Here is a 144,179-nt window from a genome sequence, read left to right on the forward strand (position 1 = left end):
ACACCCTCCGAACCTTTCTAGCCCTTGCTAAAGAAAACCTACAGGATGCTCAAAAAGAGCAAAAAGCCTGGTATGATAAACATGCCAGAGAGCGTTCCTTCAAAGTAGGAGACCAGGTCATGGTCTTAAAGGCGCTCCAGGCCCACAAAATGGAAGCATTGTGGGAAGGGCCATTCACAGTCCAGGAGCGCCTGGGAGCTGTTAATTATCTCATAGCATTCCCCACCTCCAACCGAAGCCTAAGGTATACCATATTAATTCTTTAAAGCCCTTTTATTCCAGAGAATTAAAGGTTTGTCAGTTTACAGCCCAGGGAGGAGAGGACGCTGAGTGGCCTGAAGGTGTCTACTATGAAGGGAAAAGTGCTGGTGGCGTGGAAGAGGTGAACCTCTCCATGACCCTTGGGCGTATGCAGCGACAGCAGATCAAGGAGCTGTGCACTAGCTATGCGCTGACGTTCTCAGCTACCCCAGGACTGACTGAACGGGCATACCACTCCATTGACACAGGTAATGCTCACCCAATTAAAGTCCAACCTTACTGGGTGTCTCCTCAAGCTAACACTGCTATAGAGCGGGAGATCCAGGATATGTTACAGGTGGGGGTAATCCGCCCCTCTGGCAGTGCATGGGCATCTCCAGTGGGTCTAGTTCCCAAACCAGATGGGGAGATACGTTTTTGCATGGACTACCGTAAGCTAAATGCTGTAACTCGCCCCGACAACTATCCAATGCCACGCACAGATGAACTATTAGAGAAACTGGGACGGGCCCAGATCATCTCTACCTTGGACTTAACCAAGGGGTACTGGCAGGTACCGCTAGATGAATCCGCCAAGGAAAGGTCAGCCTTCACTGCCCATGTCGGGCTGTATGAATTTAATGTACTCCCTTTCGGGCTGCGGAATTCACCCGCCACCTTCCAAAGACTTGTAGATGGTCTCCTAGCAGGATTAGGAGAATATGCAGTCACCTACCTTGACGATGTGGCCATATTTTCGGATTCCTGGGCAGAACACCTGGAAGATCTACAAAAAAGTCCTTGAGCGCATAAGGGAGGCAGGACTAACTGTTAAGGCTAAGAAGTGTCAAATAGGGATAAACAGAGTGATTTACCTTGGACAGCAGGTGGGTCAAGAAACTATCAACCTGCTACAGGCCAAAGTGGATGCTATCCAAAAGTGGCCTGTCCCAAAGTCAAAGAAACAGGTTCAATCCTTCTTAGGCTTGGCCGGTTATTACAGACGATTTGTACCATAATACAGCCAAATCGCCGCCCCACTGACAGACCTAACCAAAAAGAAACAGCCAAATGACGTTCAGTGGACCAAAGAGTGTCAGAAGGCCTTTAAACAGCTTAAAGCGACACTCATGTCTGACCCTGTACTAAGGCCAACAGACTTTGACAAACCATTCCTAGTAACCACAGATGCGTCCGAGTATGGTGTGGGAGCAGTTTTAATGCAGAAAGGACCTGATCAAGAATTCCACCCTGTAGCGTTTCTCAGCAAGAAGCTGTCTGAGAGGGAAAGCAACTGTTCAGTCAGTGAAAAAGAATGTTACGTCATTGTCTACGCTCTGGAAAAGCTACACCCATATGTTTGGGGACGGTGTTTCCACCTGCAAACCGACCATGCTGCGCTACAGTGGCTTCATACCGCCACGGGAAATAACAAAAAACTTATTCGATGGAGTTTAGCTCTCCAAGATTTTGATTTCGACATCCAACACATCTCAGGAGCTTCTAACAAAGTGGCTGATGCACTCTCCCATGAAAGTTTCCCAGAATCAACTGGTTAAAATCATCCTTGAGATGTGGAAAATATTGTTAGTCTTTATGTACTTGGTAGTATATTTAGAGGTGCCTGTGTCTTATTAACTCCGTTTTTTCCTAGAGCTCCAGGAAGAAATCCCAGCCAGCGTTTCACCCTATCTGTGATTTGTGGGGCGTGTCATAAATATAAAGGGAAGGGTAAACACCTTAAAATCCCTCCTGGCCAGAGGAAAAACCCTTTCACCTGTAAAGGGTTAAGAAGCTAGGATAACCTCGCTGGCACCTGACCAAAATGACCAATGAGGAGACAAGATACTTTCAAAAGCTGAGGGGAGGGAGAAAAAAAGCCTCTCTCTCTGTCTGTGTGATGCTTTTGCCGGGGACAGAACAGGAATGGAGTCTTAGAACTTAGTAAGTAATCTAGCTAGATATGCATTAGATTCTGATTTCTTTAAATGGCTGAGAAAATAAGCTGTGCTGAATAGAATGGATATTCCTGTCTGTGTGTCTTTTTGTAACTTAAGGTTTTGCCTGGAGGGATTCTCTATGTTTTGAATCTAATTACCCTGTAAGGTATTTACCATCCTGATTTTACAGAGGTGATTCTTTTTACTTTTTCTTCTATTAAAATTTTTCTTTTAAGGCTCTGAATGTTTTTCATTGTTCTTAAGATCCAAGCGTTTGGGTCTGTGGTCACCTATGCAAATTGGTGAGGATTTTTATGAAACCTTCCCCAGAAAGGGGGGTTCAAGGTTTTGGGAGGATTTTTTGGGGAGGGGGAAGACGTTTGCAAATGGACTCTTTCTAAATTATATCCCGGTTAGACGTTTGGTGGTGGCAGCAAAAGTCCAAGGGGAAAAGGTAAAATAGTTTGTACCTTGGGGAAGTTTTAACCTAAGCTGGTAAAAGTAAGCTGAGGAGGTTTTCATGTAGGTCCCCATATCTGTACCCTAGTGTTCAGAGTGGGGAAGGAACCTTAACAGCAGCCCACACTGGAAATGCCAAAGTCAGGGCAGGCGCTGATGTTTGCAGTGTTTTCCACAGGCACTGATGGTTTTAGCTCATAGCTCACTCCCAAAGATAACAAAGACACAGAGAGCACAGCTGCTAATGGCGACCTGAAGCTGCCCAGGCCCATACTCCTCTAGCTTGTTTACTGCAATGGTACCAGCTGAACTCATCGCTAGGTGGTGCGGGTAAGTGTCCCATGGCAGAGGAAGAAATAGGCAGTTGTTCCTAGAAACCTATGGGAGAGAACTGCAGAGTAACTCCATGAAATTTTCATTGAAATCTCTCAGGAGTATACAAGGGACATCCCTTATGCACATACACAAACTGGTCCACATGCCCCTCACCCCCCACATAGCACAACAAGAGAATGAAAAGCAAATGTTTTCTAAACCTTTAATCATTTTTGTTCCTCTTCTCTGGACTTTCTCCAATTTGGCCACATCTTTCCTGAAATGTGACGCCCAGAACTGGACACAGTACTCCAGCTGAGGCCTAATCAGCACAAAGGAAGCTCATAGAAGGAAGGTAATATGGATGGGAAGCGTTCAGCTGTTGTGACCTGCACTGGATGTGCCATGTTTGTCTTTCTTCCACAGGACAGAAGTGACAGAAGTGGAAGAAAGTGTAAGCTGGTCTCCATATTGGAAGAGAAGATTCAAGGTCTGGAGCAACAGGTATTGACCCTGTGGTGCATAAGAGAAACTGAAGATTTCCTGGTCAGACGTCAGGATATGCTTCAATGGGCACAAGGTTCTGAAGATTCAGAGCAGGCTGCACATCGGGGACAGGAGGACGGTGAGGAAATTTGGCATCATGTGACCTCCAGAAGAAGAAAGGGGAGCGTCCATGTATCAGCAACGCAGATACAGGTAAGGAACCGTTTTCATGTTCTCTCCACAGGTACTAATGCAGAGAGTGGACTAGATCATGTGTCTGAGGGAAGGGAGCAGAAGGAGACTCTGCCGATTGGAAGGCATGAGATGCACTGTCCTAGGGTTGGGGGTTCCATGACCAGCGCTCCCAAGAGAAGGAGGCGGGTGGTGGTGGTCGGGGACTCTCTCCTCAGGGGGACTGGGTCAACTATCTGCCGCCCCGACCGGGAAAACCAAGAAGTCTGCTGCTTGCCAGGAGCTAGGATTCACGATGTGACAGAGAGATTGCCAAGACTCATCAAGCCCTCGGATCGCTACCCCTTCCTGCTTCTCCACTTGGGCACCAATGATACTGCCAAGAATGACCTTGAGCGGATCACTGCGGACTACGTGGCTCTGGGAAGAAGGATAAATGACTTTGAGGCACAAGTGGTGTTCTCATCCATCCTCCCCGTGGAAGGAAAAGGCCTGGGTAGGGACCGTCGAATCGTGGAAGTTAATGAATGGCTACGCAGGTGGTGTCGGAGAGAAGGCTTTGGATTCTTTGACCATGGAATGGTGTTCCAAGAAGGAGGAGTGCTAGGCAGAGACGGGCTCCACCTAACGAGGAGAGGGAAGAGTATCTTCGCAAGCAGGCTGGCTAACCTAGTGAGGAGGGCTTTCAACTAGGTTCACTGGGGGAAGGAGACCAAAGCCCTGAGGTAAGTGGGAAAGTGGGATACCGGGAGGAAGCACGAGCAGGAGCGCATGAGAGGGGAGGGCTCCTGCCTCATACTGAGAAAGAGGGGTGATCAGCGAGTTATCTCAAGTGCCTATACACAAATGCACGAAGCCTGGGAAACAAGCAGGGAGAACTGGAAGTCCTGGCAAAGTCAAGGAATTATGATGTGATTGGAATAACAGAGACTTGGTGGGATAACTCACATGACTGGAGTACTGTCATGGATGGATATAAGCTGTTCAGGAAGGACAGCCAGGGCAGAAAATGTGGGGGAGTTGCACTGTATGTAAGAGAGCAGTATGACTGCTCAGAGCTCCGGTATGAAACTGCAGAAAAACCTGAGAGTCTCTGGATTAAGTTTAGAAGTGCGAGCAACAAGGGTGATGTTGTGGTGGGAGTCTGCTATAGACCACCGGACCAGGGTGATGAGGTGGATGAGGCTTTCTTCCGGCAACTCACATAAGTTACTAGATCACACGCCCTGGTTCTCATGGGAGACTTCAATCACCCTGATATTTGCTGGGAGAGCAATACAGCGGTGCACAGACAATCCAGGAAGTTTTTGGAAAATGTAGGGGACAATTTCCTGGTGCAAGTGCTGAAGGAACCAACTAGGGGCAGAGCTCTTCTTGACCTGCTGCTCACAAACCTGGAAGAATTGGTAGGGGAAGCAAAGGTGGATGGGAACCTGGGAGGCAGTGACCATGAGATGGTCGAGTTCAGGATCCTGACACAAGGAAGAAAGGAAAGCAGCAGAATACGGACCCTGGACTTCAGAAAAGCAGACTTTGACTCCCTCCGGGAACTGATGGGCAGGATCCCCTGGGAGAATAACATGAGGGGGAAAGGAGTCCAGGAGAGCTGGCTGTATTTTAAAGAATCCTTACTGAGGTTACAGGGACAAACCATCCCGATGTGTAGAAAGAATAGTAAACATGGCAGGCGACCAGCTTGGCTTAACAGTGAAATCCTTGCTGATCTTAAGCATAAAAAAGAAGCTTACAAGAAGTGGAAGATTGGACAAATGACCAGGGAAGATTCTAAAAATATTGCTCGGGCATGTAGGAGTGAAATCAGGAAGGTGAAATCACACCTGGAGTTGCAGCTAGCAAGAGATGTTAAGAGTAACAAGAAGGGTTTCTTCAGGTATGTTAGCAACAAGAAGAAAGTCAAGGAAAGTGTGGGCCCCTTACTGAATGAGGGAGGCAACCTAGTGACAGAGGATGTGGAAAAAGCTAATGTACTCCATGCTTTTTTTGCCTCTGTCTTCACAAACAAGGTCAGTTCCCAGACTACTGCACTGGGCAGCACAGCATGGGGAGGAGGTGATCAGCCCTCTGTGGAGAAAGAAGCGGTTCATGACTACTTAGAAAAGCTGGACGTGCACAAGTCCATGGGGCCGGATGCATTGCATCCAAGAGTGCTAAAGGAGTTGGCGGATGTGATTGCAGAGCCATTGGCCATTATCTTTGAAAACTCATGGAGATCGGGGGAAGTCCCGGACGACTGGAAAAAGGCTAATGTAGTGCCCATCTTTAAAAAAGGGAAGAAGGAGGATCCTGGGAACTACAGGCCAGTCAGCCTCATGTCAGTCCCTGGAAAAATCATGGAGCAGGTCCTCAAGGAATCAATTCTGAAGCACTTAGAGGAAAGGAATGTGATCAGGAACAGTCAGCATGGATTCACCAAGGGCAAGTCATGCCTGACTAATCTAATTGCCTTCTATGAGGAGATAACTGGTTCTGTGGATGAAGGGAAAACAGTGGATGTGTTGTTCCTTGACTTTAGCAAAGCTTTTGACACTGTCTCCCACAGTATTCTTGCCAGCAAGTTCAAGAAGTATGGGCTGGATGAATGGACTATAAGGTGGGTAGAAAGTTGGCTAGATTGTCGGGCTCAATGGGTAGTGATCAATGGCTCCATGTCTAGTTGGCAGCCGGTATCAAGCAGAGTGCCCCAAGGGTCAGTCCTGGGGCCAGTTTTGTTCAATATCTTCATAAATGATCTCGAGGATGGTGTGGATTGCACCCTCAGCAAGTTTGCAGATGACACTAAACTGGGAGGAGAGGTAGATACGCTGGAGGGTAGGGATAGGATAGAGAGGGACCAAGACAAATTAGAGGATTGGGCCCAAAGAAATCTGATGAGGTTCAACAAGGACAAGTGCAGAGTCCTGCACTTAGGACGGAAGAATCCCATGCACTGCTACAGACTAGGGACCGAATGGCTAGGCAGCAGTTCTGCAGAAAAGGAGCTAGGGGTTACAGTGGACGAGAAGCTGGATATAAGTCAACAGTGTTCCCTCGTTGCCAAGAAGGCCAATGGCATTTTGGGATGTATAAGTAGGGGCATTGCCAGCAGATCGAGGGACGTGATTGTTCCCCTCTATTCGACATTGGTGAGGCCTCATCTGGAGTATTGTGTCCAGTTTTGGGCCCCACACTACAAGAAGGATGTGGAAAAATTGGAAAGCGTCCAACGGAGGGCAACAAAAATGATTAGGGGACTGGAACACATGACTTATGAGGAGAGGCTGAGGGAACTGGGATTGTTTAGTCTGCGGAAGAGAAGAATGAGGGGGGATTTGATAGCTGCTTTCATCTACCTGAAAGGGGGTTCCAAGGAGGATGGCCCTAGACTGTTCTCAGTGGTAGCAGATGACAGAACGAGGAGTAATGGTCTCAAGTTGCAGTGGGGGAGGTTTAGGTAGGATATTAGGAAAAACGTTTTCACTAGGAGGGTGGTGAAACACTGGAATGCGTTACCTAGGGAGGTGGTGGAATCTCCTTCCTTAGAAGTTTTTAAGGTCAGGCTTGACAAAGCCCTGGCTGGGATGATTTGATTGGGGATTTGTCCTGCTTTGAGCAGGGGGTTGGACTAGATGACCTCCTGAGGTCCCTTCCAACCCTGATATTCTATGATTCTATGAGAGTAGAGTGGAAGAATTACTTCTCGTGTCTTGCTTACAACACTCTATGATTCTATGATTCATGAGCATTTTCCACAGTCCAATCTGTCAACCTTAAGAAAAGTGTGGGTTTTTTTCAGGTGGCTGTATCTCAGGAACCCCTTGATCAACTGACTCCAAATTTGGATCATGAACCCAATCCTATACGCCCGTGCCCCCCACCGAGGCATGCCAAACATCGAGGCAATCTGAGTAGCCATGGGTCTCCAGGCATGCTTTCGGGGTACAGATCTTCTGTCTATCAACCGCTCCTGAGAGCTGGAATCTGCTGTCAGCTTCTAGCCCCTGGGTGTAATGCTGACTCTTCAGACTCCCTCACACTTAAACACATCCTCTCCCAGAATCCCTCCCCAAAGGTGGGAAGTTTTGCAGTTACAGTTTAACTCTCTTGAGAGGCACATGATAATTGTGAGGCAGATACACATACACAGTTTGCCCAGAGTCCAACACAATAGCTCTTTTATGTCATCACATAAAGCACAGGAGAGAACAGAGAAAAGAAACATCCTAAGATGTTCATCATTAGCTCACCCTTCCCTTGGGAGTCCTTGGGGTACCAGGTGTGTTCAGGAAACAGGCACAATCCAGCCTTATGAAGCTGTTACATGCTGGGTTGGTTCTCCCTTGTAGAGATTTCTTCCCAGCTTCTGTGACCTTCCTCTCTCTTGCCCCATGCTTTCTTTTCCTGTGTGTCTGTCCTCCCTTCTCCCCTTTGTGACTCCTTATTTAAACCTTTGACTAGTCACCTGACTTTCTTTGTTCTGCATCTGGTAAATTTCCACTGCTCCTGCTTTCCCCACTGTGATGGAGCGGGACTGTTCTTAATGTTTTTTCTGAATATTGTGGGGGTGCCTCAGTTTCCCCTAGGCAGTTCTTAAGTATCTAGGTGGTGGGATAAGGGTGTATGATCTTTGCAGAGCCCTAGAGGGCAGGTGTGTACAGGGGTCTGGACACAGAGAATGGCTGACACCCTGTTTCCTGGAAACTGATGGCCTGGTCCTTCCCCCCTGCCAGGTGAGAACTAAAGGGTTGGAGAACAAAGGAATCAGGTGACCTCCTGGCCTGGAAAAGGGACAAAGCCCAGAGGAGGAGAGGCTGGAGAGAGTTTTCAGTTTTGGGCTGGGTGGTCGAATGCAGGGAACCCCAAGGCTGGGGTCTAAGCTCCCTGCCCCCCAGAAGAACTTGGCTGAGGGGTCCTGGTTGTACCCATAAGTTCTGTTTTAGATTGTGTTGCTATTGTCCAATAAACCTTCCATTTTACTGGCTGGCTGAGAGTCATGGTGAATCCCAAGCAGAGGGGTGCAGGGCCCGGACTCCCCCACACTTTGTGACAACTGGTGGTAGCGGTGGGATCTACTGCACCCCGTGGATGGTGCTTCCTGCAGTAAGTGACTGGGGAGCAGTAAAATGAAGGGGGATGGATGAGGACCAGGTGTGCTGAAGGCTCAGAGAGGAGCAGTTTTGGGGGGGCGGTTAACCCCTCGGAGCGTGTGACCAGCGACAAGGACTTTTGCAGTAACTGGGTCCCCCTGGGGATTGCAGTGAGCGGTCCCAGGGGCGGAGGAGTCTGCAGCTCAACCCTGGCAAAGAGGTGGTGACCTCGAGAAGGGCTGGCACCCTAGGGGTTCTCCCTGGAAACTGTGGGGAGCGGCGAGCACACAGGCCTGCGAGTGGCCAGCAAGGAGATGTACAGCAAGCGCCTTAAGAGCGACCTGGCGGAGCTGTGCAAGCAGAGGGGGCTGCGCATTGGGAGGCTCACCAAAGAACAGCTGATTGCCCAGCTGGAGGAGGGAGATCGCTGAAACAAACTGATCCCTGTCTCTGAGGGAAGCAGTCTGGCAGATGCAGTGCAGACACCGGTGTCTGTCCCAGCGGGGAGTGAACAGGCAGCTGCTGAGGGCTTCCCGAGACCCCTTCTACCTATGCCTAGGGGAAGGGCCGGGAGGAGCCCAGAGAATACTGAGGGCACTGTGACCCCTGCGGCCAGCAGGGGATCCTCCTGGCAGAGCTCCCCATCGCTGGATCTGAGGCGGCTGCAATGGGAGAAGGAGCTAAAACTGAGAGAGTTGGAGCTCAGGCAGCGGGAACTGCAGGAGGGCGGGAAGAGCTGGAAAAGCAGTGTCAGGAGCGGGAAAAGCAGCATCAGCACGAACTGGAGGAGAAGGAGAAACAGAGGCAGCATGAGCTGGACTTGGCCAGGCAGAGAAGCAGCGAGCCCCCGGCTGCGGTGGGTGATGGGGAACCCCAGATGGCACAGAGCTTTGATAAGTGCCTCCTGGCCCAGCGTAAGGAGGGGGAGGACATGGATGACTTCCTGGATGCCTTTGAGACAGTCTGCGAGCTGCACCAGATTGATCCTGCAGGCAGGCTCTGGTCTCTCACCCCCTTACTGGACCCCAAGGCTGTGGCATTGTACTGCCGACTAGAAGAGGTGGAGAAAGGGGACTACGAACTATTCAAAAAGGCCCTGCTCCGCAAGTTTGGGCTGACTCCTGATATGTATCGGGAAAGGTTCCGGAGTTAGTGTAAAACCCCTGAGGCCTCATATCTGTAACTAGCCGTCTGCATGGAGGGATATGCCACCAAGTGGGCAGAGGGGGCCCAGACGAAGGAAGACCTCGTTAAGCTGATCGTATTAGAGCAACTGTATGAGCAATGCCCATCTGACCTGAGGCTATGGTTGGTGGACAAAAAGCCAGAGAACCCATGACATGCAGGGTAGCTGGCCGATGAGTTTGTGAAGAGCCGGACAGGGGGTGGCAGGGAGGAGTCCCAAAGGAACAAACCCACCATGATGCAAAGAGAGAGTCACCATGGGACCTCCCAGCGGGGAAATATGGAGAACCCCTTCCCAAGGGGAACATCCAGTGTCAGGGCCAACCGACTGGCTCGAGGGGACCAACGGGACATGGGCTGCTATCACTGTGGCCAGAGAGGCCACATACGGACCCAGTGCCCCAAGCTCAGGGACAAACTGAGCAGACCGAACCCACACAGGGTTAACTGGGTAGGGATCCAGCCGGATGAGGGGCAAGCTTCCCAGCAAGGGGGCTAGCAGCTTATCAACTGCTCACGAGGGGGGAGGGCCCCAGGCCAGCTCCTCTGGGGGGCTGGATGCCCCGGACTCAAGGTTCTCCGTTTACTGGGTGGGCGCGGGGCTGTCCCTGCGGAGTGAGTGCCTTGTTCCCCTGGAGGTGGATGGGAGGAAGGCCCAGGGATACTGGGATACAGGCGCGGAGGTGATGCTGGTCCTGCTCGAGGTGGTGGCGCCAGATTGGGTGATGCCCGACACCTACCTGACCCTGACGGGGGATGGGCGGGACCCCATTCAAGGTGCCCGTAGCGTGGGACGGACCATGAGGAGAGGCTGCCAGGAGAGGTTCCTGTGGGAGAAGGGGTTCCTGTACCGAGAATGGGCTCCCCCAGGGGAAGTGGAGCCATGGGGGATCAGGAGGCAGCTGGTGGTACCCCGGAAATATCGCCGCAAGCTGCTGCACCTGGCCCATGACATCCCCCTCGCAGGGCACCAGGGAATCCGGCTTCCCCGGCAGAGGCTGCTGCAGAACTTTTACTGGCCCGGGGTCTTTACCACGGTCCGGCAATATTGCCGATCCTGTGACCCCTGTCAGAGGGTGGGGAAGGCCCAGGACAAGGGGAAAGCGGCTTTGAAACCTTTGCCCATCATAGAGGAACCTTTCCAGAAGGTGGCCATGGACATAGTGGGACCTCTCAGCAAGGCGACCCGGTTGGGGAAGAAATACATTCTGGTGGTGGTAGATTTCGCCACCCGCTACCCCAAGGCAGTGCCTTTAGCTTCCATTGAAGCCAACACCATGGCAGATGCGCTGCTGACCATTTTCAGCTGAGTGGGGTTCCCCAAGGAAGTCTTGACAGACCAAGGGTCCAACTTCATGTCGGCCCTGCTCCGGTGCTTGTGGGAGAAATGTGGGGTCTGGCACAACTGGGCCTCTGCTTATCACCCCCAATCCAATGGGCTGGTAGAGAGGTACAATGGGATGCTAAAGATGATGCTGAAAACCTTTATGAACCAGCACCCGCAGGACTGGGACAAGTACTTACTGCACCTGCTGTTCGCATACAGGGAGGTACCCTAGGAGTCTACTGGGTTTTCGCCTTTCAAACTGTTATATGGCAGGAGGGTAAGGAGACCCCTAGACCTGATGAGAGACGAATGGGAGAGGAAGACCACTCCTGATGGAGAATCAGTGGTGGAGTATGTTCTGACCTTCCAAGAGAGACTTGCTGAGTTCATGGGCCTGGCTGGGGAGAATTTAGCCAGAGCCCAGAAGGTCTGGTATGATTGCACGGCGCAGGCCCGTGCCTATGCCACCGGGGATCAGGTGATGGTTCTCATCCCCATAAGAAAAAACAAACTGCAGGCCACCTGGGAAGGTCCCTTCAAGGTTGTCCAGCAGCTAAATAGGGTAAACTATGTGGTGGAGCTGTCGAACCGGGCGCACCACCGCCGGGTGTATCATGTGAATATGTTGAAGCCATATTATGCCAGGGGGAATGTGGTGTTGGCCGTGTGTGGACATTGGGAGGAGCAGTGAGATGACCCTTTAGTAGTGGATGTAGAACTGTCAAATCCACTAGATTCATCCACTAGAACTGGTCAAATAATTTTTAACAGTGTATGATTAATTTAGCCTATTTGATTTTTACAAATTAATTAATTTGTTATTAAGCATTCTGACAGTTTGTGAGAACAGCTTTTCAGCCCAGGTTTTGTTCAAGAACAGCTTTCTGTAACTATTTAGCTGACTAGACTTAAATATTATTTTTCCCCATTTTATTTACTTGTGTCCAACTGGAGCCAGGTTCACAGATCCAGGTGAGACCTGCAGTGGGTCAGGATGTAGCATAGAGGCACAGGACCTTTGCATGGATGTACCTTGCCTCCAACAGTTCTCTCACAATGTACCCAGAACTCAGGAAAGTGGAAAGACAAAGTGAATGTGAAATGAATGGGTGAGACATGAACAATAGTTAAATGTAAGTGAGACAAAGCAGCAACATTTATATGCAAATGTAGGCAAATACATGTAAATATATGCTTTGATTGCAAATTTTGTCAGGTATGCAGCAAGGAGCAAGGCAGGCATATTTCTGAATGCAAATGAAAGAAAGTTTATGATGTTTTAAATTCTCATGGTTTTTAAAACTATCTATTTTTTTGGAGGGAGGAGTCTGACTTAGGATTGTTGAACATAAGGTTGGCAATGCTGCTCACATGCAGCCTCTGCCAGCAACCCACCAACATGGAGCTTCGAACTGCAGGGGGAGGAGGAAGTGCTGCAGGGTTTGCATTTCCTGAGCTCCCTGCAGCCAGTTTAGGGTCAGCCATTTGAGTGTCACATCCTGATTTAAAAACCAACCAAAACCCCCATCTTTTTTACATGCTTGTATAACTCCAAAATGGCCAAACTGACTTTTCAAGCAACAATGAAGCTGTCACTGGACTTGGCTTGGGCTCAAAATTAATTTTGTTGAAAAAAGTACAAGGACTTTTGTGTACATATATAATCAACTTAGGCCTGGTCTACACTTAAAAGTTACATTGGTTTAGCTATGTTGGTCAGTAGTGTGAAAAAATCACAGGCCTGACCAATATAGCTATGCCAACAAACCCCCCATTGCAGACAGAGTGTCTTTTGGGGAGGGGGTGTTCTTACACTGACAGAAAGATGTGGAGGCTCATCCACAAAAGGGGCATGGTACACCCTGCTGAGAGCACAGCGATTTTAACAGGTTTTGGCAGGACTCCTATGAAGGCTGAAAAATTTCAGGACCACACCTGTCTGCATAGGCACTGAATTCCTTGCTAAATTCAGTTTCCCTAAATTCACTTTGGACTAGTGAAGAATATGAACCTGCCATTTGATCCAGGCTTTGCTTTAGTTTCTTACTCCCATCTCTCCCAAGCAGTTCAGCAGATTTTCTGTGAAGCAGGTGATTACCCTCTTTTGCAGCCTCACTCACTACTGCAGTTACTTCTGCTTCATCATTTGCTCTCTGAATTCTTCCATCAACAAGGTTTGCCAGGCCCTTCATGAATGTGATTTGCTGACTGGTTAGCACATTTCCCAAACCACTGAGATTTAACACAATATTGATAACTACCAGCTCCACTTTTTGTAACCATTCCAATTTCTACTTCAACTCTTCCTTCTTCTCCTGCTCCCTGTCAGGTTTTTTCTCCAGTGCAGCTGCATCTTCTCTTTCCATCTCATTCAGAGTTTTCTTGATCTTTTGAGCATAAAAAGCGAATATCGCCTTCACTGTCTGCAATGACAGGAAACAGAAATGAAACATTTAAAAGAATTAATTTAAGCCCATTACAAAGGCAGAAGTGATTGAATCATAGACGACGATACTGTCCTATATAAAACCCCAAATCTGGGATGCTGTGGCCAGTGGCAGATCAGATTTCACACACACACACACGGTGACTGATACACCGTACTGTTGAGCTGACGGGACTGTCTGTGGAGGGGGGAAAAGGAGTTAGGTCTACATGGCTCACATAGTCCCTGGTGTCTCTACTGACAACATTAACACGGGGGACTTAATGCTAGTTCTGTTGGCAGTGTTTCTGAAGGGACACTTGTCCCCTAGGAAGAGGACCAAGACCGCCAACTCATTTGTCAAAGGGCACTGACCAGCCATCAGATCATCCCAACAGTGTGATGGAAACTCCACCTTGTTCACCCTGGGGCAGCCTCCCCTGCTCCCCCAAGCACTTCCATGGGTTTTCTCATGGCAGTGGGTGACTTGACCCATCAGCAGGTGTAGACACTGTAAAACTTCCCCAAGGTACAAATTAATTTTACCCTTTGCCCTTGGAATTTCCACTGCCACCACCAAACTTTAACTGGGTTTACTGGGAAACGTAGCTTGGACACGTCTTTCCCCCCCAAATCCTCCCAACCCTTGCACCCCACTTCCTGGGGAAGGTTTGGTAAAAATCCTCACCAATTTGCATAGGTGACCACAGACCCAAACCCTTGGATCTTAGAACAATGAACAAGCATTCAGTTTCCTTACAAGAAGACTTTTAATAGAAGTAAAGGAATCACCTCTGTAAAATCAGGATGGTAGATACCTTACAGGGTAATTAGATTCAAAACATAGAGAAACCCTGTAGGCAAAACCTTAAGTTACAAAAAAGACACACAGACAGGAATAGTCATTCTATTCAGCACAACTCTTTTCTCAGCCATTTAAAGAAATCATAATCTAACACATACCTAGCTAGATTACTTACTAAAAGTTCTAAGACTCCATTCCTCTTCTGTCCCCGGCAAAAGCAGCATACAGACAGCCCCAGACCCTTTGTTTTTCTCCCTCCTCCCAGCTTTTGAAAGTATCTTGTCTCCTCACTGGTCATTTTGGTCAGGTGCCAACAAGGTTACCTTTAGCTTCTTAACCCTTTACAGGTGAGATGATTTTTCCTCTGGCCAGGAGGGATTTTAAAGGGGTTTACCCTTCCCTTTATATTTACGACAGTGGGTCAATATCAAGTCATCAAATTAATCTAATTTTCAGGCGGATTTAAACATATAAAATAAACTAGGGAGGTTCTCACATTGCATAACTCACATAGGCTGAGCTCATTGCACCCACCTTGGGTTCCCTGCATCCCTCCATTTCCCCAAGTAGCTCCCTGCATCCCACCCACCCACCCCCCTCTATTTCAGGGGTTTCCTGCAAGTCTCTCCAAACTCTCCCCCCACACACACACCAGAGGTTGTGTGTGCCTTCCATTTCCCCCTTCTCCCATGGCAGGGGTTCTGTGCAGGGTCCCCTTCCCATTCCAGGGTCTCCTAATCTCCCCCAAACCAGGACTTCTGTGGGCCCCCCATTCACCCTTCCTCCCATGGCAAGGTGACCCATTCTCCTCCCATAGCACTGGCTCTGTGAGAAACTGCATTACTCCTTTGCCCTCATTTCTCCTTTTCCCCCCATGCCAAGGGCTCTTTCTGTCCCCCATTCCCTCATGCTAAAGGCTCTATGTGCCTCCTTCCCCCACTTTCTGCACCCCCCCCACCCAAACCAGGCATAACTCCATAACTCCATAGTAACTAGGGTGACCAGATTTAACAGGGAAAATATCAGGACACACAGAGGAAGCAAAAAACAAAAACAGAACCCGCCAGAGCTGCAGAAGAAAAACAAAACAAAACCAAAAAACGCCGGAGCAGCGAAAGCTGCAATATCGGGACAAATGGTGTCCTGACCGTGCATCAGTCGGGACGTGGGACAAAGACCTTAAAATCGGGACAGTACCGATTTTATTGGGACATCTGGTCACCCTAATAGTAACAAAGATTTTAGTCTGGGAAATGCCTTGGCTTCTTAACTAAAAGTCTCACACATGCTCACTAAACCAGAAACCTCATTAGAATGTGACCATGTGACGTTCCTAATGATTTGAAGATTGGTAGTTGTGAACAATGGAGATGTGGCCCTTCCTAAGGCATTAAAGCCCTCTATCCCTTTCATAACCATATAATTTTGACAGATTTCTATGTCCTCCTTTTGGCTTATGTCCTCCACTCTTATTTTTGGACTGTACAGTTTTAGTGTGGTGGCCATTTTGAATTTTTTTATGGGGAACATTAGGATATTTGTGTGTGTGTTTCACATTTAGAGCCATTGTAAAGGTTAGAAGAAAAATATTTTCAGAAGAAAATAGGCTTTTTACACATTTTAAATAAAGAGAGGCTATAGAACAGCTGAGCAAAGCAAACGTTTCAGCCTGTTATGGACAGAGAGAGAAAATAAACTTGGAGAGGCTGCAGAGAAAGTTTCAAAACAACAGGAAAAGAGGAAAGCCTGTAACCCTGGCCAAGATACACACAGCTGGGAGCACATGGCTCTCCTTTGTCTTAGATAACTCTGTTTTAGTTCTACAAAAAGCCTTACTTCTTAGAGTCCAGACTGTGCCGCCTTCTTATGAATACGCAAGCGAACATAAGGTACCGGAGAGAGGCAGAAGAGAGGACAAAGGAAAGAGGACTGTGTGATGGAGTCATCCTGGAGATGGAGCAACTAAAATCCCCCGAGGAGCAGAAACTCTCAGGTAATGCAGCAGACTCCTGGAAGACACTCCAGAGCCTCCTCATCAAACCTACCTCTATTCCCTCCTCCCCCTATCTCCTTCTCCCCCTAACCCTCCTTCCTCTGCCTGAACAGCTGATCACGGGCACACAGGAGCCACGGGGGGCGGAGGGGGAGGAGCTTATCGGGGGGGCTGCCGATGGGTGCTGAGCACCCATCGTTTTTTTTCTTTGGATGCTTCAGCCCTGGAGCACCCACAGAGTCAGTGCCTATGGGCATGGGCAGCGAGTTCTATGGGCCCATGGAGCTCGGGCACCAGGAATATTCCTGTCCCAGGGGGCCGGCTCCAGCAAAGAACCCCTGCCGCCCCCGGGCGATTTAAAACAGCCCGAGGGCTCCCGCTGCCACCCAGCGGGGCTGAGCGGCTTCCCGCGCACTAGTTCCATGGGGCTGCCAGCAGGTCCTTGCAGCCCGTGTGAGGGGGTTATGCCGCTGTGCGCTGCCCCTGCCCCAAATGCCCCTGCGGCCAATGGGAAGCTGCAGGGGTGGTGCCTGGAGACAGCAGCGTGAGGAGACCCCCCGGCCTGCCCCACCTGGGAGCCGCTGCCGGAGGGGGTGCCCCAAGTAAGCATCAACCCCCACATCCACTTCCAGAGCCGGCACCCACACCCCCTCCACAAACACACCCTCCGGCCCCCAAATTTCCTCCTGCACCCCCACCGCCGCACCTCCTCTCACCCCGAAAACTCCCTCCCAGAGCCTGCACCCCTCACCCCCTCCTGCACCCCCATCCTGCACCCCACACCCCCTCCACAAACACCCCCTCCGGCCCCCAAATTTCCTCCTGCACCCCCACCGCCGCACCTCCTCTCGCCCCGAAAACTCCCTCCCAGAGCCTGCACCCCTCACCCCCTCCTGCACCCCCTTCCTGCACCCCACACCCCCTCCACAAACACACCCTCCGGCCCCCAAATTTCCTCCTGCACCCCCACCGCCGCACCTCCTCTTGCCCCGAAAACTCCCTCCCAGAGCCTGCACCCCTCACCCCCTCCTGCACCCCCATCCTGCACCCCACACCCCCTCCACAAACACACCCTCCGGCCCCCAAATTTCCTCCTGCACCCCCACCGCCGCACCTCCTCTCGCCCCGAAAACTCCCTCCCAGAGCCTGCACCCTTCACCCCCTCCTGCACCCCCATCCTGCACCCCACACCCCCTCCACAAACACACCCTCCGGCCCCCAAATTTCTTCCTGCACCCCCACCGCCGCACCTCCTCTCGCCCCGAAAACTCCCTCCCAGAGCCTGCACCCCTCACCCCCTCCTGCACCCCCATCCTGCACCCCACACCCCCTCCCCCAACTCCCTCTTGCATTGCCACCCCTCCCCTGCACCTATTTTTGTCCCCAAACTCCTCCCAGAGCCTGCACACCCACCCCCTCCTGCACCCCCGCCCCCTGCCCAGAGCCTGCACCCAGCACCCAAACTCGTTCCCAGAGCCTGCACTCCAGACCCCCTCCCCACCCAAACTCCCTCCCAGAGCCCGACCTCTCACCCCTTCTGCACCCAAATTCTCTTCCAGAGCCTGCACCCTGCACCCCTCTTGCACCCCAATCCCCTGCCCCAGCCCAGCACCTGCACCCAAACTCCATCCCAAAGCCTACACCCCAGACCCCGTCCCCCACCAAACTTCTTCCCAGAGCCCAACCTCTCACCCCTTCTGCACCCAAATTCCCTTCCAGAGCCTGCACCCTGCACCCCTCTTGCACCCCATCCCCTGCCCCAGCCCAGAGCCTGCACCCAAACTCCATCCCAGAGCCTGCACCCCAGACCCCGTCCCCCACCAAACTTCCTCCCAGAGCCCAACCTCTCACCCCTTCTGCACCCAAACTCCCTCTCAGAGCCTGCATCCCCACTCCCTCGTGCACCCCAATCGCCTGAACCCCAGACCCCCTCCCCCACCCAAACTCCCTCCCAGAGCTTTAGGCAGGTGTGTGTGGGGAGTTTGGGTGTTCTGGGCACCACCAAAATTTCTACAAACCTGCCGCCCCTGCCTATGGGTAGCCCTGAACACACGTATCTGTTTATCAGGCTTCTGTCCTTAGTACCCTCCTTTATGGCTGTGAAAGCTGGGTCACATACTCCAAGCAGGAGTGGAGATTGAACAGTTCCCACCTCTGCTTTCTTGGAGTCACTTGGTACCAGTGGATCATCAATAACGAGATCCATGAGAGAACCAGCCTACAGTCTATGCAGACTATGCTGGACGCTCGCTTGCTTCACTGTCTGGGACACGTGACTCGCATGCCTCAAGATCGTCTGTGGAAGGCCGTGCTCTGTGGCCAACGTAAGAACTCCTGTGACGCAGAGGAAGGCCAAAGCTCCGATACAGTGACAAGGGTCAAGCAAGGTCTCAAGAAATTCAGGATTCCCAGTGACAACTGGGAGAACTCTGCCCACAACTGCTCAGCTGGGAGGAACTGGGTTAAAACTGGTGCAGTCACGGTGGAGAGCCATCAGAGAGCCCAGGCTGAGGCTCACAGGCAAGGAAGGAAGCAGAGTGGGCTCCAACCTCTATCTGGCGAGAAGACCTGTAGCCACTGGGAGAAGGTTTGCTGCTCACGTATCAGACTCTTTTCCCCATACCATCGCTAAGCACCACTGGGGACCAACTTTGTTGCATCTCCTTTCATCTGTCAAGATATTTGACGGCCATATACCATATGCGCTGTAGTTCATATCTGATTGTGTAGGTCTGGTATATAAGTACAGCTGGGAATACTCAGGGGTGATGGCCACCCTCTCCCCTGCAGAGGGAAATAGACCTGGATATAATCTGATAGGGAACCATCACAAATGCTAATTGGATTGTACCTGGGTCAGACGCAGCAGGAAGGAGAGTGACCCCAGACAAAACCTGGCAAAAGCTGATCAGGGTGGAGGGATTGGTTCCCCTTACAGGGAATATGGGACACCCAAAGAAAGTGATGGCATATTTTAAACTAGTTTCCCCCACAGACATGAAGCCAGAGAAAGACAGAGGCAGGAGTAAGGGAAGGAGCTCCGCCTCCCGCCTCTCCATTGGCTATGGAGATATAGAAATCTATGTGTGGTGAAAGGATCACTCGCCAATTGTTCCAAAGTCAGAATACAATTTTGTTGGTTTTTTTTCATGAAAATCTTTTGGTTAATGGGATTAAATTGGGAGACAAGGGGGAAGATAATCTCCATCCAAGAATATTAAAGGAACTGGCACATGAAATTACAAGCCCAATAGCAAAGATTTTTAATGAATCTGTACACTTGCGGGTTGTGCCCTGTGACTGGAGAATTGCTAATACTGTTCTTATTTTTAAGAAAGGGAAAAGAAAGTCAACCTGGAAACTACAAGCCTGTTAGTTTGACCTCAGGTGTATCCAAGGTACTGGAATTTTGAAAGAGAAAGTGGTTAAGGACATAGAGGTACATGGTAGTTGGGATAAAATACAACATTGTTTTACAAAAGGTAGATCCTACCAGTCCAACCCAATTTTCTTCTTTGAGAAGATAACTGATTTTTCAGACAAAGGAAAAGCAGTAGATCTAATCAACCTGGATTTAAATAAGGCATTAGATACAGTTCCACATAGGGAATTATTAGTTAAATTTGAGAAGACGAGGATTAATATGAGAATAGAAAGGTGGATAAGGAACTGGTTAAAGAGGAGACTACAATGGGTCATGCTGAATGGTAAACTGTCAGGCTGAAGGGAGTTTACTAGTGGTGTTCCTCAGGGGTCAGTCTTGGGATCAATCTGATTTAACATTTTTATTACTGACCTTGGCACAGAAAGTGGGAGTGTGCTAATAAAATTTGCGGATGACACAAAGTTGGAGAATATTGCTAATATGGAGGAGGACCGGAATATCATATAAGGAGATCTGGAGGACCTTGAAAACAGGAGTAATAGAAATGGGATGAAATTTAATAGTGTGAATTGCAACATCATGCATTTAGGGACTAACAAGAACAATTTTTGCTATAAGCTGGGGATGTACCAGTTGGAAGTGACAGAAGAGGAGAAAGACCTGGGTGTATTGTTTGATCACATGATGACTACGAGCTACCAATGTGATGCAGCCATGAAAAAGGCTAATGCGGTGCTAGGATGCATCAGACGAGGTATTTCCAGTAGAGACAGGGAAGTGTCAGTACCATTAAACAAGGCACTGGTAAGACCTCATCTGGAATACCGTGTACAATTCTCCTCTCCCATGTTTAAGAAAGATAAATTCAAACTGGAATAGGTGCAGAGAAGGGCTACTAGGAATGGAAGATCTACCTTATGAGAGGAGACTCAAAGATTTTTGCTTGTTTAACGTAACCAAAAGAAGGCTGAGGGGAGATATGATTGCTCTCTATAAATACATCAGAGGGATAAATAACAGGGAGGGAGAGGAGTTATTTTAGTTTAGCACCAATGCGGACACAAGAACAAATGGCTATAAACTGGCCATCAGTAAGTGTAGGCTTGAAATTAGATGAAGGTTTCTAACCATCAGAGGAGTGAAGTTCTGGAACAGCCTTCTAAGGGGAGCAGAAGGGGCAAAAAGCCTAACTGATTTCAAGACTGACCTTGATAAGTTTATGGAGGGGATGGTATAACGAGACTGCCTACAATGGCATTCGGCAACAGCCAGTCTGTGACTCCTAGTAGACAATAACACCGACGGCCGGTGATGGGACAGTAGATGGGGAGGGCTCTAAGTTACTACAAAGAATTCTGTCCCAGGTGTCTGGCTGGTGGGTCTTGCCCACATGCTCAGGGTCTAACTGATGGCCATATTTGGGGTCAGGAAGGAATTTTCCTCCTTGTGAGACTGGTAGAGGGTTGGTTTGTTTGTTTTTATAGGCTTCCTCTGCAGCATGGGGCATGGGTCACTTGCAGGTTTCAACTAGGGCAAATGGTGGATTCTCTGTAACTTGACATTTTTAAATCATGATTTGAGGACTTCAGTAACTCAGCCAGAGGTTCTGGGTCTATTACAGGAGTGGGTGAGTGAGGTTCTGTGGCCTGCAACATAGAGGAGGTCAGACTAGATGATCCTGATGGTCCCTTCTGGCCTTAAACTTTATGAATCTATGCTCTAGGTATCAGTGATTCCTGAATGGAGAATTGCAGGACCCCAGAACTAATTTGTGTGAACTATATTTGAATAAATGGTTGAGAATTAATGGTAATTTTATGCCATTGTTCTTCTTAAAGGAAAATTTCTCCTTCAGCAGGTTCTGAAAAACAATTTTCTACTGCAGAGAACTCCAGGAGAAAACTGACCTCTTCCAAAATGGCTGCTGCTCACCCTAGTTCTAAAAGGACTTGAGGCCTCAGGATCCTTGCCTATGATGCTAGCCTCCATCACTCACACTTTGAACAAGCTCCTTTGTGCTTTCTCCCATGCTGCCCCCCCGCACTTGGGAGGAGGTCGCAATAAATATCAACAAAACTACTTAATCTTCCTCCTTCAAATCCCTCCTCAAAACTCTCCTTTGCTGCAATGCCTAAAATCCCTGTTTGTACAGTGCCTAGCACAATGGAGAGTCCTGGTCCATGGCTGGGGTACCCAGGTACTACCGGAATACACCTAATATGATTCTTTCCAGAGGGACCTAGGGTTGTGAGGCAGCTCCTTACCACCTGCCCTTAGTGTGAGGAAGCTTTTTCTATGCCTGTAGTGGGTCAGCTCCCCAGCTTGGCCAAGGGTAACACAAGCCCTCCCCTCACGGCCTCAGAGGCCCTGCTCTCACTCTACAGGTTAGCACTTGGTACATTCCAACCCTTGAGCCCCTCCCTGGTGTGTCCAGTCTCTGATCACTGGACACTCTCAGTATGCACACATCTGCTGCTTCCAAAGAAACAGTGCACCCCAGCTTACCAGTTACACCTCAGATCATCGCTCCACTCAACTCACAGCACTTAGATATGTTCATAGTGAGATCCAATATCAGTTCATTTACCAAAGCACAGAGGTTCAAGTCGTAGCAAGTAGAAGTATTGAAAACAAATGGCTACATATAAAATAAAATCACCACATGCATTCTAGAGCCTAGACTTAATTAACAAGCTGCTCTCATGTCTAATAAATAATTGCTCATCCAAAACCATTCCAACGCTTTTCATCCAGGCAATCTGTGACCTTATTTCATGAGACAAACATGCTGTCACTTGATTTCCTTGGTAAAGGACCCAGGATGTCCCTGGGCACCTGTCATAAATATAAAGGGAAGGGTAACCACCTTTCTATATACAGTGCTGTAAAATCCCTCCTGGCCAGAGGCAAAAGCTTTCACCTGTAAAGGGTTAAGAAGCTAAGATAACCTCGCTGCCACCTAACCCAAAATGGCCAATGAAGGGACAAGATTCTTTCAAATCGGTGGGGGGGGGGGGACAACAAAGGGTTTGCTCTGTCTGTGTGATGCTTTTGCTGGGAACATATCAGGAATGCAGCCTCACAACTCCTGTTAAGTTAGTAAGTAATCTAGCTAGAAATGTGTTAGATTTCCTTTTGTTTAATGGCTGGTAAAATAAGCTGTGCTGGATGGAATGTATATTCCTGTTTTGTGTCTTTTTGTAACTTAAGGTTTTGCCTAGACGGATTCTCTATGTTTTAAATCTGATTACCCTGTAAGGTATTTACCATCCTGATTTTACAGAGGTGATTCTTTTACCTTTTCTTTAATTAAAATTCTTCTTTTAAGAACCTGATTAATATTTCATTGTTCTTAAGATCCATGGGTTTGGGTCTGTGTTCACCTGTACAAATTGGTGAGGATTCTTAACAAGCCTTCCCCAGGAAAGGGGGTGTAGGGCTTGGGGGGATATTTTGGGGGAAGACGTCTCCAAGTGTGCTCTTTCCCTGGTCTTTGTTTAAAACGCTTGGTGGTGGCAGCATATGGTTCAAGGACAAGGCAAAGTTTGTACCTTGGGGAAGTTTTTAACCTAAGCTGGTAAAAATAATTTTAGGGGGTCTTTCATGCAGGTCTGCACATCTGTACCCTAGAGTTCAGAGTGGGGAAGGAACCTTGACATGGTGTTAGAGGTGAGATCATTTTGAACCAGAAGCACAGCAAGATTTTAAAAGGTTTTGTAAAAGGTGATTACAGCTGTAGATTCTGTCTCTCTGTCTGGGGGACAGAGCAGCAAGCCTAACAAAAGGATTTTTCTGTAGGCTGAGAACAGCTATCAGATAAAATAGGTATCAGGTTACAGCACAGCAAAATTTTACAAGCCAGGTTTTTTTTTTCTTTCTAACTCTCGGGTATAGCTAGGTTAAAAACAGAGAGGTTAGAATGACAGAGAGCAATACTCAACAGAAGCTGGAATTAGCCAGATTTGAGGCTAAGGAAAAACAAAAGGAACATGAAAGACGGGTAAAACTCAGACAGATGGAGATGGATGCACAAGCAGCCAAAGAAAAAGAAAGGGAGGCTGCTCACAGGAGAGAAATGAAGGCAAAAGAAAAAGAAATGGAGGCTGCCCACAGAAGAGAAATGGAGGCAAAAGAAATGGAGGAGAAAAAAAAGAGAGGAAGCATGCTTTGGAGATGAAGAAGGCAAAGACTCAGCAAAATATACTGAATAATCCTAACAATTCTTCTCCAACAATCCACATATGGGAGCTACTATGTCCACAGTATGATGAATCCAGTGATATTGCTGAAAATTTTCTCACCTGTGCACACTCCATCAAATTCCTAAAGCTCACAAAATAACCACACTGGTCGCAAAATTGACTGAAAGAGTTCTGAACATATTCAATAAGATGCCTATTGATAAGGCTTCTGACTATAATAAATTCAAGGATTTGGTTTTAAAGCAATTTCAAGGTACACCTGAAACTTACAGAGTAAAATTTAGATTCCTTAAGAGAGGGCCTGGACTAAGTAATGTAGTTTATGTAAATCAGATGAAGGATCTGTTAGATAAATTGGTCAAAGGAAGGGGTGAAACTAGCTTTGAGAAGTGTGTGATTTGATGACACAGGAGCAATTCCTGAATATGTCCAAGGAGGACACAGACTCATAGGCTCATAGACATTAAGGTCAGAAGGGACCATTATGATCATCTAGTCTGACCTCCTGCACAATGCAGGCCACATAATCTCACCCACCCACTCCTGCAATAAACCTCTCACCTATGTCTGAGCTCTTGAAGTCCTCAAATCATGGTTTAAAGACTTCAAGGAGCAGAGAATCCTCCAGCAAGTGACCTGTGCCCCATGCTACAGAGGAAGGCGAAAAACCCCCAGGGACTCTTCCAGTCTTCCCAGGAGGAAAATTCCTTCTTGACTCCAAATATGGCGGTCTGCTGAACCCTGAGCATGTGGGCAAGACTCACCAGCCAGATACCCAGGAAAGAATTCTCTGTAGTAACTCAGATCCCACCCCATCTAACATCCCATCACAAGTCATTCGGCCTATTTACCATGAATATTTAAAGATCAATTAATTGCCAAAATCATGTTATCACATCATACCATCTCCTCCATAAACTTATCGAGTTTAATCTTGAAGCCAGATAGGTCTTTTGCTTCCCTTGGAAGGCTATTCCAGAACTTCACTCCTCTGATGGTTAGAAACCTTTGTCTAATTTCAAGTCTAAACTTCCCAATGGACAGTTTATATCCATTTGTTCTTGTGTCCACATTGGTATTGAGCTTAAATAATTCCTCTCCCTCTCTGGTATTAATCCCTCTGATATATTTATAGAGAGCAATCATATCTCCCCTCAACCTTCTTTTAGTTAGGCTAAACAAGCCAAGCTCCTTGAGTCTCCTTTCATAAGACAAGTTTTCCATTCCTCGGATCATCCTAGTAGCCCTTCTCTGTACCTGTTCCAGTTTGAATTCATTCTTCTTAAACATGGGAGACCAGAACTGCACACAGTATTCCAGATGAGGTCTCACCAGTGCCTTGTATAACGGTACTAATACCTCCTTATCTCTACTGGAAATACCTCGCCTAATGCATCCCAAGACTGCATTAGCTTTTTTCACAGCCATATCACATTGGTGGCTCATAGTCATCCTGTGGTCAACCAATACTACAAGATCCTTCTCCTCCTCCTTTACTTCTAATTGATGCGTCCCTAGCTTATATCTAAAATTCTTGTTATTAATCCCTAAATGCATGACCTTACACTTCTCACTATTAAATTTCATCCTATTACTATTACTCCAGTTTACAAGGTCATCCAGATCCTCCTTTATGATATCCTGGTCCTTCTCTAAATTGGCAATACCTCCCAGCATTGTATCATCCGCAAACTTTATTAGCACACTCCCACTTTTTGTGCCAAGGTCAGTAATAGAAAGATTGGTCCCAAAACCGATTCCTGAGGAACTCCACTGGTAACCTCTCTCCAGTCTGACAGTTCACCTTTCAGTATGACCCGCTGTAGTCTCCACTTTAACCAATTCCTTATCCACCTTTCAATTTTCATATAGATCCCCATCTTTTCCAATTTAACTAATAATTCCCCATGTGGCACGGTATCAAATGCCTTACTGAAATCTAGGTAAATTAGATCCACTGCGTTTCCTTTGTCTAAAAAATCTGTTACTTTCTCAAAGAAAGAGATCAGGTTGGTTTGGCATGATCTACCTTTTGTAAAACCATGTTGTATTTTGTCCCATTTACCATTGACCTCAATGTCCTTAACTACTTTCACCTTCAAAAATTTTTCCAAGACCTTGCATACTACAGAAGGCAAACTAACAGGCCTGTAGTTACCCAGATCACATTTTTTCCTTTTCTTAAAAATAGGAACTATGTTAGCAATTCTCCAGTCATATGGTACAACCCCTGAGTTTACAGATTCATTAAAAATTCTTGCTAATGGGCTTGTAATTTCATGTGCCAATTCCTTTAATATTCTTGGATGAAGATTATCTGGGCCCCCCGATTTAGTCCCATTAAGCTGTTTGAGTTTTGCTTCTACCTCAGATATGGTAATATCTACCTCCATATTCTCATTCCCATTTGTCATGCTACCATTATCCCTAAGATCCTCATTAGCCTTATTAAAGACTGAGGCAAAGTATTTGTTTAGATATTGGACCATGCCTAGATTATCCTTAACCTCCACTCCATCCTCAGTGTTTAGCAGTTCCACATCTTCTTTCTTTGTTTTCTTCTTATTTATATGGCTATAGAACCTTTTACTATTGGTTTTAATTCCCTTTGCAAGGTCCAACTCTACTTGACTTTTAGCCTTTCTCACTTTATCCCTACATGTTCTGACCTCAATAAGGTAGCTTTCCTTGCTGATCCCTCCCATCTTCCACTCCATGTATGCTTTCTGCTTTTTCTTAATCACCTCTCTGAGATGCTTGCTCATCCAGCTTGGTCTACAGCTCCTGCCTATGAAATTTTTCCCCCTTTCTTGGGATGCAGGCTTCCAATAGCTACTGCAGCTTTGACTTGAAGTAATCCCAGGCCTCATCTGCCTTTAGATCCATAAGTTCTTCAGTCCAATCCACTTCCCTAACTAATTTCCTTAATTTTTGAAAGTCAGCCCTTTTTGAAATCAAAAACCCTAGTTGCAGATTTATTTTTGTTTATCCTTCTGTTCAGTTTAAACTGAATTAGCTCATGATCACTTGAGCCAAGATTATCCCCTACAACCATTTCTTCTATGAGGTCCTCACTACTTACCAAAACCAAATCTAAAATGGCATCCCCTCTAGTCGGTTCAGCAACTACCTGCTGAAGGAATCCATCATCTATCGCATCTAGGAAAATCTGAGCCCTATTATTATTACTAGCACTCGTCCTCCAGTCTATATCTGGGAAGTTAAAGTCTCCCATGATCACACAGTTTCCATTAGTATTTACTTCATTAAAAACATTAAAGAGGGCTCTATCCATATCCAAATTAGATCCCGGCGGTCTATAGCACACCCCAAGCACTCTCCCAGGGGAGGCTCTAGTAGTTTTCTTCCCCAATGTGATTTTTGCCCAGACGGACTCTGTCTTATCCATTCCATCGCTTCTTATTTCTTTACATTCTACCTCATCATTGATATACAATGCTACTCCACCACCTTTACCTTTATTTCGGTCTTTCCTAAACAGCACATACCCTTCAATACCTGTAGTCCAGTCATGACGACTATTCCCCCATGTTTCTGTTCTCCCTATAATATCTGGTTTCACTTCCTGCAGCAGTAGCTCTAGTTCCTCCATTTTGTTACCTAGACTCCTCGCATTGGTGCACAAACATTTTAATTTTTGCTGTTTGGCCTTGCTCACATTCTGTACCCGATTAGGCACGGACATTCTACAGCCAGTGTGACCTATTAGACTGGTATCCACACTGCCCTTCCTACATATATACATTCTCCAACCCACAGCTGTATCCTTTCTTACTTCGTTTTCTTCCCTCTCAATGCTAAAATCCGGCATGGAGTTTACCTGGACATCTCCCAACCATCTCCCCCAAATTCCTAGTTTAAAGCTCCCTTAATCAGTTGTGCCAGCCTCCATCCTAGAAGTCTATTTCCTTCCCTACTCAGATGAAGTCCATCCCGAGAGAACTGTCCTCTGTCCATGAATGCCTCCCAGTGGCCATACATCCCAAAGCCCTCCTTATAGCACCACTGCCTGAGCCATCTATTTCCTTAAGCGTTGATAGTCATAATCTTGTCACACCTTTGTTGCCCTTTTCTAGGAACAGGCAGAATCCCACTGAAGATCACCTGAGCCTCGATTTCCTTAAGCGTCTTCCCTAGCCTAGCATAGTCTCCCTTGATACGTTGCAGCGAGAATCTACTGGTATCATTTGTTCCCACTTGAAGGGTAATCAGTGGATTCTTTCCCGCTCCCTTTAGGATCCTTTTCAACCTCAGGTCTACATCCCGTATCTTAGCACCTGGACGACAGCACACCCTTCTATTCTCTGGATCAGCTCTGGTTACAGGCCTGTCTATTCTTCTCAGTAAAGAGTCCCTGATCACGTAGACCTGCCTTTTCCTGGTGACCATGCCATTTTCCGGTCCATCCCCTGTTCCCTCTGGCTGCAAGTTCTTTCCATTCCTATTCTCCCTTGTAATCCTCTTCAATCCATCCTGTATCCTCCTGGGGCTCATATTTGGTGTAGTCTCCATTGACTCTTCCCCTTTTCCTATAGGACTAACTGCTCTTCTCTTCTTTCTTGCTCTTCCACCTTCAGTGACTACCTGCTCAGCCCCTTCTTCATTTTCCAACTCTGCAAACCTATTCTTGAGCTCTATTTCTCCTTCACTAGCCCGTTTTTTCCTCTGCCTGGTTCTCTTAGTCCCATGCTTCTACTGTCCATTTTCTTCACCAAGCAGTCTCCCCTCAGAATTCTGCAGTCCTGCTTCCATCTGCAAGTCTGAGCTATTCCCTTCAGCTGCCTCATGTCTTATATATGATATAAAGCAGTGTTTATGGGATAACAAAATGGACTCAGCAGAAAGTCTTGCTTCTTATGCTGATCAATACGAGCAGTCCCAGACCGCCAGAGAGGAGGGGCAAGCTGGAACAAAACGGGTGGAGGGAGGAGAGAGGAACAACCCTAGTCACAGTTGGAGCGGATACCAGAAGGAACACCCTCAGACCGTACCCTACTACCGGGGGCAGCAGCAGCAACCCAGCCAAGGTAGGCCCCAAAGATAATGGGAAAAGTGGGGCCTTGCCCTCCCCTGTGGGTGGTCACACCAGCAGAGTCCTCTCCCCACAACAGCAGCAGCAGCCCCCAAGAAGTGGCGAGCAATCAGCTGGCACTGCCAGGACAACAACTCTGTATAGTGTGATACAGGAGGGCCAGGGAGCACTGGGATAGTGGTCGAGGGGAAATACATAAGCACTAGGCTAATTAAGGCATAGTTCCCTGTAGACTAGGGAGCGTGGCTACAGGTTAATTGGAGCACCTGCAGTCAATTAAGGCCCTGTCAGGAACCTAATAACACCCCCCGCCCTGGGGCATCAGGAAGTCAGAGAGAAGGAGTGAGGATTGGAGCTTGGAGGTGTGCTATGAGACTTGAAAGACCAAAGACCTGAAGTAAGGGAGTCCTCCTTCCCCCAGTGTCTAAGGACTGCAGGTACCCCACCCAAGGGGGAAGAGAGTAAGAACCACAGGGGTTGAGAGGGGCTGGGGCTCAGAGGGAGGAGCAAACCCAGACCCCTTCCCTGCTTCCCTCTTTTACCACCTTCCTGGGTCACTAATGGGGCCCTCTGTGCCCCAAGAGCAAGGGAAAAGGGTGACATCTTAGTCCCCTGCCAAGAAAAGCCCAGCACCCACCATACTAACATTGTTCATCTTGTCACAGGACATAAAGTAGATATCTGGGGATTTGCAGGGCTCTGGTCATAACCTCTGCCTTTTCAGTTAGGGGTGAACTCTTCACATACCTCAATGCTCTCTAGTGGGATATCCCTATGGCATTCAGTCATGAAATCAGTAAGAGGGTCCCCCAAACAGAATATAATTTTTATAGCAAAGATTAGGACTGCTTCTCCGTGTGTGTCCACAGTTGGAGCCATTTTAAAAGTTAGAAGGAAAAACTATTTTTTTTCAGAAGAAAATAAGCTTTTTATATGTTTTAAATGTTAGTAAACAGAGGAATAAAATGCTAAGGCAGAAATCTGTTAACAGACCTTTTCAGAGAACAATAATTTTTATGCATTTAGGTTATTTTGAAATATAGTCTGAGAATAACTGTATGTGTGTTTTGAAATAGAGGCATTAAATATGAGTCAAAGTGGGGGTGGGTTAAACAAAACCCAAAGTGAGAGAGGATGCAGAACAGCTGAGAAAAGCAAAAAAGACTTTCAGGCATTTACAGAAAGAGACCATGAACTCAGAGAATGTTTCAAAACAGGTAAGGAAGAAAAGCTGTTTCTCTCTTCCCACCAGCTGTCTCTGCAGCTGCCACTACTCAAATGTCAAAACAATGAGGAGTCCTTGTGGCACCTTAGAGACTAACAAATTTATTTGAGTTTAAGCTTTCTTATGCTCAAATAAATTTGTTAGTCTCTAAGGTGCCACAAGGACTTCTCGTTGTTTTTGCTGATACAGACTAACACAGCTACCCCTCTGAAACCTGTCACTATTCAAATGTCAGTAATTCCAGGGCAGTCAGCCTTGGACAAGCCACGACTCTTTGCTGAGCCAATCACCAGGACTGGATTAACACTCCTGTGGGCCTGGGGCTATTAGATTTTATGGGGCCACTGGGGGTTTGGAGTGCGGGAATGGGCTCAGGGCTAGGGCAGGAGATTGAGGTGTGAGAGGGGGTGGGCTCTGGGGTGGGGCTAGGGATGGGATGGGGGTTGGGTGTGGCAGGAGGTGTGGGGTAAAGGCTCTAGATGCAAGTTTAGGTGCGGGAGAGAGTTCAGGGCTGGGACAGGGAGTTGGGGTGGAGGTGCAGGGTCTGGGAGGGCGTTTAGGTGCAGGGGAAGGGTAGCTTTGGGCTGGGGAAGGAGGTTGGGGTGCAGGAGGGGGTGTGGGGTGCAGGCTCTGGCCAGGAGGCGCTTGCCTCGGGTGGCTCCTGGTCGGCAGAGCTAAGGCAGGATCCCGCTTGCCCTGGCTCCACACTGGTCTGCTCCTCGAGGTGGCCAGCATGTCTGGCGGAGGGGCCTGGCTGCTCTGCATGGTGCACGCTGCCCGTGTCTGCAGGTGCTGCCCCCGCAGCTTCCATTGGCCACTGTTCCCGGCCAATGGGAGCTGCAGAGCCAGTGCTGGGGGCAGGGGCAGCACACAGAGTTTCCCTGAACGCCCCTTGCCTAGGCCAGAGCTTGCGGATCCAGTCACGTGGGGGGTTAGGGGGCACTGAGGCTCGGGGACTGGTGTCTGGTCTGCGGCATGGATTCTTGCCGAGGGCTGGATGAAAAGAAGCAGCAGGCTGCGTCCGGCCTGTGGGGCCCCCCTTAGCCCGGGGCTCTGGGCTGCAGCCCCTAAAGCCCCTGCGCTAATCCAGCCCTGCCAATCACAAGCTATTCTTTAGGACTGGTTCAGGAAAATGCAATTCTATGACATCTAATGCCCCAAGAGGTGTGGCTTTTGTTCAATGATTGGGCTAAAACATACAAGGGTTTGTAGAAATACACCAGCCTTTTAAAAACTAGTGCTAGCTTGCTTTTTAAAGTTTGGCCTACAGGAAAACTGCTCTAAAAATTACTACATGTAAACTGGAGATAAAGGTTGAGGTTTACACACTTCACACAAAACCCACACAGGCTACCTCAAAAGACCAACCAACCAGTCTATGTAAAACAGATAGCAACATATTTTACCAGAGAGAGGGCTATTTCTCCTCCACACTCTTTCTTTCCTAACCTCTTAAAAATCTCAGTGCTGTTAAACCAAGTAAAGTTTTAACCAACAAACTTTTAAAGCACCAACCAAAAGGAGCATGGGTGTAGATTTCCTTTTTTAGAAAATTGATGTAAATTTAGCAGACACTCTTATTTGTTTTTAGTTTTGTACCAGGAATCAAATAACCTCTTTTTTTTACATAAAGATTTTAGCCCTTGTCTTTAAAAATGGTACGAAGACTCTCATGAAAGTCTGTTCTGTGCCTTTAAGAGCAGAGCATGGGCTAGTGAGAAGGAGCTGAAAGTTGTCTAAGCTCCCACCAGTCTCTCTGCAGCCCAAGCTTCTCCAGCTGGGGGTCACAACCCCCAGTCCTACCATGGTGATCAGTGGGGAAGGGTCAATGGGATGGTTATAGGGGAGATCCCCTCTGCTGGGGTGATGAGTAGGGACAGAGAGACAGGAAGGTCGATACGGGAGCCAGCCTGGGGCTGGAGGCAATGAGCAGGGCCCCAGCGTGTACCCGGCCTTCTCCTAATTCTGCCTGTGCATCCCCCCGCTAATGACACAATCCCAGCCCAGGCCCAGCTACGTACCTGTTCCAGTAATGCTGGTTCCTAGAAGGCAAAAGAAGAGACAAAGGACACAGTTATACCCACAGTAACAACTGCAAGAACAGCAGCCTCTGGATCACCCCCTGCCTCTATTCATTGCATCCCTTATCCCCAGCCTCCGCATCAACCCTCCCTCTATCCGCTCTTCCCTAAATAACTTCCCCGCTCCCTATTTCCTCCTGTCCCTCTCTGTGCCCCCTTCTCTTCCTCCATTCCCTCTGCCCTCTCCCTGTGCCCCCTCCCGTTCCTGGGATGCCTCCTGCCCCCTCCATGATGCCTCCCCTCCCTCTGTTTCTTCCTTCTTAATTCCATGGCCTCTCCCCTCTCTGTATTGTATCCTCCCCCTCCCCATGTCCCCCACCTCCACCTTAATCCCTCCTCCCCCTTCCTGTGTCTCCTCTCCTACATCTATTCCCTCCTGCCCCATCCCAGATCCCGACTCCTTCTATTCCCTCTCCCTGTACCCCCTCCCTTACCTCTCTTCTCTCCTGCCCCTCCCGTGCCCCCTCCCATCCTGCTATTCCCTCCTACCTCTGCCCCATCCCCGTCTCACTCTATTCCTTCTTTCCCCTCCCCCAGAACACTCCCCTCCCTCCATTCCCTCCTCCCTCTCTCCCCAACTTCGATTTCCTCATCGCCCTCTTCTCTCATTCTTCCTTCCTACTCCTACCCCTGCACCCTGTCCTCCCTCTATTGCCTGCTCCCCCTCCCCGTGCCCCCTCTTGTTCCTCCATTCCCTCTTGCCCCTCTGTGGCCCCCTCCCCTCTGTTCCTATATCCTCCTCTCTCCATTTTCTCCTCTCTGTGCCCCCCCCCACTGTATTCCATCCTCCCCACTCTATGCTTCCTCCTCTCCTTAGGATAAAATATCAGAGTTGGAAGGGACCTCAGGAGGTCATCTAGTCCAACCCCCTGCTCAAAGCAGGACCAATCCCCAATATTTGCCCCAGATCCCAAACGGACCCCTCAAGGATTGAACTCACAACCCTGGGTTTAGCAGGCCAATGCTCACACCACTGAGCTATCCCCCCTCCCCTCCTTCTGTTTCCTCTTCCCTTTCCCTGTGTCTCTTCTCTTCCCTGTATTCCCTCTTCCACAGGCCCTTTCCCCCTCCCCTTCCTCTATCCCCTCCTCCCCCTCCCTCTGCAAATATTGACAACATTAAAATCCAACAAGTGCATCTCTCTTCACCCCTCCCCAGCCTGTCCTGCAGGCCCATTGTGGGGTGGGGGTGCTGGAGGGGCCTGGGCTTGGGCAAGGCAGGGGAAAGCACAGTAGGTGAAGGTTCATAGAGAGACACTAACAATGTGTTTAGTACCAGGGTGTAAGCCCCCACCAGTCTCACTCCAGGGTTTCTCCAGCTATGGGTGATGACGAGCCCCAGTCTTGCCACAGTGATTAGTGTGGAGGGGTTCCAGCTGGCTGCTCTGGGTAATGGTTGGTGGGAGGGCTATAAGGGAGATCCTCTCTGCTGGTGTGATGAGTAGGGACAGAGAGACAGGAAGGTCGATATGGGAGCCAGCCTGAGGCTAGAGGAAATGAGCAGGGCCCAAGCGTGTACTTGGCCTTCTCCTAATTCTGCCTGCTTATCCCCCCTGCGAATGACACAATCCCAGCCCATGCCCAGCTATGTCCCAGTGACGTCCCTTGAGATGATGGTTCTCCCTTCAAGGCAAAAGAAGGGACACAGGACACAATTATACCCACAATAACAACTGCAACACAGAGGACCCTGACCACCACCTGCCTCTATTCATTGTAACCTTCTCCCCAGCTTCCCCATCGACCCTTCCTGGGCACTTTTAGGTCTATTGGAACAATCCTATGTCTTTATTCATAAACAGGACACTCCCCTTCTGACTGGTTCTTCCTGTAGATTTCCTCTCTTGTAGATATCACAATCTCTCGGCACCTGGCTCAGTACACAAAAACGCACACGGTGTGAGGCATAGAATGCAACGTACACACATGGCCAGACAGGAAGATAGGCGTCTGTTACTTCCTGCCTGGGGGGTACATTCCTGTGATTTGTTTCCTCCTGGCAACCTGCCTTAATCCCAAATCCTCAAGAATATAATTTTCAGACTAGATCCATAATTCCCTAACTATGATCCCTACCTACATTTTGCAGTGATGATGACGGCTAGAGGGCCACCTGCTGTCGGTAACAGACCTCACATGCCACCCTTTGGTGAACAATAATGTAGAGACTTGACCCAGAAGATCCCTGTAAAACCCTCTGCACGCGCTGTGCCCTCCGTCATTTGGCACCAAAAGCTCCCTGAATCACACCTCACACGCTACATGGATGCAGCAGGGTCAGCCACCGGCTGATCTGCATGAATTGGCTCAGAACCCTCTTGTCTGGTGTCATATTCTTCAAGCTCCGCACTCCAGTGTCGCAGTCTGGAGTCGGTGCCTTTGTTCTGGAGCAGGGGCTGGTAGACCCCTGAATTCTCTGCTGAACGGGGGAGGCCGTAGCTGCCGGGCTGCCCACACAGCCACGTAATGTTCTTTGTCTGTGACACCGTCATTTCGTTCACTGGGCGTCAGTTTTTGTTTTACTAAAGCAGCAGGATGCTTTTTATTGCCTTCACCAGCTGGCGTTAGCAAGGCCCCCAGACCTGTGTTACCTGCACCAGTGAACAGAGCCAAGACTTTGTCCAAGTCTGGACTGGCCAGAGCAGGTTTCTCTGACAGCACCCACCAGCCAGAGCTGTTTGACGGCGCCCGGGGCTGGACACCGACCAGCGAGCGGCTGGTGGGAGGTGCTCGGGGGAGGAGGCAGAGAGTGTGCAGTGGGCGGGGGGGAGTGTTTCAGGAGAGGGGGTGGAGAGGAGTGAGTGGTGGGTGGGCTGGGGGGCCTCGGATGAGGGGGCAGAGTGGGGTCGGGAAGAGGTGGAGCGAGGGCGGGGCCTCGTGGTGGAGCGGGAGTGGAGCATCCACCGGGGAAAAACACAAGTCCGTGGGCCAGCAGGAGGAGGGGATCCAGCTGCATCATGTGCTCTGCTCTGTGGGGGGCGCTGTGCCTGGCCCGCCACCGGGCAGCTCCTGCCCTGCAGCCAGGGTCCACGCGGTCGAGGCTGCGCACGGGGGCCAGCACCAGCAAACACAGCAGGCCCACGTTGCGCACAGAGCAGCCCAGCACGGCGGTGACACTGCTGGCCGTGCGGATGAAGCACCAGGTGCCGTACTGCACGGGGGTGCGGAGCCCAGCAGTGGCAGGGCGCAGAAGGGGGCGCAGAGCACGATGGCAGCTGGGACCAGCAGTGGCAACCGAGTGGTGGCTGATGTGGGGCTGGTAGAAGTCAAGGGGGGCCCAGGGGAACAAGCACTCCAGGGCCATGGCCAGCAGCAGCAGCCTGGGGCAGCCCGAAGAAGGCCATGAGGAAGGTGAAGAGCCGACACAGGCTGCCCGGCTCCCCCCACCCCACCGCTGCTCCCCAGCCCAGGTCGCTGAGGCTCCAGCTGTGCGCGTAGTGACCAGCACCATGGGGCGGAGCAGGCCCTTGCCCAGCAGGTCAGTGACCGACAGCCTGCTCACCCGCAGGGAGAAGGCAGGAGCCCCCTGCAGCTGGTGCTGGCCCAGCAGGAAGGTAGCGAGTTCCCCGCAGCCCGGCACCGAAGAGCAGCAAGCTGGCAGTGCCGACTGGCCGCCCTCCATGGTGCGGCTACTCCAGCAGCAGTAGCCACCAGCTTCCATGGGAGGCTGCAGGGAGAGCCTGGCTCGGCGTGTGGCCCTCAGGGGAGGAGGGATGTCGAGAGTGGTGAGCGCGGTTCTGCCTTAGTGCTGCCTGGAGGGCATGGAGAGGGCTCCCCGGAGGTGTGGCAGCTCCGCATGGCATCGCCCGCTCCCCACCTGGCTGGGCAGAGGCTCCCGCCCCAAGCCCGCCTGCACTCACCCCCATTCTGGCAGCCCAGGCCTGCCAGCTACTGTCACTCGGATGGCACCCCCTGACCACGTCGCCCACCCCTAGGGCTGGCCCTGATTGTTATGAGCTGAGCAGGAATTGCTGAAGAGAGCAACATCATCTGTGTGAGCTCCAGCAAAGTCCTGTGACCCCACTAACAACTGTTAACAAGCCTCTGAAATGTGGCTCCTGCATTAATTAACCCAAATGGCAACACTTGACATTCATAAAGTCCTAAATCAGGTATGAAGGTGGATTTTTTTCTGTGCTTCGCTTTCTAAGGGAATTTGTCAGACCAGGGCTGCTCACTCAGCTGCCGTGACTCACCCTCCAGCAGTGACTCAGCCCCTGGGACACGCTGCAGCCGCCTATCCCTGAGCAGGGCCCAGGTCAGGTGACTCCCAGCCACAGGTATTTCACTGATCCCGCCTGAGCTACCAGTTAGTGTGTGCAACAGCATCACCTGGAGACAAACCCTCCTGCTGCCTCACAATGTTGTTGCCTTCTTCCAGCCCACTCCGGCCTTGTCTGTGCCCTACTCTGGCCTTGCTCCAGCCCTGCTCCTGACCCGCTCCATCCCTGCATCTTCCTGCTTACCCCCAGAACCCTGGAATGACTCCAGCCCGGCTTCAACCTTTGGCCTGCAGCTGGACTCTGACTACGCTACTGATTTGGCTTGTCCATGGACTCTGACCTCAGTTCTGACCCACAGTCTGTCCCCAGACCCCTGTTTCAGTGCCACTCTCAGCCCGATCCCGACCACCACGCCAACGACCAGGCCTGACTGCCTGGAACCAGAGCCTGACACTTTATTAAATCCAAGGTGATCAGGAACTTTGCCCTGACTAAAGTGTCTAGCACGTCATCAATTCTGGGCATAGGGTATGTATCAGGAGCCATGACAGTGTTACATTTTCTGTAACCAACAGAAATCCTTATGGCTCCATATTTCTTGGGATCCATAACAACTGAACATGCCCAGAGACTGTTTGACTCTTTAATTATTCCCATGAGCAGCATGCTTGCCATCCCCTTATGAGCTTACTGCTGCATTTCATCCGTTGCCTGATGTGCTCTGCAGGTTGTGATCCCACAATGTAAAACTTAGGGACTATCTTGTGAATCAGGCCCGGCCTACTCAACAATACTTGCCAGTGACTCTGCAGCAGAGCCATGACCTGCCTCTTTTCAGTTAGGGTGAACAATTCACACACTTCAGTGCTCCCTGGTGGGATATCCCTATGGCATTCAGGAATCAAATCAGTGAGAGGGGCTGTCTTACAGTCCTCTGCACAGTGTATCATCTTGACAATGGCTTCACTATTGTGATACACTTTTAACCTGTTTATATGCACAGTCCGAGGTGCAACGCTGCTGCGGGGCCTCTGTACATTGCAGGTAACAGCGTGACCCCTCTTTACCACCTCAGAAGGCCCTTCCCATCAGTTTTGCAGTTTGTACTTTTCTCCAAGGAGTAACACCAGCAGCAGATTAGCTGCATCAAATGATCGCTCCCAAGAACAGCAGAACCCCCTTTATCTGATTTAACTGGCAGGGCCGGCTCTAGGCACCAGCAAACAAAGCACATGCTTGGGGCGGCACATTTTCAGGGGCGGCGGTCCGGCCATCATTTTTTTTTTTTTTTGCTTCGGGCGGCAAAAGCCTAGAGCTGGCCCTGGCAGCAGCAGCAGCGCATCATGCGTAGGGGGGGGCGCCCTGAGGCCGCTGCGGTTCACGCCGCGGGGGAGCAGCGCCCGCACCTTGTGGCTGGGCCGGGCAGGCTCCGAGCAGGGGCACTCGGGCTGGGGCCGCCCCGCAGGGCACACGGAGCTGCCTGCAGGTGCAGCAGGGCGGAGGCCCCCTAGCGCCGCGCCCGGGGCTAGGCAAAGCGGCCCGAGCCGCCCAGGGACTGCAGCAGGGCGGCCAGAAGCAGCAGCAGCAGCGGGAGCATAGAGGGCGGGGCACTGCCGTGCAGGGCCTGTGTCCCACTCTCCGGAGCTCCGCTCCCTCTGGGACTGCCCTGCCCCAGCTCCTCAGCCCCCTGCCAGGGTGGTCCCCCGGCTCTGCCCTCCCGGGTCCCAGCCGGTCCTGGAGGCAGGAGCCCTGGCTGGAGGGACCCTGGGCTGAGGCAGAGGCTGCTTACCCTGACCCTGCCAGCGCCAGACCGACTGGAGGCGAGGGGGAAGCCCAGGGCTGGGGTGGCAGGGGGTGCGGGTGGGGGAGGGCACTTGTGGGGGGAGAGCCCAGGGCTGGGGTGGAGGTCAGCCAAAAAATTTTTTGTCTGGGGCGGCAAAAAACCGAGAGCCAGCCCTGTAACTGGGACTGGGGCAGGATTGGATAACCAAAAATTCAGGTTTCAGAGTAGCAGCCGTGTTAGTCTGTATTCACAAAAAGAAAAGGAGTACTTGTGGCACCTTAGAGACGAACCAATTTATTTGAGCATAAGCTTTCGTGAGCTACATCCGATGAAGTGAGCTGTAGCTCGCGAAAACTTATGCTCAAATAAATTGGTTCGTCTCTAAGGTGCCACAAGTCCTCCTTTTCCTTTTGCAAAAATACAGATAATTCGGATAATGGGAAAGTGTGAGGCTGTAGCGCCATCTAGTAGCCACAGGAGAGCTTGCCAGCTTCTGGACCTGTGTGCAGTGGTTATTCGGTTAATACAGAGAGCCGGATAATGGAGGGATAAATAAACAGGGTTCTACTGTATTATGATCATACCATTCTCTCTGAGCTGCTTGGCTTTATGGAGGTTTTGCTGCACTATCCCCATCATGGATTTTGAATCCTCTCTGAATCTCTCCACATATTCCGCAACTGATTCCCCCTCTGCTTCCGTGCCACCCTCCAAGGAATCCCTGATGAGATCAGGGACCTCTGACCTTTCTCCCATGCAGGAGGTCAAACTTGGACGCTTGGGGCTCCACCCAGTAAGCAAATAACAGCAAGGGCAACATAATATCCCAGGCACTTGATTTCTTGTTCTCAGCATACGTTGCATACGTTCTCAGCATTGATGTTAGTGTCCCATTGGTCATCTCAACTAAACCACTGGTTTCTGAGTAGTATGGGACAGATTTGAGCTGTTTTACCCCACACATCCTCCATAATCACTCAATAGCTGGGACATGAAATTCAACCCTGTTCTGGGAAGATCTCATTTGGAAAGCTCACCCTGCTGAACATGGAGAACAGCACCTCAGAAATGTTTTCAGTTTCCACGTTAGACAGAGCAATTACCTCTGGATACCTGGTGGCACAATCCACCCCCACAAATATAAATCTTTTTCCTCTCTGAGTTGGCCTGGGAAAGGGCCCCATGATATCTAGAGCGACCCTGAACATGCTTCTTTGATTACTGGTAGATGATGCAAAGGAGACGTGTGGAGACCTACAGGCTTTTTCGGCTTTTGACACAGGTCACACGTCCTGCAGAATTCCTTTCCTTCGTTTTGTATATTGAGCCAATGAACATTTTTCCCCAAGTCCATGGTGGGGTGAGGCTGCTGGAAGGAGGAGGGGCCTGGGCTCTGGCAGGGCAGGGGAAAGCACCGCGGGCAAAGGGTCATTCTGAGACTGTGACACTGTGTTTAGTACCAGGGGTGTCAGCTCCTACCAGGCTCACTGCAGCCCAGGGCTTCTCCAGCTGGGGGTCACGACCCCCAGTCCTACCATAGTGATCAGTGGGGAAGGGTCAATGGGATGGTTATAGGGGAGATCCCCTCTGCTGGGGTGACGAATAAGGACAGAGAGACAGGAAGGTCGATACGGGAGTCAGCCTGGGGCTGGAGGCAATGAGCAGAGCCCCAGTGTGTACCCGGCCCTCTCCTTATTCTGCCTTCGCATCCCCCTGCTAATGACACAATCCCAGCCCAGGCCCAGCTACATACCTGTTCCAGTAATGCTTGTCCCTAGAAGGCAAAAGAGGAGACAAAGGACACAGTTATACCCCTGCTGGAGGCCTTGTGGTTCTGCCACACCCCGCTCCAGAATAAAGACCAGTAGAGAGATCCTCCAAGCAGGTTAGAGTGGCTGCAGCCAGTCAGAGTCAGGAGGCCCATATAAAAGAAGCTGAAGAACAGAGAATCACGCAGTTGCTGTGCAGAGCTCAAGGAGTGTAGACTGCCTGGTTGGCAGAGTAGCAGTTCCACGGGCAGCTCAGTGTGGAGAGCTCCCGACAAGCAGGGCAGAGCCCTGAGATAAGGGCAGAGATGGCCCAGGGCCGTGCGGAAGTGGCCCAGGGAATTAAAGCAGCTGTGGGACCTAAATGAATGGACGCAGCAGACAGCTGCTAGCTATAGGGTCCCTGGGCTGGGACCCAGAGTAGTGGCTGGGCCTGGGTCCCCCCAACCCCTTTTAGCCACTGCAGGGGGGAAGGCCTGGACTTTGAGGTGCCCCAGAAGGGGACCTGAGCTATTATGACCCAGCTGAAGAGCTGGAGCCAGAAAGGCCCTGAGAGGGTGAAGGCATTGCCTCCAGGGAAGGAGCTCTGTGGCACCGCTGTCTTCCAGAGCAGGACCCCGAGAGAGGCCCCCCGTTGGACTTGTATCCCAGAAGGGGTGTGTTTTATTTTTCACATACAGTGTGTGTGAGATTTGGCTGGAGGGCTGAGTCACTGAAGAGCCACCAAAAAACATAGAAGAGAATGCAGGATCACGCACTTGGCCGGGGGCGCTCGTGAGGGGTGAGTGCATCCTGTTACACAACCCCAAAGTATGCAATATTGGTTATAGATTCAGATGAGTTAGACTCAAATACAAACTGTGTGTCATGGCTATGCAAGTGTTCCTCACGTGGACCCCTATCAAACCAGCCATTGTTATATAACAACTGCCAGATCAACCCCTTCACTTACGAGAGGTGACGTGGACTTGGACATGGACCTGGTGAATGTGGCTGCAAGGAGATCAATTCATACTATGTGCAGGTGACAGAGGCGATAAGCACACTGCAGCTTTGGTCAATCTGTTATGTTGCTCAGGGGTGTGAGTAAGCCACTCTGGAGCGACGTGAATCCCGCTGGCCTTTGTGCCAGTTTGGAAAGGCAATGTCAGAGGGAGAGCTTCTCCTGCCAACATAGCTACTGCCACTTGCGGGGGCTGGAGTAATTAAGTTGACTGGAGAGTTTTCTCCTGTAGGCTTAGAGCATCTGCGCTAGCTGAGTCTAGTAGTGTAGTGTACTGTAGTGTAGCCAGAGCCTTAGTTCTTTCCCACCCGGCCAGTTCTCTTCCAAGTATCCTGTGGGTGATCACGGAGTATGGGAAATGTCTGGCTCTCGTATCTCTATACCAATGCCATATTCAATGGCCCTTAGAACAAACCTTCAGCCACTTTACCTCCATCCCCAGTTAAGGACACCTTTCAATATTCACGGATTCCCTCTTGTTCCTCTAGTTGATCAAAACTGTTGCACTGCAAAGGCCTCCCTGTTGGCTGGCTGGGAGCATGAATGACAACAAATGGTTTCTCTCCACTATTGAAATTATCTTGCTACCAGGCTTCCCACCCAGCTACCTACCAGCTTCTTTAAGCAGCTTAACTCTCTCCTCAGCTACTGTTTGGAAGGACAGGAAACTTCAGTTGAAGGGGTCTGTTCTTTGTGGCCCTCCAGAAAGATGCTGCTGGCATATAGACAGTGTAACCACCTGACCCTGGCCTCTCAGCCTAGGGGGCATGGTAGGGAGAAAGCCAGTGCAACCTATACTCCAGCGTTTCAGGACAGGCAGAGCCCAGGGGTTGTCTGGAGCCTCTCACGGAAGCACTTGGCCAGTAGCCTGATTCGAACCAGGGGCTGTTAGCCTGAGCACCTGAACTGACTGCACCTGCCACAGTGTCACTAGGGGACTGAGGCGGCCCTTGGGCAATCAAGACCCAAACCACAGGGAACAGGAGGATTTTCAAAGGAGGGCCAAGAGGCCATGCAGCTCAAGCCTTGTGTGGGGAGGCCGGGTCCCACAGGGGGCAGGTCAGATTCTCAGACGCTGGGATGGGTGTGGAAACAGCACTGAAAATGCCTCTGAAAACCTGCCCCTCCAGGTGCTGGGCAAGGGACTGGGGGGCAGTTGCAGGTGCCAGACACCCTGAAGGAATTCCTGAGCACCAAGACAGAGGAGTATTTCATGGTATGCAGGGGAGCCAGTGGAAGAAATCACAAGGGCCATCAGCCACTTCCTGAGGCAGTTACCCAGTGATTCCATGGCAGGACCTGACATCTCTCACTGCTACCACTGATTTACTTCATTTTTTATACTGGGCCAACAGAAACTTTTCTTTAGCCTGTCATGGACCCTCTATTCCCAGGTGACCAGCAAAACGACAATCGTGGTAGTAACATTAACTCTGCCTGCTGCTGTGAGGGCACAACCAACTGTCTGTAGGACTCCCCAGGACTTCTGCTTTTCCCAACTGGGGATCCCCTGTAAATCCTTCCCTCATCTATAAAAAGCCTCCCCCTGTTCTCTCTCTCTGGGGCGCTACTGTGGCTGGCCTCCCTTCTGCTTTCCAGTGAGGGGGTCACACTTTCCTCTGCAGCAAACTCCATTGGGCTTTTGCTTGCACTGAGAGCTCTCTCAGGTAAGGGGAATGACTCCCCCTCCTCTGGAGACACATTGCTACTTTCTGGTGATAAGGGTGCAGGGGTCTCTTCTCCCCTCTCAGCTGCCTCTCCCTGCTCTGCGTTTATCTCTGGGAATTGTGGGACCTATTCCCTCTTACCAGGGTCACAATACTCACAGCTTTGGGCAGTGATATGGCATTACCCACCAATACATCGGCTGGTAGATTCTTAAGAACCCAGACATTTAAGGTACCCCCTAAACCTTCCCCTCTAATTCAATGTAGGCTAAAGGAACCATGGTTATAAATTTTCCCAAGGCCAGGAGTGTTACCTTCTCCCCTGGGATTATATCACCCTCCTTAACCACAGCCCTCCTGACTAAGGAAATCCATACTGCAGTGTCTCTCCACCCCAGCACACGTTACCATTTCCCTTGGTTGATTTCATAAACTCTTTGTGCCCCTCCAGGAGCTCAGAACTGACAAAATTAACTCGATTTTTCTCTGGCACCAGTGAAGGCGCTGATTCGAGGGTTGCTACATTAACCTGGACAGATCAGGAATTGTATTTGGACTTGCCATACTTAGGGCATTGTTTCTCCATGTGAACAAGGGATGCGCATAAGAAACACTATTTTGGGCCGTCCCTTTGGGCTGGGGTTAATTAGGGTTATCAGGAGCTGACTGGTCCTGGGGTGGTGGGTGCTTAGTCCCTCCCTTTTTTCCCGGGAATAAACCGGGGCCCCCCTTTCGCACCAGGCTTTTGCCCTTCCCTTTGGGACCTGCACACTGTAGATGGTCTCACTTGCATGTATAAATCAGTGGCAGCGGCTGCCTTTTCCACAGTTTCTGGGACTTTTCCCACATCACTGCCCTCAACTCACCAGAGCAGACATCAAAGAACTGCTCCTGAGCAATTAGATCTACCAACTGATCATAAGTTTCTGCCCCTTTCCATTTTCTCAAGTAATCCCCCGTTTTATGAACCTATTCCCTGTGATTTATCACGTTTTTTGAGGTTTCTAAACTTTAGGTGAGACACTTCTGGAATAATTTGGAACATTTTAAACACAGGTCCCTTGTACCAAGTGTCTCTGTCTACCAGAAGCAAAGGACACCACCATCTCCTCCAAGGCAGCCTGGCTTCACTCTCTTTGCAAACAGTGAGAGATGACAGCCATTTTGGAACTGGGTAATACTTTGTGAGATTCTATGCCCATCTCATAGATAGACTTTCAGTCATGTAAATAATGACAACTCCCCCGTCCGCCAATGCATTTATCCTAGAAATGGTATGAGGTCAACTCAACAGCCAGGGCAGGACAGAGGAGACACAGGGTTGTCTGGGGAAGGAGTGGGGAGTGAGGAGTAAATTGCATCACTCAGAATTCAAATAATAGTTTTCCACTCAAAGTTTCCAACTCTGCTTCGGCTGTTCTGTTGAACATTGTATATAATTAAAGACAAAAATACAAGTTAACCATATAATCTCTATTGATGACACTGCAACCACTGAATCCCCTCTCCTCCAGCTGTATCCCCACTCCCACTGCAGTATCGCCTCAGTCCCTGATGGACAGTCACTCCCCCTGCTGTATCACAGCACCCCCGCCGCATCTTACAGGCTCCCCTCCCACTCAACAACTGTAGAATTTATACTTTTCCATCTCACTCCCTTTCCATTTGATTGTATTTGTTCTCATCAGGCCATCTCCTCTGTCTGAGTTTCCCTTTCCCCATTCATTCATCATCGGACTATGCCATTAGTAGAGTGGATATTGGCAGATAGGAAGTTATAACACTCATGTTTTAGACAGCAGTGGGCTGCTTTCAACTGAACTGCTCATCTACAGAGGGAAAATCAGGTGAGATGAGGGGTATATGAAGGAAGCAGGTTTCATGCAGAGTGAGTGACTGGCCTTCCATCTCTGTGCTATGGACCATCACAGCACTGTCAGTATTAGTTCCCTGCGTCCTTTGAATCTTGCACCTTCACATTGATGGGACCTTGTGATTTTTTCAAAAGGGGCTTAATAGAAAGAAGCAAGAGAGAAGGAGAGAGAGCAAAGGCCATTTCCCTCCTGTGCCTGCCCAAGCACGCACGCACACTCTCTCTCTCTCAGGCTCTGCTGCTTTCATCTGTTCTGCACACCCTGGCTGTGCATTGCCAGACTTTACCATGTCTGGGTTGTGCTCTGCGTACCACCCTAGACTGTTTTCAGGGGTTTTTAACACTTGGCTTTGGGATCCTTTCCACACCCTGGTAATAAGAAAAGGAGTACTTGTGGCACCTTAGAGACTAACCAATTTATTTGAGCATAAGCTTTCGTGAGCTACAGCTCACTTAGCTCACGAAAGCTTATGCTCAAATAAATTGGTTAGTCTCTAAGGTGCCACAAGTCTCCTGTTCTTTTTGCGAATACAGACAAACACGGCTGTTACTCTGACACCCTGGTAATGTAATTTACTCAGAATTAGCGATGTCCCCTCAGCCATAACGCCATAGTAACAATGTTTTTACTCTGGGAAGTGCCTTGGTTGCTGAACTAAACATCTTGTCCATGCTCGCTAAACCAGACACCTAATGAGGCTGTGACCGTGTCCTTCCCTCCACTCTCATTTTTGGACCGTGCACTTTAGGTCTGATGGCCATTTTGAATGAATTTTATATTTTTATGGGGAACATTAGGACTGCTTGTGTGCGTGTGTCTCTCACATTTAGAGCCATTGTAAAGGTTAGAAGAAAATAGGCTTTTTACACATTTTAAATGAGATTGGGGAAGAGGAATACAGTGGTAAGCTGGAAATATGTTAACAGGTCTTTTTAGACAAAAATTATGTTTATGCATTTAGGTTCAGTTTTAACTAAAGACTGAAAAATTATTATTTTTTTGAATATTAAATATTTAGTAACAGAATGTAGAGAAAATAAAGAGGGGGAGGGGGTGGGGAGTTAAACAAGAACAAAGTGAGAGAGGCTGTAGAAGAGCTGAGAAAACAAAAGCCTTTCAGCCTGTTACAGAAAGAGAGAGAATAAACTCAGAGAGGCTGCAGAGAAAGTTTTAAAACACCTGGAAAGGAAGGAGGAAAGGAAGAAAGAGGATGTCTTGCTGTCCTATTCATGCACTTGTACATATTAATGGAAAGGAAAAGGTTGTGGCAGATGCACTCGCCAAGCAAGAGCGTCCTGAGCCGAGTAAAAAGGGAAAGGACACGTCTTCTTCCTTAGAGGTTTTTAAGGTCAGGCTTGACAAAGCCCTGGCTGGGATGATTTAACTGGGAATTGGTCCTGCTTCGAGCAGGGGGTTGGACTAGATGACCTTCTGGGGTCCCTTCCAACCCTGATATTCTATGATTCTATGATTCTTCTGCCCCAGGTGTGCCCAAGACAGAAACAGGGCTGCAAAGTGTCATAATGAAGAAAATCCTTCCTTCGTGCAGTGGTTCCCAACCTTCTCTCTGTCACGGCTCACCTCAAGCTCCCGGGGCTCTTCCCCCCGCCCCGGCTGGCAGCTGCAGGAGGGAAGGGGAGGGGTAGAGGAGCCAACCCATTGATCACACAGGCAGGGATTGGGGGGAGAAGGGAAATTGAGCTCTGATTGGTTGCTCCACCCCCAGAGGAGGAGGAGCAGTGAGGCAGATAGCCAATCAGAAGTTGACTTTCCTCACCTTGCTCTCACATGTACCTTTTCTAAAAATTCTGCAGCACACCTGTTCGGGCCTGACGGCACACCAGGGTGACATGGCACACGAGTTGGGAAACGCTGCCTTAGTGTGTGAAAAGTGAACGACCAGTTCGGAGGAGTTGAGGAACTGCCAAAATGAACCAGGCAGAGAAACTGGATTAATCTAAACTAGGGCTGTCAAACACTTAAAAATATTAATTGTGATTAATCATGATATTAAAAAATGTAGTCGCGATTAATCACAGTTTTAATCACATTGTTAAACAATAATAGAATACCGTTTATTTACATATTTCTGGATGTTGGCGGGAAGTGTGTGTGTGTTGGGGGAGTGGGTGAGACAGAGTGTGTATGAAAGAGAGACTGAGTGTGAGAGAGACTGTGGGGGGGGGAGTGTGTGACGGGGACAGACTGTTTCTGTGTTGGGGGAGTGTGACTGAGCCAGTATGTGTGATGGGGAGTGTGAGAGAGGGACTGTGTGTGTTGGGGACTGCGTGAGACAGTGTGTGTGTTGGGGGAGTGAGGGTGGCAGTGTTCTGTCTCTGAGCAGAGCACTCACCAGCCTGAATGCTTGTTCCGACAGTAGCAGCTGTGGGCAGCTCCCATCCCTGACCCAGAGGTAGCTGCACAGACAGGCTCCCCCTGTTCCCCGACCCCAGCTCAGTGGTGACCCGGTACATGGGAGGGGCTGAAGCCGGGAACAGCAGGGCTGAATTCCAGAGCCCTGAGCCCGGTGCTCCCCCGGGGGCAGAAGCCCTGAGCCATGGGCAGAGTTGGCTGGCAGAGCCCTCAAGGAACAGAGACCGCAGGGAGCCCTCTGGGCAAACTGCCCCTAGCTCCCGCCTTCCCTGAGCCCTGAGCTATCCTGGCCCGGCACCCTGAGCAATCCCCTCCCTGCACCCTGAGCTACGCCCCTGCCCACACAAAGTCCCTGGTTACCCCTCTCCCCCTGCACCCTGAGCTGCCTGCAAACTTTTGGAGCTGAGCCCCCGCCCCCTCCCCTTGAGTTATACTTTTTTGGTAGCGCCCCCACACAGAACCCAGGCAGGCGGGTGGCCTGCTGAGGTGAGTCAGGGGGTGGAGGTGGTTGTGCCTCCCCAGTCCCCACCCTACGGAGCTGGCTTGAGCCCCGCTGGCCCCTGCCCACCCAAAATAGAAGTCAAACTACACCTATGCCTGATCCCCCCGGCTGCATTCCCCCTCCCCGACTGGGAATTCACCCGTCTAACATATCCCCGCTACCCTCTGGTGGGCATTCCCTCCCCTGATGTATCCCCCCCCGTCACATTATTGGCTTGAACTGGTAACATATAGAACATGCTTGCAACTAAGGTCCTGCAGTGGCACCAAATCTTGTATAAAGGGGGTCAAATCAGGTGTCTAAAACAAGCTTATGGTTTGCTGGTTATGATTATGGTGTCTATACGGGTGGATCATTTTTGTAGTTAAAGTTATGAATATTGGCTCTACGCTGTCTGTATTTCAAACTTGTGCTATGCTTCTGGGTGACACCCCAGACAAGTTGGTGTCAGCTCTGCCTAGTCTGCTTGATGGCCCATTAAGGACCATCAGCGGTACAACTGACCCATTGAGAGAAGGCAGATACACCTTGTGACTCAGCAAAGTATGCAGGGACTTGCCCATGTGACTCCAAACTCCATTTTGCTGGAATTTTTCCACAGTAAGAACAAAGAGGTGTTCTTACCCTTGGAAAAGACGATAAAAGGCTGATGCCTCATCTCCATCTTGTCTTCAATCCTGCTTCATTCTCTAGAGGGACTTTGCTACACTGAAGCTTTGAACCAAGGACTGAAAGACGCATCCCAGCTGTGGATGTTCTCCAGAGACTTGATCTGAACCTGCAGTTTATTCCATCACTGCTGCAAGCCTGAACCAAGAACTTTGCCTTTACTGTATGTAATTGATTCCATTTAACCAATTCTTGCTCTCATCTATATCTTTTTCCTTTTATGAATAAACCTTTAGATTTTAGATTCTAAAGGATTGGCAACAGCGTGATTTATGGGTAAGATCTGATTTGTATATTGACCTGGGTCTGGGGCTTGGTCCTTTGGGATCAGGAGAACCTCTTTTCTTTTACTGGGGTATTGGTTTTCATAACCATTCGTCCACATAACGACTGGCACTCGTGGTGATACTGGGAAACTGGAGTGTCTAAGGGAATTGCTTGTGTGACTTGCGGTTAGCCAGTGGAGTAAAACCAAAGTCCTCTCTGTCTCGCTGGTTTGGTTTGCCTTAGAGGTGGAAAAACCCCAGCCTTGGGCTGTAACTACCCTGCTTTAAGCAATTTGTCCTGAATTGGCACTCTCAGTTGGGTCCTGCCAGAACCAGAATCGTTACACCCCCACTGGCCATTATAAACAATGCATTACTTCACCATGTCAGGGTGAGCAGGGCCCTGTCTCTCCTCAATGGTCCCCTGCTCCTCAAGCAAAGAGCCCATGGACACCCACTCTGGCTACTAATCCATGGTTATTGGTTCAGGCTCTCAGTCAACAGATGTATCTGTCTCTGTCCCTCACCAGGAGACCCCAGCGCCTCTTCCACGTCGCCCCCCCCTTCCCTCCCTTCCATCTGTTCTGCAGGCCCTGGCTGTGCATTCCAGACCTTACCGTGTTTTGGTTGTGCTAAGTGCAACCTGGACTGTGAATTTATTGGGTTTAGCTACGTCTACACTTAAACCAGCAGGGGCACCATTGTAATGCTTCAGTGTAGCCACTCACTACAGGGGTTCTCCTATCACTGTGGTTAATCCACTGCTCTGAGAGGCAGTTACTCCCATGTCTGCAGCATGTTGCTGGGGAGTGGATGGGGAAGAGGAAGGAAGGGGTGGAGCCTTGGTTCCTCCTCCCCTACCTGCTGGCCAGGTAAGTGAGCCTGAACCAGCACAGTGTGTGTGTGTGCACGCATGCAGGGGAGGATCCAGGGAAGAAGCTCCAGCATTACAAGGGGGAAGCCAGGGACACATTGTGACTCAGAGGGGTGTTTGTGAGGCACTGCACTTTCAGGGGCTGCTCCTCAAGGGTTCAGTCACGGCTTTGTCCCAGGCAAGGGGCACCACATGGTTGCACTGTTCCAGGAGCAGCTCAGGAACCCTACTGTGACTCAGAGTTGCCCTCTATTTCCCACTTTCCCCCTGCTCTGAGTGTTGGGGGGAGGGATGCACCTTGCATGTGTTCTGTGCCTGGCCCAACGTACTTCCCCCAGCACACTGGGAGAGCTCTGCTGCCTTGTGCACTGGGGCATAGAGCCAAGCCTCCGTCCTCTCCATGCCCCATCCCAGCTCTTTCCTGCTCTGAGGAGGGTGCCCTTGCAGGCTAGAGGCAGGAGACACTGATCAATAATAAGGGCTGGGGAGCCCATGGAAATGTAATCAGCAGTCAGGAGAGGTAAGAGTTGAACTCCTGGCTTCCTGTGCAGGGTCACAGGCTGCCTGAATGGGCCAAATTTTTTCTGCAAAACAGGTACTTGGGAGGTCTGCCCATGAGACTCGGGTAGGGTCCAGATTGAAGGGATTCCCTTCTCTTCCCACATTTCAAAGGGATGTTTGGGCCCCAGCTGACTAAGCTGGCTCTGAATCTGTAGACTGGCCCCAGAACGTTATTGTGGGTTCAGATCATTCTACATATCTACTGCTCTGTTTCTAGTTAGCTGCTCTTCAGGTCAGGACAGTTCCTTGTGCAATTCGTCAGCAGGTTAATGATACGTGAGTGTGAAGCAGGGTCAGCTCTGGGTCAGTGGAGATGCTGATGTAAATAGAAACTTATGTATAAGAGCTTCCTGTAACAGAAAGTCCCTCGTGACATTATTTGCTGGGTTCTGCTGACTTAATGTTGTCGGAATGAGCACAGGGAGAAGTCAGGTTGAATGGGAAACTGAGGGGAGGCGGAGGGCCCAGTGGGCAGGAAAACTCTATGAAATGGCTCCATCTCCAGAAGCCCTGTTCTGTCCTTGACTCTGTGGCCTAGTGGCAAGGATGCTAACCTGAGGCTTCTCTTCCTGCCTTTGCCACAGACCTGCTGTGTGATCTTGGGCAAGTCGTTCCTGCTCTCAAGTGCGGGGTCCACAGTGGTCATTAGCACCTTGCAGCATAACAGAATTTATCCCTGCAACACCCGTGTGAGGTAGGGAAGTATAACCCCTCACCCCCCCCACCCCCATTCTCCTGTTGGTAATAGCTCACCTTAAGTGATCACTCTGGTTACAGTGTGTATGGTAACACCCATTGTTTCATGTTCTCTATGTATATAAATCTCCCAGTATTTTCCACTGAATGCATCCGATGAAGTGAGCTGTAGCTCACGAAAGCTTATGCTCAAATAAATTTGTTAGTCTCTAAGGTGCCACAAGTACTCCTTTTCTTTTTGAAGAATGATTGCAGGTCTTGTGAATTATGTCAAAAAAGGGAAAGTCATGTAGGACCCCAGAAAGTTCCTCTCTGCCCATTGCCTGTAATACAAGACACATTTTATAGGATAGCAATGGATATTGAAGGCCCTATGCCATGGCCTACCCAGAGGGGGGAAGATATATACTGGGGGTATTGGATTTTGCTATTAGGTACCCTGAAGTAGTTGCTCTAACTAACAGAGGCTGATTCTGTGGCAAGAGCCCTTTTCACTATTTTTAGCTGAGTGGGTTTCCCTAAAGAGATTTCATCTGACTGTGGGACAAATTTCATATCTCAGATATTCGGTGAGTTATGGAGGCTGTGTGGGGTGCCCTATATCATCCAGAGACAAACAGACTGGTGGAGAGATTTAATGGGACATTGAAATCAATGATGGGACTGTATGCCCAGAGATGAGCCTAAGTCTGAGCCCAATACTGTTGAGCCCAAGACTGGAATGAATTGTTACCTTATTACAATGAATTGTTACCTTATTTGCTATTCACAAGAGTCTACAGGGTTTGCCCCATTTGATCTTCTATACAGAAGGAAAGTGCCATAGATCTTATCTGAGGCTCCTGGGAAGGAGAAACTGGGACAGAAGAGGAGCCTGTAACTGAATAAGTACAAAGATTCAGCAAAAGTTAAAGGACAGGATGGAAATAGTTCAGACTAACCTCAGGGACAGTCAGTCCAAATGAAAGGTGTGGTATGACCAACATACCTGAAAACACACTTAGAACTGGGGGACTTGGTGTTAGTATTAAGCCCTGTGAGAAAATACAAAATGCAAAATTCTTGGGAAGACCCTTTTGAGGTGATAGAAGGGGTAAATGAAGATCAATATCTTGCTTAAAGGCCTCATGGTAATCCTGTCCCACAGGGCATGAATGTAAAGAGACTTAAAGCTTATGACAACAGGAAAGCCATGGTAAACATGATCTGCTGTGCAACTGTGGAAAGCGTGGCCCGCCACCTCATCGATTTGATGGCTGAATGCCAAACTGAGTCATCTCTGGAAAGCATCGATATCTGCAGAGAATTAACACCAGCTGAAAAGGGAGAGGTGTTATCTACACTGCAAGCACACAGACAAGTGTTTTCTAGCAAGCCAGGGAAAACTCACCTGCTGACTGCTAAAATCATTACTGTAGTACCACAGTCATCTCCCAGAAGGGCCTACCATACCACTGCAGAGGTACAAGCGTAAATTCACACAGATACAGAGAATGCTGGGCCTGGGAGCGATTAAGGGGTCTGACAGCTCTCGGGTGACACCCGAGGTCTTGGTCCCTAAGAAAAACAACACTGGAAGGTTTTGTGTTGATCATAAAAAGCTCACGGCTGTCACAGTGCCAGATGCTTATCCCATGCCTGGGATGGATACTATGCTGGATACCTTGAGCAAAGCTAAATATCTCAGCTCTTTTGACATAGTTAAGGGATGCTGGCAAATTCCTTTAGATGAGGATGCACTGACATGGAAATATAGGAGTTCGGAATGTTACCATTTGGGTTAATTAATGCAGGAGCTACTTTTCTGTGGCTGGTCAACCAGGTGTTAAATATATTACAGGACTTTGCAAGGGCCTACGTTGCCGATATAATGGTGTTCAGCAACATTTGGTATGATCGCACAAAACACTTGGGAATTGTGTTGTCAAAGCTCAAAGAGGCAGAGACATTATAGTCATGGCCTTTACAACCTCCTCTGACAAAGAGTTTCTTAGATTCATAGATTCATAGATATTAAGGTCAGAAGGGACCATTATGATCATCTAGTCTGACCTCCTGCACAACACAGGCCACAGAATCTCACCCACCCATTCCTGCGAAAAACCTCTCACCTATGTCTGAGCTACTGAAGTCCTCAAATCATGGTTTAAAGACTTCAAGGAGCAGAGAATCCTCCAGCAAGTGACCCGTGCCCCATGCTACAGAGGAAGGCGAAAAACCTCCAGGGCCTCTTCCAATCTGCCCTGGAGGAAAATTCCTTCCCGACCCCAAATATGGTGATCAGCTAAACCCTGAGCATATGGGCAAGATTCACCAGCCAGATACTACAGAAAATCCTTTCCTGCGTAACTCAGATCCCACCCCATCTAACATCCCATCACAGGCCATTAGGCCTATTTACCATGAATATTTGAAGATCAGTTAATTACCAAAATCATGTTATCCCATCATACCATCTCCTCCATAAACTTATCAAGTTTAATCTTAAAGCCAGATAGATCTTTTGCCCCCACTGCTTCCCTTGGAAGGCTATTCCAAAACTTCACTCCTCTGATGGTTAGAAACCTTCGTCTAATTTCAAGTCTAAACTTCCCGATGGACAGTTTATATCCATTTGTTCTTGTGTCCACATTGGTACTGAGGTTAAATAATTCCTCTCCCTCTCCGGTATTTATCCCTCTGATATATTTATAGAGAGCAATCATATCTCCCCTCAACCTTCTTTTAGTTAGACTAAACAAGCCAAGCTCCTTGAGTCTCCTTTCATAAGATAAGTTTTCCATTCCTTGGATCATCCTAGTAGCCCTTCTCTGTACCTGTTCCAGTTTGAATTCATCCTTCTTAAACATGGGAGACCAGAACTGCACACAGTATTCCAGGTGAGGTCTCACCAGTGCCTTGTATAATGGTACTAAAACCTCCTTATCTCTACTGGAAATACCTCTCCTGATGCATCCCAAGACCACATTAGCTTTTTTCATGGCCATATCACATTGGTGGCTCATAGTCATCCTATGATCAACCAATACTTCAAGGTTCTTCTCCTCCTCTGTTACTTCTAATTGATGCGTCCCCAGTTTATAACTAAAATTCTTGTTATTAATCCCTAAATGCATAACCTTACACTTCTCACTATTAAATTTCATCCTATTACTATTACTTCAGCTTACAAGGTCATCCAGATCCTCCTGTAGGATATCCCAGTCCTTCTCTAAATTGGCAATACCTCCCAGCTTTGTATCATCCGCAAACCTTATTAGCACACTCCCACTTTTTGTGCTGAGGTCAGTAATAAAAAGATTAAATAAGATTGGTCCCAAAACTGATCCTTGAGGAACTCCACTGGTAACCTCCCTCCAACCTGACAGTTCACCTTTCAGTAGGACCCGTTGCAGTCTCCCCTTTCACCAATTCCTTATCCACCTTTCAATTTTCATATTGATCCCCATCTTTTCCAATTTAACTAATAATTCCCCATGTGGCACAGTATCAAACGCCTTACTGAAATCTAGGTTAATTAGATCCACTGCGTTTCCTTTGTCTAAAAAATCTGTTACTTTCTCAAAGAAGGAGATCAGGTTGGTTTGGCATGATCTACCTTTTGTAAAACCATGTTGTATTTTGTCCCATTTACCATTGACCTCAATGTCCTTAACTACTTTCTCCTTCAAAATTTTTTCCAAGACCTTGCATACTACAGATGTCAAACTAACAGGCCTGTAGTTACCCAGATCACTTTTTTTCCCTTTCTCAAAAATAGGAACTATGTTAGTAAGTCTCCAATCATACGGTACAGCCCCTGAGTTTACAGATTCATTAAAAATTCTTGCTAATGGGTTTGCAATTTTGGGTGCCAATTCCTTTAATATTCTTAGATGAAGATTACCTGGGCCCCCCGATTTAGTCCCATTAAGCTATTTGAGTTTCGCTTCTACCTCAGATATGGTAATATCTACCTCCATATCCTCATTCCCATTTGTCATGCTACCATTATCCCTAAGATCCTCTTTAGCCTTATTAAAGACTGAGGCAAAGTATTTGTTTAGATATTGGGCCATACCTAGATTATCCTTGACCTCCACTCCATCCTCAGTGTTTAGCGGTCCCAGTTCTTTTTTTGTTTTCTTCTTATTTATATGGCTATATAACCTTTTACTATTGCTTTTAATTCCCTTTGCAAGGTCCAACTCTACTTGATTTTTAGCCTGTCTCACTTTATCCCTACATGTTCTGACCTCAATAAGGTAGCTTTCCTTGCTGATCCCTCCCATCTTCCACTCCCTATATGCTTTCTGCTTTTTCTTAATCATCCAGCTGGTCTACAACTCCTGCCGATGAATTTTTTCCCCTTTCTTGGGATGCAGGCTTCTGCAGCTTTGATTTAAAGTAATCCCAGGCCTCCTCTGCCTTTAGATCCATAAATTCTTCAGTCCAATCCACTTCCCTAACTAATTTCCTTAATTTTTGAAAGTCAGTCCTTCTGAAATCAAAAACCCTAGTTGCAGATTTATTTTTGTTTATCCTTCTGTTCAGTTTGAACTGAATTAGCTCATGATCACTTGAACCAAGATTATCCCCTACAACCATTTCTTCTATGAGGTCCTCACTACTCACCAAAACCAAATCTAAAATGGCATCCCCTCTAGTCGGTTCAGCAACTACCTGCTGAAGGAATCCATCAGCTATCGCATCTAGGAAAATCTGAGCCCTATTATTATTACTAGCACTCGTCCTCCAGTCTATATCTGGGAAGTTAAAGTCTCCCATGATCACGCAGTTTCCATTAGTATTTACTTTATTAAAAACATTCAAGAGGGCTCTATCCATATCCAAATTAGATCCCGGCGGTCTACAGCACACCCCAAGCACTATCCCAGGGGAGGCTCTAGTAGTTTTCTTCCCCAATGTGGTTTTTGCCCAGACGGACTCTGTCTTATCCATTCCATCGCTTCTTATTTCTTTACATTCTACCTCATCATTGATATACAGTGCTACTCCACCACCTTTACCTTTATTTCTGTCTTTCCTAAACAGCACAGACCCTTCAATACCTGTAGTCCAGTCATGACGACTATTCCCCCATGGTTCTGTTCTCCCTACAATATCTGGTTTCACTTCCTGCACCAGTAGCTCTAGTTCCTCCATTTTGTTACCCAGGCTCCTCGCATTGGTGAACAAACATCTTAATTTTTGCTGTTTGGCCTCACTCACATTCTGTACCCGATTAGGCACGGTCATTCTACAGCCAGTGTGACCTATTAGACTGGTATCCACACTGCCCTTCCTACATATATACATTCTCCAACCCACAGCTGTATCCTTTCTTACTTCGTTTTCTTCCCTCTCAATGCTAAAATCCGGCATGGAGATTACCTGGACATCTCCCAACCATCTCCCCCAAATTCCTAGTTTAAAGCTCTCTTAATCAGTTGTGCCAGCCTCCATCCTAGAAGTCTATTTCCTTCCCTACTCAGATGAAGTCCATCCCGAGAAAACTGTCCTCTGTCCATGAACGCCTCCCAGTGACCATACATCCCAAAGCCCTCCTTATAGCACCACTGCCTAAGCCATCTGTTGATAGTCATAATCTTGTCACACCTTTGCTGCCCTTCTCTAGGAACAGGCAGTTTGACTGTGTGTTGTGTCAAGAAATACTTCCTTTTGTTTGTTTTAAAGCTGCTGCCTATTCATTTCATTTGGTGACCCCTGGGTCTTGTGTTATGAGGAGTAAATAACACTTGATGATTTATTTTCCCCACACCAGTCATGACTGTACAGAATTCAATCATATCCCCCCCCTTAGTCGTCTCTTTTCCAAGCTGAAATGTCCCAGTCTTATTAATCTCTCCTAATACGGAAGCTATTCAATGTGTGATCCACTATCACTTCCAGATCCATTTCAGCATTACCACCACCTAGCCAGTTATTCCCCATTTTCTAGTTGTGCATTTGATTTTTCCTTCCTAAATGAAGGACATTGAACTTCTCATTATTGAATTTCATCTTATTGAATTCAGCTCAATTCTCCAAGTTGTCAAAGTCATTCTGAAGTCTAATCCTGTTTCCAAAGTGCTTGCAAGTCCTACCAGCTTGGTGTCATCTGCAAATTTTATGAGCATACTCTCTACTCCATTATCCAAGTCATTCATGAAAAATATTGAATAATACTGGTCCCAGGATGGACATCTGTGGGACACCATGACACAGCCTCTCCCAGCTTGACACTTAACCACTGATAAGTACTCTTTGAGTAAGGTTTGTCACCCAGTTGTGAGCCCTTTGTAGTAATATCACCTAAAACACATTTCTCTAGTTTGCTTATGAGAATGTCTTGTGGGACTCTGTCAACAGCCTTACTAAAATCAAGATAGCACATAAACTGCTTCCCCTCATCCACTAGGTCAATAACAAAGAAGGGATTTGGGTAGGCATGGCATGATTTGTTCCTGACAAATCCATACTATTTCTTATAATCCTATTATCCTCCAGGTACTTACAAACTGATTACTAATTTGTTCCACTATCTTAACAGGTATCAAATTTAGGCAAACTGGTCTATAATCCCCTGGGTCCTCTTTGTTCCCCTTTTTAAAGATAGGTTCTGTGTTTGCTCTTCTCCTGTCTTCTGAGACTTCACTTGTCCTCCAGGAGTTCTCAGAGATAATTGTGAAGGGTCTAAGATTCCTTCAGCTCATTCCTTAGGTACCCTAGGATGGATTTCATCACACCCTGCTTTAATACATCAAATTTATCTAATAACAGTTGTCGTGTAACAGAATAAACATGATTTTGGGGTGCCATTCCCCACCTGTTAGAAAAATGCACCAATCCCCTCTTTCATGATAGATTTTTTTTTAACAGCCACACCTAAATGTTCTTGGAAAGAGTTTACACAAATTAAACTGACCAATTTGGGTCTGAAAACCCCAGCTCCTTGTAGAGATGCTGGCCCCCTCTAATAATTGGGTGTCTCTGAGGCTTTCATTTGATAAGAGGGCCAGGACATTACCAACAAAACACAGGTTATTATCCTGGTTGTTTAAATCATTTAAATCTTTCCTTTCCCCTCCAGTAATTTTACCATGCAAAATAGTCTTTAAGGGCATAGCAATGCCCCCTTCCCCATTTCTAATGATTGTCACAACCGGCCTTTGAGTACCGATCCCCATGACCTCTGCATTACTTTGCAAAATGTTGATGTTATTTAAGAAATCTGCAGAGTTTAATTCTTCCCAAAGTCTCCCTTGGACAAGAAAGGATGGTTTAACCCTGGAGCATCTAACTGTAGCCTATTTGGGTATTAAACTCAGCAAGTTTTGAATTGCATCGTGAATGACTCTGATCACCTGAGTGAAAGACATCACACTGTCTAAATTAGCAACATGAAAATCTTGTGATTCTCCCTGAGGGGTGCCCAGGGTTGTGAGGCACCTCACCACCACCTGCCCTTAGCATGAGGCAGCCTTGCCGTGGCTGCTGTGGATCATCTCCCTGAATCCACCAGCCTCTAGCAACATAAGCATGGCTTTCCAGGCCTCTGCAGGCCTCACTGTCTCTGTACAGTTAGCAGGAGACCCACACCAACCCCCAAGTCCTCAGAGCATTCCCTGGAATGTCCACTGAACCCTCACAGAATTACCAGACCCACTGTTCCCAAATGAACAGAACACACCAGCTTGTACGATTCAGTGCAGGATCAGCACCTTGCTTCTCACCACAGCGCTTAGATTAACAGGAATGAGTTGATTAGCAAAGATTCAAGATTCACACAGTAGTGAGAAAGAATATTGGAAAAAACAAAATCATACCACACTTTCTAGAGACTAAACTTACCTTTGGAAGAGGTAAAACTTCTTTAGACAGGAGGTAACTTTCATCAGCATTGTCAGACAAGCCTGGCTGAGACCCCTTTTTTATGAAGCAAAAGTGTTGTTTTTTTATTTCCTCAGTGAAGGGTGCCTAGGTGTCTTCTCTGCCCCCCAAATACAGTCAAACAAACCTTTGAAGATCAGGTTCTTCCTCCTCCTGTTTCTCTTTCTCTCTCTCTGTTAGTTCCATCCTCTCTCTGCAGTTCACACAATCCTTAATTTGCATTCATTTCAAACGGGCGATAAGAAGCCCACTGTGGATGGAACAATGCTCAATTTACATGTGAACCGATAGATGAATAAATATTTCTTGACTGACAGAAAATCTGTTTTTCACCTTTGTCGGTGATGAGAACCCACAGACTTATTTTCAGTATATACACATACCTCCTTACATGGTATTTGTACATACATTTTATAATTATTTTGATTACCAGAGTGACACAGGCTCTTATTCAAGACCTCATATGACACTCTGGTGAACTAGGCTGTACACTCCAGCTCCATGGGATGCCCATCGGCATTAAGAGGTCCTCGGGTCACAACCCATCAAACTTAAATGCTCATTTGTATCTTATCCACTTGTACATGTTCCAGATACACCTGTGGAAACTCTTCAGGTTCATCAGGAACGGCACTTCCATTCCTTCAGAATCTGGAGTAGGGGGGTCAACAACCATTTCTTGTGATTCAGGGTTAGGTTTATCTGCACCTATTTCCTGAAGTTCTGGTTAGGTGGATCGATTTTGCTTTGTTGTCTGGGGGAATCTTCTGAGCATACCCTTCTTAATGTGATTTTAGTCTTTCTTAAAAGTGTTTTGGGTTTTTTTAAGTTTCTTTGATAATCTTCCCCAGTATTTCAGACCTCTCCCACCTTTTTTTCTCACCCCTCCCCCATTATGTTTGCAGGATTCATGTGTAGTCAATGCTGCACTTCACTATTCACAGCTTTAACCAACCTTACAAGCAATTCCTTAGTCTCTGTTATCTTTTAAGGCCTCCAGCTCACTTGGAGAACCTAGTTTTTGAAACACTTCAGAAATCCAGAGTTTTACTCTCTCTCTCTATTGCACACCTAAGAGCTGTAGAAGTCCTGACCAGCTCTTTACAACCATCACCAGGAGATCTTTGCTGGTCAGCTACAACACCACAGCCAGGGGTTCTAACTGGGCTCCTCAGGCTTATGTCCAATGAAGGCCCTGGAAATATTAGGCTGTTCAAAATCAGGATGATCAACTTCACTGTTGTGTGGGTGCTGCTTACCGCCTGTCTGCCCCTGAAAACTGGGGCTGCTTTGAAGTGATTTTCTGGGGTTTCTGAATTTCTTAAAGCAGGAATTCTCTTTGCCCTTTTTAAAGCTGGTTCCTGTGAGCTATCTTTTTTTTTTATGCTGGAGTTTGTCTTGGTTGCCAGAACAAACAACCTATATTTTAGTATTGTCTGTGTTAAATATAAAGTTTTGTATCATATAAAGCAACTTTGTTTTCTACTTGAAGGACGGGGATATGTAATTAGCAAACTGAGTCTGCGAAAGAACATGCCTAAACCTTTTTAGGATCCATCAAAAATTTTACTAGTTTACAACCAATTCCTAGGTTTTTATTAACTATATTAAAATGCCAGAGACCTGTACTGACATCCAGGCCAACAGGTCTTGAGCCCGGCACCTTAACTGTTGGACCACTCTTTCACCCAGCCAGAATCCGGCTCTTTTACAGTCTGCTAATCAAGTAAAGATATAACTTCGCAAATTTCAGCACTAATGTTTCTTTAATATGTAAATGCATAGCAATGCTGTTGATACTATACTGCCACATTCTTTTACACTGAAAGAAGCAATAATTATCTTTTTGCAACTTTGCACATGCATGGTCACATTTACTGCACATTAATTCTGCGTGAGAGACAAAACCAAACTGCTTAGCACTAGAAGGAAAAAACAAAAACAAAATAAAACAAAAACCAAGGGGGAGGTGCAGCAGGGGACAATGACCGTGGGGCAGAAGCATCCTTGTCTAACTATTTATCTCTGCAGAAAACAGGTTTCTAATTACACACCCTGCTAGGTCAAGTGAAAGACAAAGTAACTTCATGTGAAACAAAACTTCATATTTTAACACATATAATACTAAAATCCTGGGCATTACTACTGCCAACCAATTTTAATACACTTTAAGCCTTGCATATATTTAAATTAAAAACAAACTTTAAAATAAAAGGGGCCCACAATAAGAACTAAATTTTAAATTTAAAGCTATCCTGTTACTGACATCTCTTTAGTAACTAATACACAATATGCTTATAAAACATATGGACATTCCCTTGTATTTGTCTAAAGTACAGAGATAACCAGAAATCAATGACTTGTGTCTTTTAAAATTACAAATGGGGATATTGTTGTTCCCCAGGAACCTATTTCTTTACGAATTACAAACTAGAGCTGTCTAAACTATTTTTTACAGTGGATTTGGCACACTATGCAATTTGTTTGGGTAAAACTTTTCTAAACTTGAAGTGTGACAAAAGTCTGTCTCTCTGTTTACTTGATGATTACGTGTTCTGTTCATTCTCTCAGAAGCACCTGGCATTAGCCACTGTCGGAAGACAGGATACTGGGCTAGATGGACGTTTGGTCTGACCCAGTATGACCGTTGTTATGTTCTGCTGGAAAATGATAATTGTTTAATTAGGGAAATGAAGTAAACTTAGCAATGTCCCATTCTTGGCATCTGTTTAGGCTGTAATATATAGATTCAATGTAAAAACATGCTTACGTTATCTTTAAAAGGTTGGGATGGTATAGTTTTAAATGCTATTTCAATTCCCATTTTAATCCTATGATTAAAAAATGCTTTTGATGATGAAGCTGCAAAACCCGGCAATTTTGCAAAAAAGGAGGGGGGGAGATGTAGAGGGACATGTTTGCTAAGCTAACAGCGTCGGAGGGGACAGTCTTTATCTGTCTGCTTCCTGTAGTCACAAAACTACAACTTGTCTCGTTAAATTTTTTTTAATTGTAAAAATCCTCTGTAAGTGATGGGAGGGGGGGTATTTTTTGACCTCCAAAATCTTCACACTTTACAAATGATATCCTGCAAACAGGTGTTAATTTAAAGCCTATTAGAGGCTTCCTTACAGCTTAAGCCAATTAGGTGCTAACTGCCAATAAAGAATAAAGGTTTTGATGAATTACATTATTTTTAATCAATGGAATAAGGGAAATTGGAATAAAGGTTAGCCATGTGTAACATCACTCTACCAATTTTTAAAGCTATTTGCTAACAAAATGTTTAGAAAGAGGAAATCTGATTCCTGACACAGAATTAAAAATAAAGAAGGCAAATTGCTAAATTGACATAGGTTTTGTAAGAAGCCTGATAATCAAAAGGAGCATACTAGTCAGTTTCTTTGATATTTTAGCTCTAATTTACCCTTTCATATGCCACAGTGAATAAAGTGCTGTGTTCAGTGTGACTCAGGAAAATATGGGGTAATTAAATATCAATGGATAAATCCATGAAGTGCTGTTTAGAGTGACTGAGGAAAATGCTATGTTAATATTCTGTGAAATGTGATTCCCCGAGAGGCCGCTTAATTAACAAATACTTTCTGATTGGTTTAGCCAAGGAGGTCTGATTTGTGGCAAGCTCCCAAGGCAGAGTTTCTGCCATTTAGCCAGTAATAGCCTTGCAGGGTGAGACACTTTTCTCTTCTCTCTGCCTTTTTTTTTTGCTGTTTTAAAACTTCCTTGGTTACCTTCGAAAGGTGGCTCTGTCCCCTGTCCTATGTAGTGGCTCTATAGCTCTAGGCCACGTCTACACTACCCACCGGATTGGAGGGTAGTGATCAATCTATCAGGGATCGATTTATCTCATCTAGTGTAGACGCGATAAATCAATCCCCGATCGCTCTGCCGTCGACTCCGGAACTCCACCACTACAAGAGGCGGAAGCGGAGTCGACGGCGGAGCAGTGGCTGTCGATCCCGCGGCGCAAGGATGCGAAGTAAGGCCTGGTCTACACTGAGGAGGGGATCAATCTAAGATACGCAACTTCAGCTACAAGAATAGCGTAGCTGAAGTCGACGTATCTTAGGTCAACTTAGAATCACTTACTTCGCATCCTCGCGGCGCGGGATCGACGGCCACTGCTCCCCCATCGACTCCACTTCCGCCTCTTGCAGTGGTGGAGTTCCGGAGTCGATGGCAGAGCAATCAGGGATCAATTTATCGCGTCTACACTGGACGAGATATATCGATCCCCGACAGATCGATCCCCAATAGATTGATCATTACCCGCCGATCCGGCGGGCAGTGTAGACTTGGCCTAAGTGATTCTAAGTCTATCTAAGATACGTCGACTTCAGCTACGGTATTCTCGTAGCTGAAGTTGCGTATCTTAGATCGATCCCCCCCCCAGTGTAGACCAGGCCCTAGTTTCTCTCTCACACTCTAATACTTTGTGACCTGTGTGCAATAGTCTAATAAACTTTTAGACTTGTAGCAACTGCATAAAGTTATTTTTTTCTAAAAATTCCTGCTTATCTACAGTTATTCATATTTTTCCTGAATTCTTCTGTCATTAAACTTTGTACAATTATTTAATGACTATTTAGAAATGCACTAACTCCATAAAAAGCATATTTTCCATTAAAATGCATAATTCTAGATATATCTTAACAGTTTTGTCCATGGTTATTAAGATTTTGTAATTATTAAATTACTTTATTTAGAAAGGACTAATTGCATTAAATGTCACTTTCTCAAAAAATGCATTTTAACGCTATTCTTCTGTCATTAGGACTTGGTTCACCTGTTTATTAGACTTTATTTAGAATTGCACTAAAAAGTGTAACAAGCATAATTTCTGCAAAAAAATGAGGGAAAGGCATGAAAGCTACGTTTATTCATTTAGTTCTAATGCTTCCGATAAGGATAAATTAAATCATAAACATTTTAAAACTTTTTTTTTCAAAATGTCTGACAGTACCAAATATGTACCCGTCCAAAAATGAGACCCAAGGATGTGACATAAAGGAAAAAGGGGACAAGAAGGGAGACAGGTAGATCAGAGGAAGGTAAGGGCACTAGTAGAAATGCTGGTCCCTACCAATACCCACTCCTTAAGTGTACTGCTAGGAGGATTCAATTTTCTTAGACCACACATTTATAAATATGCGAAATAACTCACCCATTGGGGAAACTGCTAAAGAAAAAGACAAAATGGGAATGGGGAAAAGAGCAGAACTCCGCTTTAACCCTGCTAAAGCAGAAGGCTCTCACAGTCACAGCCCTGTGTTTCCCTGATGAATCACAGCCTTTTGTTATTTGTTTGGCGGCTAATAACATGGCCTTGGCTGCCACACTATTACAAAACAATGAAGAGGGAAAGCTAGGGCTAGTAGCAGATGAAATTACAGGAAATTACAAGGAGCAGAAATAAATTTTGTACGTTAGTGTCTAGCAGCCGTCTGGGCAGTAGAACCTTTTGAGCCTCTTACAAGAATGGCCCCTATTACTATCCAAAGCATCCACACTCCTCTCCACTCCTCCCACATTTTATCAGGGAGATTGATGGGAGGTAAAGTCGCAAACACCCAAATGGCTCAATGGATGCTTACTTTAATTAATAGAGAGGTAACCACAGAAACAGTGTCCAAGCCGGACATGCTAACACATGCCCTAATTGATAAAGGGAACAGACATGAATGTCCAGAGGCCACTCTGGAGCAAAGAATTGCCTTGGCAGAGGCACCCCCACTGGAAGAATTAGATACTGTGGACCAAGAAAAGCACATCTGGTTTACTGATGGGAGTGCAATGGTAGTAAAAGGGAAAAGATGTGTAAAATATGCTGCCATTAACTTAGAAGAGGAAGTTATTCAGGGACATTTAGACCATGGATCGGCTCAGCATGCCGAGCTCCACACAATTTATCAGGCAATTATTTATTAAGGCAATATGAAAATTCCCCCCAGGCCCGTGTATATTTATGCTGACAGTGATTTTTGTGTGAAGGGGATACAGTTTTGGATACATGATTGGTATAGGAATGGGTGGAAAGCAGCAGATGGAAAGGATATTGCCTATTCAGAGGAATGGAAATGGATTTACCAGTGGGTAACAAAGAACCCTAAACAGTTAAAGGTGCAACATGTAAGGGCACACAGGTTTCAGAGTAGCAGCCGTGTTAGTCTGTATCCACGAAAAGAACAGGAGGACTTGTGGCACCTTAGAGACTAACAAATTTATTTGAGCATAAGCTTTCATGAGCTACAGCTCACTCCATCGGATGCTCAAATAAATTTGTTAGTCTCTAAGGTGCCACAAGTACTCCTTTTTTAAGGGCACACAGTAAAGGAATGGGTACGGAGGCCACCTGGAATAATCGGGTAGATACAATAGCCCAACATCATGACATAGCAGTTGTAACCAGAAGTCAGAAAAAAAAATGTCTGTGCTGACACATATGAGCCAACAGATGGCACTACAGACCTCCCTAACCGAGTTACAGGAAAAATAGAAAGACAGGAGTTACTTAATGTAGCCCATCAGTTTATGCATGAAGGAGTGGAAGGGACTTCAAGAAGGCTAAAGCAAGTAGCAGATTGGGAGTGTATGGAAGATGATGTTAAAACATGGGTGCAAAATTGGGTGTGGTGCGCTCAGGACAAGGCTTGTCCTGTGCACTGGCAACCCAGGATGCACCAACGAAGGTTTGGGTTCAAATTGATTTTACTGATAAATTGCCAAGGAGTAAGGAAGGATTCCAGTATTTATTGCTGATAATTGATTCCTTTTCAGGATGGGAGGAGGCATTTCCTACTAAAGATAATAGCACCAGGGTAGTGGCTAAAAAGTTTTTTAATGAGGTAGTATGTAGATATGGCACCCCCGAAATAATAGATTCTGACAATGGGGGAGCCTTTGTAGGAGAAATCTTTACCACAATGATACAAGTCTTGGGAATTAAACAAAAGGTCTGTATACCATACTGGCCTCAGTCCTCAGGCTAAGCAGAGCGCATAAACTGCACTATTAAGGAAGTGCCCCAGAAGGTAGTAAATCACACAAGAAAAGACTGGCTGGATAAATTGCTTCTGATTTTGGCTGCCATCCACAGCAGTAATAGACTAAGAACAAAAATTCAACCCTTCCAAATTTTGTTTGGACATCCAATGTGCCTAATGATTGATCCTAGTTACCTGGTACAGGGTCAAGAAGAGAGCTCTAATATAATCCAGCATGATTATTTTCAGTGGCTCAAACAGTTACAAGAAGATAAAACCACCCTCCAGTATAGGGTTAATCAGACCATCGAACACATGAACAACAAAATTCAGAAACAAAGGCCCACAAAGGCAGCCCTGTGGGAAACAGGAGACCAAGTCATGTACCTTAAAATGGGGAAAAGGGACACACACTGGAATCAAAATGGATAGGCCCTTACTCCATAAAGGACTGCCTTAGCCCATTGGTATACCATATTGAAAAAGATGGAAAACTGAAGTGGGTACATGTTTCACAAATTAAACTGTTTACATAAATAATGATGTTTGAATTCTTTGCAGAAAAGGACATCCTGGAACCTGAGCACAAAGCGCTGCTTAACCGGAGACAGATGCAAGGGCACCAGGAGGCTGCAACACGCCCCTACTGAAATGTCAGAGGAGGGCAGTTTGACGACTCTAAAGATGAGACAGGCACCTATCAATGGGGACAAGATAGTTGTGATTAAAACCAGCATGGAATAACTCCCTGAGAAACTTGATAAAAAAAACAAAATAAAAAATAAAATTAAAAAATTAAAAAACAAGCACTCGTCACACAACAATTAATTACAACATAACAGTGCAAAACTCATTGAATCATAGAATCATAGAATCATAGAATATCAGGGTTGGAAGGGACCCCAGAAGGTCATCTAGTCCAACCCCCTGCTCGAAGCAGGACCAATTCCCAGTTAAATCATCCCAGCCAGGGCTTTGTCAAGCCTGACCTTAAAAACCTCTAAGGAAGGAGATTCTACCACCTCCCTAGGTAACGCATTCCAGTGTTTCACCACCCTCTTAGTGAAAAAGTTTTTCCTAATATCCAATCTAAACCTCCCCCACTGCAACTTGAGACCATTACTCCTCGTTCTGTCATCTGCTACCATTGAGAACAGTCCAGAGCCATCCTCTTTGGAACTCCCTTTCAGGTAGTTGAAAGCAGCTATCAAATCCCCCCTCATTCTTCTCTTCTGCAGGCTAAACAATCCCAGCTCCCTCAGCCTCTCCTCATAAGTCATGTGTTCCAGACCCGTAATCATTTTTGTTGCCCTTCGCTGGACTCTCTCCAATTTGTCCACATCCTTCTTGTAGTGTGGGGCCCAAAACTGGACACAGTACTCCAGATGAGGCCTCACCAATGTCGAATAGAGGGGAACGATCACGTCCCTCGATCTGCTCGCTATGCCCCTACTTATACATCCCAAAATGCCATTGGCCTTCTTGGCAACAAGGACACACTGCTGACTCATATCCAGCTTCTCGTCCACTGTCACCCCTAGGTCCTTTTCCGCAGAACTGCTGCCTAGCCATTCGGTCCCTAGTCTGTAGCTGTGCATTGGGTTCTTCCGTCCTAAGTGCAGGACCCTGCACTTATCCTTACTGAACCTCATCAGATTTCTTTTGGCCCAATCCTCCAATTTGTCTAGGTCCTTCTGTATCCTATCCCTCCCCTCCAGCGTATCTACCACTCCTCCCAGTTTAGTATCATCCGCAAATTTGCTGAGAGTGCAATCCACACCATCCTCCAGATCATTTATGAAGATATTGAACAAAACCGGCCCCAGGACCGACCCTTGGGGCACTCCACTTGATACCGGCTGCCAACTAGACATGGAGCCGTTGATCACTACCCATTGAGCCCGACAATCTAGCCAGCTTTCTACCCACCTTATAGTGCATTCATCCAGCCCATACTTCCTTAACTTGCTGACAAGAATACTGTGGGAGACCGTGTCAAAAGCTTTGCTAAAGTCAAGAAACAATACATCCACTGCTTTCCCTTCATCCACAGAACCAGTAATCTCATCATAAAAGGCGATTAGATTAGTCAGGCATGACCTTCCCTTGGTGAATCCATGCTGGCTGTTCCTGATCACTTTCATCTCATGCAAGTGCTTCAGGATTGATTCTTTGAGGACCTGCTCCATGATTTTTCCAGGGACTGAGGTGAGGCTGACTGGCCTGTAGTTCCCAGGATCCTTCTTCTTCCCTTTTTTAAAGATTGGCACTACATTAGCCTTTTTCCAGTCATCCGGGACTTCCCCGGTTCGCCACGAGTTTTCAAAGATAATGGCCAATGGCTCTGCAATCACAGCCGCCAATTCCTTCAGCACTCTCGGATGCAACTCGTCCAGCCCCATGGACTTGTGCACGTCCAGCTTTTCTAAATAGTCCCTAACCACCTCTATCTCCACAGAGGGCTGGCCATCTCTTCCCCATTTTGTGATGCCCAGCGCAGCAGTCTGGGAGCTGACCTTGTTAGTGAAGACAGAGGCAAAAAAAGCATTGAGTACATTAGCTTTTTCCACATTCTCTGTCACTAGGTTGCCTCCCTCATTCAGTAAGAGGCCCACACTTTCCTTGGCTTTCTTCTTGTTGCCAACATACCTGAAGAAACCCTTCTTGTTACTCTTAACATCTCTGGCTAGCTGCAGCTCCAAGTGCGATTTGGCCCTCCTGATATCATTCCTACATGCCCGAGCAGTATTTTTATACTCTTCCCTGGTCATATGTCCAACCTTCCACTTCTTGTAAGCTTCTTTTTTATGTTTAAGATCCGCTAGGATTTCACCATTAAGCCATTTATTGGTCCCAATAAAAAAAACAATCACTATATAAACAGGGTGCCTTGCCATGAAACTTTGGGTTTGTCCTTCCAAGGCTTTCCCGGAGCATCGTGTTGCGACCGCCGGAACCCGGCTCCTCTCTACTTGTGATCGACCTAGCTGGCCACTAGATTGATCTGGACGCTGGACTGGTAACTATAACATTGACTGGCGGGACAGAGAGAGTGAGAGTGAGTGAGTGAGTGTGTGTGTGACTGAATGCATATGCCAATTGTTGTATCTTCAATAAATGTAGTGTATTGCCTTTTCCCCTGAAAAAGATCCCGTGTGCTTCTTATAAGCATAACACAGGGGACTGGCTAGATGACCTCTTGAGATCCGTTCCAGTTCTATTAAGGGGGAGGGAAAGGGAGAACAGCGATTCCTCAGAGAAGGAGCATAGTGCTAGGTCAGAAGCCCATCCTGCTGTCGCTGGTTTTAGGACTTGCAGCAGGAGTTCTTGGGATAGGTGGGCAGGGGGCTCTTCTCTTCCCTCGTTCTGGTTCCTATCTGAGAACCTCCTGGGAGACTGTTGCCTATATGGCCTCAGCACCAGTCTGGGAGCCCTGAGCAGCAGGAAGCTCCGTACACTCTGTATGTGAGGGATCCACCAGCTGACCACAACCACAGTGTGACATTGCTCAGGGTGTGAGGGGGCTTAGTGTAGGACAAGTATAAAATTAAATAATTAAAGTTAGCTTGAGTTTGGTTAAGGAAATATGTATGTGTTGTAAAGAAAGGCCCTGACTAGCAAGTAGAAGGAAGACCTTGAACATAATAAGTGATAAGGCCAGAAGGAATAAAGTAAGGAGGATGTCTGGTTCAAAGAATAATTAATGAGATAAGGGAAAGTTTCTAAAAAGAAGGCCTCTGACCGCTAGGGATGACTGCAGATGGTTTCTAAACAAAGAATCTGTTGTAAAATGAGCCAACAGAGCACTTCCCACCCCACATACCTGAGCTAAAGCCTATGTGAACCCAAGTGCAAAGGGAAAACTGTTGGACAGCAAGAAGGAGGGGAGAACAGGCCTCGGAAAAGAAGGCAGTTGCAAATCTTATCTGGATTAAGACTGGAAATGAGGATGAACTGTCTCAAATTGATTTTTAGCTGAAGTCAGTACAGTAATTGGCAATGACATCACTTGTTTATTAAAAGGTAAAAAAGTAAACTCTTAGTGTGCATAAAAAGTAAACTGCCTGAACACACTGGACCCAGACAATATGGGTCTAAGCACCACTGGGTTTAGCCCATTTGTAAGTATTTTGATCAAATGCTTACAAATGTTTTGTTACTGTTTGGATGTACTAAATTGCTTATTATTTAGGCTTTTTAGGCATGTTTAGAACAATTGTATAAGTATCATTTGGCCTTCGGATTTAATAAAGGAATTAATGGTTAAATTAGTGTATGGTGACTTCCCATATTAATATTAATAATTTCAAATATTATTAATAACTCCAAAAACCCAGCAATTACTAATGAAACCTATTCCCCTCAGTAGCCCCCCAACCCCATCCCAGACCCCTTCAGATCCTGCCCCATGGCAGGGCTCAGTGGACAGTTTCTGGGCAGACTTCTGATCTGGCACAAGGCTGAGACCTTCTCTTCAATGCAGATTTCCCCAACATGGAGGAGACATGGTTCTTGGAGGCTGATAAAGGGTTTTCCAGCTGGTTCCTCAGCCGAGACCCATCCCCGGGAACCAGAGGTGAAAGTAAGCCGGTACGCCCCGGGACCGGCTTTCCCAGACAGCAATTTAAAGCCCTGGGGTAGTGGCAGCGGGGCTGTGGCGGAGATTTAAAGTGCCCCGGAGCTCCAGCCGCTGCTACCGCCCCAGCCTTTTAAATCCCTGCCTTAGCCCTGCTGTTGAAGCCCTAGGGTAGCGGCAGCGGGGTTCTGGCGGGAATTTAAAGGGCCCCGGTGCTCCAGCAGCCACTACAGCCCCATGGCCCTTTAAATCCCCGCCTGAGCCCCGCTGCCCGAGCCCTGGGGTAGGGGTGGGGAGGCTCTGGCGGGAATTTAAAGGGCTGGGGCGGTAACAGCGGCTGGAGCCCCGGGGCCCTTTAAATCCCCGACGGAGCCCGGCCGCTGCTCCCCCAGGGCTCGGGCAGCCAGGCTCAGGTGGGGATTTAAAGGGCTCGGGGCTCTGGCAGCCACTACTACAGCGGAGCCCCAGGCCCTTTAAACCTCTGCCAGAGCCAGAGCCCCGGGGTAGAGGTGGCAGCCGGGAGCCCCCAGGGCTCCTCAGTGATTTAAAGGGCCCGGGGCTCCGCTGCGGTAGCAGCAGCCGGAGCCCTGGGCCCTTTAAATCACCCCCGAGCCCCAGGGTTCCCAGCTGCCTCTGCAGCTGGTAGCTCAGGGGTGATTTAAAGGGCTCCGGGCTCCCAGCCACCACTACTGCAGCTGGAGTCCATGCCCTTTAAATCAAGATTTAAAGGGCCCGGGGATTTAAGGCCCTGCCTCTTCCTGTTAAGGCCACGCCTCTTCCAGTTGAGGCCATGCCCCCTGCTCAGGACTTCGGCGTACCTGTAAGTCCTCTAACTTACTTTCACCCCTGCCAGGAACAGACAATAGGTGCTGCTTTGCTCTCTGGAGCAGGGGATGCCAGAGAGCTCATTTTATGCATTGTCTGTCAGCAGCAGACCCTCCCTCAGCTCCTAGCTCCAGTCTACACACTGCCTCTGCCCGCAGGCACAAACGCTGCCCCCACAACCCCCATTGGCTGCGGTTACCTGCCAATGAGAGCGTTGGAGCCGGCACTTGGGGTGGGGGCAGCGCACGGACTGGAGCTAGGATCTGAGGGAGGGACATGTTGCTGCTTCCAGGGAGCCTCGAGGAGCCAGGTAGGGAGCCTGTGTGCCCCACCAACCCCTCCCCTAACACCAGCGGGGGTCCTGGGCCACCTCCTGACACCCACAGCACCCCCAGGCCGTCCCCCCCCCGAGACCTGTGGGGTCCCACCCCCAAGATTTAGTCAGGAGAATATAGAACAAGTCATGGACCAGTCACAGGCCATGTATTTTTGTTTACTGCCCGTGACCTGTCCATGACTTTTACTAAAAATACCCATGACTAAAAAGTAGCCTTATCTATGGGGCACTGGCCTTGTGCTCTTCCCCCAGCACTGGGGCCTCTTGGAATTGGGGATTTTGCTCTCAAGTGATGGGGCCCAGCTCTGCTTCGAGGTGAGGCTTGTGGGGTTTCCTCATGCTCATTCCACTGCTGGGAATATCAGTGGTTTCCCTTTGCAAGCAGCACCGAAACTAACAACTGAATTCTCTTCCCCACCCAGCAAGTGCCAGGACCCTGAGCAGAGCTGAGGAGCAGCCGCCTGAGAAGGGCCTGGAAGCCTGGAGCTGCCCAGGCCTTGAGAGTGTTTCCCAGAGATCTGAGTAGGGAAAATCTCACAAGAGGCAGCACAGACCACAAAAGCAAAGGGAGAAACTGGATGGGACAGAGCTACCAACCCCAAAGAGACAGGAGAGGGAATCCAGAGCACATCCAAAGGTCCCTACACAGGGGACAGCTGTGGGCAAAAAGAGCCCATACACCTGCTGTCTACACAGTGAAGGATTTGAGGGGCGGAGAGACCTGAAAAACCACAAGTGGAGGGTTCCTAGGAAAGGGAAACAGGATAAATGTAGGTTTCAGAGTAACAGCCGTGTTAGTCTGTATTCGCAAAAAGAAAAGGAGGACTTGTGGCACCTTAGAGACTAACCAATTTATTAGAGCATAAGCTTTCGTGAGCTACAGCTCACTTACGATATGCATCTGATGAAGTGAGCTGTAGCTCACGAAAGCTTATGCTCTAATAAATTGGTTAGTCTCTAAGGTGCCACAAGTACTCCTTTTCTTTTTGAGGATAAATGTAGAGGGTGGGGCAAGCTCCAGAGGATAGCAATTGCTCAGTGCACATGGGGGGGACCCACAGAAAGGAGAGAGCCCGTTCCTGTGCTGAATGCAGGAAAATATTCTATTATCCATCAAATCTCACTAGACACCAGAGCAAGCACTTGGGAGAGAATCTCTATGGCTGTGCTGACTGCAGGAAAGGATTAAATTGGTCATCAAATCTTGCTAGACATCAGCACATTCACTTAGAGGAGAGGGTGAACCCCCTCATTGCACTGAGTGTGGGAAAAGGTTCAGGTGTGCACAACATCTCACCGTCCACCAAAGAAATCACACTGGGGAGAAACCCCACTGCTGTGCTGAATGCGGGAAAAGATTAACCCAATTATCAGGCCTTATCACGCCGCAGAGCATCTGCTCAGGAGAGAGACTCTGTCCCTGCACTGAGTTCTGGAAGCACTTTATTCACTCATCAGCTCTCACTAGACATGAAAGAACCCACAGGGGAGAGAGAGACCTGACCCTCATGTCTGATGTGGGGAAACTTCTGCCAACTCTCCCTTCACCCTTCTCCCCAAAGCCTGTACATAGGAGGGGGACCCTGCACCTGCCCTGAAATGCTCCCACCTGCTCATTGACCAGACAGAAATTCAGGTGCTAAGTTTGGTAAGGTGATTTGTGTAGCCCTGGGGATAGGAGCATTAACCAACAAGCCACCTAAACATCCCGTTGTGGGTGTTACAGGTTGGGACTGGGAGAGATGAGATGACTGGAATCTGGGCTGCTGTGTACGAGGCCCTGGTTTCTCCCAGGCTGTTCACTTGCTGTCTCCCACCCACCCCAGACTCCACGGACACAGTATATTTTTTTATTTCCTCTAGTTTTCCTTCTTTACCCAACTTCTCCCAAATGCAAAGTATATTTCCAAAAAGATCGAAAAGTATATTCCTGCTTCTGAGTAACCAAAAGGCTGTGAGGCCCCCTCTGTGCCCCTCACTGCACTGATCAAAGCAGACGGCTTTGTTATAACTGCTCTTTTCTCTCAATAACTTGACTCTGTGTCCCTAGAAGAGGAAGTGGAATGCCAATACTAACACCACTGAGATATTCCCGGGTCTCAGCCCTGACATGTAGTGGCAGGACATGGGGGAAGTTCTGTCTGGGTCCTGTCATTCTGCTTCATGGCCTGATACTCATGTACAAAAGGTTCTGGTTTGGGGGATTTTATAGAGGACTGTAACCAGGATCGGGAAAGCAGGGCAGTTGCCCCAGGCGCAAAGTTGTGGGGGCAAAAAAATGGGGCAGTATAGGAGGGACATGTGGGGTCACATGCCCCCTGCCCAGATTTCTGCCTTCAATTTAGCACGACTGATTAGAAGCCGGTGGGAGCCACCCAGCCCTCTTGGGCCCCTGGCTCTCCGTACTGTGGGAGCTGAGGCACTGGCTGGCTGCCTGGCAGTCCTCCCTGCCCTGTGCCCCGAACCGGGCCGCCTCTGTATGACCAGGTGCTCCCCAGGCAGGGTGGGTAGCACAGTTCTGAGCTGTGCCCCAATGCACTCTTGCCTCTCCCCCAATGAAACTTGGCGCCAGCCAGCAACACCCCTGGAACTGGCCCCAGCCTGTGAAGCCAGGCTGCCATGACTCCCTGAGGCGCTTGCTGTGGGGCATGCCAGAGTTTGAAAATCTGTGTGCTAAATGGATTATGATCAAATTTACAGATAGGCAAAGTAAGAAAATTGCAGGTTGAGAACTTATTATAGTCAAAATCCAGTGATTTACTTTTGAATTAAGATGTTCCAAAGGACTTGCAAATGAACAGTAAAAAAACAGGCATAATTTGTTGACTTAAGGATATTTACTTTGTAGATTTTGACATGTGATGTTGACAATTTATGTATGAATGGTTGTAAAAGCTTTAACTTTTTGAATCTCAATGTCTATTATCATTAAGTAATTGTCTAACCTCCCCCTTTCCCATAATTTCCCGCAACTGAGAAAATTCAAATCAATAAAAAATATTTTTAAAATGCTTAAAATAAACATTGATATCTGTTGAAATTATTTTTAAAAAGTGAATTCTGCCAGACCTACCTATCGGTTACAATTAGTTGACCTTGTCTTCAGTGTTGCCATGAGAGTTGTATAGCAGCAATAAACAGCTTGGTATATTTTACTTTTCAAGAAACTTGGAGAACTCTTCATCCATGCTTGAATATTTCCACTTCCCTTCCTTTTTTAATTCCAAAATGCCAACACAGACACACCAGCTCTCAGTTCGATCAAGTCTGAGGAAACATACACAATGATTTCCAGTGTTGTATATCATCCTAAGAACTTAGTACCTGTAATGACAGCACCTTTGCTTTAAAAAGACACTAATGTTGATGCAAATAACATTGATGTCCCAATCAATATTTGAAACATTATTTTGTATAGTGTCATTTTCAAGATATATGGAAAAGAACTAAAGAAAGGGCAGATGAAATGTTTATCTGTGGTGAGTGCCTTTATATGAACAGTCAGTGAACTTATTTGAACACAGTTCATTATTTTAATATAACACTCCAGATGCATTTTGTTTCCCTTCAACTCGTACCATGAATAGAAATCTCTGATGGAAACAGCTGAAGGTCACATTTTAGAATTTTTCTATGGTTGGACTTAACCTCCACTGTAATGAATAAGATGCATGGTTCACCATTAGTGAGATGACATTTACTCAATTGATATATGTTGCACTTGTTCACTTTGATTCTGAAATTGCAAAATAAGCAAAAAAGTTGCTAGTTATTACAATAAAAATATTTTAATTAATTAAGCAATTCTTACTTTCGTTGTTAGTGCCGATCACTGGTGACACCTATATTTACTCATTCCTATGCGTTTGAATTATAAGACCCCCTTTTGTACACAAGGGAATTTTCTTCATGAATTACTGCAGAGAATTCCTATATAATTTAGCACTGAGTCTGCCTCTCCATAAAATGTTTTCATGGTCTTTAGTCCTGATACAGCTAACTACTACACCAAACATCCACATGGAGGGGGAACGTTAATAAAGGTGCATGTGCGGATGGGTTGGAAAAGGGCTTCAGAGATTCATAGCTATTAAGACCAGAAGGAACCAGCCAACCATCTATATCACCTCCGTAACACAGGCCATGAAATTTCTATGAATTACTCCTGTATGGAGCCCAATAACTTGTGTTTGGCTAAACCATCTTCCAGAAAGGTGTCCAGACAGAATTTGAAGACATCAGGAGCTGGAGAATCTACCACTTCCCTTGTGAGTTTCTCCCACTAGTAAATCACCCTCACGGTGGAAAATTTGTCCTTATTTCCTAATTCAATTTGTCTTTCTTCGGCTTTCAGCCATCGGGTCTTGATGTGCCTTCATAAGAGGAGCATTTCAGGGGTGTGAAAGTAGGTTTTCAGGCACAGACTGTGGACACAAAAGTTTATTAGCCAAGAATGTGCAAGTCTACTTCATATGGGAGCCATTTCCATGACATGCCCCCTCCGCATACAGGGCTGTATTTATGTCCCAAGCCCAGGTCCAACTGCCATAACTGCCACTTTGGAATGTCCCATTCTCCTCCCTCCCTCCCCCACCACAACACAGGGCTGCGTTTACTCCCCCTCCCCCAAGAGAACCAGGCCTGCAGGCTGCTCTGTGATGGGGAAGGGTCAGGAAACCACTTCTGGGGAAGAAGAGACTGAGACGTTCCCCTTCCAGGAGCCCCTGGGGCTGAGCTATCCCTGCACAAAGGCACTGAACACACCAAGGCAGGGACTCCTCACTCCCCTCCCAGCACTGAGGGGTCACAAAACAGCAGCTTCCACTGGGGGGGGCAAGGCAGAGGGAGAAATGTGTCCGATTTCCCCTCCCCACCCAAGCTGCTCCGAGGATCACTGGCCACCTGTTCCAGTGTAGACAGCACACTCCACCACAGACTGAGGGGATCAAAGTGTCCCAGGCCAGGCTGGTCAGGGTGGCTAATCCCCCTCGCTGTCTGAGGCTGCACTTATGGGGTGGAGAAGATGACTGGCCAACTGCCATAACTGCCAGTTTGGAAGGTCCCACTCTCCTGGAGGAGTTGGGTGGGGATTGCTCAGACACAATCTCAAAATTTGTCACTTTGGTAAAAATCCCCCTTTCTTAAAGAGAACAGGAAAAATGAAAAGGGTCTGATTGTTCAGAAACCCAAACCCACCAAAATTAAAGAGGTGAAATTTCAGCCTTTGGCATCCTTCGACTGAAGTACTCAATGGTTTTTTTGCCTTGGTCTTCACAGAAAAGGTCAGCTCCCACACTGCTGTCCTGGGCAACACAGTATGGGGAGGAGGTGAGCAGCCCTCAGTGGTGAAAGAACAGGCTGAGAACTATTTAGAAAAGCTGGACATGCACAAGTCCATGGGGCTGACTGCACTGCATCTGAGGGTGCTGAGGGAATTAGCTGATGTGACTACAGAGCCATTGGCCATTATCTTTGAAAACTCATGGCCATCGGGGGAGGTCCTGGACGATTGGAAAAAGGCAAATATAGTGCTCATCTTTAAAAAAAGGGAAGAAGGAGAACCCGAGGAACTACAGACCAGTCAGCCTTACCTCAGTCCCTGGAAAAATCATGGAGCAGGTCCTCAAGGAAACCATTTTGAAGCACTTGGAGGAGAGGAAGGTGATCAGGAACAGTCAACATGCATTCACCAAAGGCAAGTCATGCCTGATCAACCTGATTGCCTTCTATGATGAGATAACTGGCTCTGTGGATATGGGGAAAGCAGTGGACATGATATATCTTGACAAGTTTGCAGATGACACTAAACTGGGGGGAGAGGTAGATATGCTGGAGGGTAGGGATAGGGTCCAGAGTGACCTAGAGAAATTGGAAGACTGCGCCAAAAGAAATCTGATGAGGTTCAACAAGCACAAGTGCAGAGTCCTGCATTTAGAACGAAAGAATCCCATGCACCGCTACAGGCTGGGGACCGACTGGCTCGGCAGCAGTTTTGCAGAAAAGGACCCGGGGATTACAGTGGATGAGAAGCTGGATATAAGTCAGTAGTGTGCCCTTGTTGCCAAGAAGGCTAATGGTATATTGGGCTGCATTAGTAGGAGCATTGCCAGCAGATCAAGGGAAGTGATTATACCCCTCTATTCGGAACTGTTGAGGCCACATCTGGAGTATTGCATCCAGTTTTGGGCCCCCCACTACAGAAATGATGTGGACAAATTGGAGAGAGTCCAGTGAAGGGCAATGAAAATGATCAGGGGGCTGGGGCACATGACTTATGAGGAGAGGCTGAGGGAACTGGGCTTGTTTAGTCTGCAGAAGAGAAGAGTGAGGGGGGATTTGATAGCAGCCTTCAACTACCTGAAAGGGGCGGGGGGTTCCAGAGAGGATGGAGCTCGACTGTTCTCAGTGGTGGCAGATGACAGAACAAGGAGCGATGGTCTCAAGTTGCAGTGGGGGAGGTCTAGGTTGGATATTAGGAAACACTATTTCACTAGGAAGGCGGTGAAGCACTGGAATGGGTTACCTAGGGAGGTGGTGGAATCTCCATCCTTAGTGGTTTTTAAGACCCGGCTTGACAAAGCCCTGGCTGGGATGATTTAGTTGGGGTTGGTCCTGCTTTGAGCAGGGGATTGGACTAGATGACCTCCTGAGGTCTCTTCCAACCCTAATAGTCTCTGATTCTATTCCCCCCACCCCCATCCCCACAGTGAAATGGTTCATCCCCTCAGCTGGGAGCTTTTATCCTGAGTCTGGGGATAAGTTTCCAACTCCCTCCTCCCTTACCCCAGCACAGGTGAGAATGGTCCTTCCTCAGCCCAGAGTGGCAGCTGGTAATTAGGAGTGGGGGCGGGGTTGTGCAGTTTGAAAGTAGAGGGGGAATTACCCAGAGAAGGACAGTCTGGGCCTCTATTGGCTCCATCCCACAATCCAAACCCAAGATGCCCTTTGCCCTTCACTGCGGCATTAACCCCTGGGAGCAGCAGCTGCAGGGAGCAAGAGGGGAAAATGGGCTCAGGAGGATCAAACAGCTCCTGAATTTCTAAGGTTCCCAGTGAATGTTTCCTGAGGGGCCACAAACAGGCTGCCCTGGCCTCAGCCCCTGAGAGGTCACTGCCCCCCTATATCCTATAGGGCTGATCACACTTCACAGGGATCTAGGAGATCACCCCCATTTCTCTTCCTGCCCATTTTCACCATTTATGGCCAGGCAGCCCTACCCCATCTCTGTGGAGGGGCACCCCAGCTGAAGCTCCAGGGGCAGAGGGCACTGTGCCTGCAGCTCAGGTTCCTAATAAATGATTCTGTCTGAGGAGTAAATAAAAAGGGCCATAATGATAAACTGACCCTGGAGCCCATGCTGATCACTCAGCAACTGTCACATGAGCCCAGATACAGACCAGGAGAGTCTGTCTGCTTGGGAAATTGCCAAAGCTGGTTGAGGGGAGGGATGGGGATGGCACTCAGGGGGTAGGAATGGAGCAGGGGTTCAGGTTGTCTCCACTGTATTGCATGAGAATTTCAGCTTTCATTACAAAAAGTAAGTTTCTAGCCCTCATGGTAGCAGAGAAAAACCTTGAAAACATGAAACCAGTGCACCTAACAGCTCAGAAACCTAAAGCAAGAAAAAACCTCCAACTTTTATTATTTTAGAAAAATCTCATGAGTTTTAACCATTTGGGGCTGGCAAACTGTTTCCCTAACATGTATCCCTGAGGCAGTTCAGTCTTAGTACAGCTCAGAGTCACTAAGGGGAGAGAGATACACAATAACTACTATCAGCAATTGGAGTTTGATAGTGAGTCAAGATGTCAGATAACCAAACTCAACCGATTTATTGATTGGAAGTAAAATCAGTGTAATACAGGAAGGTCAGTATGTACCCAATCTGGAGAACTGTCTTGCAGCAGTTTACATCTTCACTCTGTTCCAAACTATGAGTTCAGTTTTACTCATATTTGTATTTTCCTCATTTAGAAGACAGAAAATTCCAGAATCCACAGACCTTACACACCTTTTCTTATCTAATTATGCACACAACAGTTTAGCTGGCGGTAGACCATAGCACACAAGGAGCATAAAACCAAAGAAATATTTGCACTCACTGTACCTAGCACACACTTCATATTTGGCAAACCTTAACAGAGTATACATCTTACATCTGACAGATTCTGCATATACAATGAACAAAGGTTAGAACAATTTAACAACTAGTAAATTTGCACAATAAAGCTTAGCATAAGCACAACGTATTCTGGGAGATTTTAACAAATTCAATGCTCTACCACCCCCATTTTTAGAGTGCAGATAATGATTTAAAGCAGATTACAACTGAGCTGAACTGCAGCTGGCATAACCAGCTCCAAAAAGAAAGGCAAGATGGCTGCTTTTCCCCAACATCATCTCCCAAGAGTGACTGGAACATGGCAAATTCAGCAGTGCAAGGAAGATTGCAGGGCTTCACTTACACACATGGGAGGCAGCCATTTCAGACTCATAATTCTATTGTATTATTTTATTCCCTCCAGGAATGATGACACAACAGTGAGATAAAGTTGCATCTCATCGTCACCCTCCGAAAGAGAGGCATGGCCACGGATTTCCCCAGTTGGAGGAACGAGGAGACACTGGCCCTGTGCTGCTGCTCAGTTTCATCTGTGAACGCTGCCGGGACCAGTTTCTCTCCCTCTCTGTTTAAGACTCTCTCTCTCTCTCTCTCTCTCTCTCTCCTCAAACAGGGTTCTCTGAGCTGTCTGTTCTCACGCAGGATCCCATCTCTGTCCCTGCTCTATGAACCCTGGCTGTTTCACATCCATGTCACACTCTGGGCTGGGACTGCAACTCCACAAGTTGTTTATTGAAAACACCTACAACTAGCAGCAAACAAGTCCCAGCCTGGAAAGTAGAGCAAAGGTGCTCAGAGATAATTTCCCTCACTTCTTGACATTACGTGTCAGGGTTGAGATCCAGGTACATCTCAGTGTTAGTGGACTTAAAGTGCCACTTCCTCTTCCAGGGACACAAACTCAAATTATTCAGAAAACAAACCATTGTAACAGGAAGCAGCTCTCTGAAACTTCTACTATATCAATCCCTCATCCCTGCCCTTGCCTTTTTTCTGGCGTATGGCTTCTCATGGCACAAACAATGAATTAGATGTTGGGTAAGTGATGTGGTCACGCTATCATGGCAGCAGCATCCAGAGACGTCAAGTGCATGCATCTACCATCAAGATGATAAAGAAGGCAATCCATAACCAAACAGCATACTGTTTGTACTTGAGCCCCACAGGAACAGGATGGGGAGGTCAAGAAGCTGGATAAAGATGTAAGTTAAACCACCTGTCACCACAATGTATCCTGTTGTAATGAAGAAGGATCTTTCATTTTATATGGTTATTCCGAGGAGCATGTGAGAGCTGATTCAGAGAGACTAGGGTAGTGGTTGTCAACTTTTCCAGAATACTGTACCCCTTTCAGTAGTCAGATTTGTCTTGCATACCCCAAGTTTCACCTCACTTCAAAAATACTTGCTTACAAAACCAGACATAAAAATACAAAAAAGTGTCACAGCACACTATTACTGAAAAATTGCTTACTTTCTCATTTTTATCATATAATTACAAAATAAATCAAATGGAATATAAATATTGTACTTACATGTCAGTGTATAGTATATAGAGCAATATAAACAAGTCATTGTCTGTATGAAATTTTAGTTTGTAACTTTCCTAGTGCTTTTTATGTAGCCTGCTGTAAAACTAGGCAAATATCTAGATGAGAAGATGTACCCCCTGAAGACCTCTGTGTACCCCCAGGGGTACACATACCCCTGGTTGACAATGACTGAACAAGGGGATGCAAATCTGACTTGTCTATCCATCAAGAAGTGCATCATCAAAATAAAATATAGTCCCACACCACCTGTTGCCGCTGTTTCTAAGAAATGTTGTGTCTCATGTACTGTCTGACAGGTTCAACTATTTCAGAAAAGGGGTGTCTTGACTTTAGCCGTATTATCATTGGTGTGACCCAGAAACTCCAGTCTCCAATCTTCTGGTCCTAGCTGGTATTGCTTGCCTGGTAATTAGGTGTGAGACAGGGCCCTGGCTGCATTATGCATACAGCCAACTATTACAACAGCTTGCTTCATAATTTTATCTCAAAGCCAAATCAAAATGCCCTTCCTTTTGATTCAGGACATGCGGGAGATGTCGCTGCCTTTCATTAATGCAGGAGAAAAAAGTTCCTTTTCAGTCTGTGCCAGAATTTTTGTCTATTTTTCAAGGAACCTGAGAGGATGGGAGCCGCAGTGAGTGAATGGCCTGGGAGAAATCAGAGCCTGTAAAGCGCAGTCCTGACTCCTGACATCCCTGTCCCAGCTGCAATCCACAATGATTGTTTAGGCGCCTCTAGGGTGAAATTCTCCCATCTCCAGGGCCACACAAATTATTTTAACAAACCCAGGACTGAACCTAATGTCTGGTTAGTGAGGAGGTGGGAGCAGTTCAGAGTGGGGGAGCAGGTTCCCTCTTTTACAGGCTTTGGGAAAAGAGTGAAATGAGAAATTGAAGAGGTTTCTCCAATCAAACACAAGGGTCAGGAGTCTCTATCCTCAGTGGGTCCTCTGGTGTTTAGTGAGAGATGATGAGCGAGCAAAGCGCTTCCCACACTGAGTGCAGGAATATGGTCGCTCTCCTGAGTGGGTTCTCCGGTGTTTCGTAAGAGATGATGAGCGAGCAAACCGCTTCCCACACCGAGCGCAGGAGTATGGCTTCTTTTCCAAATGGATTTTCTGATGTTTGGTAAGAGACGATGAGTGAGCAAAGACCTTCCCGCATTGAGTGCAGGGATAGGGTCGCTCTCCTGAATGGATTCTCTGGTGGTTGATAAGGCCTGACGATTGGGTGAATCTTTTCCCACACTCAGTGCAGTAATAGGGTCTCTCCCCAGTATGGATTCTTTGGTGGACTCTGAGTTGTACTAGACGGACAAACTTTTTCCCGCATTCACCACAGTGATGGAGTCTTTCCCCAGTGTGAATTCTCTGGTGCAGAGTGAGACTTTCTGGATGACCGAATATTCTCCCACACTCATCGCATCGATGGGGTCCCCCCGTACGATGGATTCCTTGGTGTCTCCTGAGACTTTGAAGGAGACTGAATTTTTTCCCACACTCAGCACAGCAATGGGGCTGCTCCCCAGTGTGGATCCTCTGATGTCTAATGAGATGTTCTCGTAGGCAGAATTGTTTCCCACACTCGTGGCACAGGAAGGGTTTCTCTCCGCTGTGGATTTTCAGGTGTCTAGTAAGACTTGATGTAAGTTTGAAGCCTTTGCCACATTGGTTACAGTGATGGGGCCTCTTTTCTGAGTGGATTCTCTGGTGATTACGAAATGTTGATGAATCCATAAATCGCTTTCCACACTCAGCGCAGGCATAGGGTCTCTCTCCTGAGTGGATTCTCTTGTGGATGGTAAGAGCTGTTATTTGGAAGAATCTTTTTCCGCACTCAGCACAGCGATAGGGTCTCTCTCCTGTATGTATTCTCTGGTGGGCAGTGAGCAGTGATAACTGGTTGAATATCTTCCCACACTCAGAACAGGGATGGGCTCTCTCCTTTCTGTGGGTTTTCCCATGTGCTTTGAATGCCTTCTTTCTCCTGAAGCTCTCCCCACACTCGCTACATTGATAGAGATTCTGTCTCCTATGAACCATCCAGTGGTGGCTTATCAGGTCTTTCTGCACCTTGAATTCTTCCCTGCACACACGGCAGGTATATAAGCTCTTTCTGGGCTCAGTTTGTCCCTTTTCAGGCAGCTTTAGATGTGACCTGGATCTCCTCTGATGGCTTCTTGGGGTTGCTGGCTCCTTCCTGGTCAGGTTCTTCCTCTGCCCTTGTGGCCTGTCCTGCCTTTTGTGGTGTCTTTCCCACTCAGTTTTCTGGGAATGGTTCTCCCCTGATGTCCCTGGGAAAGGCCTGAGTGGCTCCAGGTTGCCAGACCCTTCCTCAGGAGTCTGCCCCTCAGCTCTGCTCAGGGTCCTGGCACCCTCTGGGTGGGGAAGAGTATCCAAATGTTATTTTCTGCGCTGTTGACAAGGGGAAACCACTAATATTCCCAGCAAAGGGATGAGCCTGAGTCAGCCCCGTGCCCCCCCTCCTCAGAGCAGTGCTGGCTCTTGGCACTTGAGTGCAAGAGGCCAAACTCCCAGGAGCCCCAGTGCTGGGGAAGAAGGAGAAGATCAATGTCCCACAGACCCTGCTAATAGTCCCCCAAGTCAATGAACATGAGAATTAGCCCCCATGATTCTCTCCCTACTCTGAGGCCCATCTCAGTGGGGAGAACAGCATCACCACACACCAGCACTGACAACCCTCTCCCGAGGGACACACACGGAACACTCACACTGTGATGGGATCCCAACGGCTCCGTGTTCTATGGAAAATGGGGGAGGGGGAGAGACTGGGGGAATCTGCGTAAGGGGAGAGATGGGGTTTCTACGGGGATGTCAGGGTGAGGAACTGTAGCTCTTTTCATGTTTGGGCTTCAATCCCTATTGTAATGCTCTGTGAGAGGAGAGTTTGCAGCTGATGGATGACTCCAGAAATGAGCTTTCCAGCTTCCACAATGGAAAGGGCAGAGCTGGTTCCCTACCTGCTCCAGGGGAAGACGTTTGTGTGAGGAAGAAGCCCAAGCAGCTTTCAATTAGTGACCAGTCCCAGGTCTCCTCTGCAGCTGGAAAATCTGCACCAAGACAAAAGGTCTTTGGTTGACAGCACATGGACCGAATGAATATCACTGAGAGAAGCCCTTTCCCCACCATCATAAATGATGCATAAAATGGGGGCTTGATTTTCAATTTGTATTGTGGTAGCACAACTGAGTTTATGGTTGTATAGCACCAGGTGCTGCACAAAACCACAGAGATCGTCCTGATGTTGAGCTTATACACTAAATATACAGAGGGTGGGAGAGAACCTGAGTCAAAGGACTAACTTGCTGTTGTAATAATTGGGCCCACAAAATTACCCTAATTGACAGTATAATTATAAACTTTCTCACAGTTTTTATAAAGTGTTACAATATCCTACAATAAATGTCAATGGGAAAAGGTGCAAAATATAAACAAAAAGATAGAATTAGTCCAAACAAAAAAGGCCTATAATGCAATTCAAGAATAGTGTTAAAATTATGATTGGTAAACAAGACAAGCATGGAACCGTAAATTAATAAACCAAAATGAATGTGTCAGAAATCAGCCCTAACTGGAGAAAAACCCAATGAGGGGCTGGGCTGTTTTGCCTATTACTTCCTTTTGGGGTTTTTCAAAAGTAAACACCTTTGAGGGGAAAAAAAGGAGCAGGATTGAATGCAACCCTCGCTGACTGAAAAAAGCAGCAACAGCAGGTGCGTGCCAACAACTGCTGCAGTGAGTGATACCATCATGCTACCACCCTGATCCTCTTTTGGGACCCCAGATCTTCTTCATCCTTACCCTAAGAGATGTACTAACAAGACTGGACTAGAGAGAGGGAGCCTGAGGATGCTGTCACCATTTCCAGTTCTGGCTAACTCCCAAAAATCACCTGGAATGTGAGACTTTGTCCCCTTCTCCGCCAAGCACTATGAGTTCTTTTAGTTCCTCAACTTATTTCTTCTCTTTCCAATTTTTCTCCCTTTGCTTTAGATTAAATAAGAGTCGGGCTTAGCTGGCCAAAACTGCCATAGTTTGCAACATTGCTGTAAGCCTGTGATCAAAGAGGCAGACAGAAGCACAGCCCAGACCAGCTCAACGCTGGTACACGTTTACCAGATAGGTCTGATCAGACTGCATGCCATGCCTGTGTTTCTGCAGCCACAAAGCTCTAAGTAAGAGTCAGCCAGAGACAGAAGCTGCATGTTCTATATTTGCTGTGCTTTTCTCTTCCCTCTTGTGTGTGTTTGTCTTGTTTTGTCTTCTAAGAAACAGGATCAGATTTTAACATCACCACAACAGCTCCAGCCCATTTCAACTAACTGCTTCTCTTTTGCCCAAAAGCAGAGTTATTACCATCTTTAATATAATCTAAAAGACTTTCAAACAGAGGCTTTTTGTCTAAAGACTCTCTCCAGCTAAAGGGCAAGGAAACAAGGGACATTTATTTTAACAAAGTCATACTTAACATTTGACATTTCAGATGCCTAAACTTTTTTCCTTCTTTTTCTGTATATTTAATAAAAGGTTAGAAAGAATTTTTCATGCTGTTTTCCATGGTACTGAGCAGGCTACAGCCTCTGTATTCCAAACCCCAAACCTTATTTAACATTCTTTAATACTGGCCATGACAGTGTCATGTTAACACCTTTGTCTCTCTGGGCCCATATATTCTACATGAATTAATACAACATTGTCCAAGCTCAGCCAGCAGCTCAGTGGCAGAGTGAGGAATGGAGTCCAGGTCTCCTCACTCACACAACATGATGTTGCCTCCCAAGCAGTCCTGGGGAGTAATAAGGAAATCCTTTATTAATGTCAACTGAGAGCCCACAAAAGCGATGGAACGATGTTGGGTCTCTACAAAACTGTGCCTGAAGTGAGAAAGGAAATTCCCAAGTGCTGCTCGGTCAATGATTCCGACAGCCAGGGAGGGGTTACAAACACTTTAGTGGATGGAATTAGAAAACAAAATGATCTTGACAAAGTGGAGAATTGGTCCAAAATTAACAAGATGAAATTCAAGAAACACAAGTAGAAAGTGGAAGAAAATATCAGATGCACAACTAGAAAATGGGGAATAACTGGCTTGGCAGCAGTACAGCAGAAAATAATGTGGTGGTTATAGTGGATCATGAATGAATGAGAGCTGACAATGTGATACGGTTGCAAAAAAGCCTAATAGAATTAGTCTAAAAGACTAACATTCTGAAATGTATTGTCACTTTGGCCAAAATGTACCAGGATTTCAGCTGCCTTCAAGCTACTCATTTGTCCCTTGCACAACACTTTAACTCCCTCCTCACCTGGGTGGGTGCCTCTCAGGATGACCCCATCTTCATCTTCTGTGGGACCCTGGACACACAGCTCTTCCCCTCGCTCTATCCTGGAGATCACCACTGACTTGGGGGTTTGGATTCCTGCTTAAACAAAAGCATCACTGCTCATAAGATCTAAGGTAAGTACTTCTAGCCATGGAACTGCTGCACTTTGCACAGCTCCATATGAAATGTTTGTGCCAATCAGGCAATAAACTAATCTATGTATTTGAAATGATTTTCCATGGAAACATGAACTGCAGCTTATGGTCAGCACTCCTGGTGCCTAGCAATGGCAGGATATTGAATTGCAAACAACCTTGCACCTGCGGAAAGAGGAGTTGGAGAGGACTGCAGTGTCTGAGGGGATTGGGGGCAACAGGTGTGGCACATAGTGTATATTTCTCCTTGGCCTAGGAGAGTTACTCTACTATGGCCCAGCACCCCTCTCCCTCCTGTGGATATGTCTACATAGCAATTAAATACTTGTAGCTGGCCTGGGTCAGATGACTTGGGCTTGAGAGACTTGGGCTGTGGGACTGTAAAATTGCTAAGTGGATATTTGGGGAGGGGTCCCAGAGCAGAGGCTCCAGCCCGAGCCTGAACATCTACAATGCAATTTTTAGCCTGAGCCCCATGTCCTAAGTCAACTGATCCAGGCTCGCCACAGCCGTGTCATGGGTCCAGCATAGATGAACCCAGTCTGTCTTTCACCTTAACTGTGGTGTTGGTGCCCTTTCATCCTGTTGCCTGCAGAACATATGGTCCTTTTCTGCTCATGTGCCCTGTCTGGGGAACTACAAGAGCCAGAATTCTCTGGAAAACAGCTCCTCACCTAATGAGACCAGAGTCTGGTAATTTTCCCACATAACGTGTTTGTAAAGTTGCCTTTGCTCCTCGCCCAGCAGCACCCACTCCGCTGGGGAGAAATACATGGCCACATCCTCAAACGTCACTGACATCTGAAAGGACAAACAAATCAACTCAGCATGGCAAAGTTTATACACTGGTAGAGGAAGAGTTGTTGCAGGTGATGCAGATGCACAGTGGTCCACGCAAGTGGGAGGGTCTGGGAGGCTTGAAAGTTCGTACCATTATTATGGGTGCAGGTTTGTCTCAATGTGAAAAAAGTAATGGACAGTGTTTTCCTGTGACTTTTTTTCTGTGTCCATTACTCACCCCACAGTTGTGGCTCCAGCAGCGGGGCCCAGCCCACGGCTGTGGGTATTGTATTCGGGCACAAAGGGTTGCATCACTGCTGAGGGTTAGTCCTCCTGACTCTCTGTCATGAAGGGGCAGGCAGGCCAAACTTCAGTGAGTGTTGCTGCAATCCAGAGCACCAGGACACAGCCCCACTTACATTTAGCCGGCACACCCGACCCTCTGTCACCATGCTGGGGGGCTGGGCAGACCAAACCTGGGCAGCACTGCAACCTCACATGCCATGATGCAATGCCCAGAACAGGACACCGGGCCCAGCCCCTCAAGACCCTGCTGAAGCCACTGCTGCGGGGTGAGAGTGGGGCACTGGACTCAGCCGTACAGAACACAGGAGCTGCTGGAGCTGCACTGTGGGGTGAGCACAGGGTGGGTTCGCTCTCCAGTCGCTCCCCCCCGGGCTTGCCCTCTCTATGGGGCGGGAATTAGGGTTACAGTGTTGTAGCCTTGTCGGTCCCAGGATATTAGAGAGACAAGGTGGTGGAGGGAATCTCTCTTGCTGGACCAACTTCTGTTGATGGAAGAGAGAAGTGCTTGAGCTACACAGAGCAGGGTCCCAAAGCCCAGGCTCCAGCAGGAGCCCAAATGTCTGCACTGCCATTAAACTGCCCCTAGGCTGAGCCCCATCAGCTGGCACAGCCCGGCTGCAGGTTTCAGTTGCCATCTGCACAGACCCTGGGAGCCCCAGCCAGAGAGCTGCAGCTCAAGCAGGAGCAGCCCAGGCTGGTAGCGCTGGAGGCCCCGGGCTGGATCCCCAGCACGCTGCCCGATGGGGCGCTCACAGAAGGAACCTTCCCCCCGCGGTACCCACGGACCCAGCGCAGCCTCCCCCCGCGCTCCCATCGCCGGTGTGTGCAGCGGCCCCGGCCCGGCGCCGAGCCCGGTGTCCCGAGCGGGCCGGGCCCAGCCCCCGTGGCACAGGCCAGGGGAACCGACCGAACGGAGCCGCCCCCCAGCCCCGGCCGGTGCCTGCTCTGCGGGGAGGGGTCAGAACCCGGCAGCCCCCGCAGCCCCGCACCGGGGAAGGGTCCCGCCTGCCCCCGTCAGCGAGCGGGGGGGCTCGGTCGGGCTCTCGCTGGCTGGGGCGCGGACCCTGCCGGGCTCCGCTGCACAGACCGGCCCCCGGGGGGTGGCTCCGGTCCCAGGCGCGGTTCGGCTCCGGCACCAGCAGCCTCCTCCCCGGGCAGCGATTCGCAGCCTCCGCGGCCGCTTCCCTCCCTCCGCGGCCGCCTCTGGCGGCGCCTCCCCGGGCCCCGCTCACCGCCCCGCGCGCCGGGGCTGCAGCCTGCAGAGGGGGCTCGCTCCCGCACGCGCCGCTCGGGCCGGGCTCGGCCCTCGGGTCTCCGCGGCGGGCACGAGAAGGTCCCTCCCTTCGCCCGCCCCCTCGCGCAGTCATGCCTGGGCCTGTCTAGGCTGCGGAGGACCCCGAGCTCTGTGGGTTTAACCCTTAACCATCTCGGTCGGGGAAGCGAGTTGCAGGGGGAGCCACTAGGGGAGACGGGGTGAAGCCGGTTCCCTGTGGGTTGGTGGCTCCCATCCCTTGTGCAAAGGCGGGTATCGCACCAATGTTACAGTGGGGGGCTGGGCGCCCTGTGTAGGGTGGAAACCACTTCAACCCGGGGGGGCTGCCACCACTGTTCCCTCTAAGCTCGGCCTGTGCGCGTGCGCACAGATCCTAAACCCCGTGCACACGGCGAAACACCGCGTGCACAAAAATTTGCACAGAAGAAATTTTTTGTGCACAGGGCCTGTCAAAAATTAGAGGGCACATTGGCTGCCGCACCTGCACTCCCAGCACCCTGAGTTCCAGCCCCCCTGTTAATTCATCAGGGTGTGAGACACCTTTTCAAACATTTCACCAGAATAAACATGGTTTGAGATTAGTAAATTAATACATTATTTAATAATTATTCAGATCTGGAACTGGGATGTGAGTGGCTGTAAGTAAGAAAATACTTTTGGGGATATCCTAAGTGCCATTAAGGTGACAGAAGATAATTCCCAGAGGTGAAATTCCATGTCTGGGCTACACTCTGCTACATATCATACCTGCGTTTCTATTTTGTATCTATTTGACAGTAGTCATACCACATCCATGAAAAAAAAAAATCAACCAAAAGCAATGGTCAACCAAACTGTGGCAGATCCACATGTTTTTACAAAGTTTATTTGGACAACAGTTACTATTTAAGAAGTCTATAGGACTAACCCTGCTTTGTTCTTAGATGTGTCTACAGTATGAAATTATTTCGAAATTATTCTATTCGAATTTTCAGAAGCTATTTTATACATTCGGTCTTCTGTGTCTCCACTAAAGTGTGTGAATTCGGCAGATTGCGTCCACAGTACCGAGGCTAACATCGAATGTCGGAGCAGTGCACTGTGGGTAGCTATCCCACAGTTCCCACAGTCCCCACCACCCATTGGAATCCTGGGTTAAGCTCCCAGTGCATGATGGGACAAAAACATTCTCGCAGGTGTTTCTGGGTGTGTGTCGTCAGAAAGCTACAGTAGACAATTGTTTCGCGCCTTTTTGGCGTGCAGACGCCATACTGCTTTCAGCAGACGGTGCACCGCTGCTCTCCTGCTACGATGAATCCACCTCTCCAACTCAACTGTGCTCGGCCATCGTGAACCAAGCAGCACAGCTTCCGCCACAACTCTGCTCTCCTGCTATTGCCACGCTTCCAAGCTTCTCCGTGTTGTCTGTCCTGGGCTCCCACCTCCGTGAAAGCCACAGAAGACAACCATTTTCCGCCATTGTTTGGCTACCAGGAACCAAACAGCACAGCTTCCGCCACCAACTCTGCTCTCCTGTTATTGCCACACTTCCAAGCTTCTTCATGTTTTCTGTCCTGGGCTCCCACCTCCGTGAAAGCCACAGAAGACAACCATTTTCCACCATTGTTCGGCTACCGTGAACCGAACAGCACAGCTTCTGCTGCCAACTCTGCTCTCCTACATTTTGCACCCTTTTTCCTGGATTACCTGTGCAGACGCCATAGCCATGAACCCAATCAGATCTCTGCTGAAGTTTTGACCATTGTAAATACCTTGTGCATTGTCCAGCAGTATGTGCAGTACCTGCAAAACCAGGCGAGGAAGCAACGACAGCACGATTACTATACTGATGAGGACATGGACACAGACATTCCTAGAAGCACGGCATGTGGCAATTGGGAGATCATGGTGCTGTTGGGCCAGGTTCATGCTGTGGAACGCTGATTCTGGGCACGGGAAACAAGCACAGACTGGTGGGACCGCATAGTGTTGCAGGTATGGGATGATTCCCAGTGGCTGCGAAACTTTCGTATGCCTAGGACCACTTTCATGGAACTTTGTGACTTGCTATCCCCTGCCCTGAAGTGCAAAGACACCAAAATGAGAGCAGCCCTCACAGTTGAGAAGCGAGTGGCAATAGCCCTGTGGAAGCTCGCAACATCTGACAGCTACCAGTCAGTCAGGAATCAGTTTGGAGTGGGCAAATCTACTGTGGCGGCTGCTGTGCTGCAAGTAGCTAATGCAATCATTGACCAGTTGCTATCAAGGGTAGTGACTTTAGGAAATGTGCAGACCATTGTGGATGACTTTAATGCGCTGGGGTTCCCTAACTGCAGCGGGGCGATAGACGGAACGCATATCCCTATCTTCGCCCTGGAACACCGGGGCGGCCAGTACATAAACCGCAAGGGGTACTTTTCCATGGTGCTGCAAGCTCTGGTGGATCGCAAGGGACGTTTCACCAACATCAACGTAGGATGGCCAGGAAAGGTGCATGACGCTCGCATCTTCAGGACCTCTGGTCTGTTTGAACAGCTGCAGGAAGGAACTTACTTCGCAGACCAGAACATTACTGTTGGGAATGTTGAAATGCCTATCGTTATCCTCGGGGACCCAGCCTACCCCTTAATGCCATGGCTCAGGAAGCCACCCTGGACAGTAGTAAGGAGCAGTTCAACTAAAGGCTGAGCAAGTGCAGAATGGTGGTAGAATGTGAGTTTGGACATTTGAAAGCTTAGGGTTAGATCTCAGCACAACCAATATTCCATTTATAATTGCTGCTTGTTGTGTGCTCCACAATATCTGTGAGAGTAAGGGGGAGACATTTATGGCGGAGTGGGAAGTTGAGGAACTCACCTGGTGGCCAGTTTCGCACAGCCAGACAATAGCAGGGTGCACTGCACATCAGAGAAGCTTTAATAGCCAGTTTCATGACTGGCCAGGGTACGGTGTGAGAGTTGAGTTTGTTTCTCTTAAAGTTACCCGCCCCCTATATATATATTAAAGGAAATAAAGTCACAATTGTTTAAAAAATGTTCTTTATTATTTGTTGCACAAAACATTGAGAGAAATCAGAAGCTAGATGGGGGGGGGGGGGGGTTGGGTTAGGGGAGTGGAGGAGGAGGGAAGGACAAGTCCAGAAACCAAATAAAAATTTAGGATATGCCAGCTTTCTGCTGCTTGTGCAATCCTCTGGGGTTGACTGTGTGGGTCAACATAGGCCCCCCCCCCGACCCTGTGTTGTGTTCTTGGGCATCTGGGTGAGGAGGCTATGGAACTTGGGGAGGAGGGAGGGCAATTATTCAGGGGCTGCAGCGGCAGTCTGTGGTCTTGCTGCCTTTCCCGCATTAGATCCACCATACAGCGGAGCATGTCAGTTTGCTCCCCTATGAGCTTGACCATAGCATCCTGCCTGCTCTCATCACGTATGTCCCTCCTCTCTTCGTATTCATGTAATGCTTTACGTGACTCTGCAATTGTTTGCCTCCGCGCATTCAACTGGGCCCTATCAGTGCAGGAGGACTGCATGAGCTCGGCAAACATGTTGTCCCGAGTTAGCTTTTTCTGCCTTCTAATCTGGACCAGCCTCTGGGACGGAGTAGATAGGGGCCACATTGAAACATTTGCACCTGCTGCAGGAGGAGAAAAAGGGAGGGTAGTATTTTAAAAGATACATTTTAGAGAACAAAGGGGACACTGTTTCTCAGTGAAACAGGCAATTCATAGTACACAGCACATATTCTTTCTGTACAAGGTCTCATTTTGCCTCCTATACTGAAGTGCCTGCCACTTTGGTGAGAGTAAGCCATCACATGCGGCCAGGCAACAGAATTCAGCTTGCAGGCAGCCTGCAGGCTCTGTGGGATGATCGCTTCACACAACACCTTCCCCCCACACACACACCACAGGGCTCCGATGAGGCTCTGAGCAGGGATGAGCCCTTTAAACTAAACCGAACAGCCCAGCATGGCTCCGATGAGGCTATGAGAAGGGATGAGCCCTTTAACTAAACATGAACAGCCCAGCACGGCTGGGTTTTCCCCCACCGCGTGGCTCCGATCAAGCTCTCACTCACCAGAAGTGCCTTCTCCAGGGTCATGGTCTGGGAGCATGCTTTGGGAGTAGGGGAAGGCTATTGGCTCCAGCGTTAAGAATAGTTCCTGGCTAGGGGGGAAAACAGATTCCACACTTGTCACCTGTGCACTGTCCTCCTCCTCCTCCTCCTCTTCGTCCTCCAAAATCTCATCCTCCTTGCTCCATGCTACTCCCCCCTTGCAGGTGTCCACGGACAGTGGTGGGGTAGTGGTGTCGTCACCCCCAATAATGGCATGCAGCTCACGGTAGAAGCGGCATGTATGGGGCTGTGACCCAGAGCGCCTGTTCGCCTCCCTGGCTTTTTGGTACGCTTGCCTGAGCTCCTTGATTTTTGTATGACACTGTTCTGTGTCCCTGGAGTAGCCTCTTTCTGTCATGGCCCTGGAGACTTTAGCATATGTATTTGCGTTCCTTTTTTTGGAACATAGTTCTGCCATAACAGATTCATCTCCCCAACATGCAATGAGATCCAGTACCTCCCGTTTGGACCATGCTGGAGCTCGTCTGCGAATCCGGGACTGCGTGGTCTCTTGAGATGGTGGACTCTGCATGGTCGCCTGCGATGGTGTACTGTGCTGATGGTCACCTGTGCTGATGGTGACCAAACAGGAAATTCAAAAGTTCCTGGGGCTTTTACTACCTACCTGGCTAGTGCATCAGAGTTCAGAGTGTTGTCCAGAGTGGTCACAAGGGAGCATTCTGGGATAGCTCCCGGAGGCCAATATCGTCAAATTGCGTCCACAGTACCTGTAACCCAGAACTGCGATCTCAATTTTAGCGCTACTCCACTTGCCGAGGTGGAGTACAGAAATCGGAGTAAATGAGTACAGTACACTTTAGTTTTCAAGTTACTGGGAGAACTCTTCATCTGTGCAATAATATCTCCACTTCCTTTCCCTTTCAATTCCAGAAGTCCATCACAGAAACACCAACTCTCCATTTGATCAAGTTTTTGGAAAGATATAAAATGGTTCCCAGTGTTGTATGTTATCCTAACAGTTTTGTACTTGTAATGACAGCACCTTTGCTTTAATAAATGCTAAGGTTTATTCAAATTACTCTGATGTTTTCTACTGAACTAAACAATATTTGGAACACTATTTTTAATATTAATCTTATATCCAACTTGCATGGAAAGGAGTTAAAGAAAGGGCAGGCAAAGGATTTATCTGCCCTTGGGATATTTCTTTTTCTGAACAGTCAATGCATGTATTTGAAAAAATGCAATACAGTACTTCAATATAACACCGCAAATGCATTTTGTTTTTTCTCAACTTACTTGCCATCATGCACAGAAATCGCTGGTGGAAACAGCTGAGGGTCACATTTTAGAATTTGTCTGTGATTGGACTTAACCTCCAGTGTAATGAATAAGATGCATGGTTCACCATTTGTGAGATGACATTTACTCAATTGATATATGTTGCACTTGTTCACTTTGACTCTGAAATTGTAAAATAAGCAAAAAAGCTACTAGTTATTACACTACAAATATTTTAATTAACCAATTCCTGCTTTTGTTGTTAGTGCTGATCACTAGTGACACCTGTATTTACTCATTCCTAAGGGTTTTTATTATAAGACGCCGTTTAGTGCAGAAGGAAATTTTCTTCACCAATTACTGCAGAGAATTCACACATAATTTGGTGCTGTGTCTGCCTCTCCATAAAAAGTTCTCCTGGTCTGTAATCTTGACACAACCAACTACTGCACCAAACATCCGTATGGAAGGGGAACTTTGGTAAAGGTGATTGTGCAGAAAGGTCAGGAAATGGCTTCAGAAATTCATAGATATTTAGGCCAGAAGAGACCAGTCAATCATCTATATCATCTGCATAACACAGGTCATGACATTTCAATGTATTACCCCTGTATGGAGCTCAACAACTTCTGTCTGGGCTAAAGCATCTTCCATAAAGGTGTCACGACGGGTTTTGAAGACATCAGGAGCTGGAGAATCCATCACTTCCCTCGGGAGTTTGTCCCAATGGTTGATCACCCTCACTGTAGTGGATGTAGTGGTGGCTGAACCCCCTAAAATGGCATGCAGCTCATCATAGAAGCGGCATGTTTGGGGCTTGGACCCGGAGCAGCCGTTTGCCTGGAGCTCTTTTGCGATTCTGGGACTCCATCATGGTCACCTCTGCTAATGAGGTCTGGCCAGCGTGGCAAGCTGCAGGTGACCATGCAAACAGGAAATTGAAATTCAAAAATTTGTGGGCCTTTTCCTGTCTACCTGGCCAGTGCATCTGAGTTGAGAATGCTGTCCAGAGTGGTCACAATAGAGCACTCTGGGATAGCTCCCGGAGGCCAATACCATCTAATTGCGTCCACAGTACCCCAAATTCGACCCAGCAAGTCCGATTTAAGCGCTAATCCACTTGTCAAGGGTGGAGTAAGGAAATCGATGTTAAGAGCCCTTTAAGTCAAAATAAAGGGCTTCATCATGTGGACGGGTGCATGTTTACATCGATTTAACGCTGCTAAATTCGACCTAAACTCCTCGTGTAGACCAGGGCTACGAAGCCCTTTTTTTCGACTTAAAGGGCTCTTAAAATCGATTTCCTTACTCCACCCCCGACAAGGGGATTAGCGCTGAAATCGGCCTTGCTGGATCAAATTTGGGGTACTGTGGACGTAATTAGACGGTATTGGCCTCCTGGAGCTATCCCACAGTGCTCCATTGTGACTGCTCTGGACAGCACTCTCAACTCAGATGCACTAGCCAGGTAGACAGGAAAAGGCCAGCAAACTTTTGAATTTCAATTTCCTGTTTGGCCAGCATGGCAAGCTGCAGGTGACCATGCAGAGCTCATCAGCAGAGATGACCATGATGGAGTTCCAGAATCGCAAAAGAGCTCCAGCATGAACCGAACGGGAGGTACGGGATCTGATTGCTGTATGGGGAGAGGAATCCATGCTATCAGAACTCCGTTCCAGTTTTCGAAATGCCAAAACATTTGTCAAAATCTCCCAGGGCATGAAGGACAAAGGCCATAACAGGGACCCAAAGCAATGCCACGTGAAACTTAAGGAGCTGAGGCAAGCCTACCAGAAAACCAGAGAGGCAAACGGCTGCTCCGGGTCCGAGCCCCAAACATGCCACTTCTATGATGAGCTGCATGCCATTTTAGGGGGTTCAGCCACCACTACCCCAGCCGGGTTGTTTGACTCCTTCAATGGAGATTGGAGGCAACACGGAATCAGGTTTTGGGGACGAGGAAGATGATGATGATGAAGTTGTAGATAGCTCACAGCAAGCAAGTTTTCCCAACAACCAAGAACTGTTTCTCACCCTGGACCTGGAGCCAGTACCCCCCGAACCCGCCCAAGGCTGCCTCCCGGACCTGCCAAGCAGAGAAGGGACCTCTGGTGAGTGTACCTTTTAAAATACTATACATGGTTTAAAAGCAAGCGTGTGTAATGATTAATTTGCCCTGGCATTTCCGGCTCTCCTGGATGTACTCCCAAAGCCTTTGCAAAAGGTTTCTGGGGAGGGCAGCCTTATTCCGTCCACCATGGTAGGACACTTTACAACACCAGGCCAGCAGCACGTACTCGTGAATCATTGTAGAACAAAGCATTGCAGTGTATGTTTGCTAGCATTCAAACAACATCCGTTCTTTATCTCTCTGTGTTATCCTCAGGAGAGTGATATCATTCATGGTCACCTGGTTGAGATAGGGTGCTTTTCTTAAGGGGACATTCAGAGGTGCCCGTTCCTGCTGGTCTGTTTGCCTGTGGCTGAACAGAAATGTTCCCCGCTGTTAGCCACGGACAGGGGGGAAGGGGAGGAGGGGCTAGCCACGGGGTGGGGGGAGGCAAAATACGACCTTGGAACGAAAGCACATGTGCTATGTATGTAATGTTAACAGTAAGGTTTACTGTGAAAGAATGTACCCATTGTTCTAGAAAATGTGTCTTTTTAAATACCACTGTCCCTTTTTTTTTCTTCACCAGCTGCATGTGTTTCAAGGATCACAGGGTCTTCTCCTTCCCAGAGGCTAGTGAAGATTAGAAGGCGAAAAAAACGCACTTGTGATGAAATGTTCTCTGAGCTCATGCTGTCCTCCCACACTGACAGAGCACAGACGAATGCATGGAGGCAGACAATGTCAGAGTGCAGGAAAGCACAAAATGACTGGGAGGAGAGGTGGCGGGCTGAAGAGAGGACTGAAGCTGAAAGGTGGCGGCAGCGTGATGAGAGGAGGCAGGACTCAATGCTGAGGCTGCTGGAGGATCAAACTAATACGCTCCAGCGTATGGTTGAGCTGCCGGAAAGGCAGCTGGAGCACAGACCGCCGCTACAGCCCCTGTGTAACCAACCGCCCTCCTCCCCAAGTTCCATAGCCTCCTCACCCAGACGCCCAAGAACGCGGTGGGGGGGCCTCTGGCCACCCAGCCACTCCACCCCAGAGGATTGCCCAAGCAACAGAAGGCTAGCATTCAATAAGTTTTAAAGTTTTAAACTTTTAAAGTGCTGTGTGGCCTTGTCCTTCCCTCCTCCACCATCCTTCCTGGCCTACCTTGGTAGTTATCCCCCTATTTGTGTGATGAATGAATAAAGAATGCATGAATGTGAAGCAACAATAACTTTATTGCCTCTGCAAGTGGTGATCAAAGGGAGGAGGGGAGGGTGGTTAGCTTACAGGGAAGTAGAGTGAACCAAGGGGCGGGGGGTTTCATCAAGGAGAAACAAACAGAACTTTCACACCGTAGCCTGGCCAGTCATGAAACTGGTTTTCAAAGCTTCCCTTATGCGCACCGCACCCTCCTGTGCTCTTCTAACCGCCCTGGTGTCTGGCTGGCATAACCAGCAGCCAGGCGATTTGCCTCAATCTCCCATCCCGCCATAAACCTCTCCCCCTTACTCTCACAGATATTGTGGAGCACACAGCAAGCAGTAATAACAGTGGGAATATTGGTTTCGCTGAGGTCTAATCGCTTTTAAACGTCCAAATGCACAGTCTACCCCCATTCTGCACTTGCCCAGCCTGTAGTTGAACAGCTCCTGACTACTGTCCAGGCTGCCTGTGTACGGCTTTATGAGCCATGGCATTAAGGGGTAGGCTGGGTCCCCAAGGATACATATAGGCATTTCAACATCCCCAATGGTTATTTTCTGGTCTGGGAAGAAAGTCCCTTCCTGCAGCTTTTGAAACAGACCAGAGTTCCTGAAGATGCGACCGTCATGTACCTTTCCCGGCCATCCCACGTTGATGTTGGTGAAACGTCCCTTGTGATCCACCAGAGCTTGCAGCACTATCGAAAAGTACCCCTTGCGGTTTATGTACTCGCCGGCTTGATGCTCCGGTGCCAAGATAGGGATATGGGTTCTGTCTTTGGCCCCACCATACTTAGGGAATCCCATTGCAGCAAAGCCATCCACTATGACCTGCACATTTCCCAGGGTCACTACCCTTGATATCAGCAGATCTTTGATTGCTTGGGCTACTTGCATCACAGCAGCCCCCACAGTAGATTTGCCCACTCCAAATTGATTCCCGACTGACCGGTAGCTGTCTGGCGTTGCAAGCTTCCACAGGGCTATCGCCACTCGCTTCTCAACTGTGAGGGCTGCTCTCATCTTGGTATTCATGCGCTTCAGGGCAGGAGAAAGCAAGTCACAAAGTTCCATGGAAGTGCCCTTACGCATGCAGAAGTTTTGCAGCCACTGGGAATCGTCCCAGACCTGCAACACTATGCAGTCCCACCAGTCTGTGCTTGTTTCCTGAGCCCAGAATCAGCGTTCTACCGCACGAACCTGCCCCATTAGCCGCATGATGCCCACATTGCCAGGGCCCGTGCTTTGAGAGAAGTCTGTGTCCATGTCCTCATCGCTCTCGTCACCGTGCTGACGTCTCCTTCTCGCCCGGTATCACTTTGCCAAGTTCTGATGCTGCATATACTGCAGGATAATGCCCATGGTGTTTAATGTGCTCCTACTTGCCAAAGTGATCTGAGCGGGCTCCAAGCTTGCCGTGGTATGGCGTCTGCACAGAAAAAAAGGCGCGGAACGATTGTCTGCCGCTGCTCTGACAGGAGGGAGGGGTGACTGATGACACAGCTTACAGGGTTGGCTTACAGGGAATTAAAATCAACGAAGGGGGTGGCTTTACATCAAGGAGAAACAAAAACAACTGTCACACAGAATGGCCCCCTCAAGGGTACTCAAAACCCTGGGTTTAGCAGGCCAATGCTCAACCCACTAAGCTATCCCTCCCTCTGATATTTCAAGCAGGGCTTCACGGAGGGAAGGAGGGAGGGGGGAGCAAATGAATACAAAACAAATCTGGTCTATTTCTTGTTTTGATCCACTCCATCTATCTTTTACATCTTTGGCTGGCAGCAGATGGTGCAGAAGGACTGCTAGCCATCCACATCTCCTGCCTGCTCACCACAAGATGGTACAATAGGACTGCCTGCAGGACTAAAGAGAATGGCCTGGTCAAGTCACTCCTAATTTAGTCCCTGCACTCATATCTGCCCAGGCGCTCCTAACCGACCTTACCAAGGTGGCCAGGAGCACCTCGGACATGATGAGGATGGTTTTCAGGCTACCAGTCCTATTGCACCGTCTGCTGCCACAAAGCAATGGGTTGCTGCTGCTGTGTAGCAATGCAATACCACGTATGCCAGCACCCAGGAGACATACGGTGACAGTGAGCTGAGCGGGCTCCATGCTTGCCGTGGTATGGCGTCTCCACAGGTAACTCAGGAAAAAAGGCGCGAAACGATTGTCTGCCGTTGCTTTCACAAAAGGGAGGAAGAGAGGGAGGGCCTGATGACACGTACCCAGAACCACCCGTGACAATGTTTTTTGCCCCATCAAGCATTGGAATCTCAACCCAGAATTCCAATGGGCAGCGGAGACTGCAGGAACTGTGGGATAGCTACCCACAGTGCAACACTCCGTAAGTCGACGCTAGCCTCGGTACTGTGGAAGCACTCCGCCAAGTTAACACACTTAATGCACTTAGAGCATTTTGTGTGGGGACACACACGATCGACTATATAAAAACGATTTCTAAAAAAACGACTTCTATAAATTCAACCTAATTTCGTAGTGTAGACATACCCTGATTCTAAGGGACAAAATTCTAGGTGTGGAATAAAATTCTGCCTCCTTAAGATCGTGTTTTCTATGCCTAGAATTCAACTGTCACCAGCTGGATCAGACTGAACAAGTTTCAAACTTTGAGAAGGCTCTTACCTTCTAAACAGGGACGTCTTTTTTCTACTCAAATCAGTAAAAGGAAAGGAGAAAACTCGAAAGAGGTTCCTCCTCGCGCTCACGTACGTGAACCCTAATACTCTCTCAGTCCTCAAAGAGAGACCTCAAGAAGGAGACTTGCTGAAGCAAAGCCACACGCATCACCGAGGTTTCCCTGGCCCCTCACCCCTGTCCTGCCTGGCTGATGTCAGCATCTCTCTGTGAGGTCACCACCTCCCCACCACCTTGAACCAATAGTCTGAGGTCCTGCAAAAGGCCTTTGTGATGTCACTGCCACACCCCTCCCTTGCTGTGCTAATGTCCTACCGCTGGCCAGGCACTTTGGAGGTTTGAGCTACTCCCTGCGGATCTCCCCACTCAATGAGTGTTCATTCTCGGAAGCAAGCCGGCTACACCGTAAAACATCAGACGCTGCTCCCAGTGCTCCACTCAGTTTTTCAGAAATGAGGAGACTTTGTGGCCAGAAGAGAGCATTAGAGCATCTAATCTGACCCCCTGCATGTCACAGGCCGCCAGTATGATACAATAGCTACTTTTGGGGCAAACACATTCCAGAATCTGTAACTGTATAGATCACTGTTGCAACCACTGTTGCAGCCACTATTGTATAAAGGTTGTCGTATAAGGGGTCTGTGGAGAGGTTATGATTGGCTGAAACCTTGAAAACATGAAACCAGTGCACCCTAACAGCTCAGAAACCTAAAGCACGTAAAAACCTCCAACTTCCCTTTTTTTAGAACAGTCTCATGAGTTTTAGCCATTTGGGGCTGGCAAACTGTTTAGCTAACATGTACTCCTCAGGCAGGTTAGTCACAGCACAGCTCAGGTTCACCAGCAGGAGAGAGAGGTACAATAACTACTATTCACTTTGGGGTTTGATAGTGAGCCGAAATGTCAGGTAACCAGACTCAACAGATTTACTGATTGGAAATGAAGTCAGTAGAATTGTGACTTTAACCACGGTTCCATCCAGAATGTTGAACAGCTGTATCCCATCTGGTCTCCAACCAGGGGTGCCTTTTACACTTCTTAGCTGTGAAAGCAACCACTCCTGGTTTGCTCTCTCAGCCTCCAGCATGTAAATTACTCCCAGCAACACTGTATGAGACCTATAGCCAGTGACTCCTGAATTACACTGCAGAGCAACACTAGCCAATTCCTAGTTCCAGACCTTCCCCCCAGAAATGTAATGCATGGTCCTGTCCAGCCTTCTTCTGGACAATACAAGCTCATATAAACTCCATCATTTTATTAACAGAAAATGCTAGGCACAAATCCTGGTCTCAAATAAAGTTTCTCAAACCCTTCAATCCAAACACACTGTTTTAGATGAAACAATAAACCAAGTTTATTAGCGACAGAAAAAAGATTATACGTGATTACAAGAAATGAGGCACAAAAGTCGGGACTGGTTATAAAATAAAAGGTAAAACACAACTAATATCTAACGTAACTAGCTAAATGGATTCAAAACAAAAGTCTCTCTCACCACCTATTGTATTAGTTTTATTGGCGGGAATCCTTTCAGCTTGGGACCCTCCTCAAGTGAGGTGTTACTTTCTTTGTCTTTCAGGTGTCAATGATGCCATGAGCAGAGAGAAAGAGAGGACTATTTGGGGGCACCTCTTCCCCTTTCTTATAGTTCATTCTCTTGTGAAAGAATCATCCCCAGCCGAATTTTAGGAGACATACGGTCTGTCTAGACGGAAACCTTAAGCTGTTCCTTTGTTAAAATGCAGATTTCTCACTCACACCCTTTCCCCTAGCCAAATAACAGCCACTTAACCAGGTGAAAGTCCATTCGATTTAGCTGATATTTGGCTGAGAGGTCAGTCTGCCTTTTTGTCTCTGAAGAACAGGTCTGTGGGTTTTCTCCAGAACTATGACATGTCTAAGTAACATCATACAGTAGAACCATAACTTTACATAGAATGTTGCCTCCCATATTTTCACAAGACAATGTTCAGCACATTAGGAATTTTAAAATAATACCTCAAAAGGCATACTTTGTACAAAATTGATCATTATCCTGGTAAGGGGTGAACACAGAGGTACAGACTGTCACAGTAATACAGAAAGGTAAGTATGTACCCACTTTGGAGAAATGTTATGCAGCGGATACCTCTTCACTCTGTTACAAACTATGAGCTCAGTTTTGCTCATATTTGTATTCTCCTCATTTACAAGACAGAAAAGTCCAGATTCTGCAGACCTTACACACCTTTTCTTAGCTAATTATGCACATAGCAGTTTAGCTAGTAGTAGGCCATAGCACACAAGTAGCATAAAACCATAGAAATATTTGCATCAACTGTACCTCGCACACAGTTCATATTTGGCAAACCTTAACAGAGCATACATCTTGTGTCTGACAGATGTCGCATACACAATGAACAAAGGTTCGAACAACTGAACTACTAGTAAATTTGTACAATAAAGCTTAGCATGAGCACAGAGTTTTCTGGATGATTTTAACTTGTTCAGAGTTCTTACACCCCCATTTCTTTAGTAGAAATAATGGTTAAAAGGAGATTACAACTGAGCTGAACTGCAGCTGGCATAACCAGCTCCAGAAAGAAAGGCAGGATGGATGCTTCTCCCCAACATCATCTCCCAAGAGTGACTGGAACATAACAAAGTCAGCACTGCAGGGAAGATTGCAGATCTTCACTTACATGGCAGTGCAGCCATTTCAGACTCGTATTTCTCTTCTATTATTTTATTCCCTCCAGGAACGACGAGACAACAGTGACATAAAGTCCCATCTCATCATCGCCTTCCGACAGAGAAGAATGGCCACAAATTACCTCAGCTTGAGGAATGGGGAGACAATAGCCCGGTACTGCTGCTCAGTTTGAACTGTGGATGTTGCTGAGATTAGTTTCTCTCCCTCTCTATTTAGGATTCCCTCTCCTGAAACCATGCTCTCTGGGCTGCCTGTTCCCATGCAGGATCCCACCTCTGCCCTTGCCCCATGACCCCTGGGTGTTTCATACCCATGTCACACTCTGGGCTGGGACTGCAACTCCACAAGTTGTTTACAGAAAACACAGACAACAAGCAGCAAACCCGAGTCCCAGCCTGCAAAGCAGAGCAAAGTTACCCAGAGAGATTTTCCTGCACTCCTTGCCACTTGGTGTCAAGGCTGAGATCCAGGTACATGTCAGGGCTTGTCTACACTACCGCGCGGGGTCGATCTAAGATACCACAACTTCAACGATGTGAATAGTGTAGCCGAAGTCGACGTACTTAGATCTACTTACCGCAGTGAAGACACTGCGGTAAGTCTATAGCTGACGCCCTCCCATCAACTGCGCTTGTTCTCCTCGTTCTGGCGGAGTACTGATGTTGACTCCTGCTGGATCGATTGCTGCCCACCGATACAGCAGGTAGTGTAGACAAGCCCTAAGCGTTAGGGCTACTGTACACTAGAAGTGCTATAGCTCCCACTAGTGTTCAAGACACCAAGCTAGAATTCAAGACGCTCTAACCCAATGGGAGGGAGCTTGCCTGTCAGCAGAACACCTCCACCTCTACGACAGGCAGTACCTATGTTGGCAGGGAAGCTCTCCCATCAACATAGCTCAGTTTACACCAGTGCTTAGGACAGTATATTTTACATCTCTCAGGGATGTGGATGAGTGTTCTGGTAAGTGATAAGTTCTAGTGTAGACAAGCCCTAGGTGGCATTACAGTGCCACTAACTCATCCAGGAACACAAATTTGAGTTATTAAAAAAAAAAGCCATTATAATAGGAAGTAACTGACATCTCTCATCCCTGCACTTGCCTTTTTTTCTAGTGTATGACTTCTGATGGCACAATGAATCAGATGATGGGTAAGTGATGTAGTCAAGGCTGATCACGACAGCAGCATCCATAGATGTCAAGCATTTGCATGTACCATCAAGATGACAAAGAAGGCAGGCCATAACCAAATTGCATGCTGTTTGTTGATCCGGAAACTCTGATTTCCAACCTTCCGGTCCTAGCTGGTATTGCTTGCCAGGCAATTAGGTGTGAAGACAGGGCCCTGGCTGCATTCTGCATGAAGCCAACTATCAGGACACCTTGCTTCATAATTTTCTCTCAAAGCCAAATCAAAACAACCTTCCTTTTGATTCAGTACTATGAGGGGCACACAGGGGATGTCACAACCTTTCATTAACTACGGAGATGAAAGCTCCTTTTCAGTCTCTGCCAGAATCTTTATCCATTTTTCCTTTTTCCAAACAGAAAAATCCCAGAACAAATAAAACAATTACTTCAATTTGTGGAGCCTGAGAGGATGGGAGCCGCAGTGAACAAATGGCTTGGGATAAACCAGGGCCTCCAAAGTGCAGTCTTGGCTCCAGTCATCTCTCTCTTAGCTGCAGCCCATAATGCCCACAATGCAATGTTTCAGTACCTCTTGGCTTAAATGCTCCCATCTCCAGGACCATACAAATTATTTTAACAAACCCAGCACCTAAACTCGTGTCTACTTAGTGAAGCGGTGGAAACATTTCAGAGTGGGAGCAAGTTCTCCCTCTTTTACAGGCTTTGGGAACAGGGTGAAGTGAGAGATTGAGGAGGTTCCCTCCATTGAACACAAGGGTCAGGAGCCTCTATCATGAGTGGGTGCTCTGGTGTTTAGTAAGATATGATGAGCGAGCAAAGCGCTTCCCACACTGAGTGCAGGAATATGGTCGCTCTCCTGGGTGGGTTCTCTGATGCTGAGTAAGAGATGATGAGCGAGCAAAGTGCTTCCCACACTGAATGCAGGAATATGGTCGCTCTCCTGAATGGATTTTCAGATGCTCAGTGAGAGATGATGAGTGAGCAAAGCGCTTCCCACACTGCGTGCAGGGATAGGGTCGCTCTCCTGAATGGATTCGCAGGTGGTTGGTGAGGGCAGACAATTGGGTGAAACTTTTCCCGCACTCAGTGCAGCAATAGGGTTTCTCTCCAGTGTGGATTCTCTGGTGGCGAGTGAGATGATGTATATAGACAAAGCCTTTTCCACACTCAGTGCAGCGATGGAGTTTCCCAGTGTGGACTCCCTGGTGTCTAGAGAGATTTTCTGGATGACGGAATATTTTCCCACACTCAGCACAGCGATGGAGTCTCCCCGTAATATGGGTTTCCTGGTGTCTCCTGAGACTTTGAAGGAGACTGAATTTTTTCCCACACTCAGCACAGCAATAGGGCTGCTCCCCAGTGTGGATTCTCTGATGTCTGATCAGATGTTCTCGTAGACAAAATTTTTTCCCACACTCATGGCACAAGAAGGGTCTCTCTTCGCTGTGGATTTTCAGGTGTCTAGTAAGACTTGATATAACTTTGAAGCCTTTCCCACATTGGTTACAGCGATGGGGTCTCTTTTCTGAGTGGATTGCCTGATGATTACGAAATGTTGATGAATCCATAAATCGCTTTCCACACTCAGCGCAGGCATAGGGTCTCTCTCCTGAGTGGACTCTCTTGTGGATGTTAAGAGCTGATATATGGAAGAATCTTTTTCCACACTCAGCACAGCAATAGGGTCTCTCTCCTGTATGTATTCTCTGATGGGCAATGAGATGCGATACTTGGTGGAATATCTTCCCACACTCAGAACAGGGATGGTCTCTCTTCTTTCTGTGAGCTTTCCCATGTACTCTGAACTCCTTCTTTCTCCTAAAGCTCTCCCCACACTCACTACAGTGATACAGTTCCTGTCTCCTATGAACCATCCGGTGGTGGCTTATCAGGTCTCTTTGCACCTTGAATTCTTCTCTGCACACACGGCAGGTAAACAGGCTCTTTCTGGGCTCAGCTTTAACCTCTGCAGGAGGCTTTATGTATGGTCTGGATCTCCTCTGATGGCCTACTGAGGTTGCTGGCTCATTTGTGATCAGATTTTTCCTCTGCCTTTGTGGCCTGCACTGCCTCTTGTGGTGTCTACCCCACTCAGATTTCTTGGAATGCTTCTTCCCTGATGTCCCTGGGAAAGGCCTGAGTGGCTCCAGGTTGCCACACCATTCCTCAGGAGTCTGCCCCGCAGCCCTGCTCAGGTTCCTCACCCCTGCTTGGTGGGGAACAGAATACAGATGTTATTTCTTGTGCTGCTCACAAAGGGATACCACTAATATTCCTAGTAGGGGGATATGCCTGAGAAAGCTCCACACCCCTCCCTTCAGAACACGGCTGACCCTTTGCAGTTGAGTGCAAGAGGCCACACTCCCAGGGGCTCCAGCGCTGTGGGAAGAGGAGAAGGTCAGTGTCCCATAGGCCCTGATAACAGTCCTCCAAGTCAACATGAAAATCAGCCCCCACAATCCTCTCCCTATTCTGAGGCCCGTCTCACTGGGGAGATCAGCATCACCACACACCAGCACTGAGGACCCCTCTCCTGAGGGACACACACGGAACACTCACACTGTGATGGGATCCCAACGGCTCCGTGTTCTATGGAAAATGGGGGAGGGGGAGAGACTGGGGGAATCTGCGTAAGGGGAGAGATGGGGTTTCTAGGGGGATATCAGGGTGAGGAGCTGTAGCACTTCTCGTGTTTGGGCTTCAATCCCTATAGTAATGCTCTGGGAGGGGAGAGTTTGCAGCTGATGGACGATTCCTGAAATGAGCTCTCTGGCTCCCACTGATGGAAAGGGCAGAGCTGGTTCCCTACCTGTTCTAGGGGAAGAGCTTTGTGTGAGGAAGAAGCCCAAAGAGCTTTCAGTTGCTGACCAGTCCCAGGTCTCCTCTGCATCTGGAAAACCCGCACCAAGGTCTTTGGTTGACAGCACATAGACCGAATGAATATCACTGAGAGAAGCCCTTTCCCCTGCAACGTAAATTACTCATTTATGGTCACTGTTGGACAGCGGGTTCCACAATGCACAAGAGGGGAAGCTATTTGGGGCTCAACAGTTACTTTGTACTGTGGTAGCATAACTGAGATCGTGGTTCCATAGCACCAGGTGCTGCACAAAATTGGAGAGAGATCGCCCTGATGTTGAAGAGCTTATATACTAAATACAGAAAGGGTGGGAGAGAACCTGAGTCAAAGGAGTAACTTGCTGTTTTAATAATTGGGCCCACAAATTTACCCTTATTGGCAGTTTAACTGTAAAAACTGTGAGAAAGTTTATAAAGTGTTACAATATCCTATAACAATAAATACTGATGGGAAACGGTGCAAAATATAAACAAGATGATGGAACTAGTCCAAATAATAAAGGCCTATAATGCAAATCAAGGACAGTGTTAAAATGATGGCTGTAAACAAGAGAATTGTGGAACTGGACATTAACGAACCAAAATGACTGAGTTAAAATTTAGGCCTGATAGAAAAACAATGAGGGGCTGGTCTATTTTGCCCATTACTTCCTTTTGGGGTTTCTCAAATGAAAACACTTTCTGGGGAAAATAAAGGAGCGGGACTGAATGCAACCCTTGCTGACTGAAAAAACAGCAACTGCAGGAGCATGCCAACAACTGCTGCAGTGAGCGATACCATCATGCTGCCACCCTGATCCTATTTTGGGACCCATGATCTTCTTCATCCTAATCCTAAGAGATGTATTAACAAGACTGCACCAGAGAAAGGGAGCTGGAGGATATTGCCACTGTTACCAGTTCTGGCTAACTCCCCAAAATCATCTGGAATGTGAGATTTTTGTTCCCGTCCCTCCTAACTCATGAATTCTTTCCATTCTCCACCATATTTCTTCTCTTTCTTATTCTTCTCCCTTTGCCTTCTAGTAAATAAGAGTCTCGCTTAGGTGGCAAAAACTGTCATAGTTTGCAACCTTGTTGTAAGCCTGTGATCAAAGAGGCAGCCAAACGCATTGTCCAGAATAGACTAACGCTTGACAGGTTTGCCAGGCAGGTCTCCAATTGGCTGATCAGACTGTGTGCCATGCCTGTGTTTCTCCAGCCATGAAGTGGCAAGTAAGAGTAAACCTGAGCCAGAAGCCACATGTTCTATCCATGCTGTTCTTTTCTCTTCCGTCTTAAGTGGGTTTCTCTTGTTTTGTCTCCCAGGAAACAAGATCGGATTTTAATAATATCAGCAACAGCTCCAGCCCATTTCAACTAGCTGCTTCTATTTTCCCCAAAAGGACAGTTATTACCATCTTTAATACCATCAACAAGACTTTCAAACAGAGGCCTTTTGTCTGAAGAATTTCTCCAGGTAAAGGGAAAGGAAACAAGGGACATTGTCAAAATAAAAGTTCTTAGGTCATACCTGACATTTCAAATGCCTTAACTCTTTTTCCTTCTTTTTCTAAATCTTTAATAAAAGAATAGAAAGAATTTTTCATGGTGTTCTCCACGGTACTACACAGAGTTCTATCTCTGTATTCCAAACCCCAAATCTTATTTAACACTCTTTAATGTTGGCCATAACCGTGTCATGTTAACACCTTTGTCTCTCTGGGCCCATGTAGTCTATATGAATTAATACAACATTGTCCAAGGTCTGCCAGCAGCTCAGTGGCAGAATGAGAAATAGAATCCAGGTCTCCTCACTCCCACAACATGATGTTGCCTCCCAACCAGTCCTCGAGAGTAATAACGAAATCCCTTATTAATGTCAATCCAGAGCCCCAAAAAGCAATGGAACAATGTTAGGTCCTTACAAAACTGGGCCTGAACTCGGAAGGGAGATTCCCAAGTGCTGCTCAGACAATGATTCAGACAGCCAGGGAAGGATTACAAACACTTTGGTGGACAGGATTAGATTTCTAAATGATGTTGACAAACTGGAGAATTGGTCTAAAATCAACCAGGTGAAATTGAAGAAACAAGTTCAAAATAGTTCACCTAGGAAGGAAAAATGAAATGCACAATAGAAAATGGGGGATAACTGGCTTGGCAGCAGCGCATCAGAAAAGAATGTGGTGATTACAGTGGATCATTAATTGAATGAGAACCGACAATGTGATACTGTTCATGCATCCGATGAAGTGAGCTGTAGCTCATGAAAGCTTATGCTCAAATAAATTGGTTAGTCTCTAAGGTGCCACAAGTACTCCTTTTCTTTTTGTTCTAAAAAAGCCCAACGACATTAGACTAAAAATTAACATTCCCGGATGTATTGTCACTTTGGCCAAAATGTATCAGGATTCCAGCTGCCTTTAAGCTATCATTTGTTCCCTGCTCAACACTTTAACTCCTTCCTCACCTGGGCGGGTGCCACTCAGGACGTCCTCATCTTCATCTTCTGTGGGACCCTGGACACACAGCTCTTCCCCTCGCTCTATGCTGGAGATCACCACTGGCTTGGGGGTTTGGATTCCTGTTTAGAGAAAAGCATCACCCCTAAGAACTTCTAAGAACATTGTGCAGCTCCATATGCAATGTTTGTGCCAATTAGGCTATGAGCTAATTGTGAAGGCTAATACCAATTGTTTTCCATGGAAACATGAACTGCAGCTTATGGTCAAAACTCCTGGTGCCCGGTAGTGGCAGGATATTGAGTTGCAAACAACCTGGCACCTGTGGAAAGGGGAGCTGGAGAAGACTGCAGTGTCTGAATGGATTGGGGGGAACACGTGGCAAAAGTTGGATATTTCTCCTTGTCCTAGGAAAGTTACTCTACTATGGCCCAGCACCCCTCTCCCTCCTGTGGATATGTTTACATAGGAATTAAAAACCTCTGCCTGGCCTGGATCAGATGACTTGGACTTGAGGGGCTTGGGCTGTGGGACTGCAAAATTGCTGAGTGAATATTTGGAGGGAGGGTCCCAGACTAGGTCGTCCCTATCTATATGCAAAATATACAGCTGCGTAGGGCACCCAGAAATTTGGGGCACCAAATTTGCTGGTGCCCTACGCAGCTGCATGCTGCTCCAGCCCCTGCTCTGCCCCAGCCCCATCCCTGCTCCACCCTTTCACCAAAACCCCCACCCCGCCCTAGCCCCGCCTCCACTCCCCTAAGGACTGCAGCAGGGTCGGGCTCTAATCCAAGCATGAACATATACACTGCAATTTTTAGCCCTCCAGCCTGAGTCCCACGTCCTGAGTCAACTGACCCAGGCAAACCACGGCTGTGGTGTTGGTCTTGTATACCAGCTTAGATGAACCCAGTCTGTCTCTCTCCTTAACTGTGGCGTTGGCCTTTCATCCTGTAGCCTGCAGAACACAGGGCCCTTTTCTGCTCATGTGCTCAGCCTGGGGAACTACAAGAGCCAGAATTCTCTTGCCTTAAACTGTGGAGCCCTAGTGACTATGGGTGGAAGTGCGTCCCCTTGAAGACATGCAGTGTAGTTATAGCCCTATCAGTCACCGGACATTAGAGGGAGCAGATGAATGAGGTAATACCTTTTATTGGACCAGCTTCTGTTGGTGAGAGAGAAGCTTTCCTTTCCCAGACCGGAAGAAAAGCTCTGGGTGGCTCAAAAACTTCTCACACTCACCAACAGAAGTTGGCAAAATAAAAGATATTACCTCACCCACCTTGTCTCCCCATGAACTGGCTGATCTCCTCAATTAAACATGCCTCTATCCATCCACACCCATGCCCCCCTCCTCCCATAGACACCTCTCCACCCAACCACTCACACCAATGCTCCACCTCAGTTACGGTGTCTCTGTGCAGCACCCAGTGCACTGCGGCCCTGATCTCACAGACACAGCTCCTCACCTAACGAGACCAGAGTCTGGTAATTTTCCCACATGACGTGTCTGTAAAGTTGCCTTTGCTCCTCGCCCAGCAGCGCCCACTCCGCTGGGGAGAAATACATGGCCACATCCTCAAACGTCAGTGACATCTGAAAGGACAAACAACCCAACTCAGCATGTCAAAGTTTACACATTGGCAGAGGAAGAGTTGTTGCAGATGATGCAAAAGTACAGTAGTCCATGGAACTGGGAGGGCGCTGGGGGGGGGGGGGGGTTGAAAGTCTGTACCATTATTATGGGTTCAGGTTTGTCGCAGTGTAAAAAAAGTAATGGACAATGTTTTCTGTGTCTGTGATTCACCACTCAGTGGTGGCGCCGAGAGCTGGGCCTGGCCCCCTGCTGTGGGTGTTGTATCCTGTCACAAAGAGCTGCATCACTTCTGAGGCTTCATTCTCCTGACCCTCTGTCATGACGAGACAGGCAGATCAAACGTCAGTGAGTGTCGCAGCAACCTGGAGCACCAGGTCACAGCCCCACTTACGTTTAGCCTGCACACCTGACCCTCTGTCACCATGCTGGAGGGCTGGGCAGATCAAACCTGAGTAGCACTATGACCGCTCTAGCCGTGATAAAATGCCCAGAGCAGGGCACTGGGGGCAGCCAGTCCCATAGGACTCTGCTGGAGCCACTACTGCAGGGTGAATGTGGGGCACTGGAGTGGCATTGTGGGGTGTGTGCAGGGTTGGTTCACTCCCCAGGTGCTCCCTCCCTGGGCTTGCCCTCTTTCTTGGGCAGGAATTAGGGTTACAGTGTTGTAGCCGTGTTGGACCCAGGATATTACAGAGACAAGGTGGGGCAGGTAATATCTCTTATTGGACCAACTTTATTTGTTCTTGAGCTACACAGAGCAGGGTCCCAAAGCCCAGGCTCCAGCAGGAGCCCAAATGTCTGCACTGCCATTAAACTGCCCCTAGGCTGAGCCCCATCAGCTGGCACAGCCCGGCTGCAGGTTTCAGTTGCCATCTGCACAGACCCTGGGAGCCCCAGCCAGAGAGCTGCAGCTCAAGCAGGAGCAGCCCAGGCTGGTAGCGCTGGAGGCCCCGGGCTGGATCCCCAGCACGCTGCCCGATGGGGCGCTCACAGAAGGAACCTTCCCCCCGCGGTACCCACGGACCCAGCGCAGCCTCCCCCCGCGCTCCCATCGCCGGTGTGTGCAGCGGCCCCGGCCCGGCGCCGAGCCTGGTGTCCCGAGCGGGCCGGGCCCAGCCCCCGTGGCACAGGCCAGGGGAACCGACCGAACGGAGCCGCCCCCCAGCCCCGGCCGGTGCCTGCTCTGCGGGGAGGGGTCAGAACCCGGCAGCCCCAACAGCGAGCGGGGGGGGGGGGCGGCTCGGTCGGGCTCTCGGGGGTGGGTCTCTCCGGCCTCAGGCGCGGTTCTATTCCGACCCTCGCAGCAGCCTCCTCCCCGGGCAGCGATTCGCAGCCTCTGCGGCCGGTTCCCTCCCTCCGCGGCCGCCTCTGGCGGCGCCTCCCCGGGCCCCGCTCACCGCCCCGCGCGCCGGGGCTGCAGCCTGCAGAGGGGGCTCGCTCCCGCACGCGCCGCTCGGGCCGGGCTCGGCCCCCGGGTCTCCGCGGCGGGCACGAGAAGGTCCCTCCCTTCGCCCGCCCCCTCGCGCAGTCATGCCTGGGCCTGTCTAGGCTGCGGAGGACCCCGAGCTCTGTGGGTTTAACCCTTAAGCATCGCGGTCGGGGAAGCGAGTTGCCCGGGGAGCCACTAGGGGAGATGACAGGTTTCAGAGTAGCAGCCCTGTTAGTCTGTATCCGCAAAAAGAAAAGGAGTACCTGTGGCACCTTAGAGACTAAGCAATTTATTTGATCATAAGCTTTTGTGAGCTACAGCTCACTTCATCGGATGCAACAGGGATGATCGTGATGCATCCGATGAAGTGAGCTGTAGCTCACAAAAGCTTATGATCAAATAAATTGGTTAGTCTCTCAGGTGCCACAAGGACTCATGTTCTTTTTAGGGGAGATGAGGTGAAGTCGGTTCCCTGTTGGTTGGTGGCTCCCATCCCTTGTGCAACGGCGGGTATTGCACCAATGTTACAGTGGGGGGGCTGGACGCCCTGTGTAGGATGGAAACCACTTCAACCCGGGGGGGCTGCTGCATCTGCACCCCCAGCACCCTGAGTTCCAGGCCCCCGGTGCAAAGAACATTTCTTAGTAATTCATCAGTGTGTGAGAGACGCCTTTTCAAACATTTCACCAGAATAAATATGGATTGAGTTTCATAACAGTGTCTATTAGTAAATTAATAAATTATTTAACAATCAGATCTGGAGCTGGGATGTGAGTGGCTGTAAGTAAGAAAATACTTTTCAGGATATTCTAAGTGCCATTAAGGTGAGAGAAGATCATTCCCAGAGGTGAAATTCCAGTGACTGGGCTACACTGCTAAATATCATACCTGAGTTTCTAATTTGTATCTATTTGACAGTAGTCATATCACATGCATGAAAAAAAAATCAAACAAAAGCAATAGTCAACCAAATTATGGCAGATCCAGATGTAATGTTTTCACATAGTTTATATGGACAACAGTTACAATTTAAGAAGTCTGTAGGACTAGCCCTGCATTCTTCTTAGCCAAAATAAGAACAAGAAAAGGGCTCAATTTATCAGAACTTATTTCATAGTTGTATAAATATCTAAAATGTTATAATTTGTGTCATGTCTTTTGCATGGTGCACAACAAAAATTATTTGAAGAAACTATCAGACACAACCAGCCCCCCAAAAACATGTTTATTATTTATATATAAACATACACGACCTAGCTGAGTGCACACTGTGGTCAGACTGATTTTCAGATGGCTTCTAAAATACAGATCACAGTAAGTACCATCAGAGGGCTCACAAACAACTTAAAGGGATATTACAACCCTATTCCCACACACACTACAACTAGTTAAACCAGGCTTTAATGTTGCTGTGAGAGTTGCACAGTAGTAGTGTGGCTTGGTACACTTTCCTTTTCAAGTTACTTGGAGAACTCTTCATCTGTGCAATAATAACTCCACTTCCTTTCCTTTTAATTTCCAGAATTCCACCACAGAAACGCCAACGCTCGGTTTGATCAAGTTTTTGGAAATGTACAAAATGGTTCCCAGTGTTGTATGTTATCCTAACAGTTTTGTGCCTGTAATGACAGCACCTTGGCTTTAATAAGTGTTTATTCAAATCACTTTGATGTTTTCTACTGAACTAATCAATATTTGGAACACTATTTTTACTATTAATCTTATATCCAGGTTACATGGAAAGGAGTTAAAGAAAGGGCAGGCGAAGGATTTATCTGCCCTTGGGATATTTCTTTTTCTGAACAGTCAATGCATGTATCTGAAAAGATGCAGTACAGTACTTTAATATAAAGGATCCCCTGGTAGAATAACATGAGGGGGAAAGGAGTCCAGGAAAGCTGGCTGTATCTTAAAGAATCCTTACTGAGGTTACAGGGACAAACCATCCCGATGTGTAGAAAGAATACTAAATATAGCAGGCGACCAGCTTGGCTTAACAGTGAAATCCTTGCTGATCTTCAACACAAAAAAGAAGCTTACAAGAAGTGGAAGATTGGACAAATGACAAGGGAAGAGTATAAAAATATTGCTTGGGCATGTAGGAGTGAAATCAGGAAGGCCAAATCACACCTGGAGTTGCAGCTAGCAAGAGATGTTAAGAGTAACAAGAAGGGTTTCTTCAGGTATGTTAGCAACAAGAAGAAAGTCAAGGAAAGTGTGGGCCCCTTACTCAATGAGGGAGGCAACTTAGTGACAGAGGATGTGGAAAAAGCTAATGTACTCAGTGCTTTTTTTGCCTCTGTCTTCACAAACAAGGTCAGCTCCCAGACTACTGCACTGGGCAGCACAGCATGGGGAGGAGGTGACCAGCCCTCTGTGGAGAAAGAAGTGGTTCGGGACTATTTAGAAAAGCTGGACGTGCACAAGTCCATGGGGCCGGATGCATTGCATCCGAGAGTGCTAAAGGAGTTGGCGGATGTGATTGCAGAGCCATTGGCCATTATCTTTGAAAACTCATGGCGATCGGGGGGAAGTCCCGGACAACTGGAAAAAGGCTAATGTAGTGCCCATCTTTAAAAAAGGGAAGAAGGAGGAACCTGGGAACTACAGGCCAGTCAGCCTCACCTCAGTCCCTGGAAAAATCATGGAGCAGGTCCTCAAGGAATCAATTCTGAAGCACTTAGAGGAGAGGAAAGTGATCAGGAAAAGTCAGCATGGATTCACCAAGGGCAAGTCATGCCTGACTAATCTAATTGCCTTCTATGAGGAGATAACTGGCTCTGTGGATGAGGGGAAAGCGGTGGATGTGTTGTTCCTTGACTTTAGCAAAGCTTTTGACACGGTCTCCCACTGTATTCTTGCCAGCAAGTTAAAGAAGTATGGGCTGGATGAATGGACTATAAGGTGGATAGAAAGTTGGCTAGATTGTCGGGCTCAACGGGTAGTGATCAACGGCTCCATGTCTAGTTGGCAGCCGGAATCAAGTGGAGTGCCCCAAGGGTCGGTCCTGGGGCCGGTTTTGTTCAATATCTTCATAAATTATCTGGAGGATGGTGTGGATTGCACCCTTAGCAAGTTTGCAGATGACACTAAACTGGGAGGAGTGGTAGATACGCTGGAGGGTAGGGATAGGATACAGAGGGACCTAGACAAATTAGAGCATTGGGCCAAAAGAAATCTGATGAGGTTCAACAAGGACAAGTGCAGAGTCCTGCACTTAGGACGGAAGAATCCAATGCACCGCTACAGTCTAGAGACCGAATGGCTAGGCAGCAGTTCTACAGAAAAGGACCTAGGGGTTACAGTGGACGAGAAGCTGGATAGGAGTCAATAGTGTGCCCTTGTTACCAGGAAGGCCAATGGCATTTTGGGATGTATAAGTAGGGGCATTGCCAGCAGATCGAAGGACATGATCGTTCCCCTCTTTTCGACATTGGTGAGGCCTCATCTGGAGTACTGTGTCCAGTTTTGGGCCCCACACTTCAAGAAGGATGTGGATAAATTGGAGAGAGTCCAGCAAAGGGCAACAAAAATGATTAGGGGTCTGGAACACATGAGTTATGAGGAGAGGCTGAGGGAACTGGGATTGTTTAGTCTGCAGAAGAGAAGAATGAGGGGGGATTTGATAGCTGCTTTCAACTACCTGAAAGGGGGTTCCAAAGAGGATGGATCTAGACTGTTCTCAGTGGTAGCAGATGACAGAACAAGGAGTAATAGTCTAAAGTTTCAGTGGGGGAGGTTTAGGTTGGATATTAGGAAAAACTTTTTCACTAGGAGGGCAGTGAAACACTGGAATGCGTTACCTAGGGAGGTGGTGGAATCTCCTTCCTTAGCAGTTTTTAAGGTCAGGCTTGACAAAGCCCTGGCTGGGAGAATTTAGTTGGGGATTGGTCCTGCTCTGAGCAGGGGGTTGGACTAGATGACCTCCTGAGGTCCCTGCCAACCCTGATATTCTATCATTCTATGATTCTATGATAACACTGCAAATGCATTTTGTTTTCTCTCAACTTACTTGCCATCATGCACAGAAATCGCTGGTGGAAACAGCTGAGGGTCACATTTTAGAATTTGTCTGTGATTGGACTTAACCTCCAGTGTAATGAAAAAGATGTGTGGTTCACCATTAATGAGATGACATTTACTCAGTTGATATATGTTGCACTTGTTCACTTTAACTCTGAAATTGCAAAATAAGCAAAAAAGCTGCTAGTTATTATACTACAAATATTTTAACTAACCAATTCCTGCTTTTGTTGTTAGTGCTGATCACTAGTGACACCTGTATTTACTCATTCCTAAGGGTTTTTATTATAAGACGCCATTTTGTGCAGAAGGAAATTTTCTTCACCAATTACTGCAGAGAATTCATACATAATTTGGTGCTGTGTCTGCCTCTCCATAAAAAGTTCTTCTGGTCTGTAATCTTGACACAACCAACCACTGCACCAAACATCCTCATGGAAGGGGAACTCTTGTAAAGGTGATTGTGCAGAAAGGTCAGGAAATGGCTTCAGAAATTCATAGATATTTAGGCCAGAAGAGACCAGTCAATCATCTGTAACCCTTCTGCCCGTCAGAGTTGGCAGCAACAAGGGCCGGGTTCAATATTTAGGGGATCCATTCCAATAACACAATGCAAACCGGCTCGAGCCCCCACCCAGTGACCTGGGACAAATACATACTACCCCGGCTGGGCGCCTCCAAGAGGCAATACTTCCCCTCTCGCAAGCACATAGTCTGAGTGTAGCAAAAAGCCTTTTAATAACAGAGAGAAACAATGTGGCATTATATTGGGGAAACACCACCAACCGGATTCATACCACAACCCAGGAGCAAAAAAAAACCCACCCCAAGCAAATTGGGGCATGCCTCTTTCCCTTTGGTTCTTGAGTCCAGCAACCCCAAATCACCCAAAGTCCCAAAAGTCCAATGACCCAAAAGTCTCTGTCCCTGGTCAGGGCAGCCCCAGAGTTCGAAAGTTTATCTGCGGAGCTTTATCTCCCAACCTGGGTGGAGATGGGACGGGGGTAAGAAGCACCTTACATGATCTGAAGCTGACCGCCCCACAGCTCCATAGGCCTTCGCTCCGCTCCGCTCTGCCAGCCACCCCACAAATTCCTTCGCTCTGCTCAGCTCCGCTCCGCTCCGCGGCCCACAAGCAGCTCCCGCCATCCCACGAACTGCTCCACCAGCCAGTCCACAAACTGCTCCACGTCCCACCAGCAGCTCCCACCGTCCTACAAACTGCTCCACCAGCCTGTCCACAAGGCACTCCAGCCATCCTGCAAACTGCTCCACAATATATCTTCAGGCTCCCCCACTACTTAACACAACGCTCTGTGATTTCAGCTCTTAGTCAGCTCAGCTCTTTGGTGAATTCAGCTTGTAGTAGGGGAGCCTCAGTGCTGGTGCACCATTAGCCCAAAGTGAGCTCAGCAGCCTGTAACTAAACTTCTAATGAAATCAAAATTAGCTCTGATATGCCACAGTCAGTAGAGAGAGGAGAAAGTGTAATTAGCATGTAAGGCCCTCACCAAAGGGCCCATACCACCAAGTAATAATACTTGTCCCCAGCCTCTCTCAATTCACAGAGTTTTGGAACCCATGACCCTTGCCTAGCGAGTGCCACTTAGTTGATGGTGAGTCCCTCCATCATAACAAAAGGCCAAGTACAGTTCCAAGCAGTTCCCATAATCAGAGTAATAACAATTTATTCTTCCTGCCCCAATAACAGAGACACTGGGGATCCCACAGCAGCCAAAGTGACCATTTGGGCAGCTATGGCCTCATTCTAGGCAGGGTGGGTGTGCCTATGCAAATGAGATCAGCCCCTGAAGTTCTTTTCCACAACTTGCCACACCTCACCACCAGGTGTCAGGGTGGAGCTCATCCTGACATTGCTTACACATCTATATCATCTGCATAACACAAGCCATGACATTTCAATATATTACCCCTGTATGGAGCTCAGCAACTTCTGTTTGGGCTAAAGCATCTTCCATAAAGGTGTCATGACGGGTTTTGAAGACATCAGGAGCTGGAGAATCCATCATTTCCCTTCGGAGTTTGTCCCAATGGTTGATCATCCTCACTGTAGAAAATTTGTCCTTATTTCCAGATTGAATTAGTCTTTCTTCAGCTTCCAGCCATCTGGTCCTTTTCTGAAGTGTAGGAGGAGCATTTCGGGGGAGGGGACAAGAAAGTGGGTTTTCAGGCACTGACCCTGGATACAAGTGTTTATTAGCCAAGGACATGGAAGTCTACTTTATGTGGGAGCCATTTCCACCCCACACCTCCTCCACATACAGGGCTGTATTTATTTCCCAAGCCCAGGTCCAACTGCCACTTTGGAATGTCCTATTCTCCTACCTCCCCCACCACAATCCAGGATTACTATTACCCCAAAAATGGCTTTTGGGGCACTGCTTTATAACCTGCCTATTTCCCCCTTAGTCTGTTCTTCATGAGGTAAAAGTTTCTGGGGTTGTTAAGGAAACACTAAAGGAAACGGATATAACCTTCTGCTAAAGTAATTGACACAGGCAATATTCTTTCTAAAACAAAGTATCTTATTGATATAACCAATAATCCCTAATAAAGTGGATCCAAAACACCTCAATAAGGCACAAAATCCCCGAGACAAAAATCACATATTGCAAATTAAAGAGCACTTAAACTACAATAGCATATCGCTCAAATGATTCTAAGCAAAGCAATTCATTGGATGTAGCCAATTTGCAACAAATCGCTGACAACAGATCTTAAATTACTTTAAAGTTTACATATGTATACACTGGTGCTGCATGGGGGTCGCACTGAGGGTCTTGTAGTGCCCCCAGCCCGCTCTCTGAGCTCCAGGGGCGGGGCTGTCCAGAGCGCCCAGTGGCGTGGCCACGCAGCCCAGCCCACCACCGGAGCACAGGGGCCAGACCAGGGACACCTTCCCGGCCTCAGGTAAGTTGGGATGGGCCTGGGGGGAAGGGCAGTATGGGGAGATCGTGGGGGTCCCGGACGAGGGGTTGGGCGGGGAAGGTTCATGTGGAGAGTCCCCGGGGCTAGGGGTGATGCGGGGAGGGGTCTCATGTGGAGGTTACATGGCCCCTTAGGGTGGTGCCTCCTTAGCCTCCTTCCCCACTAACCGCTGCTGTAAATATACTTAAAACATGCACAAACACACACACACACACACACACACTTAAAGCATACACGTACTAACCCTATATACTATCCTATACAGTAAACCATAATTAGAAGAATATTAAGCTTACGCTATAAATCCGTTGCTGTTTTCTTTTAAAAGTCAAATCACTGCTGCAGCTGCTGTTCAATTCCCTCTGCCCTACTCCCGCTTTCTTTTCTATCTCCACCGCAGTTCTTCTTTGGCTCTTCTCGCTGGCTCCCCGGCTCTTCCTGCACGCCTCTCTCCTTTTCAGATGCAGCCTCTGGACTCCGAAACTATTGCTGGCAACTGGCCTTTTATGGTTATGCTACATTGTACCTCTTTCGTTATGTATCTTCCTATTCATAGAAACAGTTCCCTCCCTTGCACATGCTCAGCCTTGACCACTATTCCAGAATTCGGATTGACACTTCTGACCTTTAAAACAAGTTGTGACTAGGACGAGTGGCTTCCGACCAACCAGACTGACATGTCCGTCCCCCGTTACTGCACATGCCCAATAGTTGCCGATCTCGCACGATGCTCCCTGTTGTCCTTTATCCCAGCGCTGTGACTCTGCAGAGACACACCCACACACACCTGGCTCTTTGCCAGCGGCCAGCGGAACTTTTTCTTTTCTTTTTTCTGAAGAAATCCAAAGTTCTTACTGAGCCGGCTCCGAGCTAAACTAACCATTGGATCTTGAATTTCATACATTGAATGACCTGAATAAAGTGCTCTCAAATGAGCTCCAGACCAACAACTGTGCACAGGAATTATTCAGCAAGTATTTTAGGAGAACTGGAATGTTAGAGAGAATCATGAACTGCTCAGAGACAATTAATGCAGAGAAGCAGCAAAATTCGTCAAACATATGACTCGTTATGACTTATTTACTTGGTCTTAAAAGAGAACAACAAGAACCTGAGTCTCCTGCCCGTCAATAACCCCCTGCTCAGGCAGTCAGGGTAGAGACTGAGGACAGAAGGCTGAGGGTTCTCACCAGAGAGCCCAAAGGATGGCCCAGATCACTGGTGGGGATAGTGCCCGAGCACTATTTCAGCCCCACATTTTTGGGGGGACCTCCCACAATGGGAGCTGCAGAGCACTCCCCCGCGACACACATGCACACACACCTCCTGGTGTTGGGAGGGGAACAGGAGAAAGGACAAAAGAAGCAAGAGAAGAAGAGAAAGGAGAGAGGGATGGAGGAAAAGGTGAAACAAAAAGGACAAACCCTAATGTCCCCACTAAGCCCTGGTCTACACTAGGAGTTGAGGTCGAATTTAACAGCATTAAATCGATTTAACCCTGCACCCGTCCACACTATGGAATGTCTACACTATGAAATTAGGTCGAATTTATAGAAGTCGGTTTTGTGGAAAGCGTTTTTATACAGTTGATTGTGTGTGTCCCCACACAAATGCTCTAAGTGCATGTAGTCGGTGGAGTGTGTCCACAGTACCGAGGCAACCGTCGACTTCCGGAGCGTTGCACTGTGGGTGGCTATCCCACAGTTCCCGCAGTCTCCACCACCCATTTGAACCCTGGGTAGAAATCCCAGTGCTTTATGGGGCTAAAACATTGTCACGGGTGGTTCTGGGTACATGTCGTCAGGCCCCCGCTTTCACAGAGGGAGGGAGGAAACAACGGCAGACAATCGTTTTGTGCCTTTTTTCTTGAGTTACCTGTGCAGACGCCATACCACGGCAAGCATGGAGCCCGCTCAGCTAACCGTCACCGTATGTCTCCTGGGTGCTGACAGACGCGGTACTGCATTGCTATACAGCAGCAGTTTATTGCCTTTTGGCAGCAGACAGTGCAGCATGACTGGTAGCCGTCGTCGACGTAGTCCTGGGTGCTCTTTTAACTGGGCGCCTGGGCAAACATGGGAGTGACTCAGCCAGGTCATTTCCCTTGTTTCGTCTCGTGGAGATTCAGTCCTACCGACAGTGCACTGCCTTTTAACCTCCAGCCAGCAGAAGATGATGGTTAGTCGTCATACTGCACTGTCTTCTGCCGAGCACTCAGGAGATGATGATGGCTAGCGGTCGTACTGCAGAGCCTGCTGCCAGCAAGATGTATAAAGATAGATGAAATGGTTCAAAACAAGAAATAGACCAGATTTGTTTTGTATTCATTTTCTCCTCCCTCCCTCCTTCCCTCTGTGAAATCAATGGCCTGCTAAACCCAGTTTTGAGTTCTATCCTTGAGGTTTTGAGTTCTATTCTTGAGGGGGCCATTCAGTTTCTCGCAAAGCCATCCCTTTGTTGATTTTAATTCCCTGTAAGCCAACCCTGTAAACCATGTCGCCAGTCGCCCCTCCCTCCGTCAAGGAAACAGCAGCCAATTGTTCCGTGCCTTTTTTCTGGGCAGATGCCATACCACGGCAAGCATGGAGCCCGCTCAGATCACTTTGGCAATTAGGAGCATTAAACACCACACGCATTATCCAGCAGTATATGCAGCACCAGAACCTGGCAAAGTGATACCGGGCTAGTAGGCGACGTCAGCGCGGTGACGTGAGTGATGAGGACATGGACACAGACTTCTCTCAAAGCATGGGCCCTGGCAATGTGGGCATCATGCGGCTAATGGGGCAGGTTCGTGCGGTGGAACGCCGATTCCGGGCTCAGGAAACAAGCACAGACTGGTGGGACCACATAGTGTTGCAGGTCTGGAACGATTCCCAGTGGCTGCGAAACTTTTGCATGCGTAAGGGCACTTTCATGGAACTTTGTGACTTGCTTTCCCCTGCCCTGAGGCGCAAGAATACCAAGATGAGAGCAGCCCTCACAGTTGAGAAGCGAGTGGCAATAGCCCTGTGGAACCTTGCAATGCCAGACAGCTACCGGTCAGTCGGGAATCAATTTGGAGTGGGCAAATCTACTGTGGGGGCTGCTGTGATGCAAGTAGCCCATGCAATCAAAGATCTGCTGATATCAAGGGTAGTGACCCTGGGAAATGTGCAGGCCAGAGTGGATGGCTTTGCTGCAATGGGATTCACTAACTGTGGTGGGGACATCGACGGAACCCATATCCCTATCTTGGCACCGGAGCATCAAGCCGGCGAGTACATAAACCGCAAGGGGTACTTTTCAATAGTGCTGCAAGCTCTGGTGGATCACAAGGGATGTTTCACCAACATCAGCGTGGGATGACCGGGAAAGGTACATGATGCTCGCATCTTCAGGAACTCTGGTCTGTTTCAAAAGCTGCAGGAAGGGACTTTCTTCCCAGACCAGAAAATAACCGTTGGGGATGTTGAAATGCCTAGTTATCCTTGGGGACCCAGCCTACCCCTTAATGCCATGGCTCATGAAGCCGTACACAGGCAGCCTGGACAGTGGTCAGGAGCTGTTCAACTACAGGCTGAGCAAGTGCAGAATGGTGGTAGACTGTGCATTTGGACGTTTAAAAGCGATTAGACCTCAGCGAAACCAATATTCCCACTGTTATTACTGCTTGCTGTGTGCTCCACAATATCTGTGAGAGTAAGGGGGAGAGGTTTATGGCGGGGTGGGAGGTTGAGGCAAATCGCCTGGCTGCTGGTTTCGCGCAGCCAGACACCAGGGCGGTTAGAAGAGCACAGGAGGGTGCGGTGCGCATCAGAGAAGCTTTGAAAACCAGTTTCATGACTGGCCAGGCTACGGTGTGAAAGTTCTGTTTGTTTCTCCTTGATGAAACCCCCCGCCCCTTGGTTCACTCTACTTCCTTGTAAGCTAACCACCCTTCCCTCCTCCCTTTGATCACCACTTGCATAGGCAATAAAGTCATTGTTGCTTCACGTTCATGCATTCTTTATTCATTCATCACAAATAGGGGGATAACTACCAAGGTAGCCCAGGAAGGGTGGTGGAGCAGGGAAGGACAAGGCCACACAGCACTTTAAAAGTTTAAAACTTTAAAACTTATTGAATGCCAGCCTTCTGTTGCTTGGGCAATCCTCTGGGGTGGAGTGGCCGGGTAGCCGGAGGCCCCCCCACTGCGTTCTTGGGCATCTCGGTGAGGAGGCTATGGAACTTGGGGAGGAGGGCGGTTAGTTACACAGGGGCTGTAGCGGCGGTCTGTGCTCCAGCTGCCTTTGCTGCAGCTCAACCATACGCTGGAGTGTATTAGTTTGATCCTCCAGCAGCCTCAGCATTGAATCCTGCCATCTCTCGTCACGCTGCCGCCACCTTTCAGCTTCAGCCCTCTCTTCAGCCCGCCACCTCTCCTCCCAGTCATTTTGTGCTTTCCTGCACTCTGACATTGTCTGCCTCCATGCATTCGTCTGTGCTCTGTCAGTGTGGGAGGACAGCATGAGCTCAGAGAACATTTCATCACAAGTGCGTTTTTTTCACCTTCTAATCTTCACTAGCCTCTGGGAAGGAGAAAATCCTGTGATCCTTCAAACACATGCAGCTGGTGGAGAAAAAAAAAGGGACAGTGGTATTTAAAAAGACACATTTTCTAGAACAATGGGTACACTCTTTCACAGTAAACCTTGCTGTTTACCATGCACAGCACATGTGCTTTCGTTCCAAGGTCGCATTTTGCCTCCCCCAACCATGTGGCTAGCCCCTCCCCTCCTCCCCCGGCTAACAGCGGGGAACATTTCTGTTCAGCCACAGGCAAACAGACCAGCAGGAACGGGCACCTCTGAATGTCCCCTTAAGAAAAGCACCCTATCTCAACCAGGTGACCATGAATGATATCACTTTCCTGAGGATAACACAGAGAGATAAAAAATGAATGTTGTTTGAATGCCAGCAAACGTACACTGCAATGCTTTGTTCTACAATGATTCACGAGTACGCGTTACTGGCCTGGTGTAGTAAAGTATCCTACCATGGTGGATGGAATAAGGCTGCCCTCCCCAGAAACCTTTTGCAAAGGCTTTGGAAGGACATCCAGGAGAGCCGGAAATGACAGGGCAAATTAATCATTACACATGCTTCCTTTTATCTGCCCTTGGGATATTTCTTTTTCTGAACAGTCAATGCATGTATTTGAAAAAATGCAATACAGTACTTCAATATAACACCGCGGCAGCCGTCGCAGGGCGGAGTGACTTCTCCTTACTCCGAACTGAGATCAGAACTACACAGCAGGGACTGGAGAATTGGCTCTGGTGATACCGTGTTCACTCCCTTCGCCCTCCCCCATCCACCCCCGTGGGGAGGAGAACAGTGAACTGCCAGCCTGGACTGGGGAGGGACCGTTCGCACCCTGAGACGGGGGGGATGGCAAATAATGTAACCGCAGAGATTTTTCTTGACATTCCTGACAGCAAAATAAAAACAAAAATGAAATGGGCTCCCCCGTGACTTTATCGCCCCTGCTCCTGCCACCAGCGAGATGGTTCCATCCAGAGCAGAGCAAGGCACTAAACTCCCAGCTCGTGGGACGAACCATTTCCCTTTGGGAGGAGGAGCTCATGCAGCATAAAATGCCAAAGGTTCAAAACTGACCTGCTTAATTTTGTTCCTCTATATGTTTAAATCCAGATGCTTTAAAAGTTTTCTCTTCTCTTTAGTGACAGGGGGAGTATTTACCAAACCAATAGGTTTAAAGATCTTGTTAGGGATCCCTCCACCCACCCAGTGGAGAATGGGCCCTGCCAAAGTGGCAGTTATGGCAGTTGGACTGACCCCTCCCTCAGCCCGTCCTGGTCAGCCCTGGCCTGGGGGGACTTTAATCCCTTCAATCCATGGCAGGGTAGAGGTTAATTGGGTCTGTCTGTCCTGTCTCCACTGGGGCAAGAGAAGCCACCAGTCCTGACTCCTGTTCTAATGGACAACAACCCCCCTAAGGCAGGGCTAGAGCCTAGGAATCGAGATGGTGGAGAAATTTCACTGAAACCGTTTCTGTCAGAAAATCCCATTCAGAGTAAACCAGTTTGTTTCTTGAAATAATAACAAGTGGGATGAAAGTTCTTTGCAAAAATATTTTGTTGCAAAACAAAAGCACCTCCTGTTTGTCACAGTGTGTTAAATTGTCTTATCGCACACAAAGCCCTGGTCTACACTAGGAGCTTAGGTCGAATTTAGCAGCGTTAAATCGATGTAAACCTGCACCCGTCCACATGATGAAGCCCTTTTTTACGACTTAAAGGGCTCTTAAAATCGATGTCCTTACTCCACCCCCGACAAAGGGATTAGCGCTGAAATCAGCCTTGCTGGGTCGAATTTGGGGTACTGTGGATGCAATTAGATGGTATTGGCCTCCGGGAGCTATCCCAGAGTGCTCCATTGTGACCGCTCTGGACAGCACTCTCAACTCAGATGCACTGGCCAGGTAGACAGGAAAAGGCCCGCGAACTTTTGAATTTCAGTTTCCTGTTTGGCCAGCGTGGCAAGCTGCGGGTGACCATGCAGAGCTCATCAGCAGAGGTGACCATGATGGAGTCCCAGAATCGCAAAAGAGCTCCAGCATGGACTGAACGGGAGGTACGGGATCTGATTGCTGTATGGGGAGAGGAATCCGTGCTATCAGAACTCTGTTCCAGTTTTCGAAATGCCAAAACCTTTGTCAAAATCTCCCAGGGCATGAAGGACAGAGGCCATAACAGGGACCCAAAGCAATGCCACGTGAAATTAAGGAGCTGAGGCAAGCCTACAAGAAAACCAGAGAGGCAAACGGCCGCTCTGGGTCCGAGCCCCAAATATGCCGCTTCTATGATGAGTTGCATGCCATTTTAGGGGGTTCAGCCATCACTACCCCAGCCGTGTTGTTTGACTCCTTCAATGGAGATGGAGGCAACATGGAATCAGGTTTTGGGGATGAGGAAGATGATGACCATGAAGTTGTAGATAGCTCACAGCAAGCAAGCGGAGAAACCGGTTTTCCCAACAGCCAAGAACCGTTTCTCACCCTGGACCTGGAGCCAGTACTCCCCAAACCCACCCAAGGCTGCCTCCTGGACCCGCCAAGCGGAGAAGGGACCTCTGGTGAGTGTACCTTTTAAAATACTATACGTGGTTTAAAAGCACGCATGTTTAATAATTAATTTGCACTGGCATTTCCGGCTCTCCTGGATGTACTCCCAAAGCCTTTGCAAAAGGTTTCTGGGGAGGGCAGCCTTATTCCGTCCACCATGGTAGGACACTTTACAACACCAGGCCAGCAGCACGTACTCGTGAATCATTGTAGAACAAAGCATTGCAGTGTATGTTTGCTAGCATTCAAACAACATCCGTTCTTTTTCTCTCTGTGTTATCCTCAGGAGAGTGATATCATTCATGGTCACCTGGTTGAGATAGGGTGCTTTTCTTAAGGGGACATTCAGAGGTGCCCGTTCCTGCTGGTCTGTTTGCCTGTGGCTGAACAGAAATGTTCCCCGCTGTTAGCCACGGACAGGGGGGAAGGGGAGGAGGGGCTAGCCACGTGGTGGGGGGAGGCAAAATACGACCTTGGAACGAAAGCACATGTGCTATGTATGTAATGTTAACAGTAAGGTTTACTGTGAAAGAATGTACCCATTGTTCTAGAAAATGTGTCTTTTTAAATACCACTGTCCCTTTTTTTTTCTTCACCAGCTGCATGTGTTTCAAGGATCACAGGGTCTTCTCCTTCCCAGAGGCTAGTGAAGATTAGAAGGCGAAAAAAACGCACTTGTGATGAAATGTTCTCTGAGCTCATGCTGTCCTCCCACACTGACAGAGCACAGACGAATGCATGGAGGCAGACAATGTCAGAGTGCAGGAAAGCACAAAATGACTGGGAGGAGAGGTGGCGGGCTGAAGAGAATAAGTGGCAGGCTGAAGAGAGGACTGAAGCTGAAAGGTGGCGGCAGCGTGATGAGAGGAGGCAGGACTCAATGCTGAGGCTGCTGGAGGATCAAACTAATACGCTCCAGCATATGGTTGAGCTGCCGGAAAGGCAGCTGGAGCACAGACCGCCGCTACAGCCCCTGTGTAACCAACCGCCCTCCTCCCCAAGTTCCATAGCCTCCTCACCCAGACGCCCAAGAACGCGGTGGGGGGGCCTCTGGCCACCCAGCCACTCCACCCCAGAGGATTGCCCAAGCAACAGAAGGCTGGCATTCAATAAGTTTTAAAGTTTTAAACTTTTAAAGTGCTGTGTGGCCTTGTCCTTCCCTCCTCCACCATCCTTCCTGGGCTACCTTGGTAGTTATCCCCCTATTTGTGTGATGAATGAATAAAGAATGCATGAACGTGAAGCAACAATGACTTTATTGCCTCTGCAAGCGCTGATCAAAGGGAGGAGGAGAGGGTGGTTAGCTTACAGGGAAGTAGAGTGAACCAAGCGCGGGGGGTTTCATCAAGGAGAAACAAACAGAACTTTCACACCGTAGCCTGGCCAGTCATGAAACTGGTTTTCAAAGCTTCCCTTATGCGCACCGCACCCTCCTGTGCTCTTCTAACCGCCCTGGTGTCTGGCTGCGCGTAACCAGCAGCCAGGCGATTTGCCTCAACCTCCCATCCCGCCATAAACCTCTCCTCCTTACTCTCACAGATATTGTGGAGCACACAGCAAGCAGTAATAACAGTGGGAATATTGGTTTCGCTGAGGTCTAATCGCTTTTAAACGTCCAAATGCACATTCTACCACCATTCTGCACTTGCTCAGCCTGTAGTTGAACAGCTCCTGACTACTGTCCAGGCTGCCTGTGTACGGCTTCATGTGCCATGGCATTAAGGGGTAGGCTGGGTCCCCAAGGATAACTATAGGCATTTCAACATCCCCAATGGTTATTTTCTGGTTTGGGAAGAAAGTCCCTTCCTGCAGCTTTTGAAACAGACCAGAGTTCCTGAAGATACGACCGTCATGTACCTTTCCCGGCCATCCCAAGTTGATGTTGGTGAAACGTCCCTTGTGATCCACCAGTGCTTGCAGCACTATTGAAAAGTACCCCTTGCGGTTTATGTACTCGCCGGCTTGGTGCTCCGGTGCCAAGATAGGGATATGGGTTCCGTCTATGGCCCCACCACACTTAGGGAATCCCATTGCAGCAAAACCATCCACTATGACCTGCACATTTCCCAGGGTCACTACCCTTGATATCAGCAGATCTTTGATTGCTTGGGCTACTTGCATCACAGCAGCCCCCACAGTAGATTTGCCCACTCCAAATTGATTCCCGACTGACCGGTAGCTGTCTGGCGTTGCAAGGTTCCACAGGGCTATTGCCACTCGCTTCTCAACTGTGAGGGCTGCTCTCATCTTGGTATTCTTGCACCTCAGGGCAGGGGAAAGCAAGTCACAAAGTTCCATGAAAGTGCCCTTACGCATGCGAAAGTTTCGCAGCCACTGGGAATCGTCCCAGACCTGCAACACTATGCGGTCCCACCAGTCTGTGCTTGATTCCTGAGCCCGGAATCGGCGTTCCACCGCACGGACCTGCCCCATTAGCACCATGATGCCCACATTGCCAGGGCCCGTGTTTTGAGAGAAGTCTGTGTCCATGTCCTCATCACTCACGTCACCACGCTGCCATCGCCTACTCACCCGGTTTCGCTTTGCCAGGTTCTGGTGCTGCATATACTGCAGGATAATGCCCATGGTGTTTAATGTGCTCCTAATTGCCAAAGTGATCTGAGCAGGCTCCATGCTTGCCGTGGTATGGCGTCCGCACAGAAGAAACGCATGGAACGATAGTCTGCCGTTGCTCTGACGGTTGGAGTGGTGACTGACGACATGGCTTACAGGGTTGGCTTACAGGGAATTAAAATCAACAAAGGGGGTGACTTTACATCAAGGAATATTTCAGGCAGGACTTCACGGAGGGTTCCAATAAGAAATGGTGCACCTCAGTAATTGTTCTTATTGGAACAAGCAGGTTTGTCTGGCCTCTGATTGATACATGGCTAGATTTACCTTGCTGCACCTTCTCTGTGAGTGACTGCAGTGTGACCCAGAGGAATGAGTCCCCTAGACGGGGTGGGGATGGGGGGGAAGCAAATGAGTACAAAACAAATCTGGTCTATTTCTTGTCTATTTCTTGTTTTGATCCACTCCATCTATCTTTTACATCTGCACCATCTCTGAGGGTGACTGCAGTGTGACCCAGAGGAATGAGTCCCCTAGACGGGGGGTGGGGGGAAGCAAATGAGTATAAAACAAATCTGGTCTATTTCTATCTTTTACTTCTGCACCTTCTCTGTGAGTGACTGCAGTGTGACCTAGAGGAATGAGTCCCCTAATTGGGGGGAGGGGGTGGAGCAAATGAGTACAAAACAAATTTGTTCTATTTCTTGTCTTTTTCTTGTTTTGATCCACTCCATCTATCTTTTACATCTTTGGCTGGCAGCAGACAGTGCAGGACTGCAAGCCATCCACATCTCATGGCTGCCCGGCAGAAGATGGTACAATAGGACTGCTAGCCATCCTCATCTCTTGCCTGCCCGGCATAAGATGATGCAATAGGACTGATAGCAATCTGAATCACCTGCCTGCTCACCATAAGATGGTTCAATAGGACTGACTGCAGGACTAAAGAGAATGACCTGGTTGAGTCACTCCAAATTTAGTCCCTGCACCCATGTTTGCCCAGGCGCTCCTGATCGACATCACAGAGATGACCAGGAGCACCTCGGACACGACGATGATGGCTACCAGTCCTATTGCACCGTCTGCTGCCACAAGGCAATGGGTTGCTGCTGCTGTGTAGCAATGCAGTACCGCGTCTGCCAGCACCCAGGAGACATATGCTGATCGTGAGCTGAGCAGGCTCCATGCTTGCCGTGGTATGGCATCTGCACAGGTAACTCAGGAAAAAAGGCGTGAAACGATTGTCTGCCGTTGCTTTCACAGAGGGAGGGAGGGAGGGCCTGATGACATGTACCCAGAACCACCTGCGACAATGTTTTTTACCCCATCAGGCATTGGGATCTCAACCCAGAATTCCAATGGGCAGTGGAGACTGCGGAAACTGTGGGATAGCTACCCACAGTGCAACACTCCGGAAGTCGACGCTAGCCTCGGTACGGTGGAAGCACTCCACCGAGTTAATACACTTAATGCACTTAGAGCATTTTCTGTGGGGACACACACACTCGAATATATAAAAACGATTTCTAAAAAACTGACTTCTATAAATTTGACCTAATTTCATAGTGTAGATACACCCAAAGAGGAGACACTTAGATCTCGAAAATTAGATAAAATGCTTCAGTCTGAGCTAAGTAGTAGCTGCTTTTAACAATTTAAAAAAAATACAAATAAAATAGAATATTTCAGCTATTCTATGATGTCATAATCTGATCTGAGTGAACGTGATAGGACACCTCATATTATGCTCTACTCCTAGTGACACTCTCCAAAGAAACCCCATCCTTCACCCACCGTGAGGTAGGTAGGAGCAGATCATTATTATCCCTACTTGAAAGAGGGAGAAGCTAAGGCTGAGAAAGGAGAATTGACTTGTCTTAGGTCACACAGCCAATCAATGGCAGAATTGGGAATAGGACTCAAGAGCCCTGATTTTCAAACTAACCATCAGATCTTGAATTTCATACATTGAATGACCTGAATAAAGTGCTCTCAAATGAGCTCCAGACCAAGAACACTACACAGGAATTATTCAGCAAGTATTTTAGGAGAACTGGAATGTTAGAGAGAATCATGAACTGCTCAGAGACAATTAATGCAGAGAAGAAGCAAAATTTGTCCAACATATGACTGGTTATGACTTATTTACTTGGTCTTAAAAGAGAACAACAAGGACCTGAGTCTCCTCCCTGTCAATAACCCCCAGCTCAGCCAATCAGGGTAGAGACTGAGGACGGGAGGCTGAGGGTTCTCACCAGAGAGCCCAAAGGATGGCCCAGGTCACTGGTGGGGATCACTGCCCAAGCACTATTTCATCCCCACATTTTTGGGGGGACCTCCCACAATGGGAGCTGCAGAGCACTCCCCCGCGACACACACACCTCCTGGTGTTGGGAGGGGAACAGGAGAAAGGACAAAAGAAGCAAGAGAAGAAGAGAAAGGAGGGAGGGATGGAGGAGAAGGTGAAACAAAAAGGACAAACCCTAATGTCCCTAGTGATTCTAAGGGACAAAATTTTAGGTGCGGAATAAAATTCTGCCTCCTTAAACTTGTGTTTTCCACGCCTAGAATTCAACTATCGCCAGATGGATCAGACTGAGCAGGTTTCAAACTTTGAGGAGGCTCTTACCTTCTAAACAGGGATGTCTGTTTTCTAGTCAAATCAGTAAAAGGAAAGAAGAAAACTCAAAAGAGGTTCCTCCTCACGCTCACGTACGTGAACTCTAATACTCTCTCAGTCCTCAAAGAGAGACCTCGAGAAGGAGACTTGCTGAAGCAAAGCCACACGCATCACCGAGGTTTCCCTGGCCCCTCGCCCCTGTCCTGCCTGTCTGATGTCAGCATCTCTCTGTGAGGTCACCACCTCCCCACCACCTTGAACCAATAGTCTGAGGTCCTGCAAAAGGCCTTTGTGATGTCACTGCCACACCCCTCCCTTGCTGTGCTAATGTCCTGCCACTGGCCAGGCACTTTGGAGGTTTGAGCTACTCCCTGTGGATCTCAATGAGTGTTCATTCTAGGAAAGAAGCCGGCTAGACAGTAAAACATCAGACGCTGCTCCCAATGCTCCACTCAGTTTTTCAGAAATGAGGAGACTTTGTGGCCAGAAGAGACCATTAGAGCATCTAATCTGACCCCCTGCGTATCACAGGCCTCCTGTATGACACAATAGCTGCTTGTTGGGCAAACACATTCCAGAAAGGCATCTAGTCTTCATTAAATGACATCAAGAGATGGAGAATCCACCACTTTCCTTGGTAGCTTGTTCCTGTGGTGAATCATCCTCGCTGTTGAATATTTGTGCCTTATTTGTCATATGAATTTGTCTCTTTTCACCTTCCAGCCATTGAGTCTTGTTTTGCCTTTCTCTGCTAGATTAAAGAGCCCTTTAACACCCAATATTTTCTCTCCATTGAGACACTTCAATGAAGTCACCTTTCAATCTTCTTTTGATAAGCTGACCAGGTTGAGCTCTTTCAATAGCTCACGAGAAGGCATTTTTCTCCAGCCCGCAGAACATTTGGTGGCTCTTTGCTGCCCCAGCTCCAATTTCACAACATCTTTTTCAAATGAGGACACCAAAGCTGGATACAGTATTCCAATATCAGTCTCACTGATGCCGTGTCACCTCCCGTGACGTTATTGACATAATTTGTAACGCTATTGATCACTGTTGCGACCACTGTTATACTTTTGCAGTCAATATAAAGGTTGTCGTGTAAAGGAGTCCATGGAGAGGTTATGATTGGCTGATTCTAATTATGCTATCTTTTTCTTTTACTGGGGTATTGGTTTTCATAACCATTCATCCCCATAACGAGTGGCACTGGCGGTGATACTGGGAAACTGCAGTGTCCAAGGGAATTGCTCGTGTGACTTGTGGTTAGCCAGTGGGGTAAAACTGAAGTATTCTCTGTTTGGCCAGTTTGGTTTGCCTTAGATGTGGAAAAACCCACATCTAAGGCAAACCAGCTTTCGGCTCTAACTGCCCTGCTTGAAGCAATTTGTCCTGAATTGGCACTCTCATTTGGGTCCTGCCAGAACCAGCATCATTACAGCTCCCTGTCCTACTCACGGCTCTGCCCCTACGTCTGATGATGGCTTTAGCCCTGTTCACCACAGCATCACGCTGGGAGCTCATCTTGAGTGGCTTCTCCACTCTGGCCCCTAAATCCTTTTCAGAGTCACTGCTTTCCTGGATACATGTCCCCATTGTGTAGGTGTGGCCGGCATGCCTTGTTGCTAGGTGTAGGACCTTGCATTTGGCTCTGGTCAAACTTGTTTTCTTTGAATGGGGCCAGCTTGCCGAACAAGCCAGATCGCTCTGTATCACTGCTCTCTCCTCATCAGTAATTACCACTCCACCAGTATTTTGTCACCCACCAATCTTATCAGCAGTGATTATATGTTTTCTCCCAATTCACTGATAAAAAATATTTTTAAAAATTAGTCCTTGAGAGCTTCTTCAGACTCTTAGTACCCAGGACCTGCTCCCCACAGCACAGTGAGAAAAGGTCGTCCTGCTCTGCTGGTACAAAGGAGAGAAGAACAGAAGGAAGGCAGGATCTCTTCCTCAGCAACTACCTGAAGGTCCGTCTCCCTGAGGGAAGGGAGGACTTGCTCCTGTTGCACCAGGGTGTGGTGTTCTGTCCCATCTAGTGGCGCCGAGACCACATAGAGAGAGAATTAAAGGAGTCTGCTCCATAGCCTTAGCTAATAGCCAGTTGGCTTTTAGCTCATGATGTAGAGGCTCATGCACTAAGCTCCCAGGCTTGATCCTGCCCACTGACGACCGGGGTGTATCAGTGTTATAAGTGGGGGGGTTGTGACATTATTGACATGAACTATGACCATATAGATAATTGCTGCAACCAAGGTCCTATAGTTGCACCAAATCTTGTACAAAGGAGGTCATGTGAGGTGTCTATGAAAAGGCTGTAATTCGCTGGTTATGATTATGCTGTCTGTATGTGTGTATCCTTCTTGCGTTTGAAGTTATGAGTCTTGGCTATGTACTTGTATCTCAATGTGTTTGATTCTAAGTAGCGTTAGTGAAGCATTTGGTCAGTTTCTTGAGAAAGCAATTTTCAGATTAAGTGCCCAATCAAGAATCACTTAACTCACAACTGACCTTGAAAGACTCCAATCCACGTATGAGAAGCCTTCCTGGGAACGTTCAAGATAGCATGTGAGCAATGGCTGCTCCACCTGTAAAGAATGGAGTCATGCATGGACATGTGACTTGCCCATGTGACTCCAAACTCCACCTTGCTGCTGTGATTTTCCACAGTAAGAACAAAAGGGTCCTTCCACATGGCAGAGGATATAAAAGGCCCTGGAAACCCCTCCATTTTGTCTTCAATCCTGCTTCTTACCTCCTGAGGAGCTTTGCTACAAACTGAAGCTCTGAACAATGGACTGAATGACCCATCCAAATCTGTGGCTGTACTCCAGAGACTTGATTTGTGACTGCAGTTTATTCCATCACTGCTACAAACCTGAACCAAGAACTTTGCCATTGCTGTATGTAATTGATTCCTTTAACAATTTTAACTCTCATCTCTATTTATTTCCTTTTATGAATAAACCTTTAGATTTTAGATGCTAAAGGATTTGCAACAGCGTGATTTGTGGGTAAGATCTGACTTGTCTATTGACCTGGATCTGGGGCTTGGTCCTTTGAGAGAACCTTTTTTCTTTTACTGGGGTATTGGTTTTCATAACCATTCATCCCCATAAGGAGTGGTGCTGGTGGTGATACAAGGGAACTGGAATATCTGAGGGAATTGTTTGTATGACTTCCAATTAGCCAGTGGGGTAAAACCAAAGTCCTCTCTGTATGGCTGGTTTGGCGTGCTTTAATAGTAAAGTACACCCAGCCTTGGGCTGTGACTGCCCTGCTCCAAGCAATTTGTCCTGACTTGATACTCTCAGTAGTGTCCCGCCAGAGGCCGCATCGTTACAGGGGTCGTCCAGGATTACAACTGAGCTTCAGAGACTTCCCAGGACGCGCTTCCGCAGCTAGGGGAAGTATGTAACCCACACACCTTCTGGGTGCAGTGTGTGTCCCAGCTAGTGGCACCAAGACCACTTAGAGGGAGAGATAAAACGAGTCTTCTCTACAGCCTTCGCTAACAGCCAGGGGGCTTTTAGTTCATGCTGTAGAGCCCCATGCACTAAGCTCCAGAGGTCCCCGGTTCAATCCCACCCACCAACGACTGGGATCTGTCAGCCTTACGCAGGCAGCTGCCACCCGAAGAAGGAGAGAGCTGCCATGCCATGCCCGGCTGTGAAGAGGTGCCATGTAGTGAGTTGACACCCTTCAGAGCTTCCTATGATAAACTGCGAACTTCCAACAATAGCAGGGTGGTAGGAAGTGTCACCCCCTTGTGTTTCCCTCAGAGTGGCCTGGGTCAGAGCCCAGTGGGAGGCCCTGGGCTCCCCCACCATCTGCCGCACCCTTCCCCCCCGAAGCGCTGAAACCCCTAACCACTAGGCAACATCCCCATGAGTGAAGGCCATGACGAGGAATCCATCTTTGAAAGTTTGCAGAGGATGCGGGAGTAGAAAGGGGAGAGAGGATGAGGGTGGCTCTTAGGGAGAGGGAGGGTGCCTTATGGGAATCTCTTGTTTACCATCATCAACCCAATGATCAGACCATTGACACCTAGAATCTTCCCTGACATGTTGTAATTGATTGGATCTAGATTTTAAAATGGTCACCACATTTGCAGACGGAGAACTGTCAGCGAGTTGAGTGGAAGGCCATTGCAAGCTCAGCTAATTATGCAATGTGGCTTATGCCCCATCAAACAAGCTCCTTAAACAATAGGTCCCAATTTTCATTCACATTGTTCTGTTTAGTGTTTTTCTCCAAAACACTTTCACTAATCATTTTGGTCAGCTTTGGAAAGTTAGCCCTTTCAGTGCACCCAATATAAATATTGGTGGTTGGGACTGCCCTCTATTGGTCATAAGAACAGCCATATTGGATCAGACCAATAGTCCAGCCAGCCCAGAATCCTATCCTCCCACAGTGGCCAATGCCAGGTGCCCCAGAGGGAATCAACAGAACAGGTAACCATCAAGCAATCCATCCCCTGTCACCCATTGCCAGTTTCCAGCAAACAGAGGCTAGGGACACTTCAGGAGCATGGTTTTGTATCTCTGCCCATCCTGGCTAATAGCCAATGATGGACCTATCCTCCATGAACTTATCTAGTTCTTTGTTGAACCCTGTTATAGTCTTGGCCCTCACAACATCCTCTGGCAAAGAGTTTCCCCAGGTTGACTGTGTGTTGTGTGAAGAAATACTTCCTTTTGTTTGTTTTAAGACTGCTGCCTATTCATTTCATTTGGTGACCCCTAGTTCCTGTGTTATGAGAAGGAGTAAATAACACTTCCTTATTTACGTTCTTCATAGCCGTCATCATTTTATAGACCTCTACCCTATCCCCCCTTAGTCATCTCTTTTCCAAGCTGAAAACTCCCCCAGTTTTATTAATCTCACCTCATACGGAAGCTGTTCCACACCCCTAATCATTTTGGTTGCCCTTTTCTGGACCTTTTCCAATTCCAATATATGTTTTTGAGATGCGGGGACCAGCTCCAGTATTCAAGATGTGGGTATACCATGGATTTATAGAGAGGCAATATTTCATTTCTGTCTTGCTATCTATCCCTTTCCTAATCACTTCCCGACATTTTGTTCGCTTTTTTGATTGTCGATGCACATTGTCTGAAAACATCCACTCAACTATCCACAATGACTCCAAGATCCCTTTCTTAAGGTGTAAGAACTAATTTAGACCCCATTATTTTAGATGTAGAGTTGGGATCATGTTTTTCAATGTGCATTACTTTCCATTTATCAACGTTGAATTTCATCTGCCTTTTTGTTGCCCAGTCACTCAATTTGGTGAGATTCCTTTGTCACACTTTGCACTCTCTTTTGGACTTCACTAACTGGAGTTGGTTTGTATCATCTACAAATGTTGCCACCTCACTGTTTACCCCTTTTTCCAGATCACTTAGGAGTATGTTGAACAGTACTGGTCCCAGTACAGACCCCAGGGGGACACCACTATTTACCTCTCTCCATTCTGAAAACTGACCACTTAGTCAGACCCTTTCTTTCTTGCCTTTGAACCAGTTCCCTACCCCAGAGAGGACCTTTCATCTTACCCCATTTTGCTTCAGAGCCTTTGGGGAGGGAGCTTGTCAAAAGTTTTCTGAAAATCTAAGCGTACTATATCCACGGGATCACCTTTATCCACATGCTTCTTGACTCCCTCAAAGAATTCTAGTAGATTCGTGAAGCATGATTTCCCTTTACAAAAACCAGGTTCACTTTTCCACAACAAATTGTGCTTATCTATGTGCCTAATAATTGTGCTCTTTACTCTAATTTCACCCAATTTGCCTGGTACTGAAGTTAGCCTTAGTGGCCTGTAATTGCTGGGAGCATCTCTGGAGCCCTTTTTATACATTTGTGTCATATTAGCTATCCTCCAGGCATCTGGTACGGAAGCTGATTTAAAGGACAGGTTACATACCACAGTTAGTTAGTAGTACTGCAATTTCACATTTGACTTTCTTCAGAACTCTTGGGTGAATACCATATAGTTCTGGTGACTTATTGCTGTTTAATTTATCAATTTGTTCCAAAACCTCCTTACTGGTTGTTACAGTCAAGTCATGATCACTGGCCCCAGAGCAACCATGGACATCCAGTCCAGTGATCAGCTCATCTTTATCCACCACAAGGAGGCCCAGAATAGAGTCACCCCTATTTGGCTTTGTATTAGAAAAGTATCTATAATTTTTCAAAATCTCCAAGGATGATTTATTCCTGGCTACATGAGACCTCCCCCGTCTGTCTCCAGATAGGAAGTCCCCCGTGCTAACCTAATTTCTTCCTACAAGTCACAGACAGGTGCAAAAGGAGAAACATTTCTTCCTCTCTGGTTTGGATTCAGTGAACTGTGCCAGCCCCACACCGATTCATCTGCTGGGCTGTGTTAGTTAGCAGATTGATCCCTATCCATTCGAGGTCCTGGGGTTCTCAAGAACTAAGAATGGAAAACAGGTAATGATGTGTCTAATGCAGCGGTTCTCAAACTTCATTGCACTCCCACCTCCTTCTCACAACAAAATTTACTACACGACCCCAGGAGGGGGGACCGAAGCCTGAGCCCTCCCGAGCCCCACCGCTCCAGGTGTGAGGGGAAAGCCAAAGCCCGAGTCCCCACACCCTGCGTGGGGAGGCCAAAATCGAAACCCAAGAGCTTCAGCCCCAGACAAGGGGCCTGCAACCTGAGCCTGACTGCCCAGAGGTGAGGCCCTCAAGCTTTGGCTTCGGCCTCGGCCTCAGGCAGTGGGGCTCGGGCTTCAGTCTAAGCCAGCCCTGGGGACCCCATTAAAATGGGGTTGCAACCCACTTTGGGGTCCTGACCCATAGTTGGAGAACCGCTGGTCTAATGGAAAGTGCCACCCTGCCCACCACTTTTTTTACCCTCTCTCCCCTACCTCAATGGGTTGTAACCAGCGACACAAACATTCCAGTCAGAGGCATCGTCCCACCGGGTTTTCCCATTTCTCCTCCACGTGGAGAATTTCCAACTCCTCTTCCTTATTGCCCAGATTCCGCTGCCAAGAGCGGCGTTGCTTCCCTTCATGAGTGATATCTTGCAGGGCACATACACTGCAGCACAGCATTCCCCTGAGTCCACCCTTGTGTTACTGCAGGACGGGTTATCTGTAAGCCAGGGAGAGACTCCATCTCATGTGTCCCTTTCTTCCCTCCATTGCAAGGTGCTGAGGGAGAGAGAGAACGTGTCCCCAGGGCTGAAGCAGCATGGGATTGCTGGCATTGCAGCATGCTCTCCAGGAACCCTCAAGCCTCTGCAGCATCAGAACAGCAGAGCCTGGACTGGAGCAAGGGAAAGGCCTGTTTTCCACAGAATCCTTCCCTCAGGCCTGGAGCATTTAAAGCAGAAATCCCCGTGGGAGTTAATGTTGCTCTAAAAAGAGCTGCCGAGGGTTGTGCAGCTTCTTGACAACACCACGCCAAGTGATCTGTTCGTAGAGATGCATAAAGCCCTGCACTGATTCTCTGAGAGGATTGCCCAGAGCAGTTGCAGGAGGCAGGACCTTATTCCTTACCTCTCATGACAGGGCTGTAAAAGAGCCTGTAGAAAGCCAGAGGCAGCTTTCTAGAGCGTTAATTCAGAAATTCCCTGTGGAATCTAGGGGCTGCAGCCTATGGCAGGACGGAGCCAGGTGATTGTTGGAGTGACTCCAGGAGGAATGCTAGGGGATGGCTCTCTGATCACCTCTTTACTCTGCTTCTTCCCACCCCCACCTTTGGGGTAAGTCCATCACCTTCTCCTTAGTGCGTGTGGGCTGGAAATCAGATATGGCAGTAGAGACGTTGCCCACTCAGCCCATACGCAGGAGGATCCATTGCAGCTCACGTTCTCCTGCTTGTCACAGCCCAGAGGAATGCATGACACCAAGCCTGGACTCTGGGACTGCATTAGTTACCAACAGGGGAGTGTGGCAGGAGAGGACACACAACATGTCTACAACTAACTTTTTCTGGACTGCTGAAGTGGGGGGAGAGAGGCCAGATTCCATCTGGCTCTTTAGGACTCTGAGGAAGCTCTGGGATCTGGAGAGAGGTCTCTGGAGCCTCGGGATGTGCAGGTTTGGAGACATGTGGCTCCTACCTAGTCCAAAGTAACCTGCCGTGCTCCCCCACAAGAGCCATATTAACAGGCAACACTGCCTCTCTATTTCCTTGGCCACATGTACCGTGTCCTTTCTCTGGTGGCTAGTCCAGAAAAGGAGGACGAGAGCTCACGACTGCTACCACCTGAGGGATTTGCTGGGTTGAGATCAGCTGGTAGAAGCAGGCAATAGCGCCAGAATCTGGGACTTCAAGCCCCTAGAGTGACCTCTTACCTTTATAGACCTGCCCTTTCACCATACACAGCTATTTTAAAGTTTAGTGTGATAGTAAAGAGACCCCTTTTCAACCCTTCACCACACAGGACAAAGCCTGCAGTATTTGTCATTAACTATTTATTTCTACTCTCCTGGCTCCCAAACTGCTTCTCCTCCCTAATGCCGCCAGCCACCTTCGAGTTCTCCCTCTTCTCTCACCACCTCTGCTCACTTGATTGCAGCAGCTCAGCGGATGGTCCAGCTTTGCTCTTTTACTTCCATTCTTCTTCACTTCTTTGGGTGGCCGCATTTGCCATTGAGCAGCCTGATGGAAATCCCTGAGTCCTCTGTCTAGGCACACAGGCCCCGCAGCTAAAGCCAAGCCCCACTGAGAGCAGTGGGAGATTAGCCTGGAGTGTCAGGAGGGGAGGCTTGGCCCATGGGGACCTCAGGCACTGCAGCTGCTGACACCTCCATGGCGAATCCTCCAACCCATCGCCAAAGGGCTCTTCCACATTCTGCAAACTGGCCTCACTGGCTGACTGTCTAGGAGAACAGAAATCCTTTGTTAGAGCAGGAGAGTGTCTTCAATGCAGCACTCTTTCCACGGCTCCCAGAGGGTCCCAGTGAAACACCTGTGAGTCTCTAGGAGGCTCTCAAGGAGTTCCCTGCTCAGTCACTTGGCACCCACTAGCAATGGTCTCGACAGTGGCATTGCAAAGGGGAGCTCAGCAGATGGTCCCTTCCATGGCTTCCTGAGTGGGAGGGAGATTGATCTTGTCATTTAAGGCCTAGCTGTCAGAGTCAGGGCTCCTTGGTTCTCTGACTTTGGAAGTGGGTGGAGTCTAGTGGTTGGAGCTGGGCTGGTATCAGTTCCATACTTCCTTCTTGCCTCTGTCAGTGACGTTGTGTGTAACCTTGCAGCCAGTTGCTTTCTATCCCTATGCCCCAGCTAACAGGGATAATAATGACCCACCTCAGAGGGGCTGGCAGGGGTCACCAGTGAGGACAGCCAGCACCCCACACAGCCAGCAGGATCCCCCGACCTGCCTCCTGCTCCTCCGATCCCTGCCCACTATTTCTCCTGTCTCTTCTCCCCAATCTTCAACCCCAGCAATCCCTGCCCACAGCTGCCCCTCCAGCACCAGCCATCCCCCATTGGCCCGAGGAGACCCCTGCCCCTCCCATGTCTCTGTCCACCCTCTAGCTGCCGGGCGCCCTGTCTCGCTCACCACAATCCTCTCCACCACAGCCGCCTTGCAGCAGTGCGGCTCCAGTGTGTCCTGCCCTCTCTGCTGTGCAGCGAGACACGCGGGGTGGATGGTGTGCAGGAACAGGAGCTGCTGGGCCTGATCCTGCACCCACCAGGAGTGGGGTTAGGGGAGAGAGAGCCAGTTAGCCAGGGACCTCCCTGCCCCAGCCACACCAGCTGCAGGACTTAGGCCTGAATGGGGGACAGTGGGGACCTGCCCATTGTCCAAATCCCCCACGACTCCTACACAAGCAGGGTCAGGAACTGGGACAGTGCCTGTGGAGGAGGAGAACCCGGCTGGTGTGTGACAAACACCCCTATCTTGGGGGTCCTAGATCATGGAGGAGAAAGGTCCCCATTAGGGGTGGTGGCTCATGAGGGCCAAGACCCTCTGCAGGGGGTTCGTATGCTGGGAAGGAGCAGGACAATCTCGGTTCTAGCACAGCTGGGGGACGTTTGTACCTTTTCTCAGCCTTGGAGCTGATCTCGGATGTTTTTGAGAGCAGCCTCCTCTGTGACCACGTCCACCCTTTCCTCCTCCTCATCGTCCTCTGAGTCCCTGGCGGTCCCTGCACCAGGGAGAGAAGGGGACAGGGTGACTCCTGCTCCCACTCAGGGTAAAGACAGTGGCACAGTGGGGCAATGTGCCCCCTTCCCACCTAGGGCAGATCGGGCCCCACACTCTCCCCTCTCAGGGATGCCTTCAGCCCCCAACTCCTTCAGGAGCCCATAGCAAAGGGACCCCCCGACTCTGTCCTGGACTCCCTAGGAGGTGCCTCCCTGCCCCCCAACCCCCGCCCAATGGAGCACCAAGGACTAAAGTGGCAGCATCTAGTGTCAGTGGGGTTCACGTGGCTCAGACCAGACACGTGGGCTGGGGATCCACCCCCATAGCACTGGTCAAGGGCCTGGGCACAGGGTCTTCACAGGCCCCTCCTCACCCCTCCCGGAGCCCAGCCTGGCTCCTCACCTGGAACAAAGCAGAAGCGTCTATCGGCCTTTCTGCTGCCCGAGTCCCAGGCACTGCGGCTGTCCCATGGGGAGCGGGCCGAGCTGCTGGTGCTGGGAAAGGGATCTTCCACCTCCTGCCCTGGGGAGGCTGGAAGGTCCTCAGGGACCGGGCAGGGCGATGCCTCCTGCTGGAAATCAGGACTGGGCTCCTGGGGCCGCTGCTGCCCACACAACAAGCCCCAGAGCCACCCTGCCCGGTTCCACTCCTGGGCTGGCTCCTGCCTGCCCAGCCGCACCCTGGCCCAGCTCCATTTTGGCCTAGCCATCGCCTCTCCCACCTCGGCGCCTGCGCCAGGAGCGGGATTCCCCTGCCAGAAGGCTGGGCACTTCCACCTCCTGGCCCGGCTTGGGGCTCCTTCCCCACCAGCACGGACGGAGGGGCCGCTCTGCTCCTGGGGAAGATGGGCAGCTGCTTCCCTCAGGCTCTGGGGACACCTGCAGAGCCTTCTTCCTGAACCTCCTCAGGAGCCTGGCCTTCCTGGAACCGAGCAGGGAGTAGGCATGAGTCTGGGGTCAAGGCAGCCTCTCACGAACCAGCCTTTTTAGTCCCTCCCCATCCCTGCCCCAGCCACAGCAGCTCCTACTTCCCCCACAGGGGTGCAGGGAGTGCAAGGTACACACACTGGCAGGAGTTCATTGCATGATCTGCTCCCAACGTTCCCCCTCATCATCCCTGGTGCTGCAATAACAGGGGAGTCTCCTCCTTTTCGAGCACTGGGGTCAGTCACAAAGACCATCAGTCACTTTGGACAAGCAGCTCCCTCCTGCCATCCCAGGCCACACTTCTCCCCGCCCCCCCCACCCCACAGGCTAGAGAAGGAACAGAACTCAGGAGTCCAGACTTCTCCTGGGAAACCATTCCCCACTTCAAAGTCCCCAGACATAGCAAGGACAGGACCCCCTCGTTTCCCATTGATTTCCATGCTCAGCAACTCACAGGGTCTGGCCCAGCTCAGAGACTCTCAGCCTAGGGAACAGTCTCCCACAAGGGAAGGGCTGGGAGCCCCACCGCTGATCCCTGCCAGACCCACTAGATACACTCTCTCTGTTGGACAGCCAAACATGAAGGGCTCTTGGAGTATGGGCTTTCAACCAGCTCTGCACCCACATTCGGGGCGGCTCTACCCATTTTGCCACCCCAAGCAGCCGCCGCCAAATTGCCGCCACTGCAAGAGTGGCGGAGCTGCTGCCGAATTGCTGCTGCGAGACACAGATTGCCGCCCCGTTTTGAATGGTGCCCCAAGCAGCTGCTTGGAAAGCTGGTGCCTGGAGCCGGCCCTGCCCACATCACACTAACTGCATCTAGACCACGTTTCCCTCGTTTGCTTGTGAGAATGTCCTATGGGACTGTGTCAAAAGCCTTAGTAACACCAAGATAGATCACATCTACTGTTTACCGACCTCCACCAGGCCCGTAACCCTGCCAAAGAAGGAAATAGGATTGGTTTGGAATGATTTGTTCTTGACAAATCCATGCTCGCTCGTCCCAAGAACCAAATTATCCTGTAGGTGCCGACAAACTGATTAAGAACATATTCCAGTATCTTTCTAGCTATGGAAGTGAGGCTAGCTAGTCTGTAAGTCCCAGGGTTCTCTTTGTTCCCCTTTTAAAGATAGGTCCTGTCTTGTTAATGGATGGGAAGATGTTCTTTTTCAGGGATCTCAGATGAGAACTGGGGCACAGCACCTGGTTTGTTAAGGCCACAAAAATAGAGGCAGGAACCTCTTTTCTCCTGCTGGCAAAGAACCCCAGGTACCTAAAAGACAGGGACTCACATCCCTGAATGGGCTTTAAACAAGGCAATGGTTACAAAATTTGGCCCCAAACATTTCTTGTTTCCACACACTAGACATTTTAGCAAACTTTAGCATTCCTTGGTGCTGAACACCGTGAAACTCCCCTCTCCCCTTCACAGAGGGCTTTAACGCCCCTTCTCTCACTCAGGCTCATGACTGCCCAGAATTAGAGAATTGTCCCTGTTCCCATTGCACAGATAGGGAGGAGCCTGAGGTACAGGGAACGGAAGCGACCTACCCAAGG

General features: G+C 48.3%; 2 protein-coding genes and 1 pseudogene across 6 annotated transcripts; all 3 read right to left on the reverse strand.

The window, feature by feature from the left end:
* Positions 1-13,519: 13,519 nt before the first annotated feature.
* On the reverse strand, positions 13,520-36,057 carry LOC140912996 (prostaglandin D2 receptor-like; annotated as a pseudogene).
* A 42,992-nt stretch (positions 36,058-79,049) lies between these two features.
* On the reverse strand, positions 79,050-89,085 carry LOC140913653 (uncharacterized). Its single transcript, XM_073350411.1, has 5 exons — positions 88,515-89,085; positions 87,114-87,240; positions 86,267-86,383; positions 83,921-84,010; positions 79,050-83,317 (listed from the first exon to the last, which is right to left on the reverse strand). Exons 1-5 carry the CDS (start codon positions 88,890-88,892, stop codon positions 81,879-81,881), a joined length of 2,151 nt encoding a protein of 716 aa, XP_073206512.1. The 5' UTR covers positions 88,893-89,085; the 3' UTR covers positions 79,050-81,878.
* Positions 89,086-98,878: 9,793 nt separating this feature from the next.
* LOC140913656 (uncharacterized) lies at positions 98,879-112,388 on the reverse strand. Of its 5 annotated transcripts, none has more exons than XM_073350418.1 (5): positions 112,243-112,388; positions 110,718-110,844; positions 109,257-109,370; positions 106,755-106,835; positions 98,879-106,154 (listed from the first exon to the last, which is right to left on the reverse strand). In XM_073350418.1, the coding sequence occupies exons 1-5, from the start codon at positions 112,375-112,377 to the stop codon at positions 104,716-104,718; spliced, it is 1,896 nt and encodes a 631-aa protein (XP_073206519.1). In that variant the 5' UTR covers positions 112,378-112,388; the 3' UTR covers positions 98,879-104,715. The 5 variants fall into 5 exon arrangements, with proteins under 5 accessions (XP_073206519.1, XP_073206518.1, XP_073206517.1 ...); XM_073350417.1 differs by having other exon boundaries at positions 98,879-106,151; positions 106,755-106,910; XM_073350416.1 differs by having other exon boundaries at positions 106,755-106,910.
* Between the last annotated feature and the right edge of the window lie 31,791 nt (positions 112,389-144,179).

Source organism: Lepidochelys kempii, chromosome 6 (assembly GCF_965140265.1).
Source record: "Lepidochelys kempii isolate rLepKem1 chromosome 6, rLepKem1.hap2, whole genome shotgun sequence".
Lineage (NCBI taxonomy): Eukaryota > Metazoa > Chordata > Testudines > Cheloniidae > Lepidochelys > Lepidochelys kempii.

Bases quoted from the DNA above. Each gene is read 5' to 3' on its own strand.
- LOC140913653 (XM_073350411.1), bottom strand. From the start codon at position 88,892: ATGACTGCGCGAGGGGGCGGGCGAAGGGAGGGACCTTCTCGTGCCCGC. The intron at 87,241-88,514 runs GTGCGGGGCTGC...TTGTCCTTTCAG, and splicing joins GCAGGCGGGACCCTTCCCCG to ATGTCAGTGACGTTTGAGGA. The intron at 84,011-86,266 runs GTGAGGAGGGAG...GTCTTGGTGCAG, and splicing joins CCTGAGAGGCACCCACCCAG to ATTTTCCAGCTGCAGAGGAG.
- LOC140913656 (XM_073350416.1), bottom strand. From the start codon at position 112,377: ATGACTGCGCGAGGGGGCGGGCGAAGGGAGGGACCTTCTCGTGCCCGC. The intron at 110,845-112,242 runs GTGAGCGGGGCC...TTGTCCTTTCAG, and splicing joins CAGCCCCGGCGCGCGGGGCG to ATGTCACTGACGTTTGAGGA. The intron at 106,911-109,256 runs GTGAGGAAGGAG...TTTACGTTGCAG, and splicing joins CCTGAGTGGCACCCGCCCAG to GGGAAAGGGCTTCTCTCAGT.